General features: G+C 48.4%; 7 protein-coding genes and 1 long non-coding RNA gene across 18 annotated transcripts in view; 4 read left to right on the forward strand and 4 right to left on the reverse strand.

Moving 5' to 3' along the window:
- The window catches only part of KLK13 (kallikrein related peptidase 13), a 9,759-nt gene extending 7,196 nt beyond the window's left edge, over positions 1-2,563 (reverse strand). For 2 of the 3 annotated variants that reach the window (XM_030821914.1, XM_030821913.1), the window contains exon 1: positions 2,475-2,545. In XM_030821914.1, the coding sequence (XP_030677774.1) occupies positions 2,475-2,526 (52 nt within the window). In that variant the 5' untranslated portion in view covers positions 2,527-2,545. Of the gene's footprint in view, positions 1-2,474 lie in introns of all 3 variants that reach the window. The other variant, XM_003269831.4, reaches the window with a different exon arrangement.
- A 12,754-nt stretch (positions 2,564-15,317) lies between these two features.
- On the reverse strand, positions 15,318-21,014 carry KLK14 (kallikrein related peptidase 14). Of its 2 annotated transcripts, none has more exons than XR_004032122.1 (6): positions 20,709-20,880; positions 19,687-19,858; positions 16,891-17,144; positions 16,362-16,498; positions 15,479-15,704; positions 15,318-15,372 (listed from the first exon to the last, which is right to left on the reverse strand). XR_004032122.1 is itself a non-coding variant. In XM_003269834.3 (6 exons), the coding sequence occupies exons 1-6, from the start codon at positions 20,878-20,880 to the stop codon at positions 15,552-15,554; spliced, it is 804 nt and encodes a 267-aa protein (XP_003269882.2). In that variant the 5' UTR covers positions 20,881-21,014; the 3' UTR covers positions 15,442-15,551. The 2 variants fall into 2 exon arrangements, 1 of the variants encoding a protein (XP_003269882.2); XM_003269834.3 differs by lacking the exon at positions 15,318-15,372 and having other exon boundaries at positions 15,442-15,704; positions 20,709-20,770; positions 20,855-21,014.
- A 14,169-nt stretch (positions 21,015-35,183) lies between these two features.
- Positions 35,184-45,317, reverse strand: CTU1 (cytosolic thiouridylase subunit 1). Its single transcript, XM_030821915.1, has 3 exons — positions 45,252-45,317; positions 40,963-41,491; positions 35,184-36,711 (listed from the first exon to the last, which is right to left on the reverse strand). The coding sequence occupies exons 2-3, from the start codon at positions 41,468-41,470 to the stop codon at positions 36,173-36,175; spliced, it is 1,047 nt and encodes a 348-aa protein (XP_030677775.1). The 5' UTR covers positions 41,471-41,491; positions 45,252-45,317; the 3' UTR covers positions 35,184-36,172.
- An 18,780-nt stretch (positions 45,318-64,097) lies between these two features.
- SIGLEC7 (sialic acid binding Ig like lectin 7) lies at positions 64,098-75,305 on the forward strand. Of its 6 annotated transcripts, none has more exons than XM_003269835.4 (7): positions 64,098-64,595; positions 66,187-66,465; positions 66,694-66,741; positions 67,639-67,905; positions 68,526-68,622; positions 68,993-69,089; positions 74,842-75,305. In XM_003269835.4, exons 1-7 carry the CDS (start codon positions 64,160-64,162, stop codon positions 75,022-75,024), a joined length of 1,407 nt encoding a protein of 468 aa, XP_003269883.1. In that variant the 5' UTR covers positions 64,098-64,159; the 3' UTR covers positions 75,025-75,305. The 6 variants fall into 6 exon arrangements, 5 of the variants coding, with proteins under 5 accessions (XP_003269883.1, XP_003269884.1, XP_030677029.1 ...); XM_012509855.2 differs by having other exon boundaries at positions 64,126-64,595; positions 67,639-67,897; positions 68,536-68,622; XM_003269836.3 differs by lacking the exon at positions 66,187-66,465.
- On the reverse strand, positions 74,702-105,890 carry LOC105740370. The gene is made up of 5 exons (XR_001116396.2): positions 105,409-105,890; positions 88,009-88,061; positions 78,099-78,226; positions 76,001-76,055; positions 74,702-75,713 (listed from the first exon to the last, which is right to left on the reverse strand). It is a non-coding gene; the product is annotated as an uncharacterized LOC105740370 (long non-coding RNA).
- On the forward strand, positions 90,179-96,294 carry LOC100592112 (myeloid cell surface antigen CD33-like). The gene is made up of 7 exons (XM_012509857.2): positions 90,179-90,236; positions 90,299-90,679; positions 90,885-91,163; positions 91,398-91,445; positions 94,835-94,928; positions 95,287-95,361; positions 95,746-96,294. The coding sequence occupies exons 1-6, from the start codon at positions 90,197-90,199 to the stop codon at positions 95,351-95,353; spliced, it is 909 nt and encodes a 302-aa protein (XP_012365311.2). The 5' UTR covers positions 90,179-90,196; the 3' UTR covers positions 95,354-95,361; positions 95,746-96,294.
- Positions 105,891-108,643: 2,753 nt separating the features above from the next.
- LOC100594483 (myeloid cell surface antigen CD33-like) lies at positions 108,644-120,670 on the forward strand. Its single transcript, XM_012509709.2, has 9 exons — positions 108,644-108,724; positions 108,872-108,967; positions 109,256-109,361; positions 115,790-115,977; positions 116,228-116,723; positions 116,927-117,205; positions 117,443-117,490; positions 120,175-120,263; positions 120,617-120,670. The coding sequence occupies exons 1-9, from the start codon at positions 108,644-108,646 to the stop codon at positions 120,668-120,670; spliced, it is 1,437 nt and encodes a 478-aa protein (XP_012365163.2).
- A 4,643-nt stretch (positions 120,671-125,313) lies between these two features.
- Positions 125,314-138,945, forward strand: LOC100592453 (myeloid cell surface antigen CD33). Of its 3 annotated transcripts, none has more exons than XM_012509864.2 (7): positions 125,332-125,399; positions 125,462-125,842; positions 126,047-126,325; positions 126,552-126,599; positions 134,077-134,173; positions 134,515-134,596; positions 138,447-138,941. In XM_012509864.2, the coding sequence occupies exons 1-7, from the start codon at positions 125,363-125,365 to the stop codon at positions 138,615-138,617; spliced, it is 1,095 nt and encodes a 364-aa protein (XP_012365318.2). In that variant the 5' UTR covers positions 125,332-125,362; the 3' UTR covers positions 138,618-138,941. The 3 variants fall into 3 exon arrangements, with proteins under 3 accessions (XP_003269887.2, XP_012365318.2, XP_012365319.2); XM_012509865.2 differs by lacking the exon at positions 138,447-138,941 and adding an exon at positions 134,743-134,886; XM_003269839.4 differs by lacking the exon at positions 125,462-125,842 and having other exon boundaries at positions 125,314-125,399; positions 138,447-138,945.
- The last annotated feature ends 1,373 nt before the right edge of the window (positions 138,946-140,318 follow it).

Genomic DNA, 140,318 nt, shown 5'->3' on the forward strand with positions numbered 1-140,318 from the left:
CACACAATGGGGGCTCAGTAAATAAATGTTGTGTGTGCCAGGCACTGTGTCTGCCATTGAAAGCATAGCAGGGGTCCGTAACAGGGAGAATCCAATCCTGCACATGCATGCCATTTTGTGACTGTGTGACCTTATGCAAATCACTCAGTTTCCCCAGCTGTCAAGTAGAAAAAGTAATAGTTCATCTCTCACTGCGTAGTTGAAGAATTCAAGATGATCTTGCATTTCAAACCATACAGCACAGCAGGTGGCACAGACAGCACTCAGGCAGTGGGAAATGTTATTCTTAATTATTAGCTAAAACAGCAGGTCCCTCTACCTCCCTAGCTAGTTTCCCCAACTACAGGGCAAGCAGTGGGATTAGCCCAGTAGTTTGCAGTTAGGGACAGAAGTTATCAGTGAGCACAGGATCATTTTAGGTGGTAGAGAGATGAGATATAAGTAACATTAAATCGCACACTCAGACGCTGAGCCAGCATCCAGTTCTCTTTTAATCCTGATTTTGTCAAGGATAAAGTCTCAGGATGGTGCTAATATGGTTTTAACACCTCCCTAATCCTCACTGAGCTCATTTTTTAAAGCCAGGAGGACGCAGAAGCCTCATCAGGCCACCTAACATTTATTATGTTGAACCATCTGCAAAAGTTGTTTTAGGAAGGTCAAAAAGGGTCAAGTATCAGCAATTTCAGGTGGTCCAACCCAATAAACATCTTATTTTCTTTTCATTGTGCAGGATTTATTTCCTTCCTTACCTTCTATTTATGACAAAGAATTCTGTTCTCTGTTCAGGACAGTAATATAAACTTGAACATGCTTTTGTTTGAGTGAAAAAAAAAAGAAAAAAGCTAACTTTAAGCAAATGATTAGGTAAAAAGTTATAAAAATGGTTTTCAGAGCCTCAAGTCCAGGATATGGAGGACACGGCGGACGACCTTGATTAGGATTCTGACTCAGGCATCGCCGGTGTCATTGGAGCAGGAGCCTTCTGTCTTTGAGTCCTACGTTTCTCTGCCATGAAATTGGAGTAATTACAATGCACCTACCTCGACAGGTTGTTGAGGACTCCGCAAGGTGTAGCATGTGGATCTCCTACCTAGGGTGTGGCACTCAGGAGTGGCACGGGCATGAATCCAGGGAGTGTCGCCAGAGGAGAAAAGCCACCCCACCTTCAGGCCAAGGATGGTGCCAGGTGCCAGGCACCCACAGACCCCTCCTTTTTCAGGTCTTGGCTCAAGGGTCAAGCCCTTTGGGAAGGCCTCTGGTCGGAAAGCTGCCATTACATCTCTAGGCCCCTGGCTTGGCTCCTTAAAGTCTTCACCTCATGTCAAGATAATTATTAACTAATTATTTGGATAATTGTTTGAATAACATCTGCGTCTGTCCCCGCTAGACTCCAGGTGCTGAGAGCAGGGACTGTGTCTCGCTTGTACAGCACCCAGCACAGTGGATGGTGTTTAATAGCTGTTTGTTGAATGAATAAATGATTCATGAATGGGGTTTCCAGAGAACCTGCCTACAATGGCAGTGAAAGATGGGAACGATCCATAAGGATCTTAAGGACTACCAATTTGGGGTGAGGTCACATAGGTTTGGGGTCAACCCAAGGATTAAAATAACAATCTAGAAGGTTCTGGAAGGGACTGAGTATGAAGACAGAATACTAGAGGCCAGGCTCGGTGGCTCATGCCTGTAATCCCGGCACTTTGGGAGGCCGACATGGGCCACTTGAGGTTAGAAGTTCGAGACCAGCCTAACCAACATGGCGAAACCCTGTCTCTGCTGAAAATACAAAAATTAGTTGGGCGTGGTGGCGGGTGCCTGTAATCCCAGCTACTCGGGAGGCTGAGGCAGGAGAATCGCTTCAACCCGGGAGGCAGAGGTTTCAGTAAGCCGAGATCGTGCCACTGCATTCCAGCCTGGGAGACAGAGCAAGGTTCCATCTCAAAAAAAAAAAAAAAAAAAAAAAAGAGAGAGAATACTACTAATAAAGTAATAACGGCTAAGCGGCTATCTTTCAAGTCCCTTCTACCTGCTGCATATTGAAGGCTCGACGCATTACCTCGTTTCAATATTCACAGTGACCTTCTGTGGTAAGCACTTATAGATTAAGCCCATTTTCCAGATGAAAACAATTTAGGCACAAAGCAGCTGCTAGGCTACTGGCTCAAAGCAGCAGCGTCAGGACGCGAACCCGTGTCTTTCAGCTTTCCAGAGAGGATAGGAAGCCTTGAACGCGGGAGGGGCTGCTGCGAGGGTATTTTGGGAGGTGAGAGGTCTGGGATCAGAGGGCCAACCTCAGCCGGGAAACCAGGTCACCTAGGGACAAGCAGGAAGAGCTCTGGGCTGTCCCCACTGGACCCGGCCCCGAGTGGGCGGGGGGCGGAGCTCGCGGCTCCCACGCCCCCTCCCCCTCCGGCCCGACCCCTCCTACCATTGTCCCGAGTGGCCGCGCCTCCACCCCCGCGCATTCTTACCTCCTGACAAGGCCAAGGTCAGGGAGGCGATCACTAGGGCCAGGGGCCACATGGCTCTGGGATCGGGAGGGGAGGGCAGGGTGGGCGGGGCCTGAGGAGAAGGTGAAGGGGGTGTTGAGGGCGTGCCCGGAACCTCCGCGTCTGAAACCTCTCTGCTCCTGAATCTCTCCTCCCCTCATTCACTCTTGACAGCCCTGACCCCGGAATCTGCCCCCCACCTCCAGTTCCATCCTTGGTGGGGGTGCAGTGGCGAGGTGGGAGGAACAGCGTGCAACCCCCTGGGGCTCCGGCGTGCAGCCCCTCACCCCAGGAAGCCGTCCCTCCTCCCCTGCCCTCTGGCGAGCTGGGTGGTCGGTGCACTCTCGCCCTTTTCCTCCAGAGTCTGCCTTCCATTCTACCCCTCTGGGTCTGTCCACACGCTTGGTATTAGCCCAAGTTCTTATCTGTCCGCGCCCTTCGTTTCTCTCTAGATCTGAGACTCTAGCTTCACTCTCCCTCTCCCTGACTCAGCTGCCCTTCTGCTTTCCCCCATCCTTCCTATCCCCTCTTCTCTCCCCTTCCTGCCCTCCTCCGATCCCCGCCCCCGCCCCAGGCAGACCCTACCTGAGTGAGGGGCCTGCGAGGAGCGTCAGCCGCCAGCTGCCTAGAACTTCAGCCCCGAACCATGGCTTTTAACCCCTGAACTCCCTCCCCCAGCTCACTCAGCATTTCCTGGTCCCTGGCCTCCCCCTCTCCACCCCCAGTGGCTCAGCGGGATGTCTCCAGGCACCCCCCACCTGGGCTTGGCCCTCTGCTTGAGGCGGAGCTTCCAGGACGTGCTGGGACCTAGATCTGACCCCGCCCAAGCTGGAGTTGAACCCACTGTGAACTTTCAGGCATCAGGACCCAGAAAAGGGTAAGGGGAAAGCCCATTTCCTTCCCCCTGCCCCGCTGAGTTCCATGCCCATCCCTAACTTCAACCCATGCTGCACCCAGTTTTCTAACCTCTTCTCCAACCCCATGCATAATTCTTAATAAGCCGTCAGCCCCCAGATGGCCATGTTCTATCCGATTCCCACCTCCCTATCCATCCCTAACGATACCAAGTACTCCAGCCTGTTCCTCAACCCCAGTCCCATCTCCAACCTCATCTCAGGTTTAGCTCTCAACACATCCAGGTTCCAATTCCCAGTCTCATCTCAACCCTTTTTCTTTTGAAAGACACAAGGACACCCACAATTATCCCATCATCCTGCCTTCCTGCTCCCGCCAACCACCAGACACAAGAAGGAAATCATTAGCTGAGTGGATAGAAAATCAACTCCCTTGGACTTGGATGGGGGCAGAGATGGGACCTGAGAAAGCAACATTTTCCAGAAATGGCCTTTTAGGAGCAGGGCCAGAGGGGGTGAGGGAGTCCACGGGGACCTAGGTGGAGAGGAAAAAGCAGGAGTGGGAAAGCTTTGAAGACGTGGATTGGGGGTGGGCGAGAGGAAGGAGGAAGGGGTGGTGTTTTGGGAATGAGTAGGTGTCTCCAGGAACTATGACTGGGTGGAGCCCTGAGTTAATCCTAGGGGGTGGAGGGGACAGGATTAGGGATTAAGAAGGACTGAGGCGGGGTCAGAATTTGGAAGAAAGCCAGGGATGTGGACTAGATGAAGTTTGGAAAGAGTGAGAGAGTGGAGGTGTCACAATGAGGATAAAGAATAGAGATGGATGGGGCGAGGGCTCACATGGAAACTTGTACGGTCCTTATTGATGAAGTTCAGGTTTGGACGTGGAGATCAAATCTAGCGTCAAAGGGTAACTTTTAAAACATGGTCTTACCTTGACTCTCTGACATATATGAAATGAACATATGTCAAAGATTGTATCTTGACTCATTAATAAATGGCAAAGCCAGTAAGATATTACAAAGAGCTATATGCACACAGACAACAAGGAATGCTGAAATGAATTTACAAATAGATGCAAAACTGGCTATTCCATACTGGGAGGAGGAGGGAAATCTATTGCACTTCCACCTGGCAAAATTCATGTAAACAGTTATGGACAAGAATTATTTGCATTGCTCTTAGATATCTACAATTTAGAGTCATAAAGTAGCTCAAAGACAGTAAAGGGTACAGAGACCTCATAAAATCAGATAACCCATCTAACTTTGCATTGGGGACACCTCAATGTCCAATGTTGGGTCCATTTCAAAGTCTTTTGCTAAGAAGAAAAATATGGCTTAATATAGGAAATCAGTAGAGTCTGTGGTTAAGGATGGGCCTCATGACAGCATTAGGAATGCAATGAGTTTGGGGAGGTGAATGAAAATTGGATGAGGATGGGTATAGAGTTGGAGGTGATAGTTGAGCTGGTTTGGGGATAGGATTAGATTGTAAGATGGGTGGTATCTAGGGATAAGTTGGTGATGGGGTACTGTTGGGTTGGGGCTGTAGATGGAACCAAGATTGAGGTTTTGGATGGGGAAATGTTGAGATGTGGTTGAGCTGGAGTTGTGGGTTGACATGGGTGATGAGGAATAGCCATGAGGTTGAGTGTCTATGATGCAGTAGGTTTTGGTGGGGGTGAGCTGGGTCATACCCCACCTCTCAAGGTGAAAGAAAGGTCACTGTCTTTCTCCACCCTGGACTTCTCCCACCTCACAGGGCAGGGTCTGAGTTGACTTTTTGAGTGGAATTGTGTTCAGGTGGTGTGGCTGGAGGTAGGATGCCAGGTTAAGTGAGGCAACCAGCTTGTGTGGGAAATCAGGATACTTGTGCCCTCTTGTGACCTGGGTCCATGCTTCCAGAGAAGCCTTTCTCACTTGGGAAAGGCTGGAGCCTGGAGTGAGGGTGGTTGGCCTTGTTATTTGCTGAGGGGTGAGTGCCAGGTCAAATTGATGTTAGGAGTTATGATTGGCCGAACGCGGGTTGGGTAGCTCTGGTTGAAGTGAGGTCATGGACCCACTGAGGGCTGGGCACCTTCCACCCCCTCACTTGATGAACAAGCCCATGGCTGAAAGTCACACACAAACTGGACCAAATCCAAGTGCACTTCTGTCACAGGTGCAGGTCTTTCCTCCACCACAGAGAATCGGGCTGGAGAAAGAAGAAGAAAGGACCTGAAAAAGAGATGGTGTTCCTAGTGATTCTGACCTCAGACTCTCGAGCTAGATAGACTGCCTGAGTTCAGGTGATGTGACCACTCTGTGCCTCAGCATCCCCATTTGTAAAATGGCACAATCAATAGCACTTGCCTTATGGAGAGGGTTAAATGGATTAATACCCAAAAATGCTTCGAAGAGAGTGTGGCATGGACCAAGGGCCACAGTGCTCCTGTGAAATAAGTAAAGCTTAAAATGGAGGCATCCGACGGTTCCGGGAGGCCCCTCCCTAGCTTGGCTTCAAAATAGGATTCTTTGTCAAGCAGGAACTGGAACTTCTGGTTGGAAGTGCTAGCTGGGATGAGAAAGTAAGCCCCACACCCAGGCCCAGAGGAGGGGCCCCAATGCAAACATGAAGGGAGGGAAAGACTGAGAGACACGAAGGGCTAAATACACAGAGACAGAAAGATGGGGCAGGTGGGAGAGGACAGAAAGAAAATTCAGAGAAGGACAGAGGCACAGAGGTAGAAAGAGAGAGATGCCCAGTGAAAAGCAGACTCTTGGTGAGAAAGAGGCACAGAGAGTTGAGAAACATGGATTCTTCTTTAGAGCTGGATCCATGTTATTCAGGATGTGGCTCCAGTCATCATGCATCCCAGGCAGCAATAACACATCACTTCCATCCATCAGGATAGCAAAAATTAGAAAGGTCGGTCTTGCCACCTACCTGCGTGCCCACATCCTCTGTCTCCTCTCCCATTTCTCTAGATGAACAGTCTGCACCTGCAACTAAGATAGACGCCTCCACTGGTGCTGGTATCCTGTCCCCTCTTGCCTTCTGGAGGGCATTGCTCCAGCCAGCAGTTCTCTGTTCTCTTTCCGGCAACATGTTTTCCTTCTTCTCCAAGGAGCAGCCCCATTAGCATGCAAATATACTACAGTTTCTCCCTTCTCTCGTTAAAATTTGAAAACCAACAAAAACTTTCTCCCCACTCTCATGTTCTCCTTCAGCTCCTGGCCCATTTTCTGCTCCGTACAACTGCAATCCTTCCCTAAAAAGTTGGCTAAGCTCACTGCCTGCAATTCCTGTCCTCCCGTCCTCCCTGGAGCCCACACTATGAAGGCTTTCTCTCCCATTGCTGCACCAACCATGCCCCTCTTTAGGGCAACAGTGACCTCCATGGTGCTGAATCCAAGGGCCGTCTCTTCAGGTTCATCTTACTTAGCAGCAGCATTTAACAAGTGGACTACTCCCTGTTTCTTTCCTTGGCTTCTGGGACACTATGCTCTCCTGGTTTTCCTCATCACTCACTGGTTGATTCTCATCCGTGTCTGGCGGTCGTTTCTTCCTGTCTCCCCAGTCTCTACATGGTGGAGCACCTCAGGCTTCGGTCCTTGGCCTTCTTCTCTCCTCTGTCTATATTCACTCCCTCGGTGATCTCATCTGGTCTCGTGGCTTTAAATACCATCTACATGCTGATGACTCCCAAATTTATGTCTCCAGCCAGGTCTGACTCTCAACCTCTCCACTTAACATCCAGCTGCCTACTCAACATCTCCATGTTCAAAACGAACTTCTTTTCTCTGCCCTTCCCATGTTCCAAACATACTTCTCTTGTGGGTCTTGGGCTTCTCAGTGGATGTTCACACCATCCTTTTCATTACCTGGTCAATACTTCAGTCTCACCCTCGAATCCCTTTTCTCACACCATACATACATTTTGTTACCAAATTCCATCAGTTCTACCTTCAGGGTGGATCCAGAATCTGACTGTTTCTTACCACCTTCCATCTTTGCTACCCTGGTCCCACTCAGCCTGCATCATCTCTCACCTGGATTACTGCAAGTTTCCTATCTGGTCTCTTTGCTTCTGCCCTTGTCCTCCTACACTCTAGTTTTAATGCAGCTACCAGAGTGACCTTTTAGAATGTAAGTCAGAGCAGATCACTTTTCTCAAAACCTTGCAGTAGCATCCACTGCACTCCAAGTGAAAGTGGCATTTCCTTATGGTTGGCATATAAGGCCCAAGACCAACTGGTCTCTGATCCTCCTCTGATGTCATCTACCATCTTCTCTTCTCTTGTCCCTCTAATGCTGGGCATGCTTCCATCTCAGGGCTTTTGTACCTGAAACCCTCTTCCCCCAGATGTCTGCATGGTCCCCTGTATTCTTGTCATCTTCTTCATGAAGGCCCTCTTGACCACTGTACTTGGGAGTCTCCAGGACAGGTTCAGTGATTCACTAGAAGGACTCATAAAACTCAGAAAAGTTGTTATAGTTTTGTTTTCTTACAGTGAAAGGACACAGATTAAAATGAGCAAAGAAAAAAGGTGCATCAGGCAGAGTCTGGGAGATACCAGGCGTGAACCTCCACCTGTCTTCTCCCAGTGGAGTTTGTGGACAGTACATAATTCCCCCAGCAATAATGTATGACAACACACTGGAGCATCGCCAGCCAGGGAAGCTCACCCAAGCCTTGGTGTCCAGGGTTTATATTGGGGGTTAGTCATATCGACATGACTGCCTGTTTGTGTGGCTGACCTTAGCTCCAGATCCTCTAGAGGTCAAATTGGTACATGTCCCCAGGTCCCCACCATAAGTCACATTGTTACAGATTATCTGGCATGGCTCAAGCTCCAGAGAAAAAAGACATTGTTACTTAGCAGGATATTCCAAGAGCATAGAGGTTATCTCCCAGAAGCCAGGCAAGGGCCAAAAGTTTCACCGTAGTGTGCAGGGTTTGGACAGTCCAAGCCTACTGGGTTGTACAACCACCCGACATAAAATTGCACCTCTCCTCTGACATTCTCTATCCTGTCACTCTGCTTTATTTTCCTCTATGCTATTTACTCCCATCTGTCAGATGTAATGTTTTCCTTATTCATTTGTTTCTGTCTGCCTCCCCTCTAGAATGTGAACTCCCTGAGGGAAGAAATGTTCAAATATTTTGCTCCTAGAACAATACCTGGTACACAATCAGATTTAATGAATATTTGCTGAATAAATAAATGAACTATGGGCATTAAATATTTACTGAATGAATAAATATGTGTTACAGGCCGAGAAAATGGGGTTCGTGACCAACTCAGTTTACCACTGGAGGCTGTATGAGCAAACAGAAAACTGTTCTGGTGAAAGCAAGATGTTGGAAAACTGACAACTGCATCTGCCACCAGAAAAGGTGCTGAGGGCAGTCACACCTCAAGCACAGTGTTCCCCGTGATTATCCAAAAGAACATCTGAAGCCTGTTGCACAAAGAAAGCAATTATATGTACCTGTGATAAATCAAACAGCTGATCAACCGTTACCTCTCCCTCCCTGCTCTTTCTACCTAACATAAATGAAGGGCTGTAGAAGCTCAAGGCTGCCTTTGCTCACCAGAAGCAAGGAGCCCCCTGACACATTCTTTCAAAACAGATCTCTTGTCTTTATTTCTGCATTTGTCCCCCTTCATTCACTGACGGTTCCTACTTCCGTAGGAACCGTCAGTGACAAATATGGATATTGTTGAAGGTGTGGAGAGGGAAGAAACCTATTTTTTTTGTTGTTTTTTTTTTTTGAGATGGAGTCTCTCTCTGTCGCCCAGGCTGGAGTGCAGTGGCACGATCTCGGCTCACTGCAACCTCAGCCTCCCGGGTTCAAGCGATTCTCCTGCCTCAGCCTCCTGAGTAGCTGGGACTACAGGCGCACACCACCACACCCAGCTAATTTTTTGTATTTTTAGTAGAGACGGGGTTTCACCGTGTTAGCCAGGATGGTCTCAATCTCCTGACCTCATGATCTGCCCGCCTTGGCCTCCCAAAATGCTGGGATTACAGGCATGAGCCACCGCACCTGGTCGAACCCTTGTTTGTTAGACAAAAACTTGCCAGTATTTGGTGAAATTGATTAAGAATAGGCCTTTAGGCCCCTTGGTCCCACTCCTGTGTGAATGGTCAAGAGGAATCTTGTATAGATATATAAGTGGCACACTCAAAGTGAAGGTAACCTAGGTGTCCATTACTGGAGGACTGGGTTACTAAACATGGTGGATGTATGCTATGCAGTGGCACTTCTCAAATCCTAACATGTGCTGAGTGCCCTCACGATCTTGTTATGTACAATGCAGATTCTGATTCAGTTGGTCTGGTTGAGATCTATGACTCCAGTTCTAATAAGTGATTCAGAAGCTGCTATTTTCTGCACCATGCTGTGTGAAGCAAGGGTAAAAACCAGAGTAGTGCTGTTCAAAGGGACTTCCAGTGATGATGGAAATAATTCTATCTATAATATATCTGTGCTGTCAATATGGCAGCCACTAGCCACATACGGTTATTGAAATGTTGTGAGTATGACTAAGGAATGGAATTTTAAGGTGCATCTAATTTTAATTAATTTTAATCAAAAATTAAATGGCCACACCACTTCTAATGGCTACCATATTGGACAACATATGTCTAGAAGACTCTGGGGCAGTTAGAAGCAATGAACTAGATGAGCAAACAGTGATGCAGGTAGATTGTTACAAGATTATTTGACGAAATCAGATGACGTATTTAATAATACAACCTGACTCCTCACCTACACTGACCTTCCTTCACACACTATTTAATTGAATGTAAAATACTGTTGATTATATTTGCACTTTATTTTGTAGACTACTCAGAAAGAAAAAGAAGTTGTCAATTAAATTATGAGGTGTAAGACATCATGCTGAATTAAGATGTAGATGCTTCCTAATTTCAGAGATGTGAAAAATATGAAAAGAATGTGTCTTTAAATCAATAAAATATAATGTTCAACCACCATAGCTGGAAATTTGAGTTGCAAATAAGATTAAAGTAGTCTAAACTATTTTTATTTAGCTTTATAGAAGGATGCAGGGTGAGAATTATAGCATGAGTTATATCATGTCACTGGGTGCCCAAATCTACCCAAGTACACAACTTCTTTTCTCTCCTTTTTCCTATAAGGCTTGTATGGCTGCTGAGTATTAAATCTACAGTGTGTGTTTATCACCTTGACACAGAAGGTGCAACCTCCACAAAGTGAGACAAGGACACTATAAGAAAAGAAAATTATAGGCCAATATCTCTGATGAATATAGATGCAAAAATCCTCAACAAAACACTAGCAAACTAAATTCAGTAGCATATTAAAAACATCATACACCATGATCAAGTGGGATTTATCCCTGGAATATAAGGATGGTTCAACATGCGCAAATCACTAAGCATGATATACCTCAACAGAATGAAGGATAAAAATTATATGATCGTCTTAATAGGTACAGAAAAATCATTTGGCAAAATACAACATCGTTTCATGATAAAGTCAACAAATTAGGTATAGAGAGAATGTACCTCACATAATAGAGGCCATATATGACAAGTCCACAGCTAACATCATACCCAATGGTGAAAACTTGAAAGCTTTTCCTCTAAGATCAGGAACAAGACAAGGATGCCCACTCTAGCCATTTCTATTCAACATTAGCACTAGAAGTCCTAGCCATAGTAAGTAGGCATGAAAAAGAATAAAAGGCATTCAGATCAGAAAGAAAGAAGTAAAATTGTCTCTGTTTGCAGATGACATAATCTTATATGTAGAAAATCCTGAAGAATCCACCAAAAAACTGTTAGAACTAATAAATGATTCAGTAAAGTTGTAAGACACAAAATTTGGTTGTGTTTCTACACCCTAACAATGAATTATCAGAAAAAAATTGAGAAAGCAACTCAATTTACAATGGCATCGGAAACAATAAAATGCTTAAAAATAAACTTAAGCAAGGAAGTAAATAATCTGTACACTGAAAACTATAAAACGTTGATAAAAAAATTGAAGACAACATAAAGAAATTGAAAGATATCCCATATTTGTGAATTGGAAGAATTAATATTTCTAAAATGTCAATGCTAACCAAAGCTGTCTACATTTTCATTTTAATCCCTATCAAAATTCCAATGGCTTTTCTTCACAGAAGTAGAAAAAAAAATCATAAATACGGAAACATGAAAGACCCTGCAATCTTGGGCAAGAAGAACAAAGCTAGAGACATCATATTGTCTGATTTCAAAACATAATACAAAGCTATAGTAAACAAAACAGCATGGTACTGGCACAAAAACAGGCATATAACCAATGGGATTGAATAGAGAGCTCAGAAATAAATCCATGCATTTACTGCCAACTGATTTTTAACCCAAAGGAAAAGGATATTCTCTTTAACAAAAGCTGTTGGAAAAACTGGATACCTGCAAGGAGAAGAATGAAATTGGACTCCTATCTCATGCCATGTACAAAAATCAACTCAAAATGGGTTAAGGATTTAAACATAAGACCTGAAACTGTAAAATGACAAGAAGAAGACATGAGGAAAAACTTCTTGACATTTGTCTGGGCAATGATATTTTAGATATAACCCCCAAAGCACAGACAACAAAAGTAAAAATAAACAAATGCGATTGCATCAAATGGAAAAGCTGCTGTGCACCAAAGGAAACAACCAACAGATAATGATCAACAGAGTGAAAAGACAGCCTAACAAATGGGAGAAACTATTTGCAAATGATGTATCTGATAGAGGGTCAATATCCAAGATACATAAGCAATGCAAAAACTCAACAGCAAGAAAACAAATAACCCAGTTAAAAAAATGGACAAAGGGCCAGGCACCATGGCTCATGCCTGAAATCCCAGCACTTTGGGAGGCTGAGGTGGGTGCATCACCTGAGGTCAGGAGTTTGAGACCAGCCTGGCCAACATGATGATACCCTGTCTGTACTAAAAATACAAAAATTAGCTGGGCATGGTGGCAGGTGCCTGTAATCCCAGCTGCTTGGGAGGCTGAGGCAGGAGAATCACTTGAAGCCAGGACGGGGAGGTTGCAGTGAGCTGAGATCACACCACTGCACTCCAGCCTGGGCAACAGGGAGAGACTCTGTCTCTGAAAAATAAAAAAGGGCAAAGGACCTGAAAAGACATTTCTCCAAAGAAAACATACAAAGGACCAACAAGTATATGAAAAGGTGCTCACTATCACTAATCATCAGGGAAACACAAATTAAAATCACAGTAAGACATCACCTCACACATTTTGGAATGACTAGAAAAGGCAAACAATAACAAATGTTGGCAAGGATGTGGGGAGAAAAAAGTGAATCCTTGTACCCTGTTGGTGGGAGTGTAAGTTGGTGCAAGGAAATGAAATTGGTATCTCAAAGTGATATCTGCACACCCGTGTTCATGGCGGCATTATTCATAATGATCAGGATATGAAAACAACCTACGTGTCTGTTGATGGATGAATGGATAAAGGAAATGTAATATATTAGTATCAGTATAATTTAATATTATTCTGCCTTATGAAAGAAAGAAATCCTGTCATTTGTGACAACATGGATGGACCAGGAGGACACTGTGTTAAGTGAAATAGGTCAGACACAGAACGACAAATACTGCATGATCTCACTTATATGTGAAATCTAAAAAACTCAAACTCTTAGAAGCAGAGAGTAGAATGGTGGTTACCAGAAGCTGGAGGATGGGGTGGGAGGATGAGGAAAAGGAGGGAGCCTCTACTTCCCAGCAATCTTTCGTGCATGTCCCAGACCTGCCACCTTAGGGTTCCCCAATACTGTGGTGTCCCCACAGAACATAAGGGGAGTACAACATTCTATTTTATCTGTAGTCTGTAGTATCCAAGCACGGAACTTTGAGAAGACAGACACTAAGATCATAAGGTCATTCCCAGGCAGACCCATCCAAGGGTGCCTGGTAAAGGTTTAGCAATGACTGTCTGGCAAAGCCCTATCTATAGTGTTTTTCAATTTCAGTGCAGTAAATACTTCTTCTTTGGCTATTGTCAAGCTACTGGTGCAGACAGAGTTGGGGAGTTGGAAATATGTGTGCAGAAACTCATCATTACAGACGTAGTACAAGAGACATACCTCACTCCCAAGCATAGGTATTAGTTGAAATAATTAGCAACAGTTGAGTTTTGAGTATTTACTGACAATTTTTTAAATCAATTATGCAATTATAAGCTTATGTAATTTAATTTTTAACAATGGCTGCATTTAGCAACCGGCTCTCGAAATTCCTGAAAATTTGCTGGTAGACTCTTGCGAGCACGTATGAACTGGCCCTGGCACACACTGGGCCTGCCGCCCAGCCCAAGTTTATTGACCTCGTTACTCACAGGGACTCTGCTTTATTTTAAAATTATGTTTATGGCTTCTTGTCTGTCATCTCCTGCTAGAATGTAAGTTCTGTGAGGGCAGGGATTCTGACTGGCTTGCTCACAGTGCTTCCTCCAGCACCCAGAACAATGCCTGGTGCATAGCAGGTGCCTAATAGACCAATGCCTGGCGCGTAGTAGGTGCTCAATAGCTGTTGATGAGTGAAAGTAAGAAAGAGAATGAGATTCCTAACACAATGGTTTCATGTAAATTAAAAACAATACACTGTGACACTGCCTTGTTTTCCAAGGATGCAGGGCATTCAAAGCCATTTATGTCGGTGCCTGTGGGGAGGGAGGGGAGCAAAGCCAGCGATGAAGAGTGGAAATAAATTAATAAAATGAGAGAAAGGCTTTGCCTGGACAGGAACTGAAGCCTGTGATTAACTCAACTCTCCTCACCTGAGATCTGATTAGGAAAAAGAGGACATCTTCATTTGCATAGAATTTTCCAGGAAACAAGGCACTTAGTTCCCTGCCCTGGACCACAGGGGCTCCAGGGAGGAGGCTGGTAGAAGGCAGTCATGCTCAAGGTCACTCTACAGGGCTGAGGTGTTTCCGTCTAGAAACCTGATACCGTGGGGTGGACGGGGAGACTCCTGAGGAAAAACACGCAAAGAGGGAGGCAGCCACTTATCAGTACACAGCTCCCGGCTGGGCATGGTGGGGCCTCTGTCTACGTGTTTCTTGAAGTCATTAATTGGATGGATAAGGCTGGGTGCGGCAGCTCACGCCTGCAATCCCGGCACTTTGGGAAACCGACGGAGGCGGCTCGCTTGGGGCCAGGTGTTCGAGACCAGCCTGATCAACACAGGGAAACCTCATCTCTACAAACAATTTAAAAAGTAGCCGGGCATGGTGACGGGCACCTGTGGTCGCAGCTACTTGGGAGGCTGAGGTAAGAGGATCACTGGAGCCCAGGAGGTCGCAGTTGCAGTGAGCCATGATTGCGTTACAGTACTCCATCCGGAGACTGAGCAAGACCGTGTCTCAGAAAATAAAAAATAAATAAATGGATGAATGAATACCATTTAGGATGATTCCATTTTTATTGCCATTATTTATTCGGTTTTTAGAGACACTGAGTGTGTTAAAAATTGTCTTCTTTGGAATCCAATGCCGGTTTAAGGGGTCTGTGCCCCTGCCCTCTGTGCCTCTGGTCTTGAGTAGTGATGGTGACACAGCAAGGGTGGGGGCATGGTGGGCAGAAAACGCCTGAAGCAACTGCTCTGGGAAAGGAGAGATCAGAGCCGGAGTAAGATCAGGATGCTGGGGCCTGGGGCTCCTGGGTCTGAGGGAGGAGGGGCTGGGGGCCTGGACTCCTGGGTCTGATGGAGGAGGGGCTGGGGCCTGGACTCCTGGGTCTGATGGAGGAGGGGCTGGGGCCTGGACTCCTGGGTCTGAGGGAGGAGGGGCTGGGGCCTGGACTCCTGGGTCTGAGGGAGGAGGGGCTGTGGCCTGGACTCCTGGGTCTGATGGAGGAGAGGCTGGGGCCTGGACTCCTGGGTCTGAGGGAGGAGGGGCTGGGCCTGGACTCCTGGGTCTGAGGGAGGAGGGGCTGGGGGCCTGGACTCCTGGGTCTGATGGAGGAGGGGCTGGGGCCTGGACTCCTGGGTCTGAGGGAGGAGGGGCTGGGCCTGGACTCCTGGGTCTGATGGAGGAGGGGCTGGGCCTGGACTTCTGGGTCTGAGGTAGGAGGGACTGGGGCCTGGACTTCTGGGTCCTGAGTGGAGACAGGAGGGCCTGGACAGCTGACGAGGTCCATCCCACCATGAAGACCATCATTTGTCCCGCATCGTTTCCTCAATCCAGCTTCGGTACTTGCACAGGTTGGTGTAGACACCGGGGTAGCCAGGTAGGGCGCAGCGCTCCATTCCCCAAGACACGAGGCCCTGGAGCTGTCCTCTGCACATCAGGGGTCCCCCAGAGTCACCCTGAGGGGGAGGAACAGAGATGGAGACACTAATGGACAGGTAGCCAGAGCCACCACGGCACAGAGAACCCAAGAAGCATAGTCAGGGAGACAGGCAGAGACACTGGGGTGGACAGTTGGGGACACAGTCCTGCCCCAGCTCTGAGGTCTCAGCCTCGGACGTCGGGGCACTTCCTTCCCTCTCCACTGGGTCTGGCTCTGTCTCTGTGTACACCTGCCTGTCCCTTGAATCTCACTGGGCCCATCTCTGTTCGCTCCATCTGTAGAACATCTGTGTGTCTCTCTTTTTCTATTTCCCCGTCTCTGCCTCTCTCAAGGATGCATTAAGATTTCTAGAAGCCTCAGCACAGCCTTTCCCGGACCCATATGAGCAGAGGCCACTCTGTGATCTTTTCCCAACCTGCCTCATCCCACTCCACCAACTACCCTAAGAGGGTTACTCCCACCTGACAGACGAGGAAACTGAGGCATGAATGCTTTGAGTCCATTACCCAGGGGGCACAGGGCTAGGAAGCAGGGTGGCCTGGCTGTCGGAATCTCTCTGTGCCTGCGGTTCACTCTCTTCTGAAGACCTCTGCAGACTTCCATGCTCCTGACATCGTTTGCCTAAATCCCAGTCCCAAATAATCCCTACCACAGCTCCCATCCTGGGCCTTACCTGACAAGAGTCCTTCCCACCCTGGGGAACTCCTGCACAGACCATACCAGGAGTGATGGCTCTAGGATAGGCCTTCTGGCACACCTCATCCAGGGAGATGTTGATGTTCACGCATTGCAGAGAGGCGGGGTACCTGGCTGGGGGGGCACTGCAGGATTGTAACTGGGTCTACCCTCCCATAAGACCCAAGTGTCCAGGCCCCCAGCTCCTCCTCCTTCCAACCCAGGAGTCCAGCCCCAGCACCCCCTCCCTCAGACCCAGGAGTCCAGGCCCCCAGTCCCTCCTCCTTCCGACCCAGGAGTCCAGGCCCCCAGTCCCTCCTCCTTCCGACCCAAGAGTCCAGGCCCCCAGTCCCTCCTCCTTCCGACCCAGGAGTCCAGGCCCCCAGCCCCTCTCCTTGAGACCCAGGAGTCCAGGCCCCCAGCCCCTATTCCCTCAGACCCAGGAGCCCCAGTCCCCCAACTCCACCTCCTGGAGACCCAGGAGCCCAGGCCCAGCCCCCTGCTTTCCAAGACGCAGGAGTCCTCACCGATGGGGCTGGATATAGTTCCCCAGCCTGACACTCGGCAGGAGGTCCCGGGGCTGGCACAGGCCTGGGCGACCTCAATGGGCCTGACTGCCCTCCCGATCCGTGCGGGTTGCTGTAGCCGCAGCAGCATGAGGTCGTTGTCGTGGGTCCGGGAGTTGTAGTTGGGGTGCGTCACCTGGCGAACCACGCGCAGCACCTGCTGGGTGGCCTCCCACCTCCTCAGGTTGTGCTTGCCCAGGGCGACCTGAAGGATCCTGGCCACGACCCCCAAGAGAAGCGCTGCTCAGGGTCGGAGCCGGAGACTCCTCCCCACCCTCCAGCCCGGTTCCCTGGCTGGGCGACGAGTCTTCCCCGAGGTCTAGCCTGCTTCTCACTAACTGCAGGCCGAGCATTCTTGGCCTCCTGTGCCCTTCCCCATGGCCAGGGCATTCTCTCGACCCAGCCCGAGCTGCCTCTCCTTCCGCTCTTGGGCTGAGCTGCAGCTCCTGGCTTGGGAAGCAGGTGATGATTGGGAGAGCTTGGCTCCATTCCAGGGTCTGTGCTGGGCTCCGTGCATTGAGTTCTAAGTGAAAGTGCATTATGACTCTAGGCTCTAAATCAGAACTGATATTCTGGAGTAGGCTCCATTCTGTTTCTAGCCTGGGCTCTGGGTTCTAGACATCTTAAACTTTTGACTCTATGCTAAGATCAGGATTCGAGATCGAACCTGGATTATGACTTGATATTTTTTGTGTGTGTGATGGAGTCTTGCTCTGTCACCTAGGCTGGAGTGTGGTGGCACGATCTCAGCTCACTGTGACTGCCACCTCCCAGTTCAAGTGATTATCCCGCCTCAGCCGCCTCAGCCTCCCGAGTAGCTGGAACTACAGGTGCCCGCCACCACACCTGGCTAATTTTTGTATTTTTTAGTAGAGACAGGGTTTCACCATATTGGCCAGACTGGTCTCTAACTCCTGACCTCAACTGATCCGCCCTCCTCGGCCTCCCAAAGTAATGGGATTATAGGCGTGAGCCACTGTGCCTGGCTATGATGTAATTTCTGGATTCTGAGGTGAGGTTTCTGTTTTAGGGTAGGCTGAGGGTTTTGTTTTGAGCAATGGGTTAAGACCTGGGCTACGGGTTCTGGACACATGGATAGCTCCAGTTTCTGGGTGGTGCTCTGGGTTCCTTACTAAGCTCTGGTTTATGAGCCGTTCTTAGACAACCGTTTGAGCTCTGTGCTCCAGATGGGGTCAGGGCTCTCGACATTGGTCTGAGCTCTTGATTCTACAGGTCTGTTTTCTTTTTTCCTTTTTTTTTTTTTTTTTTTTTTTGAGATGGACTCTTGCTCTGTCACCACCAGCTGGAGTGCAGTGGCGCGATCTCGGCTCACTGCAAGCTCCGCCTCCCGGGTTCACGCCATTCTCCTGCCTCAGCCTCCCGAGTAGCTGGGACCACAGGCACCTGCCACCACGCCTGGCTAATTTTTTGTATTTTTAGTAGAGATGGGGTTTCACCGTGTTAGCCAGGATGGTCTCGATCTCCTGACCTCATGATCCGCCCGTCTCTGCCTCCCAAAGTGCTGGGATTACAGGCGTGAGCCACCGCGCCCGGCCTCTACAGGTCTGTTTCATATTGGATTATAGGGCTCTTGGTTCTGGACTCTGGCCCTAGCCCTTGACCTCAGGTTGGGCTCTGGGTTCTAGTTGGAGCTCCAGGTTATGGCCTGGATCCAAGATTCTAGAGTCTGGTTTGCATTCTGGCCTTTATATTCTCGACTCTGGCCTGAGCTTTGATCTCTAGGTTCTAGACTGACCTGTTTATGGCATAGATATGGCTTATAGGCATTTTGTCCTCTTGGCTGGGGTCTGGGTTGTAAGTTCAGATCTAGAATTTAGGAGGGGTCTAGGTTTTACATGGGGCTTCTGATTAGGATCTGCATTCTGGGATTGATTGATTGATTGATTGATTGATTGATATGGAGTTTCGCTCTTGTTGCTCAGCCTGGAGTGCAATGGTGCGATCTCGGCTCACTGTAACCTCCACCTCCCAGGTTCAAGTGATTCTCCTGCCTCAGCCTCCCGAGTAGCTGGGATTACAGGCATGTGCCACCATGCCTGGCTAATTTTGCATTTTTAGTAGAGACAGGGTTTCTCTATGTTGGTCAGGCTGGTCTCGAACTCCCGACCTCAGGTGATCTGCCCGCCTTGGCCTCCCAAAGTGCTGGGATTACAGGCATGAGCCACCGCACCCGGCACATTCTGGGATTCAAACACTGGGTTGAAGTCTGCTCATAGTGGAGCTACAGACTAGACTCTGAACTAAACCTCGGATGTGAAACAGCCTCCAGGTTTTGCCTCTATTCTTAGAGTTGTATGTTCCAGCTGTGAGCAGGGTTCTAGTTCTGGATTTACGGCTAGACTGTAGGTCCTGAACTGGGCTCTGAGTTCTACGTAGTGTCCTGAGTTTCTGAATGTAGACGGGATCCTGAATTCAGCCACCAATCTGGAATGGGCTAAGCTTGGTCTTGATGTAATGTGTGGCCTCTGGATGAATCGCTGGATTAGATGTTTGGTTCTCAGCAGGCCCATGGGTTCCAAGCTGCCCATCTGCTTTCAGAACCTAGGCTGAGTTCGAGATTTATGGAGGAGTCCACATCCCGAGCTGCATTTTTGGTTCCAGGCTCTTCTCGAGACCTCAAACCAGGAGCCAGCTACTACATTGGGTTCTATACAGAGATCCAGGTTCTCAGCTCAGTTCTAGGGCTTTAGACTCTGGAATTCACTGGGTACAGGGACAGGGGAAGGGGTCACTTACGGGCGGCCGCAGTGGGCAGCAGTGATGACCCACTGGTCTGAAAGCAGGGCGCCTCCGCAGAGGAAGCGGCGCCTGGGACCCGCCAGCAGGGCCGCCTGCCATGGCTGGGAGCTCCGGTTGCACGTATAGCCACCAATTATCTTGTTCTCGTCCTCTTGGCTCCGTGTCGTGGCTAGGAGTGGACAGGATTGGGTGGGGAAAGGAGATGAGCAAACACTCTCCACTCCACAAGTTTGTAGGATTCCAGAACTGACAAATCCCCTTCCTTTTGGTCTAACCCCTAAACCGCCCACCTCTATCCGTCCCACCCAGGGTGAGACATGTCCAATATTGACCCCGTTATTGCCCCAACACGGAGAGCTTTCTGACTCACCTCCCAAGTCACCTCCGTAGCATCTCTTATTTCGTGCCATGGCCACCTTATCCAGGGCTTTGCTACATCTACGACTCTCAGCTCTATGCTCCCATAATTTCTGTGATCACTTCTTGACATAAGCCACATTTTCCCCCAGTGAGTCCTTCCCCAACACATTCAAGGACCTCCCTGTCTCTTCCCCAACGTTCCCACTCAGTGGGACCCCAAGGATCCGCCATCTCTTGCCCCACACTTGCCCCCATCCACCTCGCACACCCATGCCACGATCCCGCCACCCAATCGTCCTTCTCCACCTTCCCTCTGACAACAAAACATCTTTTCCACATTGTTTCTTTCCTAACACAGTCAAGTAGAGCCCTGTGATCTTTCCGTTATGACCCACTTGGGACCTAATAGTTCTCTACGATTCCTTATTTATTTTGCACCAGATCTTATAAACACCTCTCTCCCCAGCCCCACAATTTCCTAGCACCTCCACAACTAGGAATTTAGGCCTCCATCATGCTCCCCCATCATGACCCCCAAGCCACTCCCTGCTTTTTCTTATGAGGTCACCATGAGCATCCAGGGGCCCCAAGGACCCATCCCCATCTCTTCTCAGAGTCTCCAGGGGACCCCCTTGTCTCAAACCCAACCGTTCTCTTACCTATAGCCAGGACTTGAAGTGCTGTCAGCAGGAGGAACATTTTAGGGGCTGAGGGCCAGGTTCTGTCAAATGCAGAGAAAAAGTGAGAGAGTAGGAACCTTCAACAGAACCAGGGGCTGAGAGGCAGAGACAGCGGCGCCACTTACCCAGAGCCCAAGACCCTCAGCGACATGAAGACAGAGCAGAGAGGTAGGGACCAGAGACCAGGAGGGCGGGGCCTGCAGGCTCTGCGGGCAGCAGGCGGGAGGATTCGGAGCAGGGCGCAGGTCCCTCCTTGATGTCTTGATGAAGGAAGGAGGGGAGGTGTCTCTCTTCCTAGTCACACTGGCAAAGCCTTTTATCCCTGGTCAGGACAGCTGGCCCTGCCCCCACCTCCCGCCGCCCTGCTTCTGACATTTTTTTTTTTTTTTTATTGCCTAGTTCCCATTCCAAGACTCCCTGATCCTATCCCCTCCCTCCCCTCTCTGGCCAAAAAAGCAGCCACAATTGTTCATGAGAACCCGCCCAGGGAAGATGCTATAATCTAGAAGGAATCCTGGGAGGGGATCCCAGGGCAGGGTGGGCAGGGGAGGGTTCCCAGTTGCTGGAGGTGGTGGATCTAGTGGTGGAGTCAGGAAACCAGGGTGAGGAGCGTCAGAGGAAAGGGCACAAAGGGTCTGAGAGAGGGAGGAAGAGAGGCACTGAGAGAGGGAGTCACGGGAGGAGAGAGAGAGGGAGAAATAGAGAGACAGAGAGAGACAGAGAGAGAGCCAGAGAGACACACACACACAGAGAGACAGAAAGAGAGAGAGAGAGAGAGATAGGGTGACAGAGAGGGGGAGAGAGAGAGAGAGAGACACGGTGACCGGGGTGGGGGGGGGGAGAGAGAGAGACTGGGAAAATGAATAAGAAGATATGACAGTGGAGAGAGAGGAGTCCAGGAATACGAGCACCGAGGAAGATGTGCTCCTGAGAGAAGGAACTGAGGAGAGAGATGGAGAAACAGGTGGAAGCTGGATGTGACAGGGAACAGGAGAGGCAGATGGTGGGAGGAAAACAAGACAGAGGAAAAGGGAGACACAGAGATGCAGGGAGAGGGGGGTGTGGAGAAGGGGAGAGAGAAGAGCAAAAGACGGAGGGAAGAAGGTGAAGATAGAATGGAAACAGACACACAGAAAGAGAAAACAGTGGAGAGAGAGGAGAGAGGCTGGGACGCCCCTACCATGCGGCACTCAACACAAACACACACAGAACAACAGTGATGATGATGAAGGCAGTGCAGACATGAGACGTGGAAGAGAAAGAGGATGGGACAGGCAGGCCGATGGCAGAGGGGAGATGGGAAGGATGGGCACCTACAGGGGACGGGGACAATGACAAAGGAGATGGAGGCAGAGATGAGAGATGGCAGCGCCAGGGAGAGATGGAGAGGAGGGATGGGATGCAGGACGGGTAGGAGGTGGGCGGGAGATACCTGGACCTGGAGCAGAGCTGCCCACCTTGCTTTCTCACCTTTGACTCCTGAGAGGTGGGGGAGCAGAGGCCCCAGCAGGGAGCAGGAAGGTTGGTGCCAGAACTGGCATCCCCCAGCTTGGGATCTGCAGAGGTGTGGGGAAGAGCTAGGTACAGAGACAAAGTGAGAGCTGGAGATGCAAAGAGAGAGTGACAGAGACCCAGAGAGGGGGACAGAGACCCAGAGGGAGAGGGACAGAGACCCAGAAAGGGAAGGGGACAGAGATCCAGAGACAGAAGGACAGAGTCTTAACAGAAGGGGTCGGAAATTCAAAATAGGAGACGGCAGAGAGCAGGAGACAGAGTGAATGAGACGGGGAAGGATTCTGGCCAGCCTGCAGAGGGGTTCTGGAGCTGGGGGGGTTCCATCCTCATTTTGGGGGAGGGCCTACCCTCCTCAGCCCCTCCCCTAGACCCTTAAATTCCCCAGTGCTTGTGTCTGTCTCTGGGCCTGGGCAGCCTCGTACCTGGGCCACATGGTGACTCAGGAGGCTGCCTGCCTCCCTTGGCTACCCCGACTGTTTCCCAGCCTCAGCCTGACTCAGCCTCCCTCCACCTGGGCACCTGCCTAGGCTGGCTCTTTGAGCTGGTGCTTGGCCTGGGTCTGTCTCTACACCTGGGGACGCACTGTCTGTGCACCTGCGTCTGGATCCACTCACCATCTCTCCCCAGGTGCCTTTCTGTGATTCCTGAACTGTTTCTGTTTAACTATGGGCCTCCCTGCTTTGAGCTGAAGGCCTTGGAGCGCCTTCCCGGCCTCCTCTGCCATGGTTCAGCCTCTGCATCAACACAAGAACCCCCTCTTTGTTTTTAAATTTATTTTATTTATTTATTTATTTATTTTATTTTATTTCATTTCATTTTTTTTGAGACGGAGTCTCGCTCTTTAGCCCAGGCTGGAGTGAAGTGGCTCAGTCTCGGCTCACTGTAACCTCTGCCTCCTGGGTTCAAGCGATTCTCCTGCCTCAGCCTCCTGAGTAGCTGGGGCTATAGGCACCCACCACCATGCCCGGCTCATTTTTTTGTATTTTTAGTAAAGACAGGTTTTCACCATGTTGGCCAGTCTGGTCTCAAACTCCTGACCTCAAATGATCCACCCTCCTTGGCCTCCCAAAGTGCAAGGATTACAGGCATGAGCCACCACACCCGTCAAGAATCCCCTCTTTTAAGAAAGGATTCTCTTGGGACTCGGGGATGGGGTGGCAGGAGGGAGCTGCTCTGTGGTGACAAATCAGCTCTGCACTGGATGTGGCGGTGATTACACGATTCTACACATGAGATAAAGAGACACAGAAGCCCACATGCACACACACACGTGCAAAGAAATGCGTGTGAAAAATGAACGCGCAGTGTGATCTGTAGTCTCGTTAATAGTTTGGTTCCCGTGTTGATTTCCTGGTTTCCATTCTGAACGACAGTTACACAAGGTGTCGCCACGGGGAGAAGTAGGTGAGGGAGATTCCCTACACTGTGTGTGCAGCCTCCTGTGAGTCTGTAATTATCTCAAAGGAAAAAGTTAAAAATAAAACAGAATTTCCCAGTAAACAGAATGTCTCCCTGTTCCTAAAAAGAACACTACTTAAGCAGAAGGCCTTGGTCAACCCCCCAGGAGCCTGGGAGTGGCTCCTTCATGCCACTGTATCCCTGGGATCCAAGAGAATCCTTTCTTTAAAGGGTGGCAGGGGGGCAGGTGCGGTGGCTCACGCCTGTAATCCCAGCACTTTGGGAGGCCAAGGCGGGTGGATCACCTGAGGTTAGGAGTTCAAGACCAGCCTGGCCAACATGGTGAAACCCAGTCTCTACTAAAAATACAAAAAAACTGAGCCGGGCATGGTGGTGGGTGCCTGTAGCCCCAGCTACTCAGGAGGCTGAGGCAGGAGAATCGCTTGAACCTGGGAGGCAGAGGTTGCAGTGAGCTGAGATTGTGCCACTGCACTCCAGCCTGGGTGACAGAGCGAGACTCCATTGCAAAACAAACAAACAAACAAATAAATAAAGAGGGGGTTCTTGTGTTTATGCAGAGCCTGAGCCAGGGCACAGAATGCCTAGAAGACTCCCCAAGGCCTCCAGCTCAAAGGTAGGGACACAGCTGGAGATGCAGCTGATGAGGCCCGGTTCACCGCCCGTGTCTCCCAAGGACTTGCCGTCCCCAGCCCGGCCCTCAGCGCCTGCTGTGCCATGGCCGGGTTGCTGGGTCCTCTTCCCACCACGTTCTAGGTTCCCAGGGTATCCGGATCACCACTCCACCACCTGCTTGGCACGGTCTTGTTTGCTGTGCCACGGGAATCGATAAATATCTGATGAATGAATGAACACAGAGCCTCAGTCGCTGCTCCTCTGTGAACTCACGACCTGGTGAAATAGGCCAGTGGGGCAACAGGAAACTCCATCTGGTGTCACGTGTGCTCCCCTGGAGGAGGTTGAGGGGCTCTGGTGTCACGTGTGCTCCCCTGGAGGAGGTTGAAGATTCACAGCTCAGGGAGTGAGAAGCAGTTACTCCAGGGGTAGGAGTGATTGAAGAGCTAAGAGGGACACCAGGAGGGAGCAGTGTCAGGAAAGGTGAGAGCTTTTTTTTCTTTTTAAACAAGGTGTCACTCTGTTGCCCAGGCTGGAGTGTAGTGGTGCAATCACAGCTCACTGCAGCCTCGAACTCCTGGGCTCAACCATCCTCCCACCTCAGCCTCCTGAGTAGCTGGGACTACAGGCACGTGCTACCACAGTCAGTTAATTTTTGTATTTTTTTGTAGAGACAGGGTCTCACGATGTAGCCCAGGTTGGTCTCCAACTCCAGGGCTGAAGTGATTTGATCGCCTTGGCCTCCCCAAGTGCTGGGATTACAGGTGTGAGCCACTGTGCCCAGCCAGAGAGCATTTTTTAAACGAGGGAGTGGCAGGGGGGGGTCAGATGCCTCTGGAAGGAAGACAGGCGATGGGTGATTTTGGAGAGAAAGGTTTTTTGTGGTGTGGTAGGGGTGGAAGCTGGGTGGAGCAGAGGAGACCACAGGTGCGGACAGCTCTTGGGTGTGAGGGGAGGAGAAGGGTGGTTGACAGTGATGGCTGTTTATAAGAAAGGAAAACCCGGATGGCACTTGGAACAAAAACAATCCTATTCTGTGCACAGCATAGCCAGGGACTGTGATGAAACCTTGGTTGTTTTTTGTTCTTTTTTTTTTTTTAAGACGGAGTCTCACTCTGTCACCCAGGCTGGAGTGCAATGGCAGGATCTCGGCTCACTGCAACCTCCGCCTCCCAGGTTAAAGCAATTCTGGTGCCTCAGGGTCTCGAGTAGCTGGGACTATGGGCGCCCACCACCATGCCTGGCTAATTTTTGCATCTTTAGCAGAGACAGGATTTCGCCATGTTGGCCAGGCTGCTCTCAAACTCCTGACCTCAGGTGATCCACCTGCCTCAGCCTCCCAAAGTGCTGGGATTACAGGCGTGAGCCGCTGCGCCCGGCAGATGAGACCTTTTTAAAAATGTTTAAATTTTAAGAAAATTTTACAATTTTTTATTGTTGTAAAATAAACATAGCATAGGCCAGGCTCAGTGGCTCACGCCTGTAATCCCAGCACTTTGGGAGGCCGAGGCAGGTGGATTGCCTGAGCTCAGGAGTTTGAGATCAGCCTGGGCAAAACGATGAAACCCTGTCTCTACTAAAACACAAAAGAAATTAGCTGGGCGTGGTGGCACACGCCTATAGTCCCAGCTACTTGGGAGGCTGATGCAGGAGAATCGCTTGAAACCTGGAGGCAGAGGTTGCAGTGAGCCGAGATCATGCCACTGCACTCCAGCCTGGGCAAGAGAGTGAGACTCCATCTCAAAAAAAAAAAAAAGCATAAAATCTAGCATTTTAACCATTTTTAAGTACAATTCAGTGGGATTCAGCAGATTCGCATTGCTGTGTAGCTATCACTACTCTCTAACTCCCCCAGACGTTTTCACTGTCCTCAAATTCTGCACCCACTAAATGATAACTCCCTGCTTCTCCCTTCCCCAGCCCCAGCAACAATCGTTAGACTTTCTGTCTCTATGAATTTGACTACTCTAGGTCTAGGTACCTGACATGATAGGAATTGGATTTTTTTTTTTTAAGAGATAAGTCTTACTCTGTCACCCAGGCTGGAGTGCAGTGGTGCAGTCATAGCTCACTGCAGCCACAACCTCCTGGGCTCAAGCGATCCTCCCACCTCAGCCTCCTGAGTAGCTGGGACTACAGGTGCACACCACCACACCCAGCTAATTAAAAAACTTTTTTGTAGAGATGGGGTCTCACTGTGCAGCCCAGGCTGGTCTTGAACTCTTGGGCTCAAGTGATTCTCCTCCCACCTCAGCCTCTCAAAGTGCTGGAATTATAGGCGTGAGCCACTGCGCCTGGCCAAAAGGAATCATATGATATTTGTCCTCTTGTGACTGGCTTATTTCACTCAACCTATTGTTCTCAACATTCATCCATGTTGTAGCATGTGCCAGGATTTCTTTCCTTTTTTAAGGCTGAATGCTATTCCATTGTGTATATAGACCACATTCTGTTTAACCAGCCAAGTTCTTCATCTGGGTTAGTGTCTTCCCTTTCTTTTCCTCCCTCTTTCCCTTCATCCCTCCCTCTTCTCCCATCTGCCTTCCTTTTCTCCCCCACCTCTTTTCAGCAAATATTTATCAAGCACCTACTATGTACACCCTCATAGTTCTAGGGGATACAGCAATGAAAACAATAGATACCCCTTCCAAAAAAATCTTTGCCCTACTGATCTCTATATTCTGGAAGAAAAAGAAAGTAAATAAATACAATATACGACATTACAAGTTATGAGGGTCTATGAAAAGGTGGTAGCAAGGACCCCCCTGCAGTGGAGGGGTCTGTAGGTTTGGAAACTGCAAGAGGGTCAGTGAGGGGCCAAGTGGGTGAGGGGAGAATACAGAATGAGGGTAGTGAGGTCATGGAAAGTCTGGACTCCTCGGGAGAGGCACTATTTTGTCCGCATTTTACAGACAGGGAAACTGAGGCTGAGAGAGGAGGCAGCTTGTCCAAGGTCCCACAGCTGGTAGGTGCAGGAGGAAGCAGAGACTCCAGGACTGTCCGAACCTCCACTCCACACTCATAACTCTTCCTTCTGTTGTCTCCCAAGGCCACTATCAATTTCATTTGCACACCGATGTGTGTGTCCAACACGATTTGAACACATTTCACGAGAATTAACTCGCTGACACCTTCCCCTAGCCATGGGAGAGCTCGTGAGTACCTCTGGTATTGTTACTCCTGTCACTGTACAGACGGAGGAAGCCAAGACGGAGATGCTCGGCCACTCGCCAAGGTTACACAACGCTGAATGGGGGCGCCGTGATTTGAACCCAGGTGGAGAGCTCTTAACCACCTCATGAAATGTTCAAGAACAAAGGAGTGGATGGTGCAACCAGCGATGTGGTGGGATTAGCCCCAGACATGGGGAAAGACGCCTCTTCCATTGTTTCAGGAAGGAAGAAGAAAAGGGCAGGTCAGGTGCGGGTAGGGTGTGGGCCCGATGGCAGGAAGTCGAGGCTGGTCCATCCTGTGGCTTGTTTCTTCCAGGGAGTCGTCAGTCGGCTCATCTCAAGGGGCCTTGGTGGGTGGGGTTGGGAAGGCTGAGGGTGGTGGTGAAGGGGCCCAGGTGACGTTGAGGATCATATGTTTCAAGGGGCACCCTCTCAGCAGTTGGTGCATTTGTTTTTTCCTCCAACTTCCTGGATGTAGACAAAGAGAAGGCGCCTGCAGGACTGGGTGATGGTGGGAGGGATGCTGGGACTGGGGAGCTGAGGGTCGCCAGGGCAGAGGGGACTCTGGGGCTGCTCTTGAACTCCTGGGCTCAAGTGCTCCTCCTCCCGCCTCGGCCTCTCAAAGTGCTGGGATTACAGGTGTGAGCCAGTGCACCCGGCCAAAAGGAATCATATTATATTTGTCCTCTTGTGACCAGCTTATTTCACTCAACCTAAAGTTCTCAGGGGGTGGAGACAAGGGGGCTTGATGGGGAGGCTGCTTGAGGAGGGTCAGACGTCTTCGAGGTGGAAGAACAGGAATGGCGCAGACAACCATGCACGGAGGCAATGGGAGGCTGTGGTCAGGGAGTGGGATGTGGGATTTTGTGGTTTCAGAGGTGGAGCCCTTCCAGATGGAGATAGAGGCTGGGTGTGACTGTGGGAACGATGGCAGGGGAGGTGGTCTCTGGCCACATGGAGGTAGTGGGATGCAGAAGCTGGGGTGTCTTATCTTTGGAAGCTGGGGGTCCTCTCTCCTGAAGGTCCCCACTCCATGTGTCAGCCAGTGCCTGTCTCTCTGTCCACTTATCATAGCAATGGGGCAGGTCACCAAGGGCTTCACATACATCCTCTCACATTTAATCCTCGTGAAAGCCCTGTGGGGTGAGGGACTCTTATTAGTACCATGTTATAGATGAGGAAACTCGGCCTTAGACAAGTAAGTTGGGCAAGTGGCACAGCCAGGCCTCGAACCCAGATCATTTGGCTGTTAAACACCATGTCACTGTGTCTGCAAATCTGTTTCCATGTCAGCGAGGGTGGGGGGTTCTGTTTGCCTTGTTCCCCGATGGGTCCCCAGCTCCTAGAACAGCCTGGCGTGAGTGTGCACACGGTGAATGGTCGTGGGACGAGCGGACAGACCCCCGTCTCTGTCTCCCTCGGGTCTTGATAGGCTCTGGGTTGGCAACCTTCCTAGTGTCTACCGTGTGCCATGTCTCCCTTAATTCTCCCACCAGCCCCATGAGACACGATGACACCCATTTTACAGATGACGAAATGCAGAGAAATGAGGTCAATTGTCTAACGTGGCATGGAAGGGCTGGGATTTGAACCCCAGCCAGCCTGACTTGACGCCTCTCTGCTTCTGATCTCATGTGTGTCGTTGATGATCCAAACTCTCTCCGGGTAATCTCTCAGATGTTTCTGAGCCAGCACTGAAAACTGCTTTGTGCCAGGCGGCCTCTGTGTGCAAACCTGGGGGCCCCTGATGCTCGGCTGACGGACAGTGAACATCCCTGCCCCCCATCCCACCTCTATTACCTCCCATTTATTTCTGTTTAAGCTCCACGGTGTACCCCAACCTTCCCCCTGTGTCTCCTCTAAGTTAGTATCCTCTACCCAGGTGCTTGGGTCAAAGACGCTTGGGAGCATCTCTGATTCCTCCCTCGCTCTCACCTCCCATTTTGGCAGTTCCTGTCACTTAGCTCCAAAGTACACAGTAAAGAATCCACCCAGTTTTCTCCTCTCAGTCACCCTCTTCCAAGTCACCCTTATCTCTCACCTACGCAGGTGCAAGAGCATCCAAACTGGTCTCGCTGCTTCCAGCCTCGACCCCAACCCCTCCCTCCTTCGCCCTTCTAAGTCCATTCTCTACTCAGCAGCCAACGTCTTCTTAAAACAGTATCATGTTAAAACCTGCTTAAAACCCATCTGTGAGTCCCCACTGCAATTATAATAAAACGCAAATGCCTCCAAGGCACTTGGTGTCTGGCTTCTGTCCATCCTTCCAACCTCATCACTCCACTGTGTACTGTGCCTCTGCCCCCTTGAACTTCGTCCATCTTCTCAACATGGGAGGCGCCTTCCCAACTTAGAGTCTTGGCCTTTGCTGTTCCCTCTGCCTGGGACACGCTTCCCACCACTCTGCCTGTGATCTTCCTTCAGATTTCAGCTTAAAGGTCATCTCCTGACCACCTTCTCTGGAGCTGGCATTCCCTTCCAGTTTCTATCTCAGCTTCTTGTGGGTTTCCTTCCTACACCTTATTTCAATCTGTAATTGCTCTATCAGTTTGCTTCCTTGTTTATTATTATTGCTGGTTTTCTTCCTCTCTGTGGTGTTTATTACTGTCGGATGTCTCTCATGTTTTATTTATTTACTTTCTCACTCTTACGTCTACTCTGTGTCCCACAACTTGAATGCCAACCCTGACGGCACGGGGATTTTTATCTGCCTCTATGCCCTGGCATATAGAAGGTGTTCAGTAAACCTTTGTGGAAGGAAGGGACATCTCTTATTAGAACTGAGGCTTCATGAGGGCAGGGACCTTGTCTATCTTGTTGCTGAATCCCTGGTGCCACGTCTGCTACCCGGCATGTGGCAGGGGCTCTATGAAAACAGGCGGAAGGAGGAAGATTATCTCAGAGCCTGTTTAGAATCTCTGGTTTTCTCCAGAATCTCTGCACTCAATGTCTCCACCTCCTCAGACCTGACAGCGATCTCCAATGACCCAGACCCGGGACAGCACACAGGTGGAAGATGGGGAAGCCTGTCTTTCTGAGACTGGGCTCCAAATCCCTGCAGTGGGGAGAATGCTTCTCACCCGATGGGATGAGACGCTGGCATTTCTCTCCACTGCCACCTTTAGTTGTGTTTATGTAGAGGCTGTGTTAGCCAAGGCCACAGGCCACAGCAAAAGTCCCTTTGTCCCCATGAAGACTGGGGCTTCCTGTTTAGCTAAAGGATCGTCTGTGTTCACTTGGGCCTCTAGCCTCAGCAGCTCCCTGCCCCTGCCCTCCATATTTACTAAGCCTTCCTCCTCCAGCAAAAGAATTTCCCGGGTTTACCATGGCCACCGGCATATGTGGCAAACATCTTTTTTATTTGTTTTTATTCAGTCTGCTTGGAAGAAACGTCTCTTGGATTTACATTGCCTTTGAGTACACATAGGGCTCTTCACCCTTAGGAAACACACCCTCAGCATTGAGTAGGGTTCCCAGCTCTTGGTGAGGACTTCTTAAATGGCCCTCACATCCGTTCTCACCATCCTGACACCCTTGCCACTGCCCCAGTTTTGGCTACCAAATCCATTCCCAGACCTTTGTCCCAGCCCTCTCCCTGGCCTCCTGGCTCAGAATCTTCCCTACTCCAGTCCTTCCTGGACACAGCCCCAGAGGGATCTTTCTGACACCCAGCGCTGGCCCTGTCTGCTCTAGCCCTCCCTAGCGCCCCATCCCGGCCAGAAGAATTCCAGTGCTTTATAGAGGGCTGGCCACCCCCTCCACCATCCTGCACAGGGAGGAGCGGCAAAGCCTCATAGGGACTCGGGGCTCCCATGCCTGCAGGCCTCTGTGCCTTGCACGTTTGTCCCCATCTCGCCCTTTCCTGTGCTCATTCTTACTCATCTCCAGCTCCTAGTTTAAACATTACCTCTTTCAGGAAGCATTCCATGACGCACCACACTGAGAAGCCCCACCTCGGGCCTCCCCTGTGTCCCTCCTAAGCCCCACGGTGGCACGTATCCCTCCGGGTCTTGACTTGCCAGTATCCCTGCCCGCCTCCACTGCCACACAGGGAGCCCATTGAGGGCAGGGACCGGGGCTGACTCAGCTGCATTGCCCCGCCGCCCTGCGCAGGGCCCGCCAGCTCCAAGGAGGCGTCAGGAAATGTTTGCTGCGTGAATAAAGGGGTAATCAGTATCCCTCCTTTGCTCAAATATCTTCCATGGCTTCTGCAGTGCTTCGAACCAAAGCCAAGCCAAAGTCGCTTCTCCCTCTCACCTCTCTCCTCCACCTGCCCTCTCTCCTTTTTCCCTCTCACCTCTCTCCTCCACCTGCCCTCTCTCCTTTTTCCCTCTCACCTCTCTCCTCCACCTGCCCTCTCTCCTTTTTCCCTCTCACCTCTCTCCTCCACCTGCCCTCTCTCCTTTTTCCCTCTCACCTCTCTCCTCCACCTGCCCTCTCCTTTTTCCCTCTCACCTCTCTCCTCCACCTGCCCTCTCTCCTTTTTCCCTCTCACCTCTCTCCTCCCCCCTCTCCTTTTCCCTCTCACCTCTCTCCTCCACCTGCCCTCTCTCCTTTTTCCCTCAATCTCAGAGTTTGCACTTGCTGTTTCCTGCCAGGAACACTTACCCAGAGACCCTCCACCCCTGTGCTCTCTGCCTCACCCTGCACCTTTCCCTCAATATCTCCTCCTTGAAGTCTCCCCGTCCCTCCTACTTAAATAGAAGCGATTATCACGATCCAACAAACCATATATTTGACTTATTTTTCTCGTTTTTTGTTTTGTTTTGTTTTTGTCTCTTCCTCGAGGGCATGGTTTTCTTCTGTTCACTGCTGTCACAAATCACGTGCTCAAAAAGTATTTGTTGAGTGGATGACACAGGGGTCTTGAGGTCAAGGAGTGTCTGGTGTTTATACGGGGCCTTAAGATCTCTGCCAGCCTGTGTCTCTCACCCTTGAGGACTGGCTCAGAGACCAGCGGGCAGGTGGGCGGAGACAGCTGAGCTCCCAGTCTGGGCAGGGGAAGGGGAGACCTGGCTTTGCTGGCAATGACCACCGGATGCACAGGCGAGGTCACAGCGACCCCTTGTGGCCAGAGACGAAAAGAGCACCTTCCCCCAGCATTTTTTTTTTTTTTTTTTTTTTTTTTGAAACGGAGCCTGGCTCTGTCGCCCAGGCTGGAGTGCAGTGGCCAGATCTCGAAATCTCGGCTCACTGCAACCTCCGCCTCCAGGGTTCAAGCCTCAGCCTCCTGGGTAGCTGGGATTACAGGCACCTGCCACCCCGCCTGGCTAATTTTTGTATTTTTCGTAGAGGCAGGGTTCCGTCTCAAACTTCTGACCTCAAGTGATCTGCCTGCCTCGGCCTCCCAAAGTGCTGGGAATTCAGGCGTGAGCCACCACGCCTAGCACCCCCAGCTCTTCAGAGGCCCCCATGAGGAAGGCTGCAAGCCCAGGCTAAGAGGGACGGCGAGCACTCACTAAACGCCAGGCGCTCTTCTAAGCACTGATATGTATTATTAACAATAACCACAGGACGAAAGTACCATTCCTCCCCACACTGTACAGCCGAAGAACCTGCTCAAGGTCACACAGCTCTCCGGGCAGAGCTTGGTTCTGAACTCAGGCAGTCTGGGTCTAGGAAGCACATTGCAAACCTGCGCAGTCCCGTGGAGTGCCCACAGGTCCCCTGTGGCGGCTGAACTGTGGAGAGTCTGGATTGAGATGGGCTGAAAGTGTAACATACACACTGAATTTTGAAAACTCTATATGAAAAAACATGTATAAAACATCTCGCTTAAGTTTTAACAAACTGATTACTTATTAAAATTATAATATTTTGTATAAGTGGGTCAAATAAATTTATTAAAATGTCACTTGTGTCCCTTCTCTAAAAATACAGCTATGAAAATATTTTAAATTATACATACGGTTTGCATTTTCGATTGGAGAGTGCCTTAAACCACAAAAGAAATCTAACCCACTGCCCACCCCCCCATGCAGAGGGACAAACTCCAATGAACAGAAGGGAAAAGGTCCCTTGCCCAAAGCCATACGGTAAATCACTGGCACATCAGCAATAGGAACCTAGGTCCCCTGGCTTCCAGCAGGCAGCCCAGCAAAAGTGTCCAGAGCCCCAGCTCCTTTGCTGATTTGCTGCAGTGTGGCCCTGGGCAACTTACTTCACCTCTCTGGGCTGTAAGTTCATCCTTTATAAAATTGGTGCTGAAGGAACCAACCCAAATGCCCATCAATCAACGAGTGGATAAAGAAACTGTGGTGTATACATATACAATGGAATACTACTCAGCCATAAAAAGGAATGAATTAACAGCATTTGCAATGACCTGGATGAGAATGGAGACTATTATTCTAAGTGAAATAACTCAGGAATGGAAAACCGAACATCCTATGTTCTCACTGATATGTAGGAGCTAAGCTATGAGGGCGCAAAGGCGTAAGAATAACACAATGGACTTTGGGGACTTGGGGGGAAGAGTGGGAGGGGGACGAGGGATAAAAGACAACAAATACAGTGCAGTGTATACTGCTCAGGTGATGGGTGCACCAGGATCTCACAAATCACCACTAAAGAACTTATTCATGTAACCAAATACCACCTGTACCCCAACAACTTATGGAAAAATAAAATATTAAAAAATAAAAAATAAACTTTTAGATCCTTCTACATACCAGTTAAAAAAATTGGTGCTGAAAACCCATTCCTTATGTCACTGAGCTAATGAGGAAGGCAGGCACACTTGGCACCAGGACTGGCACACAAGCGTCATCCTATACAATTGATCTTGATCATCTTGCACCCCCTACAGCTCATTCTCCTCACAGCAGCTGGAGTAACTTTTAGAAAATGGAAATTGGACCCACTGCTGGGACTGAAGCCCTCCAAAGACCTACCATCACTCTTTAAATACAAGTCTTTCTCGCCAACAGAAGACCATGCATGGCCCATCCCTGCTTAGTGGCTCGTTTCATCTCTTGCTATTCTCCTCCTCACCCACTCTGTTCCCGCCACACTGGACTTGCTGTTCCTTGCACTTGCAAGCTGACTCCCACCCCTCTAGGCTTTTGCACCGGGAGTTCCCTGCACCGGGAAAGCTCTTCCCCCAAATGGCTCCATGCTTTGTTCTTTTGCTTCTGTAGGTCTGTGCATAACGTCACTTCCTCCAAGGCCCTTCCTTCCCTGACCCCTGTGGAAACAAGCTCTTCCTGTCTCTCTCTCATCATTTTTTTTTTAAAATTTGTAGCATTCATCACTACCTGACATTACATACTGATGTGCTTACTGTCCCTTTCTCCCAGACTGAACTTCATGAGGGCAGGAACTTGTCTCCTGTTCACTGCCATGTTCCTAGAAGCCAGAGGAGTGCCTGATGCAAAGGAGGTGCTCATACACATGTTTTGAGTGAATCATCCAGTCCTTGCCCTCCAGCCCGTTTGGATGGCCAGTGAGGACAGGACTGAGAAGCAGGGGTTTGGGAGAATACTAAGCCCTGGATTGGGTGGTGGGAGGAGAGAATTGAGAAGCCTTCTAGGAGGACCCTGGAGGATCTGAGCAGGGCGATGGGAAGAAGGGGCATTTCTGGCAAGAAGCCAGCCCAGCAAGTCCTGGAGGTGGGACTGACAGCACCATCTCCCCGGGAAGTTTGAGATTCTCACAACCTCCCCGTACCTGTACAGGACAGGAACCCTGAAACCCAGCGCCCCCTGGTGGTCAGACAGTAACATGAACGACCAAGTCCAAGTGGTCACCATTTATTGAGCACCTCAACTTCTCCGATCTTCCATTTCCTCCCAATGGTGCCTTGATGCGGGGCGGGGGGGGGGGAAGGGGGCTGATTACATTTTCAGAGGAGAAATGGGAGATGAAAGAGGCTAAGTCACCGACAGGCTCAAACAACCCTGCCTCCAGGGTCCAAGGTTTGGGGAGCCCATCCAACCCCTCTTCACCCATGACAGAAATACCAGGAGAGATTCGAGAGGGGATGGGTGGGGGAGGGCCAATTCCACGACCTGTGATATTCGAGAGCTTTGGAGGGAGCCCTTGGTGTGACCCCTTCCGACTGGGTGTCTTAGGGCCATTTACCACTTCAGGCTACAGCCAGTGAGGCCGTGGTGGAGACGAAATGAGGGTGCAGCGCGTGCTGCACACGAAGCGCTGGAAGGGAGGCATTGTGACAGCGGCTGTGAATGGCGTGTGTCCATCAAGTCACGTCACTCCGCTTACTCCACTGCGGGCAAACAGGAAACATCAGGAATCTGGTGCTCGAGGAGGGTCAGGACCATGCTGAGCGCACCCAGCACCAGCAGAGGCACTGGGCAGGAGGTCCCCAACCAACCCCCACTCTCTCAGGAATCACAAGGTGTTCAGCCCCCTCCTCCCTGGGACCCAGGAGTCCACGACCCCAGGCCCTCCTTCCTCAGCCACAGATGCCTGGGTCCCCAGCCCCACTTCCTCTAGCCCTAGACCTGGCCCTCTCCTCCCTCAGACCTAGGATGGCCCCCCAGCCCCCTCCTCCCTCAGAGCCAGAAGCCCAGTTCGAGACCCTTCTTCCCTGAGACCTCGAAGTCTGGGGTCCCAGCTTCTTCAGGGTTTCAGGTCAGTGGGCCCCCGTCTTCTTCCCAACCCGACATGGAAGGCCGGGTAAGGTAACGGGTTTATTCACAGTGTCATTTACAGGCAGCCCCCACCCCGGAGCATCAGATCCCGGCCGGAGGCCCGAAGTCGCTAGAAGGTGGGGACGGCCTTGGAGGCGGGGGGCTGCGCCGGATCCCTGGGCGTCCCCGGCGTCGCCTCCTCGTCCAGACCCCGGCGGCCCTTGCCGATGGCCAGGCGGGGCCGGCCGCGGTTCAGGCCGTCCAGGAGCGCGCAGGCCTGGCAGAGCGTGCGGCTGGCCAGCGCCCCACAGCGGGAGCAGGCGCCGGGGCGCGGGGGCCGCGCGGCCGGGGCCAGCGCCAGGCGCTCGGCCGAGTGCACGAGGTCCAGCACCGCCGACGGCCGCGCCGCCTCCAGGCGCTTGAGCAGGTCCCGGGCGTGGCCGCGGAAGGCCTCGGGCGCGTAGACGCACTCCTCGGAGAAGTAGTCGAGGCGGCGGAAGTGCGCGTACAGCACCACCTCCTTCTGCGAGGCGAACTGCAGCGGGCGGCAGCGCGGTAGGGCGCCCCCCTCGCCCGGAGAGCCCAGGCCCCCGCCCCGGGCCAGCCGCCCCGCGTCGCCCCGCAGGAAGTTCATGAGCACGGTCTCCGCCATGTCGTCGGCGTTGTGACCTGGTGGGGAGAGAAGGGAGCGGATGAGGTGGGGCGCGGAGGGCGCTGCTGGCCAGGGAGCCCCCCCGGGGAACCGAGGGTCCACCAGGACCCAGAGAGAGACTGGGAGGGGAGACCCACGGAGACCCAGGGCACAGTGGGGCCGCCAGGACCCAGAGAGAGACGGCGAGGGGGAGAGCAAGCCATGGAGACAGACCCCCAAACATGGTGCGACAGCCAGGATTCAGAGACAGGGATGGCGAGAGAGAGCCATGGAGACCCCTAGGGCACTGTGGGCAACCAGGACCCAGAGAGAGACGGGGAGGGGAAGACCGAGCCATGGAGACCCTCCGAGAACCGTGAAGCAGCCAGGTGCAGGCTGCAGGTGGACACAACAAAAAATCAAAGAGAAACATAAGTTCCCCTGGCGCAACTTGGGGGTGCCTTCATGTACCACCCGCCTATGCATAGCGGACCTTATGCTAGTTGCCCTTTCATATAAGGAGTAAAAGTGCATTATGCTGCTAATAACCTTATCAGCCTCAGTTAAAACCGTAATTCAAACTGTACACAAAAATCAGAATGGCATTAGGCATTTAACCGAGATTCTCAGGAGAGCTGATGGGGTAGGCAGGCTGCTGTCTCCCCCACCGCCTAGGGAATCCATGGCCTAATTCTGGGAACCTGTTAATATGTTTGGTTGTAGGGCAAAGGGGAATTAAGGTTGCAAGTGGAACTGGGGCTGCTAATCAGCTGCCTTTACAATAGGGACAGAATGGTGCGTTATCCAGGTGCGCTCAAGGTAATCACAAAGACCCTTAGAGTGGAGGAGGGAGGCAGAAAAGGGAGAGATAGGACCATGGAGATCTTTGAACATAGTGGGCAGCCAGGACCCAGAGAGAGATGGGGAGGGGGAGCCTGAGCCATGGAGCCCCTCTGGGCACCATAGGATAGCCAGGACCCAGAGACCGGGAGAGGGCGATGGGGCCATGGAGCCCCCCGGGCACTGTGGTGCAGCCAGGTGGTGGCTGGAGGTGGACACAGCAGGAATCGAGAGGGGGAACACACAGAAGCTCCCTGGGGAACTTGGGGATACCTCATTTGCCACCCGCCTACTGCATATGGGGGGTGTGAGGGCAGAGGCAAGGTTAGAGTGATGCAAACGGTGTAGGACTCAAACTGCCATCCTTGGCTTTGAAAATGGAGGAAGAGCTGGGCACAGTGGCTCATGCCTGTAATCCCAGCACTTTGGGAGGCCAAGGTGGGAGAATCACCTGAGGCCATGAGTTCGAGACCAGCCTGGCCAACATGGCGAAACCCCCATCTCTACTAAAAATATAAAAATTAGCAGGTCATGGTGGCAGGCATCTGTAACGCCAGCTGAGGAATGAGAATCTCTTGAACCTGGGAGGCAGAGGTTGCAGTGAGCCGAGGTCGCTCCACTGCACTCCAGCCTGGGCTCCACAGCAAGGCTCTGTCTCAAAAGAAAAAAAAAAGAAAAGAAAATGGAGGAAGGGACCGTCAGCCAGGAATGTGGGCAGCCTCCGGAAGCTGGAAAAGGCAAGGAAATGGACCGCCTTGCCCCAGAGCCTCCAGGAGCATGTTTGCTACTGCAAACGACATCTGGTTGAATGTTTATTGACTTAAAGTTGTAAACCACATTAATTAGGGGAGACCGGATTTGCCCCACACCTTGTCATTACAAACCCACTTAAGAGCGCCCAGTTTTGTAATAATTATTACAACAATTATTATACTATGCCTTTGAAAATGGAGTGTATAGGCCGGGCACGGTGGCTCAAGCCTGTAATCCCAGCACTTTGGGAGGCTGAGGTGGGTGGATCACGAGGTCAGGAGATCGAGACCATCCTGGCTAACACGGTGAAACCCCGTCTCTACTAAAAATACAAAAAAATTAGCCGGGTGTGGTGGCGGGCGCCTGTAGTCCCAGCTACTCGGGAGGCTGAGGCAGGAGAATGGCGTGAACCCGGGAGGCGGAGCTTGCAGTGAGCCGAGATCGCGCCACTGCACTCTAGCCTGGGGGACAGAGCAAGACTCAGTCTCAAAAAAAAAAAGAAAATGGAGTGTATAAACAAAGGGTAGAAATCACCTTGCAAGTCAGGGATTTTTCTGGAAGGCTTCATTACTTTTAGAAGTACAATTAATAAGTTATTCTATCAAATTAACTTTAAAACCCGAGGCAGCCTCTCATTCTTTTTTCCCCCCCCCGAGCTGGAATCTTGCTCTGTCGCCCAGGCTGGAGTACAGTGGCGTGATCTCGACTCACTGCAACCTCTGCCTCCCGGGTTCAAGCAATTCTGTCTCAGCCTCCTGAGTAGCTGGGATTACAGGCGCCCGCCAGTACACTCAGCTAATTTTTGCATTCTTAGTAGAGATGAGGTTTCACCATGTTGGCCAGGCTGGCCTCGAACTCTTGACCTTGTGATCTGCCTGCCTCAGCCTCCCAAAGTGCTGGGATTACAGGTGTGAGCCACTGTGCCCAGCCGAAGCCTTTCATTCTTTCCATACACTGTCTGCTCTTGTATGGAAAGGATTATTCTTCCCATTTTCAATCACAGAGATCTAGGGATTTCTCCAAAGTTACTCAGTAAGGAAAGGGCCACACCAGTGAATGAAGCTCAGTAAGCCTTCCCCAGAGCCAGTGGCCCTACCTAGCATGGTGGCAGATGACAGACTAAGAACTACTTTTGCCTTCATACACTTTGAGTGTGCTGATTCTCTCCAACCATCATCTCTCACCTCCATCACTGCAGCTGGCTTCCCACTGACTGGTCTCCTTGGCTTTGTCCCTGCCCCTCCAACCCAGGTTCCTCACCATGGCCTAGGTGAGCTTTTCAAAGTGGAACTCTCTTCATGTCACTTTTACTGGTTCCACCACAGCCTACAGGGTAAGGCCTGACCTCTTCCACCTCTCCAGCCTCCCCTGCCCTTGCTTTCTGGGCTCCAGCCACACTGGACCTCTTGGGGTAGCCCAAATTGGCTTTTCACAGGCCAGTAACCTCTCCCCAATTCTTACCCCCTTTCCTCTTCACTGTGAGCCTTCAGATTTCAAAACAGTTCCTTGACCCCACTCCTTCCACGTCATAGGGTTCTCTGTGTGTACACAGAGTCCATAACATGTCCATACATGGTCAATAACATGTATAATGTTTATAATTTTGTACCTGATAACCATGCGAAGGTAGGAACTTGTGCATAACTGTATTCTCAGCCCTAGCCTGACAACGATGATGATAATAGCATGTATAAAATGTGTAATCTACATTATATCATACACGTTATGTAACATAACTATAATATAGATAACGTTATACTTCTACTGACTCATCTAATTGTCATAACAAGTTTATGAGCTGGGCACCATTCATAGTCCTGCTTTAGGGATGGGGTGAAACAGAAGTACAGAGTGGTTAAGAACTTTGGTATGGCCACAGTTGGGATCCGGCATATAGCGGAAACTTAGCATCTGTTTGTTGAAGGAATGGATGAAAAAGAGAGAATAAAAAAGTTATCTTCCAGCACTTTGGGAGGCTGAGGCGGGTGGATCACGAGGTCAGGAGATCGAGATCATCCTGGCTAACATGGTGAAACCCCGTCTCTACTAAAAATACAAAAAATTAGCTGCGCGTGGTGGCAGGCGCCTGTAGCCCCAGCTACTCGGGAGACTGAGCCAGGAAAATGGCGTGAATCCGGTAGGCAGAGCTTGCAGTGAGCCGAGATCGCGCCACTGCACTCCAGCCTCGGAGACAGAGCGAGACTCTGTCTCAAAAAAAAAAAAAAAAAAAAAAAGTTTATCAAAGAGGACAGGCCAACTAAGAAAACGAATTAAGAAATGGAGATAGTTTTTAGAGTAAGAGCTGGATTCTGAAAGGTGGACCATAAGAGATCAGGCATGTTAGAAATACTTAAAAATAAGTAAAGAACCAGAGATCTAATCTCCAGAGATTTTCACCTCCCACCCCTTTGGCAATCTGTGGAGACCAAGACGGTGGCCAAGACCCAAAAACCTTTGTGATCACTGCCTGGCCCCTCTGTCTCCCCAGCGTCTTGAACCTTTAAAGGGCCCCAGCCCCAAACTGCAGCATGCGCACTTCCGCATCTCAGTACAGGGATCCTCCGGTTAAGCCACCAGGGTCTCCTCGCCGGCTTCTGGAGCATGCGCCTGAGTCCCCTTTCAGGTCCCGCCTCCTCGCCCGTGCATGCGCCCCACTGCCTCCGAGAGTGCCGCTCTGCGGCCGGTACTACGCTCACCTGTCACGATGTGCGTGGCTCCCACGCGGCGCGCCCCTTCCTCCAGCGCCCGGCGCCGCAGCACTCCACAGAAGGTGCAGCAGGAGCGGCTGCGGCCGGAGCCGGCTGTGCTGCGGGCCACGGCGTCCATCGTCCAGCCCCCGAAGAGGTCTTCGTAGGCCACGACCGTGAGCGGCAGCTCCCAGCGCGCCGCCTGGCGCCGCACGGCCGCCAGCGCCGCATCCCGGTAGCCACCGATGCCCTCATCGACGGCCACGAGCTGCAGTGAGATGCCCAGGCGCGGCGCCAGCGCGCGCAGCACGTGCGCCAGCACCGTGGAGTCCTTGCCGCCCGAGGCGCCCACGGCCACCACCGCGCCGGGCGGCAGCAGGCGGCCGGCGAGCACCGTGTGCAGCACCTCGGCCTCGAAGGCGGCGCAGAAGCAGGCACCGCACAGCGCTTGGCCCGAGAGCGGACGGCGGAGGGCGGCGCGTGCAGCATGGCAGGAGGCGCACGGCGGGGCGGGCATTGCGGGAGGGGTCGGCTTCTCCTAGACAGGGAGAGAGAGGAGGTGGGTTACACATGGATTCCGGATTGCAGGGTCCCTGCCATCGGGGAGATTGTCTGGATTGCACCTCTGCCCGGAATAGACCAGGGAGACGTGTGCACGGGTGGAGTAGCTTCTTCTAGCGCTGGGGATAGGACGGTTATAAATAGGTCCGGTGTAAGGGAGCCACTGCCTTAGGGAAGGCTTCTTGGATTGCACCCATTATGCACGAAGAAGAGAAGGAGCTTAAGAAGCTGGCTTCATGGGTAAAGAGAGGGAGCGACAAGCAGGTTATACCCAGGATTAGGTTGTGTCCTGTCCAGAGGGATGGGGGTGTATATTAAGGCCCATTTGTCACAACCTCCAGGGAGGCCACCCTTGTTACAGCCCTGATCAGGACAAGGTAGGTATCATTGGCCTGGGCCACCAGGGCTGTTAAAAGCCCTTGGGAGGTGAGGGGTTTATGACGCTAAGGGCAGAGGGAGGCCAGGGGACTGAAGCTCTGTGCGGCGGGAGGTGGAAAACAGGAAAGGCCAATTGATTTCACTTTGTAGGGTGGGATACGGTCTCCAGGAATGGGTTCTGATTGCATCCTATGAAAGGCAGGGTGATCACCTTCTCCAGGGAACACAGGCAGCCTGGATCACACCTCTCGGGAGACCAGCTGGGGCTGCACACATTTTGAGGGTGAGAAAATGGGTGGGCCTCCGAGATTGAACTCAACCCTGCTCTGGTATCAGAATGCCCCACAAGCTTCTGTGGTCTCATCAAGATATGGATCAGCCCATCTTTGACCTTCATCTGTTATCTTTCCTACCTCATCCTTCCCCACCCAGCCAAGACTCCAACCCTCCAGTCAAATCTTGGTCCTGCCTGCCTGGTGAACCCATAAAAACTCCCCAGGCTCAGTTCTCCTCCCCAAGCCACCATCACCTCCAGCCTGGACTACTGCAGTCACCTCCTTGCCATTCAGAGCAGGTCACGCTGCCTCTAGGATTAACCACAATGTGTGGAATTATTTTATGTGAATGTGTATTTACCGTCTCTAACTTCCATGCAAGTAGAGACCAGTGCCACTCAGATGTCTAATAGGCATCTCAAAACCCAAATTCCTGATTCCTCCAACCCAACGTGCTTCTCCTGGAGTACAGGGCAGCTCCATCCTTCTAGCTGCTCAGGCCAGAAGCTTTGGGGTCCAGGACCCTGGACTGCTCTTTCCCTCACTACACTTGTCACGCTCCCAGTGGGTGGCACCAAATTGCAATGCCAAGTCCGGACCTTTTCAAACTCCAGGTACCTAAATGAAATTTAGCAAATCCTGTTTGAATGTAGTTTCAAAACAGCCAAACACTTAGGACCGTCTCCACGGCAGCACCCTAGTCCGGTCTGTCTCTCTCCTGGACGGCTGCATGGGGCTCCCCACAGGTCTCCTGCTCCCGCCTTGCCTCCTCCACACACACTCGTTCACATAACAGCCAGTGGGATCGTGCCCTGAATCTTCTCAGCATCCTCCCCTGGATCCCATCTCACTGTAGTGTAATAACTGCTAATGGCCGATGAGGCCCTACATGTCTGACTGCTTGTTTCTCCAACCTCCTCTCCTTCAGCCTTGATGTCTACTCTGACACCCAAGGAATACTCCTGCTCCAGATGTTTGCACTGGCTCTCCCCTCTGCCCTGAGTACTCTTCCTGCCACTGAGCCCAAGAAGCAGCCCTCGGGACTCATCTGCAGTGACCATCAGGCACATCTGTCACAGCTGAGCAGCAACCCTTGGAATCTTTCCTCCCCCGACTTTTGACTCACTCCTTCTGTGCTCCTGGATTTCCTGCTCAATTCTCTTTTGGGGAGGCCTCTTCATGTCCTCAGGTCCTGCCTAGCACCCATCTCTTTCCATTCTTTTTAAGATTTTTAATTTTTTTTTTTTTTTTTTTTGAGATGGAGTCTGGCTCTGTGACCCAGGCTGGAGTGCAGTGGTACAATCTCGGCTCACTGTAACCTCTGCCTCCCAGGGTCAAGTGTTTCTCCTGCCTCAGCCACCCGAGTAGCTGGGAGTACAGGCGTGTACCGCCATGCCTGGCTAATTTTTTTTTTTTTTTTTTTTTTTGTATTTTTAGTAGAGACAGGGTTTCACCATGTTGGCCAGGCTGGTCTTGAACTCCTGACCTCAAGTGATCCACCCGCCTCGGCCTCCCAAAGTGCTGGGATTACAGGCGTAAGCCACTGTGCCCAGCCTCTTTCCATTCTTCTGAGCGCCTCCGAATCATGATATTCAGATGTCCCTCCTGGCTGGTCCTCCACATGGCTGGGGTACCTTTCAGATGTTCAGACCCTAAGTGCCCAGACAACATATTTCTTCCTTGAAAGGCAGAAACCTGTTCTTGCCCATCTGTTCCCTCTCTTCTGAGAGCAGCCACCACCTTTCATCCAGCACATCTGCAGGACAGGACGTAACGTCACCCTGGACTCATCTCTCCTCACCCCCTAAATCTACAGTCACCCAGTCCTGGGGGTCCACGTCCTGAGGAAGGGAGACCCTCGCAAGGGACAAGGCTGCACAAGTTAGCAGAGTCTCATAGGCCATGATGTGGAATTTTAGGTTTATTCAGGAGGAGATGGGAGCCTCGGGAGGTTTTTGAACAGGAAAGTGGTATGATCTGGCATGTTTTAAAAGGATTCCTAGACTGGTCAACATAGCGAGACCTCATCTCTAAAAAAATTAATAAATTAGCTGCACCTGGTGGCACAGGCCTGTAGTCCCAGCTACTCAGGAGGCCAAGGCGGGAGGATCACTTGAGCCCAGGAGGTCAAGGCTGCAGTGAGCCATGATCGCACCAGTGCACTCCAGCGTGGGTGATAGAGTGAGACCTTGTCTCAAATAAAAAAAAAAGTGGGATTCGTTTGGCTGCTGTGTGGGGAGGACTGTTGGTTGTCAGGGACAAGGACAGAAGGCTGGAGGTCAGCACACTAGACAGGAGTGGTGGCAGTAGAGGTGGGAAGAAGTGAAATTTTGGATCTATTTTGAAGGTGGAGCCCACAGGACTTGTATAAGACTGATTGGAGTGGGGACTGGGGCAATGACGAGAGAAAGTGATGAAGGGTAACTTTGAGGTTCTGGCCTGAGCATTGGAGGGACGGTGGGGCCATTTTGTGAGGGGAGAAGACCAGGAATTCCATTTGGACATGTCAGGTTTGACATGCATGTTAAGCGTCTTCCCTCAAAGACTTTATGGACCCTAGTCACTGAGTCGTGCGCCTCTACCAGGGCCCTCAGAGCTGCCCTGATCTGACTAGCTGTCACTGGTGACAGGTCTGTCTTTCTGCTTCTTCAAGGCAGGGACAGGGTGGGTCTGGTGCCCTTGCTCCCGCCACCTTGTGCAGAGTCGGTGCTCAGTAAATATCTGTAGGATGAGGGAATAATAAATGCTCCCAGAAGAGAGGCCGCGGACCCCAGGGATGCCTCTGGATTGCAGCCTTGTCAAAAAGACAGATAATGTGTGGCATGGGGGCGGGGACAGGCAGATAGTAACATAGGGGCGGGGGCAAGCAGATGGTCTTATCCTGTCTTGGGGAAGGGAGTGGCCCGGTAAGAGACAGACCGGACCGCAGCGTTCAAAGTGGGAATCCTGGCTACAAGTCCTCAGGGACACGGGCGCTGGGAAATCACAGAGGCCTTACGCTCGGAGAGACCCTCAACCCTCCCACGGCACCGCAACAAAGAGCCAGAGTCCACATGCCGACCCACCGCAGGAGGAAATACTCACCCGGGCAGAACTCAGTGCTGGGACGCCCACACTGCCCACCACGCGGAAGCCTGGCACGGAAGTGACTCCAAGACTACCACTCCCACAAGGTCTTGGGGCTTTCCTGCCTAGAACTCCCAGAAGCCCATGCGACACTTCCGCTGGATGCGTCCACGGCTCCGGGGTCCCGCTTGACCTACAACTCCCAGAAACACTCGCATTGCTCTTTCTGCCGCTCCCAAAATACACTGTCCCCATTTCCCCCGCGTTTACTTTCTGCGCCTGCGCGCGGGCGCAGGGAGCGGCGGAGCTGCGTGTACTGCTGTTGTCATGGCAGCGCGCTGTCACCCGGCAGGTTGCTGGATGGGCGAAGTAGTTGTATTCTGATTAACTGATTTTATGGGATTATTATAGGATTTTAAGGGATTACAGGGCCTATGATTTCTGCCCTTTGAGGCGGGGTTGCTGGTGGGAATTGAAGGTGGAACTGCAGGGGTTGGTCGCTAGTGTAAAAGGCGCAGATAGCGCATGCGCAGAGCAGACTTCGAGGATTGGAGTGGAACTCCGCGCGCATGCAGGGGCTGTGGTGATGCGCGTGCTGGAGACCCAGACTCTAAACAGAAGGATCCAAAGACCCTTCTCACCTAACCCAGGAGCGCAGAGGCTCAGAGACTCAGACCCTTGAGACTAAGGGTGTTAAAACGCAGACCCCTGGCACCAAAGCACCTGAGAGAACCAGTAGACCTGGAGACAACCGTCTGCACCCTAGACACAGGGATCTGGAGGCCTCCGCCCTCCCCACAAGGCCCAAGGGCCTTGAAGACCCCGGTGACTCAAATACCGGGGCACAAGGAGTCTAAGGACTCAGATATCTGAGACCCGGGTCCCCAAACCTAGGTCCTCAAAAAAACTGAGGCTCAAAATTCCTCTAGATGGCGCGGTGGCTTACGCCTGTAATCCCAGCACTTTGGGAGGCCGAGGCAGGTGGATCCGAGGTCAAAAGATGGAGACCATCCTGGCCAACATGGTGAAATCCCATCTCTACTAAAAATACAAAAATTAGCTGCGCGTAGTGGCACGCGCCTGTAGCCCCAGCTACTCGGGAGGCTGAGGCAGGAGAATGGCTTGAACCCAGAAGGCAGAGGTTGCAGTGAGCCGAGATCGCGCCACTGCACTCCAACCTGGCCACCGGGTGAGACTCTGTCTCAAAAAAAAAAAAAAAACCTCTAGATTAAGGGACAACCAGAGCCTTAGACTGAGATGTGGAGATGTGCAGAAAGCCCCAGGATGTGTAGGTCTACGGTGAGTGATGACGTGAGAAGGAACCCCATGCAGCCTGTAGCCCATTTTTTCCCCCATAACAGGAAACCATGATGCCTTCCTTTCAGATTAAATGAGCTCTGTGAGGTCACTGTTAAGCCTTATCATGGGCCAGTTCTGTTCATCTGTGTGCATTGGTTCATTTGTTGAATTTATTTCCTGAGGTCTCCTTGTGCCAGGCTGCCCCTGGGCTAGGTTTAGGTGACACAAATGAATCAGACTTGGTTACTGTCCTCTGAGCATCCCTCACCCCTTACACCACCACCCCATCCTCCTGGTGGGGGAGACAGGGACTTAGTCAATATGGAGTGGTAAAGCTTGACATGGAAGTGTTAAGAGCCTTGAAAGGTCAATTTCAATCACTGCCAGCCAGGGTGTCAGAAAGAAAAAAAATTCAACGAAGGCTGCTGTGTGCCATGCATCATCTCAGTTTGTTCATCTGTAAAAGGGGGCAATAATAGCCTGCCTCATAGGATTTATGCGAAGTCAAATTGAATTAACAACACCTCTAAAGAATTTAGAACAGCTTCTGGCACATAGTATGTGCTCAACAAGTGGTTATTATTCTCATCTCAATTCTCATAACATTAAGATTATATGTTACCTATGAGTTGGGTACAATTGTAATTCTTCTTTTTTTTTTTTTTTTTTTTTTTTTTGAGATGGAGTCTCACTATGTCACCCAGGCTGGAGTGCAGTGGCGCGATCTCGGCTCACTGCAACCTCCACCTTCTGGGTTCAAGTGATTCTCCTGCTTCAGCCTGCTGGGTAGCTGGAATTACAGGCATGCTACCACACCTGGCTAATTTTTGTATTTTCAGAAGAGACGGTGTTTCACCATATTGGCCAGGCTGGTCTCAAACTCCTGACCTCAAGTGATCCCAAAGTGCTGGGATTACAGGTGTGAGTCAGCATGCTCAGCCTTGTAATTCTACTTAGATGAGGATCTTGAAGCTCAGTGATGTTACTTCCCTGGACTGCCTGACTCTACAGCAGGGGTTGCAAACCTTTCCTGTAAAGGGCCAGGTAGCAAATATTTTAGGCTTTGTGGGCCATAGGGTCTTCGTGGCAACTCTGGTGTTGTATGTTGAAAGCAGCCATTGATATAAGATAAACAAGTGAGGGTGGCTGTATGCCAATAAAACTTTATTGATGGACACTGGCATTTGAATTTCATGTAATTTTCATGTGTCGGGAAATATTCTTCTTTGGAAGAATTTTGAAGATTTTACACCATTTGAAGGTGTAAAATCATTCTTAGCTTGTGGGCCATGTAAAAATAGGCAGCGGGCCAAATTCAGCTGGTGGGCTCTGGTTTGTAGCTCCTTGCTCAAAGCCTCTCTTCTTAGTCTCCAAGCTGTGCTTGCTCCTGGAAGAGGTGTGAAGTATGGCAAAGGAGGTTGAGAATTTGAGGGTTGAAATGGCCTTTTAATACAGAAGAAATCACCTGAGCAAAGAAAGATCTTGTGGCGGGAGAGCACAGTGTGCCTTTTGTTTGAATGCAATTTATGTTATCTAATCAGGTTATGCACTTAAATGCTGTAAAATGGAAACAGTGCACAGACTCTACAGTGAAGTCTTCCCGCCGTCTCCCCCCACCCACCCACTGTCTAGTTCTCCTCCTCAGAGGCAGCCTCTGTCCTGCAACAATCTGGGAGTGCATGCTGAATCAGGGTGTATAGAGCTTCCCCATTCTCCTCTATGGGACCAGGATAAGAGTGGGATGTTTGGGGCTCCAGAGATAGATGGGAAAAGAGGTGAGGTCAGCCATGAGAAGCCCTCTCACACCCAGCCCTCTGCTGTCTGGTTTCTTTCCTCTCTCCCCTAACACAATCTCCCGATCAACACCAGTGGCCTCTTCATTGACAAATAAAGGTTTAACCTGGGCTCTACCTACTTCTGAGTCTCTTTGCCCTGACCACAAAATCTACCCTCCCTGGTCCTGTCTCTGGCCAAACCATGTCAATCAACTTCCCAGGAGCCTTGTACTCCACAGCTCTGTCATTTCTCTGCAAAGTCCCCAGGTGAGCTCATCCACTCCTGCCACTCCCACAACTTCCATCTCTGCCCTGATGCCTCCCCACTTTCCTGCATATCTCCACTGCATCCTGAGACTCAGACCTGCACACTTAGCCCCTGGTGGTAGCACTGGCATGCTACAGCCTCTAGGTGAGGATCCCGAGTCACTTCGCTGACTCTTTTTCTCACCCATTGTCCCCCATGGTTCAGTGAATCTTGCCAATTTTGCTTCTTGAAAGTTTCTCAGACCATTCCCTTCATCCTTGTGGCCCCTGCCTCGGCTCAGCTCATCCTTTTTTAAAATTATTTATTTATTTATTTATTTATTTATTTATTTTTTGAGATGACATCTCACTCTGTCGCCATGGCTGGAGTGCAGTGGCATGATCTCAGCTCATTGCAACCTTCGCCTCCCAGCTTCAAGCGATTCTCGTGCTTCAGCCTCCGGAGTAGCTGGGATTACAGGTGCCTATCACCATGCCCAACTAATTTTTTTATTTTTAGTAGAGACACAGTTTCACTGTGTTAGCCAGGCTGGTCTTGAACTCCTGACCTCAAGTGGTCTGCCTGCCTCAGCCTCCCAAAGTCCCAGGATTACAGATGTGAGCCACCGCACCGGCCGTTTCTTGCTTGGACTCTCTCACCCCAACCTTGTGTCTGGACTCCCTTCCTCTAATCCCCTCATTCTTGAATCTTCCCATGCTAGCCCTAGATTTAACCTTGTCTCTCCCGTTCTTGAAACTCTTCCATGGCTCCCCATTGCCATCAGGCTTTCCATTGTCAAACCTCTGGAGATTGCAACGGAGGTGCTACATGATCTGGTTCCTGCACACCCTTCCAGCCTCAGAATGCCTTGCCCTCTCCAGGTCATCTAGCTGCCGTCCTGAGCAATCCGTGTCTGGTGGAAGAGATGGTGGCTGGGCTCAGCTGTCTCTCTTCAGCTCTGGGAGCTTTGGTTCCTGCAGCATCATTGTGCATCTCTGAGGGCCATTTCCTATATCTAGTGCTTGTTACTGGCAGCACTTGATTCCCCACCCCTCGAAGGGCTAGAAGCTTCCCTGGGTAGAATTTCTGCATGAAGAGAGTTTGTTCACCCGTGGAGTCTACTGAGGAATGGGATTTTTGTCTGTGGTTGGTTGGTTTGTCTGTTTTCATTGTAGTGTATCAAACAGTCCTTATTTTGCCCTAAGTCCAGCTCTGTCCCACTGCCTTCTTGTTAGTTTTTGCATCTCCTTACTAAATGGTAGATCTGCCTGGGTTCCCACAGCAGCGCTAATAAACTTTGTTGGCCAGAGGAGGCCCCAGGAAAGACTCTGTTGGCAACACTCTCTGAAGGGCCCTTTGTTTCTCTTTGGCCTTGTCTCTGGTTCTCCTCATCCCAGGAGCCTTTTATGTGAGTTTCCACAGCTCCTCCTCGCGCCCTCTCTTCTCTCTGTACTTCTCGTGGCTCTCCCCTGATGTCTTGCACACCATGCTGTTCATCCCAGTCTGCTCTGAGCCCCAGACAACCACATTTCCCCCCTTCTCAGTGATGGAACCACCATCACTATCCAAATTAGGATTCTAGGAGTCAGACAGATGTTTCTGTATCACCTACCACATCCTGTTTCCCTTCCTGGAATAGGCTAACTTCACCCTACCTCCAACATCCCCATGGCCTCTGCTCCTAGTCATTTCACCCTCTTCCTCTTCTGCTCAGACCTTCAGTCTGGTTTCCTCTCCAACCTCTTGGCCTCCACTCTCCTCCTTTCCCTAAAGTCTCCCTCACATCACCCCAGAGGGATGCCTTCTCCCACCAAGAGCTGACTCTGCCCCTCCCCCTTGCTCTTAATCCTTCCGTGGCTCCCCAGTGCCCTCAATATAAAGTCAAGACTTTTTTTGATATGTAAGCCTGCAAGATACAGCTTGCAACTATTCTTCCAGAGTCATCATGCCTTGATACCTACCTCTGGGGTCATTTAACTGACTATCTGCCCCACATTTGAACGTCTCTGAACATTTGTCACCTGGTAGCCCAATCCTCGAGAGGGGAGAAACAGGCCTGCCAGTCTTGCCCTTCTCCTTTATCTGTTTGTGCTGAGCTCTGGGGCCCTGGACAATGCTCCTTACTCCTCATTCCCAGGGCAAGACTCCATCTAACATGTGATAATAGGAGAAGACATTTTTGTCTATTTTGTTCAACAAGAATCATACTTGACATATAATAAACTCTCAATATATGTATTCAAAACTTAAAAAATAAAGCTGTTACTTGCGAAATCTCTGCCTGTGGCCCCAGGTCTTTGTTCTGACCCCAGCACCCTCCTAATGGCCCCGTTGTCTGTGAAGCCATTTTCAATGCTCTCCACTGTGCTAGACGGTGAGCCCATAGGGACAGAAATTGGGTCTGTTTTGACTCCCAGAGTGACTTGGTAAATATTGTTGATATAGGATAAGGCTCAGAGAAACCTCTGTCTCAGGTTGATAGATCCCAAGAAACAAAACTGGCAAGTTGGAGAATCTAGCTCCTTTACTGCCAGCAGTAAGCGAGCCTACTCTTTGTCCTGGAGGAAGACATTACCCCGTCCCTCAGGGTGGCTCCCTGCAAACACAACCTGAGAACTAGGCCAGGTAATGAGATCTCAGAGCATCATGTTTTGGGCAATACCCAACAAGATGTGTAGGAGGACAGGAGGCTCATGGAGATCTGTCCTTCCCAACAGGCTGCCCTACTCTTCTTAGATGATGTGGGAAACTGCAAAATCCTCTCATCAAATTCTCTTTTACCAACATACACAAAGATTCCATCACTTGTGATCGACGTCTTAGTCAATAAGTCTAGATCATTTTGGCTGGTTTCCAGTCAGAAAACCAGCAGGATGTGGTGAACAGAGAAACCCCAGTACTCACACTTCACAATTCTTTGCTTTCTCTCTTCATGCTTTCTTTGAAGAAGTTGAAAAATGAGATGACTGGAAGAAAGGGACATGATAGTTAAATAAAGCTTCCTTTTCTTGGTCAGACACTATAAATCTGTTGCACTTTCTCCTTTCTAACAGAAGTCAAACTTTTTTTTTTTTTTGAGACAGGGTTTTGCTCTTGTCGCCCAGGCTGGAGTGCAGTGGTGCCATCTCAACTCACTGCAACCTCCGCCTCCTGGGTTCAAGCGATTATCCTGCCTCAGCCTCCTGAGTAGCTGGGATTACAGGCGCCCGCCACCACACCCAGCTGAGTTTTGTATTTTTAATAGAGACGGGGTTTTACCATGTTGGCCAGGCTGGTCTCGAACTCCTGACCTCAGGTGATCCATCTGGCTTGGCCTCTCAAAGTGCTGGGATTACGGGCATGAGCCATGACACCCGACATTACTATTGTAAGTATTAGTTCTAAAAACTGGCTGCGCCTCCTCTGAGTCCCTGTCACTCCAGTTCTCAATCTCTCTCCATATGGCTCAATGCTCTCCTGGAATCATTGTCCCTTCAGGTCCCCATTAGGATCTTCAGTCTTAGGCCCATTTTTTCCCCCTATAGTTTTTCCTATAGTCTCATTATCCTAAGTGAACAGGAACAACAAGACATCCAGCAGAGTCCCTGAGGATGAACCGGGAAGCAGAGAGGAGGAACATAAGAGAAGCTCAGCCTGCTAATGACAGAAGCTGTTGCTCCCCAAATCCTTTTCTCTTGGGCAAGCCAGACCTTCCCACCAGCCCATGTTATATGGCTGCCCTCTTGGCTCGAGGCTTAGGTTTCATGCTCGTGGCGTCAGACACCTCTGCAGAGTCGGGTAATGCTTGAGCTCAGGAGCTGATGGTGCTGCAGTTCCATGGACAGCACTATCCCTGCTGCCTGGGGCTTACCAGGTCCACCCTGTCTTGGGGGGACAGCTATGACTTTGTGTGTGCCCCTCCTTCATCTGCATCTCGGACAAATTCGTTCAAGATAAGGTTGGAGGGAGGAGAGAGTTCACTATATCACAGCACATAACGGATCGGGGCAGATACACATTTCTAGGTCCTCACCCTACACTCCTAGGGATGTGACCTCAACTACCCTGATGTGTGATGTCTTCTGGAGCTCCTATGATCACCAGCCCAATGTTTCCTGTGGTGGTGCAGTGGGGTGGGGGGGCCAGGATTCCCAGTCCCCTGTGCCCAACAGGGGGTCCAAGGAGGGTTCAGGACTTGGGATACTTAGTGCCTGGTTCCTGGGGACCAGACTGAGGAGGGGACAAGAGGAATTCCTCAACCCACCTTCTTTGCTGTTTTGGTGACTGTAGAAGGATGCAGGGCCACCACCCCACTTCACCTACTACACCAATGTGGGAACTGTTCCATTTCTGTACCAGGCACTCCAGTTTTGTTTTTGTTTGTTTGTTAGTTTGTTTGTTTGTTTGTGACAGAGTCTTGCTCTGTCGCCCAGGCTGGAATACAGTGGCGCCATCTCGGCTCGCTGCAAGCTCTGCCTCTCGGGTTCATGCCATTCTCCTGCCTCAGCCTCCCAAGTAGCTGGGACTACAGGTGCCTGCCACCACATCCGGCTAATTTTGTTTTTGTATTTTTGGTAGAGACGGGGTTTCACCATGTTGGCCAGGATGGTCTCGATCTCCTGACCTCGTGATCCACCCGCCTCGGCCTCCCAAATTGCTGGGATTACAGGCGTGAGTCACCGTGCCCGGCTGAGACACTCCAGTCTTCTAGACATCCTTGCCTTTCAAGGAAACAGCGCAGGTAAGAATCTTCCTTCTTTGGGGCTGGTTGGGAATGGGGTCGCTGCCCACCCATAGCAGAGCTGGATTTGAGGCTCATATGATGGGAAAGATGAGATTTGACAGGAGAAGCTCTCATTCCACCACAGTCAGGCTTTTGCCCACAAACCTTCGTTTAAAAACCATAGTCAATCCAAGATCACCACCACCATTCTCTCAGACATCATAAGCTGAAGGCTTGGAAACTGAGAAATGGTAGCAACAGCACCAAATACTCAGAGGACAGATGGCGGTGGAGAATCCCAATTCTCCAGGCTTCTGTTCTGGTCCTGGAGCCTGAGACCCCTTGGGGGAAGGGGCACCTCAAACACTTGTTCTTGTGGATCAACTGTATCTCTAGTTAATAGATTACAGTGACTTTATGCAAATTCGTTAGTATAGGGAAAGAAATGCAGGCTTTAGAATAAGAGAAATGTGGATTCTATACTGGTTCCTCCACTTACTAAGAGGGTGAAAATAAGCAAGTCACTTTACCTCTCTGTGCCTCAGTTTCCTGCTTGTAACGTGAGAAATAACAAGCCCCAGCCCACAGGGATGGCATGGCACATGCCAACCACCATACCCAGGTCCTGGCACAAGGTTTGGGTTCTGTGTGTGCTGGTTTCTTACCCCTTGAATAGTAAGGTCCTGGGGTCAACTTATCCTGATGCTAGGAGTGCAAGTTCCCCAGTGCATTAAATGAATGCCCGACATTTAAATAAAAGACGAAACTTCACCAGCAATGTCAAAACCAGCAAATGAATAAAACATCGCACCACACACTTCAAAATGGGGCCAAGTAGGAAGGACACTGAAAGGTGTGGGGTGGCACTAACAACTTCCTCCCCCTGAATAGTGGGGAGGAGTCCCCAGAAGCAGCTATGGAAGAAAATTTGGGCTGAATTAACCCTGAGAATTTTCCGAGACGCCCCCGCCCCCATATGCACATGTGCCCACTCATACAAGTAGACAAAGCTGGCTAAAATAAACAAAAAGAATTTCAGAGAAGAAGCCTTACATACTACTGGGGCCATATCAGAGGATAACCAGAAGTTAACATCTTTTAACACCCTGTTTTGAGTTGAGGTTATTGAGAAATTCTACTCTAAAAAATACCCAACAAAAATGCATATACATACCAGAAGACATGTTCGTAGCAGACTCCTCATAATAGCCCCAAACTAAAAATAATCTCAAAGTCCATCTAAAAATGAAGAGTTACATAGTGTTCAGTATATGCACAGAATGGAGATCTTTCAGCAGTGAGAATGAATGAATTATTGACAGGTGAAACATCATGGACAAATTTAACAAACAGAGATTGAGCACCAGAAGCCAGATACAACGGCTGGGCGCGGTGGCTCACGCCTGTAATCCCAGCACTTTGGGAGGCCAAGGCAGGTGGATCACGAGGTCAGGAGTTTGAGACCAGACTGACTAACATAGTGAAACCCCGTCTCTACTAAAAATACAAAAACTTAGCTGGGCGTGGTGGCGGGTGCCTGTAATCCCAGCTACTTGGGAGGCTGAGGCAGGAGAATCGCTTGAACATGGGAGGCAGAGGTTGCAGTGAGCTGAGATCGTGCCACTGCACTCCAGCAGGGGGGACAATGCAAGACTACATCTCAAAAAATAAATAAATAAAAAATAAAAAGAAGAAGAAGCCGGATACAAGAGTACACACTGGCCAGGCGTGGTGGCTCATGCCTGTAATCCCAGCCCTTTGGGAGGCCAAGGTGGGCGGATCACAAGGTCAGGAGATCGAGACTATCCTGACTAACACAGTGAAACCCCGTCTCTACTAAAAATACAAAAAATTAGCCGGTCATGGTGGCAGAGGCCTGTAGTCCCAGCTACTCGGGAGGCTGAGGCAGGAGAATCGCGTGAACCCGGGAAGTGGAGCTTGCAGTGAGCTGAGATCACGCCACTGCACTCCAGCCTGGGCGACAGAGCGAGACTCCATCTCAAAAGAAAGGAGTACACGCTGAAAGTTACATAAAAACACAATACAGACAAAACTAATCCATGATAATAGGAGTTATACTGGTGACTTTGCGGGCGGGTTAATACCTAGGAATGGGAACTGGTGAGGCTCCTGGGTGTAGGTTGTTGTTACAAAAATGTATTCATTTCATAGACATTGATCAGGCATACCTTTATAATTGGAACAGCTTTCTCCATGTATGTTTTGCTTCAAAATCTTTTATTTTAAAAGACTATAAGAGGAAGCTGGACACAGTGGCTCATGCCTATAATCCCAGAAATTTGGGAGGCTGAAGTGGGAGGATCACTTGAGGCCAGGAGTTTGAGACCAGACTGGGCAACATAGTGAGATCCCCGTTTCAGAAAAAATAAAAAAAGAATTAGCCAGGTGTGAGGGTGTGCACCTGTAGTCCCAGCTACTGAGGAGGCTAATGTAGGAAGATCACTTGAGTAGGTCAAGGCTGCAGTGAGCTGTGATTGTGCCACTGCACTTCAGCCTGGGTGACAGAGCAAGACCCTATCTCAAATAAAAGACTATAAGAGAATACTTCACATATATATTTGCTAATTAATTTTAAAATTTATGTAATATAAAAAGATTATTGCAAAAATATAAATAACTGGGACTGTCTCAAGAAAAAAAAAAACCCAAATAGTTCTATTGTCTTAGTCTGTTTTGTGTTGCAGGTTAAAGGAATACCTGAGGCTGGGTCATTTATAAAGAAAAAAGGTTTATTTGGCCCATGATTCCGATGTCTGGAAAGGTTTGAGATTGGGCATCTGGTAAAGTCCTCAGGCTACTTCCAATCCTAGTGGGGGATGGTGGAAGAGGGGGCTGATGTGTGCAGAGACAACATGATAGGAGAGGAAGCAAGAGAGGGAGGGAGGTGCCAGACTCAGATTGAGCACCGACTCACTGGCAGGCAGGGGCACTTATCTATTCCTGAGGAATCCACCACCATGACCCAAGCACCTCCCACGAGGCCCCACCTCCCACACTGGGATCAACTCTCAACAGGTTTGAGGAGACAAACATCCAGACTACAGCACTGATATTCATATAGGAATTCATTCAGTAGCAAACACTGATTTCCGGGGAAGAAATTCACTGGTAAGTTCTTCTGAATATGCAAGGCAGAAATATTTCCACGTTTTCATGAGCACTTCCACACGTGGAAGTCTTTCTGCTGGCGAAAGACACATTCGCCAGCAAACTCTGAGGAGTCTTTTGCTTTCCCTGGACCTCACTGAGTTCTGCACAGCAGGGAAGAGGGGAAGGCTGATCTCAGAAAACCTCCCATCTCTGGCAGTGGTGGGTCTGACACTGCACTTGTGTGCACAATTACCATTTTGTCCAAACCCTGTGGCTTCCTGTTGGAGTTTACCTTTGTTTCTCCCAAACTATTCTTCCCGTACGGAGGGACCCTGTGACCAGACTGTCCCAGGGCAGTGCCTGGTGCTCATGGCTCAAGGCACAATTCTGCTGGGGCTGGTGCTGCTGCCATCCAGGTGGTGAGAAAGTAAGCAGACCCAGAGGGGTCCTGAGTGGGGAGCGGGGTCAGCATCTGAGCCTCTCCTTCTCTCCCCAGGGGCTTTGGCTTAGGATCCAGGAGATGGTCTTAGAGTGCAGGAGCTGGTGACGGTGCAGGAGGGAACGTGCAGGCATGTGCCCTGCGCTGTTTTCTACCCCAGGTATTACTGGGCAGGATCCGGCCTAGCTCATGGCTACCGCTACCAGGATGAAGCCACTCCTGGAAGGAACGCTCCAGTGGCTACAAACAACCCAAACAATTGCAGGAGAAGAACCAGGGCCAGTTCACCTTGTTGGTCATCCCCAGACCTACAGCTGCTCCCTGAGCCTCAGAGATGCCAATGAGGCGGATACAGGGACGTACTTCTATCAGATGGAGAGAGGTTATTACATGAAATACAGTCACGGAAATGAGAAGTTGTTCTTGCACGTGACAAGTAGAGGAAAGTCCCAGAAAAGGAGCTCTTTCTCCTCATTCGGGGTCATGGGAAGCATTCAGGGGCCCTGGGGTGGGGCTCTGGCACAGGGAGTGCCCCCACTCCCAGAAACAGGAATCAGCCCCTTTCTCTTTTTTAGTGCTGACCCAGCCACCTGAGATCCATGTCCAGAAGCTCTGCAATCAGGTGACCCTGGAAATCTGACTTGCACCATATCATGGGCCGGTGAGAAGGGAACCCCACCAAATTTCTTCTGGATAAGAGAAGCCATCAATTTTACAGTCCCCGAGACCCCTCTTCCCAACCAGTCCTCAGTTCTCAGCGTTATCCCACAGCCATGTGACCATGGCAGCAACCTCACCTGTCAGGTGAAGTTCCTCCGAGCTGGTGTGACCACGGGGAGAACCATCCAGCTCAATGTCTCTTATGAGTGGTGGATCAGGACGCCCATGCCTGGGCCCCTGAGAACAATGGGTGTCAGGAGGGAAGGGAGCTCAGAATCAGGAATTCTTTTTTTTTTTTTTTTTTTTAAGACAGAGTCTTGCTGTGTCACCCAGGCTTGAGTGCAATGGCGCAATCTCTGCTCACTGCAGGCTCCGCCTTCCAGGCTCAAGCGATCCTCCTGCCTCAGCCTCCCAAGTAGCAGGGACTACAGGTGGCACCACCATGTCCAGCTAATTTTTAAATTTTTGGCAGAGATGGGTTCTCACTGTGTCACCCAGGTTGGTGTTGAACTCTTAGGCTCAAGTGATCCTCCTGCCTTGGCCTCCCAAAATGTGCCTGGCCAGAGTATGAGTTTTTTTGTTTCTTGTTTTTTTTGTTTTGAGATGGAGTCTCGCTCTGTCACCCAGGCTGGAATGCAGTGACACGATCTCGGCTCACTGTGACCTCTGCCTCCCGAGTTCAGGTGATTCTTATGCCTCAGCCTCCAGAGTAACTGGGATTACAGGCGCCTGCCACCATGCCTGGCTCACCCTTGGCTCAGCTTTGAGCTCTGTCTCGATGCCTCTCCTACTTTCTGCCTCTTGATCCTCCTCTTATGCATGGCGTCTGTCTTCCCCCATTTACCCCATTCAGGATGCAGCACTTCCTCCAAATGTCACCCTTTTCATCCACTGTACTCATGAGCCAGTGGGTGCTGTAACTTCACTTCCTGAACAATGTCTCCCGCCATGCCCTCCTTGCTTAGTCCCCTCTCCTCCATCAGCATGACCAGGCCCTTTGCTGTCTTTTTTTTTTTTTTGAAGATGAAGTTTCGCTCTTGTCATCCAGGCTGGAGTACGGTAGCAGGATCTCAGCTCACTGCAACCTCCACCTTCTTGGTTCAAGTGATTCTCCTGCCTCAGCCTTCCGAGTAGCTGGGATTACAGGAGGGTGCCACCAGGCCTGACTAATTTTTGTACTTTTAGTAGAAACAGCGTTTCACCATGTTGGTTAGGGTGGTCTTGAACTCCTTGACCTCAGGTGATCCACCTGCCTTGGCCTCCCAAAGTGCTGGGGTTACAGATCTGAGCTGCCGCACCCAGCCTCTTTGCTGTCTTGATCATTGTTCCATGCCCCTCCCCAGCCTCCCGTCTTCCCTCCATGCTGTGCCCCTGATAGCACAAGCCCAGAAAGACCTTCCCGCACCCAGTACCAGCACCACCCCTTCCTGGCCCAGAGTCCCCTGTGACTCCTCGGCACCCTCAGTCCAAGCTCCTCAGCTGGTCATGCCCCAACACCTCCGTGTCCCCTTGGAAGACCCCAGATATATGTGCAGGTCCCTTCATCTGCCAGGCTGTTTCAGAGCCTTTGCACATCCCTCGTCCTTCACTTGTGATGCCTGTCCGTCATGCGTCAATATGACCCACTCCCCCTTCCAATCTCAGTTCAGCTTCCTTCCCTCCAGGGTCTGTCAGCTAGCGTGGACTCCGGGATTTGTGTACATAAGAGCATGAGCGGGGCCAGGCTTGGTGGCTCACGCCTGTAATCCCAGCACTTTGGGAGGCTGAGGCGGGCGGATCACGAGGTCAGGAGTTCGAGACCAGCCTGACCAACATGGTGAAATCCCGTCTCTACTAAAAATACAAAAATTAACCTGGCATGGCAGCACATGCCTGTAATCCCAGCTACTCAGGAGGCTGAGGCAGGAGAATCGCTTGAACCTGGGAGGCGGAGCTTGCAGTGAGCCGAGATCATGCCACTGCACTCCAGCCTGGGTGACAGAGCGAGACTCCATCTCAAAAAAAAAAAAAAAAAAAAAAAAAAAAAAGAGCATGAGTCAAACAGTCATGTGTCTTCTGTCTCATTCCGAATGGGAGGTAAGGGAGAAACTGACCTCTCAGCACCACCCTTCCTGCTTTCTCTGTTTTTTTTCATCTAGCCCCAAAGACGCTGAACAATGGCACATCACTGCCTGTCCTGGAGGGAGAGTCCCTGTGGTCTATGTGGCTGACAGCACCCCACCTCCCAACCCTGCCCAGCTGAGCTGGTCCTGAGAGGGAAGAACACTGAATTCCTCCCAGCTCTCAGCACCCGGGGGCCTGGAGCTGCCTCAGATAGGGGCTGGGATGGAGGAGAATTGACCTGTTGGGCTCACCACCCACTGCGATCTCAGCACATTTCCCTGAGCCTCTGTGCAGAGTGAGTTGCAGGACGGGTGCTGGGGCAGGCAGCCTAGTCAGGTGTTTGGGCTGTCAGAGGGGTGGAGGCCTGGGAACAGAATCTCACACTCTTCTACCCTTTCCCAGGAAGCCCCTCTGGCTGCAAATGTGTGAGTGAAAAGCAGGAGGGCTTCTGGCCCCTGGTTCTCACCTGATGGGGCCCTCCTGGGCACTGGCTTCCCCCCAACCCCCATGGCCTCACCTGGAGCTACTACTCCAGGTGAGCAGGCCTGCTCTTTTCTAGGGAAGCCGAGGGATTGGCCCTCGAGTTCCAGGTGGGGCTGAGCTGTCCTGTCCCGGCTGAGTTAGAATTGAAGTGGCCGATGCTAATCTGAGGCCCGTGTTGGCTCTGCAGGTGTGGAGGCCCCCAGGGGAGCAGGGCTGAGAGGCCTGACTGAGCCCCTCCTGCTCAAGACAGAACTCAGATGTGGACACCCAGCCCTGTGGGACAGATGCAGGACATCACTGTCAGCCATGGCTCAGCCCTTCTGACCACTGAGATGCTGCAACTTCCCCTCCTGGGAGGGAGTGATTGGGCAAACACTTACCCTTTGCTGGAAATCTCAAGGCACAGCGTGGGTGCTCACAATCTGAATACAGAATGAATGAAGGAATGCAGGAATGATCAAGGCACAGCATGGGTGCTCACAATCTGAATACAGAATGAATGAATGAATGAATGAATGATAAAGGCACAGCATGGGTGCTCACAATCTGAATACAGAATGAATGAACGAATGAATGAATGAATGAATGAATGAAATGTCTTTCCTCGTGTCATGTGAGAGACTTGACAGTTCTTTCACTCTCCAAGTAACACCAGCTTCCCCTGTCCCAGCCCAGTCTGTCCTGGGCAGACAAGATTAATTAAGTGGCTCCTGGGCAGACATTGGTGCAGGAGACAGGGCCCAAGAGACTTGTGTGATTTGGGCAATTCACTTCCTATCTCTGTCCATTCAGGCTGCTACAACAAAATACCATAAACTGGCCAGTTTATAAACAACAGAAATTCATTTCTCACAGTTCTGGAGGCTGAGAAGTCCAAGACCAAGGTGCCAGCAGGTTTGGTGTCTGGAGACAGTTTGCTTCCTCACAGATGGTGCCTTTTCCTTATGTTCTCATGTGGTGGAAGGGCTGTGCAAATGCCCTTGGGTCTCTCAGATGAGGGAACTAATCCCATTAGACTAATCCCAGAGTCCTCATAGCCTAATCGCCTCCCAAAACATTATACCTTCTAATACTATCACATGGGGATTCAAATTTCAACAAATGAATTTTGAGGTGACATATTCAGACCACAGCACTTGTCACTGTGGACCTTGATGTCTTCCTCTCCGAACTGTGGAAGTGGGAGTAGAGGGCTTGTCAGCTCCCCTGGGTCATACGTGGTTCACAAGTTCCTCCTTTCCACAGATTCTGTGGCTTCCTTAAGTCTCTCCTTCCCATTTTTTTTCTGATTTTAATTGTAAACTGGGGACTATGGGAAAGAGATGGGTCATGGTCTAGCCCTTCTGAGGCAGGAGGAGCATAGACAAATGAGGCAGGAGCATAGCGAATTACAAGTTGGATAAAGGGCAGAATAAGTAAAAGCAGAGAGCAGAAGCAAGGTGAGGGGATGGGTGAGCAAGAAGCAAGAGCCAGAAGTTGAGCAGCCAAAACAAAAAGTAAGATAGAGAAGTGAGCAAGGACCCCCGTGGCCAGCAGGATCTGGACCAAACCAGTAAGGGGCAGTTCTTCAGAGCTATGCCTGTGCATTAGAGAGGAAAAGTATCCTTAACATTACCTTGTATGATAATCAGCTCATTAAAGTTTATGCATATGGACTGCATATTATACATGTACTTAAAATTATGGGATGAGTCAAAGTAACTAAGCAACATACTTAACCATCAAAAAGGCAGACACTGGCCAGGCGCAGTGGCTCATGCCTGTAATCTCAGCACTTAGGGAGGCCAAGGTGGGCGGATCACTTGAGGTCAGGAATTCGGGACCAGCCTGGCCAACCTGGTGAAACCCTGTCTCTACTAAAAATACAAAAATTAGCCAGGCATGGTGGCGGGCGCCTGTAGTCCCAGCTACTACGGAGGCTGAGGCAGAAGAATCGCTTGAACCCAGAAGGTTGGGGTTGCAGTGAGCCAAAATCGTGCCACTGCATTCGAGCTTGGGTGACAGAGTGAGACTCCGTCCCCACCTCACCGCCACCCCTTCCCTCCAAAAAAAGGCAGACACTGGCTAGAGATTTAGCAGCCTTGGGAAGCGAAGAAAAACAAGCAAACAAACAAACATACAAACAAACAAACATAAAATGACCCAAAGTAATGCTGATCTCACCTCATAGAGATCTGTTCTCTCTCCCTCTCCAAGAGTATGATACTGTGCTTCATAAACTGCTGCTGCTCGCTTTGCTGTCTGTGTGTGTCTCATCCAATTCTTTGTTTAAGACACCAAGAGCCTGGAACTGCATGGCACCATCCGGTAACACTTCTGCCCACTGAGGTGCTGCAAATGTCCTTATGGGGAGAGAGTGACTGGGCAAGGAGGGGGTGCCCAGGAGGCAGATTGGTCTGCACGATGAGATACTAGCTGCAAATGCAGGGATTGGAGGTGAGGGCGGGGAGTAGCTATGGATGCCCAAACCCAGCATCTTCCTGTCTCAATCGTCACAGCCAAATGATCTACTCTAGGTTATGGACAATTAGGGGACGATGTGGGCTGAGCAGATCAATGCAGCTGTATGGAAGAAAACAGACTGGGATTTTCTATGTATACAACGTCTTCAGGAAAACCTATGCGAAGTTAGCATTTTCAAGGCAGCGTGTGCCGATGGTAAAACTACATAGAACAGCAGGAAGACTATTATCATTAAAGTGAGGCTAGGGGCTCCTTCAGGAGGGAGCGGGGGCATGGCCAATAGGAAAGGGGAATGTAAGGGTGAATGAATGAATGAAATCTCTCTCTTCATTTCAAGGGAGAGACTTGACAATTCTTTTGTGATGTTCTAGTTCGTGAAGGGTGCTTATTTTGTGTGAATCACTGAGTTGCTTTTTAGGGGACACTTTCATGTACATGTCTTGTATTTCCCCCCCCCAAAAAAAAACTGTTTCAAGAAAAGCTGGCCTGGATCTCAGGGGGCTGCAGCTTGCAGGATTTTTCCCACTTCCTCCCAGCCCAGTCACACAGTTTAAAATAATCTTCTGTTGAAGTCGGTGCGTGTTTCTCCTCTCAGAAAATCCCGCCCATCACTGAGGATGGACGCCCCGGGGCTGGTGTCTTGGCTCCACGTCTCCTGTTCACCTGAACCCCTAGGAGCAGCTCCTGCCGGAGCAAAGCCCAGGGGCCGGCAGACCCCTCACGCTCTGCAGTAACCAGGCCTCATGAGATAGCAGTGGTGAGGAGAACCGTCCTTGTGCTCAGAGAGCTGTGAGGATGGGAGAAGTGTCTGCTCTTTTCATATTGATCCTTTCCCTTATGACTTTCCTGTCTTCCAAGCCCCCCAATACAACAATCACAGCCTCAGCTTCCCCAGCCTCCTGCAGGCTGGGCTCCCCTCCGTGTCCTTGGCGTGTATCAACAGGCAGAATCCTCACTTCCACAGCCCCATGTCTGTCCGCTCAGTCCTCCTGAGACTGAACCCCCGCCCTGAGTGACCCCACCCTGCCTGTGCCCCCCACTGAAGCTCCTGCTGTGGGGAGCTCAGATGTCAGGAGCCTCCGTGTCTCCCCACTGCACAGTGACTCCTTGGGGACAGTGTCTGGCTCTGCTGTGTTGACCTCATTGTGCAGAAAGGGGGTGCCCACCTCGTGCCTGCTGGTGGGGGGATGAGAGGCTGCCTGCTCACCCCGCCTGCACCCCTGTCTCTCATGGCCCCGAGTCCCACCTCTGAGTTACACAGACATCCACAGCCTGTGACTCAGGGGTCTGGGCAGATGGGACTTATTTTCACCCTGCAGAAAATATCACCTAAGGGGAAGGCATTGAGAGGGAGGCAGGAGGTGGGGTGGGCCCTGCATGAGGTGGGAATCTGGGTGAGTCTGTCTCCCGCTCTGGCCTCAGGGACCCAGGAGTGAACGTAGGGTGGTGGATGGTGGATCTCCCAGGGCTGACCCAGCCCTGACAGTGTCTGTGTGTGAAGTTCCTCTTCTAAGGAGGTCACTGTTGTGATCTCACCACCGACTTCCTGTGGGGCCTCATCTAAGTCTTAAGCCCTCAGTTCCTGAGAGAAGAACCCTGAGGAACAGACGTTCTCTGGCGGCCCTGGCACCTCCAACCCCAGATATGCTGCTGCTGCTGCTGCTGCTGCCCCTGCTCTGGGGGAGGGAGAGGGTGGAAGGACAGAAGAGTAACCAGAAGAATTACCCGCTGATGATGCAGAGTTCTGTGACGGTGCAGGAGGGCCTGTGTGTCCATGTGCGCTGCTCATTCTCCTACCCAGTGGACAGCCAGACTGACTCTGACCCAGTTCATGGCTACTGGTTCCGGGCAGGGGATGATATAAGCTGGAAGACTCCAGTGGCCACAAACAACCGAGCTCGGGCAGTGCGGGAAGAAACTCGGGACCGATTCCACCTCCTTGGGGACCCACAGACCAAGAATTGCACCCTGAGCATCAGAGATGCCAGAATGAGTGATGCGGGGACATACTTCTATCGTATGGAGAGAGGAAAGATAAAATGGAATTATAAATATCACCAGCTCTCTGTGCATGTGACAGGTAAGGCATGGGCTCTATGAGAGGCCAAAGGCAAATGTGATGAGGGCTTTAGGGCACGGCTGAGACGGGACACATGTCCTGGGAGGGGGCCGGGGGTGATGGACTCAGAGGAGGAGCTGGACCAGAGCCTGAGCTTCCCCAGGACCGCACCTTGGATGCCCCTCCTGATCCTGCAAGCCCCTCCCCTCACCAGCCCTGACCCACAGGCCTGACATCCTCATCCTGCTCTGACACTGGCATTGTGGCATGTGGGGCCATATGACTCCTTGTTTTGGGGCCTGTCCTGGGCATGGCAGGGGTTTAGCAGCACCCCAGGCCTCTCCCCACCAGACGCCAGAAGCACCCGCTCCACCCATGCAGTGAGACAATAACAATTATCTCCACACATTGTCAAACGTCCTCGGGGGTTAAGTCCTACCCAGTTGAGTGCTTTAGGTCTACACAACCCTGTGACTCTCTCAGGCCAGGCCAGGGAGGAACCACTTTCTGGTGCAAAGCAAGGGCAGCAGAGACACCTGAGCCTGGGCAGGGGGACTCAGCACACGGCCCCTCCATCTCTCATGCCCCAAGGTCCTCAGAAATCCACATTCAGATGCTGAAAAGACAGGAGGGAACTCCATGATGGTCCAGAGACATGGAGGGCAGGACCCACATGTCTGGTGCAGGCCCTAGTGCTCCAGGGAAGCCCAGAGGTAGGAGGTGGGACACGGTCTCTGCTCCTTCCTGGGTGGGTCTCTAAGGTCTCTGAGCTTTAGGGTTCCCTTCACTCTGTGCAGAGGGAACCAGTTCCTATAGCATATGGGTTTGCAGTTTCTCTTCTGTGCTGGGTTGAGGTCTCCAGCTCCTCTCCAGCCCCCTGTGGGTCCCACAGCCCTGCCCCTCCTCTCCCTCCCCTTTCTCTGCTCACACAGGGAGCCCAGGAACCCTCTGTCCCAGAGATGCTGTTGCCTCTCTTGTGGGCAAACGAAGAGAGGGACAGTCGGGGCTGGGCTGAGCCTCATTTCCCCACAGCGTCCCAGGCCCCGCTGTCAAGATACAGGCTGGAGGTGCCGGAGTCGGCGACGGTGCAGGAGGGCTTGTGTGTCTCTGTGCCCTGTAGTGTCCTTTAACCCTGTTACAACTGAACTGACTCTAGCCCTGTCCATGGATGCTGGTTCAAGAAAGGGATCAATATACAATGGAATAATCCAGTGGTCACAAACATCCCAAATGGAAAAGTCCAGGAGACACAGGGCTGATTCCACCTCCTTGGGGACCTGAAGACCATCAACTGCTCCCTGAGCATCAGAGATGCCAGGAAGGGGGATTTGGGGAACTACTACTTCCAGGTGGAGAGAGGACGGATAAGATGGAATTACAAAACGAAGCAGCTCTCTGTGAATGTGACAGATAAGGCACGGGCTCCAGGAGACACCACAGGGAAAGGTCATGGGGGTGGCAGGGAAAAGCTGGGATAGGGCCCCTGCCCTGGAAGAGGGCTGAGGGTGAAGCGACTTGGGCTCAGGGCAGCAGCTGAACCAGAGCCTAAGCTTTCCCCAGGGCTGTACCATGAATCCTCTGTCCTGATCCTGAGTGCCCCTCTCTTCACCAGCCTTGACCCACAGGCCCAACATCGTCATCCCCGGTACCCTGGAGTCTGGCTGCTTCCAGAATCTGACCTGCTCTGTGCCCTGGGCCTGTGAGCAGGGGACGCCTCCTATGATCTCCTGGATGGGGACCTCCCTGTCCCCCCTGCACCCCTCCACCACCCGCTCCTCAGTGCTCACCCTCATCCCACAGCCCCAGGACCACGGCACCAGCCTCACCTGTCAGGTGACCTTGCCTGGGGCCGGTGTGACCACGAACAGGACCATCCGACTCAATGTGTCCTGTGAGTGCTGAGCCAGGACGCCCTGGTCCCTGATGGGGGGGGGGCGTGACCATGAGGGCAGAGGATGGGGTCAGGGCTCGACACTGGTGCTGGGTCCCAGAATCTGGGCTGGTTGTGGGGTCAGGAGGACACTGGCTCCACCTTCCCCATTTATGCAGCTCCTGGGGAGACAGGGCCAGTGTCCGCAGCCCTCACAGTGATGCGGGTCTCCATGTCTTTCTGTCCCAGACCCTCCTCAGAACTTGACTGTGACTGTCTTCCAAGGAGAAGGCACAGGTAGGATGGAGCCCCCTCCCTGGGGCTGGGGGAGCGGGGCCTTCAGCTCAGGGCAGGGCCAGGTCCCTCCTCATCCTGGACTCATATCCTGGTGATATGAGACTCCCTTGTAGTTGAACCCAGGCCCCCTCCTCATCCTTAGCCTCTGTGGCCACCTGAGCACCTGTCCTCTTCCCCCCACTCCCCTCAGACTCCTGCACACACACCCTCCTCAACCCCGCAGCAAGGATGGGGGGAAATACACATAGCAGGAGCAGGCTTTGGGCCTCTTATCTTTCATCTCCTGAAGAGGCCACCTAACTCGTCTTTTTATTTTACCCAACAGTTTTGAGCTAGGTTCTTTTGGATACATGCTATAATCATGTGGGCAAAAATTTAAAATTCACAGCAAAATGCATCCCCAGAATCAACCAGGGTCTGTCCAGGCTGCCCTGAGCCTTGGTTTGTGCACCTGGAGGATCTCAGAGGTGGTTTGATGTCAGTAGTGAGACTGTTTGCACCCTGTTCTAGGGATGTATGTGATTCCACTGTCTGAATAGTCTCTGATTTTTTGGCATCTCCTAATGGAAGATCATGGCACTAATTTTATCCTACGGCACGAACACTGCAATGAAGAAAGTTGTATCTACTCCCACAAGGAATATCTAAGTGTATAGGATAAATTCCTAAAAGCAAAATTTACCAGTGTCATATGTTCTTTCTGATTTTGAAAGATATGGTGAAGTTGTTCTCAATTAAAGGTGGGCAAGTTTACATTCCCAACAGTGAGCGGTGGACATAAGTATGTCCCTGCACCAGCCTACATCACTGTCTGTTCCATTCCCCAGTCTCATTCTGTATCCTTCCTCCCTGTTTCAATCACTTTGTCTCTTTGACCCTCCAACTTTTTCTCTACAGCATCCACAGCTCTGGGGAACAGCTCATCTCTTTCAGTCCTAGAGGGCCAGTCTCTGCGCTTGGTCTGTGCTGTTGACAGCAATCCCCCTGCCAGGCTGAGCTGGACCTGGAGGAGCCTGACCCTGTACCCCTCACAGCCCTCAAACCCTCTGGTACTGGAGCTGCGAGTGCACCTGGGGGATGAAGGGGAATTCACCTGCCGAGCTCGGAACTCTCTGGGCTCCCAGCACTTTTCCCTGAACCTCTCCCTGCAACACGAGTACACAGGTGGGTAAAGGGAGGGGCTGGAGAACACACCTGCCCCACCCTCATGGGCCACCCACTGCCCCTGAGCTTCAAGGGGGAGCTCAGCTCTGGTCTGTGCTCAGCCGTGAGGCCTGGAACTTCCCCGCAACCCAGGGCACTGCTGTCCTCTTCCTGCCAGGAAAGGGGTATAAGGCAGGAAGAGGGGAGGAGTGGGTCTTGGAGGGGAGGAGCTGGGGCTGGACAGGTGTGTTTGGGGAGACAAGCGCCTTGCTTTCCAGTGCCTGGACTAGGGTGACACAAGCAAGGCACTCACTTTTGGGCACACAACTAAAAAACAAAAAACAACTCAGCAAGCAAGTGAAATAATATTGGATGTGATTATCTTTATTAAAAACTAAAAATTATTGCAAAATAATTTGACAGTGAATACAAATCAAAATTTCAAATACAGGCAGGCTGCGCTCACCACTTTCATGCCTCAGTGACGTCGGGAGTTGTCCCTTCCTCCTCCCTCCCATTCTTGCCCTTTGTTTCTGGGAAGGGGGATTAGGGTACCCAAGCAGGGGCCCTACAGGAAGTGGGAGGAGAAGAGACCCAGTTCTTGGAGTCGGATCCCCAAAACAATTCCAATCCATCCCCAGGCAAAATGAGGCCTGTATCAGGAGTGACGCTGGGGGCGGTCGGGGGAGCTGGAGCCACAGCCCTGGTCTTCCTGTCCTTCTGTGTCATCTTCATTGTGTGAGCACTGACCCTAGGGAGGGAGGGAGAGTCCGGGGGGAGGGCGGTCTGGGAGCAGGATCCCTGAAGCCAGAGCTGGAAGGGCCTGCATGGGTCAAGAGCTTGGGGCAAGAATGAGCTCACGGGTACACGGCAAGAATTTCAAGAGCGCCCTTGTCTGTGGGGCTCCACATCTGTGGTGAACCTTGGGCCCCACCATCCAGGAGGCAGGAGCCTCTGTTTTTAACACTGGGGTCTCTGGGACTGGACCACCCCCGTCCCATCTCAGTTACCCCTCCAGCGCCCCAATAGGAAATACAGGGCAGGGGTTGGTCTGCCCACTGCACCCCGATCTGACGACACTGAAAGGCTCTCTGGTCTCTTCACTCAGAGTGAGGTCCTACAGGAAGAAATCAGCAAGGCCAGCAGCGGGCGTGGGGGATACAGGCATGGAGGATGCAAACGCCATCAGGGGCTCGGCCTCTCAGGTGAGTGATATGGTCATCTCCACACCCAGCATCCAGCTTGGACACCTCCCACAGGATGGCCTCCAGGATTGCTCTCCTCATCATGGCCAAAATTATCTCCTCACCTCATCCTCCTTCCCACCATCCAGCTTCTCCTGCAGGATTCCCCATCTTGCTGACTGCATGACAGTCCCTCCTACCTACTTTCTCTCAGGCCAGGCATGGAGGAGGAGTTATCTCCTCTCTGTCCTCCCTTTCTTCTCTATAGCTCCACATTCACCAAATCTTGTCCATTTTTCCTCCCTAAGAATGGCTAGCATTGCTCCCACCCCCACCAATCCTAAACCCTCTCAATGCTGAGGCCTGAGGATCTCTGTCTTGGACTTCCTCACCTCCCTGCCTCTTGTGTCCCCTGCCCTGATGGGAGGAATCGTTCAGAAGCCATCACTGATCAGTTTCTTTGCATCTGGACAGCTGTTCCCACCCCCAACACTGTCTAGAGCAGAAGCCAGAAAATACTACCTGGAAAGGCCAGATAGGAAATATTTTTGGCTTTCTGGCCTACACAGTCTCATTGCAGCTCCTCAACTCTACTGATGTAGCAGGAAATCAGCTGTAGACCATGTGTAAATGAGTAGCTGGCTGTGTGCCAATAAAACTTTATTTATAAAAACAAGCAGTGGGTAGAATTTGTCCCAAGGGCTCTAGTTTGACAAGCCCTAACCTAGAGAAAAAGCCCAAACTTCATAACTGCAGCCCGGCACATTCTCATCTCTTAAACATCTACCTGTCTAGTAGGGCTGGAATTAGCGTGAGATGAGTGAGGCCCTGGCCTAGCATGCAAAATTTAAGAAGGTGCCAAAAATCTCAGTAATTGTGACAGTTTTTAAAAAAAACTCTTATTTTAGGTTTGGGGGTACATGTGCAGGTTTGTTACATACATAAACTCTGGTCAGAGGGGTTTGTGGTACAGATTATTTTGTCACCCAGGTACTAAGCCTCGTACCCCATAGTTATTTTTTTCTGTTCCTCTCTCTCCTCCCACCCTCCACCTTCAAGTGGGCCGCAGTGTCTGTTGTTTTCTTCTTTGTGTTCATGAGTTCTCATCATTTAGCTCTCACTTATAAGTGAGAACATGCAGTATTTGGTTTTCTGTTCCTGTGTTCATTTGCTAAGGATAATGGCCTCCAGCTCCATCCATGTTCCCACAAAGGACATAATCTCATTCTTTTTATGGCTGCAGAGTATTCCATGGTGTATATGTACCATATTTTCTTTATCCATTCTGTCATTGATGGGCATTTAGGTTAATTTCATGTATTTGCTATTGTGAATAGTACTACAATGAACATTTGCTTGTATGTGTCTTTATGGTAGAATGATTTTTATTACTCTGAGTATATAACCAGTAATGTGATTGCTATGTCAAATGATAGTTCTGCTTTTAGTGCTTTTAGCTCTTTAGGAAATTACCATACTGCTTTCCACAATGGTTGAACTAATTTACACTCCTACCAACAGTATAAGTGTTCCCTTTTCTCTGCAGCCTTGCCAGCCTCTGTGATTTTTTTTACTTTTTAAAAATAGCCATTCTGACTGGTGTGAGATGCTATTTCATTGTGGTTCTGATTTGCGTTTCTCTAGTGATCAGCGATAATGAGCTTTTTCTCATATGTCTGTTGGCCAAAAATGTCTGTTCATGTCCTTTGCTCACTTTTTAATGGGGTTGTTTTTCTCTTGTAAATTTGTTTAAGTTCCTTATAGATGCTGGATATTAGACCTTTGCCTAATGCATAGCTTGCAAGTATTTTCTCCCATTCTGTAGGTTGTTTACTCTGTTGATGGTTTCTTTTGCTGTGCAGGAGCTCTTAAGTTTAATTAGATCCCATTTGTCAATTTTTGCTTTTGTTGTGATTGCTTTGGCATCTTTGTCATGAAATCTTTGCCTGTTTGTCCAGAATGGTATTGCCTACATTGTCCTCCAGAGTTTTTATAGTTTTGGGTTTTACATTTAAGTTTTTAACCCATCTTGAGTTGATTTTTATATGTGGTATAAGGAAGCAGTCCCACTCAATCTTCTGCATGTGGCTAGACAGTTATCCAAGCACCATTTATTGAATCAGGAGTCCCTTCCCCATGGCTTGTTTTTGTCAGCTTTGTTGAAGATCAAATTGTTGTAGGTGTGTGGCTTTATTTCTGGGCTCTCTATTCTTTTCCATTGGTCTATATGTCTGTTTTTGTACCAGTACCATGCTGTTTTGGTTACCGTAGCCTTGTAATATAGTTTAAATTTGGGTAACGTGATGCCTCCAGCTTTTCTTTTTGCTTAGGATTGCCCTGGCTATTTGGGCACTTTTTTGGTTTCATATGAATTTTAAAATTGTTTTTTCTAGTTCTGTGAAGAATCTCATTGGTAGTTTGATAGAAATAGCATTGAATGTATAAATTTCTTTGGGCAGTATGGCCATTTTAATGATTTTGATTCTTCTTATCCATGAGCATAGTATGTTTTTCCATTTGTGTCACCTTTGATTTCTTTGAGCAGTGTTTTGTAATTCTCATTGTAGAGTTCTTTCACCTCCCTGGTTAGCTGTATTTCTAAAAATTGTATTCTTTTTGTGGCAGTTGTGAATGGGATTGTGTTCCTAATGTGACTCTTGGCTTGGTAGTTCCTGGTGTATAGAAATTCTAGTGATTTTTCTATATTGATTTTGTATCCTGAAGCTTTGCTGAAGTTATTTATCATTTAAGAAGCTTTTGGGCTGGGACTACGAGATTTTCTAGATATAGAATCATGCATCTGCAAAGAGGGATAAATTCCTTTCTTCCTATTTGGATGCTCTTTATTTTTTTCTCTTGCCTGATTGCTCTGGCCAGAATTTCCAATACTATGTTAAATAGGAGTGGTGAGAGAGGGCATCCTTGTTTTGTGCTGGCTTTCAAGGGGAATGCTTTCAGCTTTTCCATATTCCATATGATCTTGGCTGTGGGTTCGCCATAGATAGCTCTTACTATTTTGAGATATGTTCCTTCAATACCTAGTTTACTGAGAGTTTTTAACATGAAGCGATGTTGAATTTTATCAAAAGCCTTTTCTGCATCTATTGAGATAATCATCTGTTTTTGTCTTTAGTTCTGTTTGTGTGGTGAATCACATTTATTGATTTGTGTATGTTGAACCAACATGAAGCCGACTTGATCATGGTGGATTAGCCTTTTGATGTGCTGATGGATTCAGTTTGCAAGTATTTTGTTGAGGATTTTTGCATCAATGTTCATCAAGGATATTGGCCTGAAGTTTTCTTCTTTTGTTGTGTCTTTGCCAGATTTTGGTATCAGGATGATACTGGCCTTATAGAATGAGTTAGGGAAGAGTCAATCTTCTTCCGTATTTGGGAATAGTTTCAGTAGGAACAGAAGGAGGCTCAGATCTGACATTTATTGTGTGATTGAAGAGCCTTCCAGGCAGAGGGAGGAGCAAAGTGAGGCTCAGGCACAGGAAGAGGAGAGGAGAGGAGCCATGGGACATCTGTGTGATTAGACAGAGGGAGGCAGGACCAAGAGCAGGAAATGACTTTGGAGGAGTTGAGCCTATGTGTGAATCGTGTCTGATTGCACAGGCTACTGTGAGCATTTGGAGAGTTTTGAGCAGAAGGACATGATCAGACAAGATTGGGCACGTTCAGGGTGGTATGGCTGTAGACCAGAAGAACATGATCAACGTTCGTTTTAATGGGATTCCTCTGGCCACTGTGTGCAGAACAGACCGTGTGTGTGGCAGAGGAAGGGCAGAGCACAGGAGGTAGAGAGGAGGCTGGTGAACATCCCAGGAAGAAGGTGGTGTTGGCTGGAACCAAGATAGCAGCAGTGGTGGACACGACTGTCTCCCAGATGAATTCTGCAGTGGAACCTACTGGGATTTGTTAATGAATTGGAATTAGAATGTGAGCCACAGAAAGGGAGCAAGAATTACTTCCAGATTTTTGCCCGGAGCGGTGGGAAGAATGGAGGTGCCAATCAGCCAATCATTGAGGCTGAGAAGATTGCAGAAGAAATGGATTTAGGAAACAAAAGGAGGAGTTCAGATTGAATAGGTTGAGTTTTGTGTGTCTTTGGACAAGAACGCAGGGGTTTGAATTATACCACTGGATCAAAGACTATAGTCAGGAGAGAGGAGTGGGCTGGGGGTATAGATTTGGGAGTCATCAGCTTATTGATGGCATGGAGCCAACACAGTGGATGAGATCACAAGGCAAAGGTAAAGAAGAAAAGAACCTGGGTCTGCTCTGATATTTAAGGTCAGGGAGACCTGAAGCAATTGGCAAAAAGGTTGCCAAGAAGGTGAGGTGGACCCAGAAAAGCATGATGTCCTATAGTTGAGTCAAGAAGGGCTTCTGTGTAGGGAAGGTGAGCAGCTGGGTCCTCTGCTGCTGAAAAGTCCAGGAAGGAGAAGACTGCAAGGTGGACATTTAGACTCAGCCAAGTGGTAGTCACAGTGACCTTGATAGTAGCAGTGCTGAGACGTGGTATGTGTGTGAATATTAATTTGAGTAATCAAAAGAGAATCTGGCAAGCAAAATCACTGACAGTTCCATGGAGCATCTTCTGTGCAGGGGAGCAGCAGGGAAGGGCTGCGATGAAGGAGGACCCTCCCAGGCAGCCTCTGTCACCCTCTGCTGTGTGAGTCTGTTAGTTTTCTGTGGCTGCTGTGACAAATTACCATGCATTTCCTGGCTTCAAACAACACACATGGATTAAAGTTCTGAAGGTCACAACCCCAAAATGGGCGTCACTGGGCTAAAATCAAGGCATTGGCAGGCAGGGCTGGTTCCTTCTGGAGGCTCCAGGGGAGGATGCAATTTCTCACCCTTTCTGGCTTCTAGAGGCACCTGCATTCCTTGGCTCAAGTCCCTTCCTCTGTTTGCAAGGCAAGTAGCCTGGCATCTTCCAATCTTTCTATGCCCTCCTCCTTTCACTTGTAAGGACTCCTGTGATTCCACTGGGCCCACCCAAATAATCCAGTATAACCTCCCCATCTCAATATCCTTAACCTAGCTCCATCTGTAAAGTCCCTTTAGCAATGTAAAGTAACAGATTCACAGGTTTCAGGGGATTAGGGTATGGACATTTTGGGGAGCATTTATACTTCTTATCAGAGGGATATAATTTCTTTGACTGACTTGTCCTCCCCACACCACCAAACTGTGAGCTTCCTAAGAGCAGATGCCCCATCCAGATCAAGGCCCTGTAATTCTCTCTCTTAGCCTCTTCCTGTCCATCTTATAATTCACACATAGATATTCATTTGTTTGACAGTCATTTTTGCCAACTTCTCTCAATTAAAAAGTGAGCTTCAGGAGGTCAGGACCAATACCTACTGTGTCCACCACAGTCCATCCAGCACCCGGCTCAGGGCCTCACACACAGAGGGCCTCAGCAGGACTCCACGCTTTGGGGTCAGAAGGAAGGGACTGGATTGGGTCCCGGCATAACAGGGAGTTTGGGTACGCTACTTTCTTCATGGAGTTGTTGTGGGAAGTTAATAAGATTAAGAAACACCAAACAAGGTGCTCATTAAGTGTTAAATATTGCAGGAAAGTATAAATGAAGATTTCTATAAAATGAACGTGGGATAGAGGCAGGAACTCATGAAGTTTAATTCTATACAGAGCAACATACCCAAACCAGCCAATCAATCAAACAACTTGTGACTCTCCCCGCCTTATCCTATTTCCACTGCTCTGCTCTGACTCCCTTCTCTCTCTCCATTCAGGGTACCATGATTGAGTCCTGGGCAGACGACAACCCCCGACACCATGGCCTGGCTGCCCCCTCCTCAGGGGAGGAAGGAGAGATCCAGTATGCATCCGTCAGCTTTCATAAGGTGGAGCCTCAGGACCTATCAGGACAAGAGGCCACCAACAATGAGTACTCAGAGATCAAGATCCCCAAGTAAGAAAATGCAGAGGCTCAGGCTTGTTTGAGGGGTCACGACCCCTCCAGCAAAGGAGTCTGAGGCTGATTCCAGTAGAATTAGCAGCCCTCAATGCTGTGCAACAAGACATCAGAACTTATTCCTCTTGTCTAACTGAAAATGCGTGCCTGATGACCAAACTCTCCCTTTCCCCATCCAATCGGTCCACGCTCCCCGACCCGGCCTCTGGTACCCATCATTCTCCTCTCTACTTCTCTGAGGATGACTACTTTAGATTCCGAATATAGGGAGATTGTAACGTGTTTGTCTCTCTGTGCCTGGCTTATCTCACTCAACATAACATCCTCTAAGTTCATCTGTGTTGTTTCAAATGATAGAGTAATGTATTGAATAATTCACAATAGCTAAAAGAGAGGAGTTTAAATGTTGTCACCAAAAAAAAAATTTGAGCTGACAGATGTGCTAATCATGCTGACTTGATGGTTCCACGGTGCATCGAGGTGCGGGAGCCTCACTGGGGCTGCGTTCAGGTCGCTCAGGTACTCAGGGCAGGGCTGGAATTTAATCCCTTCCTGATTCTGAGGTCTCTTCTCTCACCTGGCACTGAGTGAAGCAACCACTGATTGGCACCCCTTAGCCATAAGTTCACAGCATCTCTGTTGACTCCATGGCCTCTGGTGAAGGAATCTGAGAACCTGGACACGCCGGAGCTGAGAAAGGAGGCGCCTGAAATTACAGCCCAGCTCTGCGCAAGGCCCGCCCCAGCCTGCATAGCTCTGATCAGCAGATAGAGCCTCCAATGGCCATGCTGCCCATGATTTCATCCCCAGGGCCCTGGTTGGGTCTGCAGACCTCCCCCAGGAGCCCCCATCTCTGGACCTTGGTGTGACTGGACTGGGTCCCTCTCTTGCTGGTCCCCTCCAGAGAGACCTTGGACCCTTTCCAGCCTCACAGGCCCTATGGAGACCCCAGCCCGTCTCCATCACCTTCTCCTCACCTGCTTGCCCCTCTGGTCTTGTCCTCGGGTCTGAGGACATGGAGCCTGATTTGCCCTACGGGGAGAAATCAGGGACGAAGTCACATCTCAGGTCCATAAGAAACACGGGAGAGTCCTGGGTAGAGAGAGGTGAAGGGGCCCAACTTCCCACCAAGTCCAAGCCCAAGACCTCCCCACGTGGGACCCTAGGAGGTGGAGGAGATGGTCTGGGGGCTTCACCTGTGCCCCGAGAGTCCTCAACATCCTCATACTTTTAAAGATTTCCAAGGGCACAGGAGGAAGATGCCATTGTGTGGGGGAAAGAGGCCGGGTGAAGCTGAGGAAGGAGTTGACATTGTTGGTGCAATTACCAGCGGTAACAACAATGACGGAGTTAATAATAATAATAATTTATTTCACACTGTTATGCCATAAGACGTGCCATCAACTCTGGAAATTAGGTTAGTTATTATTACTCCTGGGGGCAGGGAGAGCAGCCTGTTCATATTTTGTTATTAGAGGCCCAAGAATCAAACCAGGAGCTTGGTGAAATTTGTGGGGAGTAGAGATTTGTCATGGTCATGGAGCTATGAAAAAATCCCGTCCCATCCCTGCATCTTTCTAATTCCTCATCTTGGAGGGAGCTGAGGGGAACAGTTGAGGGCACAGGCTGTGGGTTTGGCCTGCCCGGGCTTGAATCCCACCTCTTCTGTGGGTTAGCACTGAAGCCTTGAATAAAATACTCAAACTCCATGGGGCTCAGTTTTGTCACCTGTAAAGTGGAGGTGAGGCTAATCACATTCACTTTCTCCATAGAGAGACAGTAAGGGTCAAGCAGGTTAGAATGGTGGTGGGCACATGGTAAGTGCACAGCTAATGTCCACCACCCTTACCCCTCTTATCTCCCTGCGACTCACCCTGACTCTGATCTGAGGACTCCAGAGGATTCACAGAGGAGGCAGCTTTGGACCCAAACCTCAGAGGACTGGGAGATTTCACCCAGAGGTTTGTGAGCATGTCATGGTAGGGTGGAGGTGGCGCTCCCGAAGGTGGGCACTGCCTAGCAGAGCATGGAGGCAGAGAGATGTGCAGAGTGTGAGCCTGGATGGGGAGCCGCTGCACTCACGGGGGGGCGTGGATCCTGACGTCCCTGTATATAGTCAGCTGGGCCACAGGGTTCTCCACGATGCATTGGTAAGTGCCCATCTGCTACCAGGCCAGACTCAAGAGATAAAACTTCGCATATGAGAAGTTTAGGAAGGAGTTGTGGATCCAGCAGTACTTGAGATCTGGGAAGAATAGGAGACACACTCCATTTACACCTGGGAGCTGATCTCAGCCGTCACGATGCCATTGAAGGCATCAGGATTGCTCCTCAGCAGCACATAGTCAGGCCCATCTGCAGAGACAGGGAAGGAGGCCTGGGGCTGTGTTTCTGACCCTTTGGAGTCCTGGGTACCACCTCATGAGGTCCTCCTCCAGCCAGGAGGTTCCCCACTGTGCACCCTGAGCTGACCCCTAGACCTGCCCCAGGCAAGGCAGCTGTGCCAACAACAATAACCATAATAAGAGCATCTGCCATGATCAGGGATCTACTGGGGCCAGCCCAATGGTAGCCCTTTACATCATAATAAATTCATTGGAGTAAAAGCAAACACATGGGGCCTACTGTGTGCCAGACACTGTTCTAAGCTCTGTGCCTGTCCCCACATTTGTTGAATTCCCAGAACAACTCATGTGATTGGTTCCGCTATTGATCCATTTTATAGGTGGGAAAAAAAAACAGGCTCAGAGGAGAGTATTAGCACTTTATGACTGCAACTGACACAGAAGGATTGAGCCAGTCTCAGGGCCTGGGGGCAACCGCCCTGAGCAGCTGAAGCCTCTGGATCCTGGGTCTTGGTTCCAAGCCTCTGACCTGTAAACAGCTATATGGAGGTCAGAAATCCTTCATGCTTCGACCCCAGCTTCCACGGGATGGGCGCCATAGCATGCGTATTAGGAAATCTGACACGCCACTAAAGTGGTTCCAGAAGGAGATGTAAAGGTGATTTTAGAAGTGTGATTATTTTTTTCAGGTGAAAGATGTGAAAGAGTTTGATAAATTCTGTGAACACACCTGGAACACTGGAAGAATCTAACTGTTGATGTATTTGTAAGCTCAGTAGATTAGATTTCCAAGAACTGTCTGAGAATTTGTGGGGGTCTTGTTGGGTTGTGAACTTGCCCCGGTAGGCAGCTGAAGCGCTATAAAGAAAAAAGAATGTATGGAATGCATAAGTGACTCTTTAAATCAAACTCTCTGTTTAAGGGAGCTTAGTCTGTTCAATTCCAGTAAAAGAGAGTGACAGTGACTATACTAAGTTTACAAGAAAAGAAGAAAGAAATCAACGAGTGGAATTTGAAGGGTCAAGGGGTTTGAACACTTAATAAACTGAACATCAATTTAAGAAATAATTGGCTTTAAGTAGTCCCCTATTTACACAAAAGCAGACCTCAGCAAAGGCACACTGACCATTTCTAATCTGAGAAGTGAAGACTGGGGTCCCTATTTCACACTTGAGTGCACCAGTTCTGAGTAGTGAGGGCAGCTCCCAAGTCCACAGAGCTCAAGAGCCGGAGCTGATTCCAACCCAGACCAAGCTGGCTGCAGGCTGGCCCAAGATGTCTCTGGCCTAGTCCCATTTGCAGATCCGTGGTGAGTCCCAGAGGTGGACTTGTGTAGGAAAGAGCTGAACCCTGCCAAAAAGAGGCCTGGCCTTTGCTCTCAGCTACTGGGAGGGAGCCTCTAAGCCTCTGGAATGTCTCGCCTGATTAGAGTGTCTTTGTTTACCTGAAAGCCTTGGACTTCACCAAATAGTCCAATAATATAACTAACGATAGGACTTTGGGTCACTGGTATCAGCTCTATCTGTGGAGCAGCTGAAACTAAGGTCAGCCATGTAGACAGTTATCCACATCTATGTGACAAAGCCACACCAGGACATCAAGGCTCAGGTGAGTGTCTCTGGTTGGCGATGCTCTATGCATGTTGTCACATGTCATGTCAGGAGGAATTACCACTGTCTATGATTCTACTGGGAGAGGACAACTGGAAACTCCCCATTTGGAATTCCCTGGACCCTGCCCCATGCTCTTCTCCCCTTGGCTGACTTTAATCTGTATCCTTTTGCTGTAATGAGACATCACATGAGGATAACAGCTTTCAATGAGTTCTGAGTCCTACTAGTGAACTATCAAAACTGAATGTGGTCAGGGACCCCCCAGTGTGCAGCTGGCATCAGAAGTGAAGGTGGTCTTGTGCACTGCTCCCTAACTACTCAGGACTGCTGGATTAAAGGCTGTGCAGGTCGTTTGAGGATAGAAAGGATTCCTGGCAACACTGCATGGTTTGAACCAAGCACTGCTACTTACCTTCCACGTGATCTCTCAGTTAAGTTGCCTCCCTCCCCTAAGCCTCTTTCTACACCTGTAAAATGGGGATATGAGATGTTTCCTCTTCATAGGGCTGTTGTGATGCTTAACTTCAGAAGCAAGTGGAGAATGTAAAATGTAGAATCCTTCTTAGCTAGGCTCTTGTGTCTGAGGTCCTTATTACTAAGGAAAAAGAGGGAATGAATACTGAGAAGAAACCATCAACCACGGCCACAGAGAGCATCTGATCAGCTCTATTTGGCTGCACCAACATGAAGCATTCCTTTTAGACACAGCATTGTGCCAAGTTCCTGCAGAAACATGTCCCTCCCTCCACCTAGACTGTGCACGGCCAGTGATGCCTGGTCTGAACAGTCAGGATGAAGATGGCAGAAGTGGCTTCATTCAGAGCCCATGGCATGACCCTGACTGTCTCATGCAACGAGACTCTCATGAGGACCCTGCTCTCAGGAGGTGGTTGTAGGCATGGAGGGCACCTCGACCTTCAGGGACTCACTTTCATTCTCTCAAGCAAACCCCAGAACTATACCTGGCCCATCTCATCCAGGATCCCCTATGACTTTGAGCATCTTGTCTGAAACCCTGTCTCTCCAGTCAGGAGTGGCAGCATCCAGTGCTCACCTAGAGACAGGAGGCAGCTTCGGGAGCAGCCCCCCAAAGCCCTTAATCTCTTCCTGGAGCTCAGCTTTGTACCTTCTTATCAAGAGAACAGAATGTCACAGACCCTCCCAGGGCAAAGTTTTGGTGGACGCTAATGAACAGTGACTCCTCCCTGTCTTTCAGGCTTGGAGACCACAAGGAATGTTAACCTGGGATCTTTGAGGAGCTATACACAAGGTAGATTTCTGACAGGTCCCTACCTGCGTCCTTGTGGCACTATTTGAGCAAACCCCATCACTCCAAATGCATCACACCACCAGGGGGAGCCATGGAGTTGCACGATGCATCAGCACTAATCTTCGTCTACAACCTCCTGGGGGTAGGGATAAGAAGTAGATAGAAAAGGTGAGAGGCAGGAGCCCCGAATCAGCTTCCAGAGAAGATGGAAGTGAAATGGAGAAATAATAATAATGACATTAACAATAGCAATAATATTACTAATAACTACTTCCTGTAGTTATCATTCCTGTTTGGTGAGATTGTAAATCTTGACATAGGTTAGTCTCTGAATGGGTGGGAGTCAGGTGTCAGGAAGCATTTGGGGGTCAAAGAGGGTGGAGAAGATTGGTGCAGTGATCCCTGCAACTCTCTGGGTGAGCAGCAGGGGGTGCCCTAACCATGGCAGAGACTGTTGAGTTGGTTGCACAGACATAAGCAAGTGTCATGGGGCAGTGGGAAGTCCATGGACTCTGTCTCAGAAGGAAAATTACTTGATCTCTGTGTGCCTCAGTGTCCTTATCTGCAAAGTAGACATCAGAGCTCCTACCTTTATGAGCCTGAGAACAAAAACCAGGGAGAATAAATGAACAACCACAGCAGCAACAACAAACAAAAACAAGAGCCAAAACCAAGTAGCGAGATGGGCCTTTCTATCATCTGACCCTGAAATCCAGCCACATTTAAAACCAGGTCTACCCCTCAGATTTCCCAGACAATAGAAGTCAATGCATTTTTTTCCCTTTGAAAGTGAAAAACAAACAAACTAACAAACAAAAACCAAACAAACAAAAACAGGCTGTAATATTGGAGGGAAACAATTATTATTATTTTTTTTTTGAGATGGAGTCTCTGTCGCCCAGGCTGGAGTGCAGTGGTGCGATCTCGGCTCACTGCAAGCTCTGCCTCCTGGGTTCACGCCATTCTCCTGCCTCAGCCTCCCGAGTAGCTGGGACTACAGGCACCCACCACCACACCCAGCTAATTTTTTTGTATTTTTAGTAGAGATGGGGTTTCACCATGTTAGCCAGGATGGTCTCGATCTCCTGACCTCATGATCTGCCCGCCTTGGCCTCCCAAAGTGCTGGGATTACAGGCATGAGCCACTGCGCCCGACTACAACTATGATTTTTATATGAACATTAATTCCTTTATGTGGTTCCTTGAGGTTGCCTGATGTACACATTGTGGGAGAGGCCATGAGAGGTGCTACACAGCCCTTTGGAGATGGCGATCATGAAGCCAGCAAATGGTCAAGGGCTGTGAGTCTTCAAACATCTGTCCTGATAAGTGATGATGACATCTCCACATGCAAACTTGTCTCCAAAGAAGACACATTCCCATCCACTCAATGCTGCTGATCCTCCTAAACAATTCAAATGGGCTTTTTGCCCAGTGAGAAAGGGATTTTTGTATGTACCTTCATGTTCTCTTTCTTATTCATCAGAAGTTATTTTTCTACGCACCTCACATTCTCAATGATGACTAAGAGAAATTCCTTGTTTGATTAATTCACACTCTATACTTGAACATTTGTGCATCTCACAACGGTTCCCTTCGAGCCCACCTTTCCTTTTGAGTTTAAACCTTCCTTGGAGTAATCAGAATAACTTCCAAATAGGAAAGAATGAAAGAGACTATGTTTATTCATTTTGTACACTCTTAAAACATAAATTGTATTTTTGCTAGTTGCAGCTAAGACTTTTATTTTAAAATGGGGCACTAACTTTCCTTCCTCCTACATTAAAACATTTCAGAAAAAAACTTAAAATCTTAAAAATAATTTTAAATACTGGGATAAATTTCTTTAAACATAAATTTCCAATACTTTCTAAAAAAGGTTGTATCTATTTCAGAACCCTAATATCACTAGAACCCCAGAGAACATCCCCCCAATTTTTAGGCATAAAAATATTCTCTTGTCTTTCAGCAGACACTTCATCAGTTTACCTGCATCCATAACCTTGGATATGCATTCATATGGCAGAGTCTATAAGCTGGAACATTAAATAAAAAATTGAAATTGTGGGCGGCAAGCCACCCAGGCGCCAAGGCAAGAGACCAAGGACACGAGCTGTTCCAGTATAATAAAATATAAAACAAGAATAGTCATACCAGATATAGATTTTAGATATGATTATATATGAATATCATTAATCATTAGTTGGTAGTAATTACTCTTTATCCCAATATTATAATAATCCCCGCTCTATAATCATAACCTAGGAAAAACCAGGCCATACAGAGATAGGAGCTGAGGGGACATAGTGAGGTGTGACCAGAAGACAATGTGAGCCTTCTGTTATGCCTGGACAGGGCCACCAGAGGGCTCCTTGGTCTAGTGGTGATGCCAGCATCTGGGAAGATGCCCGTTGCCAGGCGGACTGTGGTCTAGCGGTAGCAAAAGGTGTCAAGGAACAACACCCGCTACTTAGCAGACCGGTAAAGGGAGTCTCCTTTCCCCGGGGGAGTTTACAGAAGACTCTGCTCCTCCACCTCTTGTGGAGGGCCTGACACCAGTCAGGCTTTCCCGCAGTTATGTGGAGGCCTAACCGTCTCCCTGTGATGCTGTGGTTCAGTGGTCACGCTCCTAGTCTGCCTTCATGTTCCATCCTGTACACCTGGCACTGCCTTCTAGATAGCAGTGGTAAATTAGTGAGAGTACTAATAGTCTCTGATATGTAGAAATGATGGCGTAAGCTGTCTTTCTCTTTGTCTTCTCTCTCTCTCTGCCTCAGCTGCCAGGCAGGGAAGGGCCCCCTGTCCAGTGGACATGTGACCCACGTGACCTTACCTATCATTGGAGAAGGCTCACATTCTTTACCCTGTCCCTTTTGCTTTGTATACAATAAATAACAGCGCAGCTAGACATTCGGGGCCACTACCGGTCTCCGCGCATTTGTGGTAGTGGTCCCCCGGGCCCAGCTGCCTTTTCTTTTATCTTTGTCTTGTGTCTTTATTTCTACACTCTCTTGTTGCCGCATGCAGGGAGAGACCCACCGACCCTGTGGGGCTGGTCCCCTACAGAAATGATTTATTTTCTTCTAGCTGTTCCAAAAATAAAGCATACAAAAAACTTTAAAGTCACAAATGTAAACTATTGTCAGAACAGAATGTTAAACATTTTTTCATTATTAGACATCATTAAATATAAATAAGTGATGAATAATATAGAAAATAATACTTATTGTTTAAGAGGCATAGATGTGTGATGGAAATAAAAAGTCTGCATTCATTTAAGTTAGGTTACATTTATTTGTGGACACAAACAGGCCCACGTATGAGAGGAGAGAAAGGCAGAGGAGGGGAGCAGCGGGGAGGATGGTGCAGACTGGGTGGGCCCTGCTGGGCACACAGGAACCTGGAGCCTTTAGGGAGAGCACAGACTAGACTGGGCTTTCACTCTAACAGAACCCCCGGCTTCCCTGGACAGAACAGGCCCAAGTGGGTCATGGTAGCCACACAGAAACTGGAAAGGTGCTTGCTGGGTCCTCCAGGAAGAGGGATAAGGGCTTGAACCAGGGAGGCAGGGGTGGCGTAAGGATGTGCTTTTGAATGTGTGTGGAAGGTCGTGCTCACAGAGTTTTCTAATGGATGTGGTCAGCAAGGGGAAGGCAAGACCAAGGATGAGGCCAGAATGTTCCCCTGAGCACCTGGAAGGAAGGAGCAGTGTCCACAGAGGACTTCAGAGGGGAGGCTTTCAGGGGCGATAATTCTGAAATCTCCCTGACATCCAAATGGGAACAGGACACAGACAGCTGAATGCAAATGCCTAGAGTTCAGGAGAGGGGTCCAAGCTGAAGATGTTTCAATGCACAGCTGGAGTAGTGATGATCACAGATGAGGTAAGGAAGGGGTGATGACAGGCCGAGAAGAGGACACACATTTGTCATTGGTGCTTTCATGACAACATATGTTATCTTCAATCTTTTTGATAATAGTCACCCTAACAGGCATGAGATGATGTCTCATTGTGGTTTCGATTTGCATTTCCCTGATGACTGGTGATGTTGATCATTTTTTCTCTGCCTGTTGACCATTTCTGTGTCTTTGGGGAACTCTCCATTCAAGTCCATCACGCCTTTTCAAATCAGATTATTGGTTTTCTTGCTGTTGAGTTGTTTGAGTTCCTTATATATTCTGGATAGTAACCTTTTACCACACGTGTGGTTTGCAAATATCTCCTCCCTTTCCATAAGTAGTCTTTTGCCATAAGTAGTCTTTTGTGATTGTTTCTTTTGCCATGCAGAAACAAACTAAAACAACTTTTTAGTTTGATGAAATTCCATTTATCTGTTATTGCCTTTGTTGCCTGTGGTTTGGTGATGTCAACTTAAACATCACACAATTACCAATTTGGAAGAAAGAGCTTTATTTCTTACAAAGGATTACAGCCTGCAAGGTGACCATCCAGACAGACTGGGAAGCAGAGCCTGCAGAAGAGGCTCAGAGAAAAGCACTTTAAGGGAGGGAGGAGAAAGGCAGGAATTTAAACCGAATGGGCTGGCCAAGTATACACATTCAACAGGTTATAGAAGGAGCTTTGAATATTCAAGAAGGGGTTTTGACCCAAGCATATTGAACAAACACGCATGTTACATATAATCCATGTTCACCTTAGGATAGAGACTTAACATGTAAATGTATTACAATTAGGCCCTATACGTCAAAAGGTCTTTTGAGGACACAGCAGCCCTCAAGTGCACAGCCTCTGTAAAACCTGCCATAACCAGTCCATGCTCCATGTTCTTATCAAGAGAAAGTTACTGAAATCAGTCTTTTGTCCAATCACAAGGGTGTGTGTGGGGTCAGTGTCTGGTGGTGAGCTGTACATTGTTTTAATATTACTTATATCGAGACCAGTGCTTACTTAGCTACCAGAGAAAAATAAACATATTGTGGCAGTTAGAACATAGTTTATTCTCTAAGTGTAGGGGTGTGTAATTTAACCCTTGCCTGGCATGGCCTTAGGTCTTGTATATGATTTGGTATCTCATTGCCACAGAGTCTGTTCTGCCAGTCTTATGACCTCCATTTTCACAATAAGGCTAATAAGTTGCTGTATCTCAACTGCAAAAGGAAGGGGCTATAATGAGGTGCGTCTGACCTCTCGTCCCATTGTAGCTGCAACTCAGTTTTTAAGATTTCTCTGGGGTCCCCTTGGCCAAGAGGGGGTCTGTTCAGTTGATTACAGGGCTTAGGATTTTATTTTTAGTTTACAGTATCTAAAAAAATCTGTGCCCAGATAATGTCAAGAAGCTTTTTTTCCTATGTTTTCTTCAAGGAGTTTTACAGTTTCAGGCCTTACATTTCCATCTTTAGTCCATATTGAGTTGATTTTGTTTACGTCTGAGATAACTGGCAATGGCAGCTTTGATGAACATGTGTGAAAGGGTAGGGGACTTGACTGGAAGCTAGTTTGGAAAATAACCAAAGAAAGGAAGGTAGGAAGAGTGACGACAAACAATCTCTTGAGGAGTTTTGCTGCAAATGTTACCCACCCTTAGCCGGGTGAGTTGGCCCTAGTGGGTCCTTTCTCTGCCCCCTGCCACTTATGCCAATAGAATGAGACCAGGATCGGCAAAGCAGAGAAGAAACTTTATTCAATTGATCAAGAAATGGAGAAAGGGAGTTCATGTGCAAAGCACCTTCTCCCAGGGGTTGGTAAAAGGAGATCTTAAGGGCCCTTAGGGCTGGTAGCTGGAGACTGAGGCGGGCAGATCTGGAAAAAGGTGGGTTCCTCCAGGAGGGGCTGAAGTGTGCACGCTCTTGTGTTTTCTTTTGCACTTGGCACCTTCTGTGCCTAGCAAGGCACAGTTCTCGCCCCTGAGTGGAGATTTTAGTATGGTAATGAAGCAAGAAATCAGGTCAAGGCCTGCACTGGGGCAGGAATCCAGGTCCAGGCAGCACTTCTGGGCTGAACTCATCCCCTGGCTGGTTCCTGTTGCTGGCTCCCAGTCTTTGTTTGTGGCAGCAAGCAGAGCTGCAAGCACAGGTTAGTTTCACAGGTTTTTGGGGCTTCCTGAGAGAACTGGGGTCATGTTGCGGAGACACAAAAAGGAACAGAGAAATGGATCTGGAGAAGAAGAATTTTCCTCAGTTCTTTCCCCATAATCTCCCAGAGGTGCTCAAATTCATAGACAAAGAAAGCAGAAAGATGGTTGCCATGGGCTGGGGGCAGGATGGAATAGGAAGTTATCATTTAGTTGGTACAGAGTTTCAATTTGGCAAGATGAAGAAATTTCTGGAGATCAATGATTAATAATTGCATAAGAGTGTGAATATACTTAGTGCCACTTACCTGTGCACTGAAAAATTGTTAAAATTATAATTTTTTAATGTATATTTTAACACAAATTTTAAAAAGCACTAAATATTTGATCAGCCTCCTTGCCAAATAAGAAAAACTGATGGCAAATAATCACATGAAAGCATTCTCAACACCATTTGCTGTTATGAAATCGCAGATTAGAACCAGAACGAGGTAGCAGTACATACCTATTAGAATGGCTACAAAACAAAACCAAAAGAAATTTTTTTTTTATCCTGATAATACCAAATGTTAATGAAAACGTAGAACAACCAGAACTCACATATTCTGCTGGTGGGAATATAAAATGGTACACCCACTTTGGAGAACAGTTTGGCAATTTCTTATAAATTCGAACTTACACATATGACCAAGCACCCGACTCCTGGGTATTTACCCAAGAGAAATAAAAAAACCAGTGTCCACACACAGAAATCTGCATGTGAATATTTATACTAGTTTTACTTTATAGTCACCAACACCTAGAAACAATATGAATGTTCACCAGCCAGTAAACGTATACAAAATGGGGATCTATGAAAACAATGAGGTATGAGTCAGCAATTTAAAAACAACAACAAATTATTGATATAAACACCCAGTCACATGGACGAGCCTCAAATGCATTAAACCAAGTGAATGAATCCAGATTTTAAAGGCTACATTTTGAATGATTCCGTTTATATGACATTCTTTAAAAGGCATATCAGTAGGGATAGAGAAGAGATTAGTGTTTTTACAGGAATTAAATAGGGAGGGACAGTTGTCTACCAAGGAACATCAGGAGGGAATGTTTTAAGTAATGGCACTTGGTAGTGTCTTGACTGTGGTTGTGCGTATATAGCTACATACATCTGTCAAACGTCAAATAATTGCATATGAGAAATACTCAATTGATGAAATTGATGGTACCTAAATTCAAAATACACTAGAGATGACACTACACTCTCACTAGAATTGTTAAAATATAAAGACTGATAATACCAAGTGTTAACACGGGTGTACAGCTACCGGAATTCTGGCGCATGGCTGGGAGTAGTGGTAAAAGTCAAAGCCATTTGGATAACAATTCTGCAATTCCTACAAAAATTAAATATGCAGGTATTATTTGAACTAAAAATTCCACATCTTTTGTATAAATAAGTATAAAAACATGTCTATAAAAAGACTTCTACCTGGATACCTATAGAAAAAACCTGGAAAATCTTAAATGTCTATCAATAGGTGAGTAAATAAAAGATAACAGTATACCCATAAGATGGAATACTACTTAGCAATAACACATTGTGAACTACAGGCATATTCAACAGCTTGGCTCAGTTTCAAAAAATGATTGCTGAGTGACAGAATACAGACAAAATTTTTTAGTATATTTCTAGGAAATTCTCAAGTAGACAAACTAACTCACCATGACAGCGGGTATATTGATGATTGCCCAGCATAAGAGATGGGAATGGTGAGCTGCAAAGAAACATGGAAAACCATTAGAGTGGAAGAAGTATTGTGTATCTTGACTGTGGCAGTCACAGCGGGGCTGCATACGCTTATGAAAACTCAGTGAAATGAACATTTCAGGCGTGTGCACTTTATTTCATGTAAATTATGCCTAATAAAGTACACTAAATACATCCAGTGAAATTCACATCTTCATATTTAACATTCTGATCCATAAATGCAATATAATTTGCTTTACTGTTAAGACCAAATTATTGCATTTCCTATTATGTGCTACATTCTTACTTTTTAAAGAACTTACAAGGTATTATGTTACCTATTAAAGACTCAATTCCTTATATATTAAGAATGCAAATGGCTCTCTACATTAGCAAGGACAAATGAACATTTATCTAGATAATACTGTTAAAAGATTTTACTAATATATGGTACCAAATATTATTATGCCCTGGATTTTGAGGATTTGCCAGATGCATACTACACAGAGTGAGATGGAAAATCATGTCACTGAACCTAAAATTCGTCTTATCTATAAACAGAATGGGCCAGGACATTTAATTGTGTGCTTGTCAGGAAGGTCATAGCTGGGTACAGTCAAATCTGTGCCACAGGATCTAGGAAGGCAGATTTCCAAATCTCAGATAAGAGATCAGCATGGCCACATTGTCTGAGTTTTTTTTTTTTTTTGAGACGGAGTCTTGCTCTGTTGCCCAGGCTGGAGTGCAGTGGTGTGATCTTGGCTCACTGCAAGCTCCGCCTCCTGGGTTCACGCCATTCTCCTGCCTCAGCCTCCTGAGTAGCTGGGACTACAGGCGCCCACCACCACACCCAGCTAATTTTTTTTGTATTTTCAGTAGAGACAGGGTTTCACTGTGTTAGCCATGATGGTCTCGATCTCCTGACCTCATGATCCACCCGCCTCGGCCTCCCAAAGTGCTGGAATTACAGGTGTGAGCCACTGCACCTGGCCTGTCTGAGACTTTTGACAAACAAGAGGGAGCAAGAGGGTTAGGAAACTTGTGAAAAACTAAATTCCAACAAGACAATTAATGCCCAAACAAGCAACTCACGAAAGAAAAAGACAAATAGTCATAAACATAAAAACTAAGCCTGAAATTTTAATTTTGTCTGTATATTCCAGTCATATTATTGGAAAATATTATGTCTTTGGGCCACATGTAACTGTGAGAAGCACATTTTTTCATGAAAGGAAATGCTAATCTCTATGATGAGGACCTTAAAAAAATCGCTCCTGCCCACACTACACTGAGAGGCAGCATTAACCAAAAAGAAGTTTCTTCTACACTGGTTCATAGAACATGCATTCTTCTTTATGTTTTACATGAAGATGCTGCATGGTTCTTATTTTGGAGGTGTCATTGAAACTGCAAATCTGTATACTATTTATCAGGGAAAAATTCTATAGTCACATTTCTTTAAAAATACCCAATATGCTACCATGACACATGGCAAACTCATCAGTGTCCGCAGCTCTAAAGCCAGACAGTGTGTGTGTGCTAAGGACGTGAGGCTATGGATGGGGAGCATCTCAAGGGTAGGGGCCAGGTCAGTGCTCTCTCTTCTTCTCTCCATCCCCACCTACACACAGATGCTCACTATATATTTGGTGAATGAATGAATGGCTGCCACCTTCACTACACCTAGGACCACTCTTCATTTTTCCAGTCCCAGACACTCCCACAGACCCTACAGAATCCTACATCCTGCAGGATTGACTATTTCACGGCTCAAAATGAGGCTGTGACTATCTGGGGCCAGAAGTGACCAGTTCCCAGATGTAAACAGTGGTGCACAGAAAAACACTTCAGAGTGAGAGGGTTTTAGACACAGGTGTCCCATGCTTCAGATGTCCCCAGAGGTCCTGGTCCAGGCTCTGGCACTGGATGGAAGACCCGAGGTGGGAGGCAGGAAGTGGTCTCTGCTCCTTCTCTGCTCCCCTCTGGGCAGGTCTCTGAGGTCACTTGGCTTTGCAGTCTCCCTCCACTCTTTGCAGAGGCGGATGACCTCTGACCACATGTGGGTTTGAGGTTCCTCTTCTGTGAACTGCCAAGATCTCGTGCTCCTCCCCACAGTCCTCTTCTCTACTCACACAGGAAGCCCAGGAAGCCTCTGCCTCAGAGATGCTGCCGCTGCTGCTGCCGCTGCCCCTGCTGTGGGCAGGTGAGTGGCCCCGGGGAGAGGGCCCGTAGGGATGAGCCCATCTGACCCTCATGTCTCCACAGGGGCCCTCGCTCAGGATGCAAGATTCTGGCTGGAGATGCCAGAGTCCGTGACAGTGCAGGAGGGTCTGTGCATCTTTGTGCACTGTTCAGTCTTCTACCTCAAGTATGGCTGGAAAGATTCTACCCCTGCTTATGGCTACTGGTTCCGGGAAGGGGTTAGTGTAGACCAGGAGACTCCAGTGGCCACAAACAACTCAACTCAAAAAGTGCAGAAGGAGACCCAGGGCCGATTCCACTTGCTCGGTGATCCCTCAAGGAACAACTGTTCCCTGAGCATCAGAGACACCAGGAGGAGGGACAATGGTTCATACTTCTTTCGGGTGGTGAGAGGAAGAATAAAATTTAGTTACAAATATTCCCAGCTCTCTGTGCATGTAACAGGTAAGGCACGGGCTCCAGGAGTGGCACAAGGGGAAGGTTATGGGGGCCACTGGGAAGGGCTCAGATGGGACTCGTGTCCTGGAACGGGGATGGGAATAAAACATGTCAGGCTCAGGGGAAGAACTGGACCAGAGCCTGAGATTCCCACAGGGCTGCACCTTGGATCCCCCTCCTGATCCTGCATCCACACCTCTGTCCTCAACAGCCCTGACCCACAGGCCCGACATCCTCATCCCGGAGTTCCTAAAGTCTGGCCATCCCAGCAATCTGACCTGCTCTGTGCCCTGGGCCTGTGAGCAGGGAACGCCCCCCATCTTCTCCTGGATGTCAGCTGTCCCCACCTCCCTGGGCCCCAGGACCCTCCACTCCTCAGTGCTCACGATCATCCCACGGCCCCAGGACCACGGCACCAACCTCACCTGTCAGGTGATGTTCCCCGGAGCTGGTGTGACCACGGAGAGAACCATCCAGCTCAGTGTCTCTTGTGAGTGATGGGGCCAGGATGCCTGGGTCCCTGAGGGTGTGATGGGGAGAGGACCAGGAGAGAGGAGGTCCAGGACTGGGGCCACTTGGTGGCTGTGTCTTGGAGGCCTTGCTGAGTAGGGGAACTAGAAGGACCCAAGCTGTCAATTGACATTTCTGCGGGCTTCTAGAGGAGCGCCTACCTTCATCTCACTCCCACCCCAACTAAATGAGAAATCCTCTCTTGCTGGCTTAGATCCTCTAATGAACCCAGTGACTGAAGCCTCCCTGGAAGACGGCACAGGTAGGACAGAGCCCCCATCTGGAGGCTGGAGGAGCAGGGCCTTCAGCTCAGGGAAGAGCCAGGCTCCTGCCTCATCCTGACTCACCATGGTAACCAGAGACTCCTTGTTGGCCAACTCAGGGACTCTCCCTATCCTCAGCTCCCATGGACACCTGAGCACCTGTCTGCAGGGACCAGCCCCACAGGGTTGGTAGGTTTTTCTCCCCATGTGCGGAGACAAGAGATTGTAGAAATAAAGACACAAGACAAAGAGATAAAAGAAAAGACAGCTGGGCCCAGGGGACCACTACCACCAAGATGCAGAGACCGGTAGCGGCCCTGAATGCCTGGCTGTGCTGTTATTTATTGGATACAAAGCAAAGGGGGCATGGTAAAGAGTGTGAGTCATTTCCAATGATTGATAAGGTCACGTGAGTCACGTGTCCACTGGACAGGGGGCCCCTTCCCTGTCTGGCAGCTGAGACAGAGAGTGAGAGAGAGACAGCTTATGCCATTATTTCTGCATATCGGAGACTTTTAGTACTTTCACTAATTTTGCTACTGCTATCTAAAAGGCAGAGCCAGGTGTACAGGATGGAACATGAAAGCAGACTAGGAGCATGACCACTGAAGCACAGCATCACAGGGAGATGGTTAGGCCTCCACATAACTGTGGGTGGGCCTGACTCATGTCAGGCCCTCCACAAGAGGTGGAGGAGTAGAGTCTTCTCTAAACTCCTCCGGGGAAAGGGAGACTCCCTTTCCTGGTCTGCTAAGTAGCGGGTGTTTTTCCTTGGCACTGATGCTCCTGCTAGACCACGGTCTGCTTGGCAACGGGTGTCTTCCCAGATGCTGGCGTTACCACTAGACCAAGGAGCCCTCTAGTGGCCCTTTCTGGGTGTGACAGAAGGCTCACACTCTTGTCTTCTGGTCACTTCTCACTATGTCCCTTCAGCTCCTATCTCTGTATGGCCTGGTTTTTCCTAGGTTATAATTGTAGAGCGAGGATTATCATAATATTGGAATAAGGAATAATTGCTACAAACTAATGATTAATGATATTCATGTATAATCATGTCTATGATCTTGATCTAGTATAACTCTTGTTGTTTTATATATTTTATTACACTGGAACAGCTCATGCCCTCGGTCTCTTGCCTCGGCACCGTGGTGGCTTGCCACCCACACCTGTCCGCAGACTCCTCCACAGACTCCTCCAAACACGCACCCCTTGGCCCCACAATAAGGACTGAGTGATATTCACACAGCAGGACTAGCCTTTGAGCCCCTTATCATCTACCTCCTGAATACTCTTCCAGCCTTAACTTTTAATTTTTCCCAGTAGTTTAATGTACTTCTGGACAGGTGATCTAATCGCATGGGCAAAAATGCTAAATCCACAGCAGAGTCTGTCCTCAGATGCTTGTCCTCCTCCCCAGAATCAACCAGTGTTCATCCTGGCTGCTCTGAGCCCTGGTGTATTCCCTGGAAGGATCTCAGAGGTCGTTTGGTATCATCAGCACAGACTGTCCTCACTCTCAGACTGTGTAGTGTTCCATTGAAGAGTTGGATCCTAATTCTGTATATATCTTCTTGAAATGGAATATCATGTTTCTACCAACAGAAACAATGGATTGAACAGTCCTCTATCTACTTTGCCAGTGTATCTCTATGTCTGCGGAATCAGTTCCTTAAAGCAAAATAGCTGGGTCTTATGTTCTTTCTGATTTTGAGAGATATGGCCAAATTGTTCTCAATCAATGGTGGACATGTTTACATTCCCAACAGCATGGGGTGACAGTGTTTTCTTTTCTTTCTTCCTTTTTTTTTTTTTTTTTGAGAATCTCACTCTGTCGCCCAGGCTGGAGTGCAGTGGCGTTGTCTCAGCTCACTGCAACTTCCGCCTCATGGGTTCAAGCAATTCTCGTGCCTCAGCCACCCGAGTAGCTGGTAGACTACAGGTGCCTGCCACCATGCCCGGCTAATTTTTTGTATTTTAGTAGAGATGGGTTTCACCATGTTGCCCAGGGTGGTCTCCAACTCCTGAGCTCAGGCAATCTGTCCACCTCAGCCTTCCAAAGTGCTTAGATTACAGGCATAAGCCACCGCACCCAGCCGAAAGTGTGTTTTCCTCAACCCAACGTGGAATGAAACCTTTTGCTTTTTGCCAGTATTAGGTGAAAATTGGTATCTCCATATAATTTTATTTATATGTACTTTTTAATTGACATAAAATTCACATAACATTAAATTCACAATTTTAGTCATTTTAAATTGTACGGTAAACTAGCTTTTAGTCACATATTGTACAACCATAACCACGATCTAATGCCAGAACATTTTCTTTACTCCAAAAATCCACTCTGTACCCATTAAGCGTCACTTCCCATTATCCCCTCCTCTGGCAAGCACTAATCTGCCTTCTGTCTCTACAGATTTGCCTATTTCTGACATTTCATATAAGTGGAATCACACAAAAAACAGCCTCTTGTGTCTGATTTTTTTTTCACATAACGTAATGCTGTCAAGATTCACCCCAGTACTATGCATGAATACTTCATTCTTTTTGAAACCTAATATCCCATTGTATGGAGAGACCATGTTTTGCTCATTCATTGTTCAGTTGATGGACATTAGAGCTGTTCACACTTTTTGGCTGTTACTGATAATGCTGCCAGGAACATTCATGTACAACTTTTTGTTGGAACCTATGTTTTTATTTCTCTTGAGCATAGCCCTAGGAGTGGAATTTTTAGGTCATATTGTAATTCTGTGTCTAACTTTTTGAGGAAATGCCAGACTGTTATCCAGTGTCAGCACCACTTTACATTGCACCAGCAATGTACAAAGTTGCAAATTCTCCATTTTCCTTTTTTTAAAGAACTACGGCCTTCTAGTGCATGTGAAGTAGTAACTCCTTGTGGCTTCAATAGGCATTAACATACTGATAAATGGTATTGAACATATTTTCACAGACTAATTGATATTTGTATCTTTTTGGAGAAGTTTTCACTCAAGTTCTTTGTCTACTTTTTAATAGATTAATTTGGGTTGTTTGTAATTTGAGTGGTTTGTAAATTACATGCCCTTTATATATGCTGGATACTACGCCCTTATCAGATCTGTGCTTTACAAATGTATTTTCCCATTCTGTGGGTTGTCCATTCACTTTCTTGATAGTGCCAATCAATGCAAAATAGTTTTTAATTCTGATAAAGTCCAAATTATGTCTCATTTCTTCTTCCAACTGCTGGACAGTCAGGGAACAGTTTAGGGTGAGCCCTGGGCTGATGTGATATAACCAAGGATGCAGGAAGGATCTGAAGAACCAATGTCCAAGTTGTCTTGGGAGAGGAAGGACATGGATTGTGGTTTAGCAGGTGAATGGGCCTCATCCCACCTTTTTGCAGGGAAATCAGGAACCGTGGCAGAGGTGGTTGTTTTGGCCATGGGAGTAGTGGCTGTGAAGATCCTGCTTCTCTGCCCCTGCCTCATCATCCTCAGGTGAGCACTGCCTGAAGACCAAGGGCAGGCATGGGGAGGGCACAGGACATGATGCTGAATCCCAGAATCTCAGTTCTGAGGGTATGCAGACAGTTTACGTAGTCCTGGGGCCAGGATGGAGGCTGAATTGGTGGTGAGAATTACACATGGGCCATTTGTGGTCAGTTTGTGTCTGTCCCAACTGAGGGCCAAATGCCAGGATGGGGAGCTTCCTGCTGTCATCAAGGAGGTCTAGACCTGCTCTTCCTCCCCGTGATCCCTCCAGCCTCTTAACAGGGCACAGGAAGGCGAGTTGGCTGCCCTTTGCTCCCCTCATGTGGCCACACTTACAGGTCCTTATCTCTTCACTCAGTGTCAGTTTCCTCAAGAAGAAAGCGGTGAGGGCAGTGGAGGTTGAGGAGAATGTATACGCTGTCATGGGTTAATCTCTCAGGTGAGTGATGTGGGCCTCTCATCCTTCAACATCCTGCTGTACACCTCCTCCACAATGGCCTTCAGGATTGCTCTGCCCATCATGGCCAAAGTTAAGCCAACTGTCTTCCTCCTCTAACCCACTTTTCCTGGGATGTGGGTTCTTCATCCTGCAGATGACACAGAGACCTCATCTCTAAAGTCAGAACCAGGGTGTGGGTCTCCATCTTGACCCCCCTCCCTTCTCCAGATCCCATAAATTACTAGCTCTTGTCCCTCCTTCTCCTAAGCAGGGCTCATCTTGATACCCTTTTCTCCATCCTGACCCTGGTCATTTTTGCGGCCTCACCTCTTCCCTGGTCACTGAACCCTTTTCACCTCCTGCCTCCATCTCTCCCCAACACAGGCCTCCAGACTGTGCTTCCAGATGTCTCCTCATCCAGTTCCTCCACAGTCTGAATGGCCATGATTCCTCTTCATTGCTGGAGAATGAAGTGCAAATGCCACCGCCTGGACTGAAGGCCTTTCACAATCTGTCTTCCGCTGGACTCTGCTCCTGATCCCCCTTCTCCTTGCATCACCCAAAGTCTCCCCACACCCACCAGGCCAAGCCCTCTGTGATTCTGAGACTTTGCATGTGTAGTTCCTTCTTCTGAAATGGCCTTCCTCCCCATTCCTGCCAATCCAGGTCCTTATCATCCTTCAGGTTGTCTTAAATGTCACCCACGTGTGTGTATTTTTGTGTAATTCTTGTATGATATTAAGTGGAGATGTGGCATTTGTTCATTAATTTGTAGACATATTCAGTAACTATAGTGAATATATATAATTACTATGTGCCAGCATTTCTGTATGTGCAAGAAGTTCATCAATAGATATAGACTCAAAGATCTCTGTCATCGAGCTGTTGTTCTGAAGAGCAGAAGGATACAAATAAAAAGAAATAAGTAAAATATTTTTTCTCATGTTAGACAGAAATATTTGTTTAGAGAAAAATAACACAAGGAAATAAGCACAGACTATACTGGGAAACAGTTTCTATATCTGATAGTGGAAAGAGGTGACATTTAGGCAAAGACATGGAGGTGCTGAAGAGGCAGGCTGAGTCTGAATAAGAGAAAAGCATCCCAGGAAAAGGATAAGGGGAAGAGCAAGTGCATTGCTCAGAGGCAGCAGCAGGCCTGGGGATTGTGGACTCAACCAGAGCCCCATGTCTTAGAGCAGAGGAAGGGTAAGGAGGGGAGCAGCAGGAAGGATGCTGCAGACTGTGTGGGGTGTTGCAGTGCATACAGGAACCTGGAGCCTTTGGGAAGGGCAGAGACACAACTGGACTCTCACTTTGACCTCAAATGCCTGGGTCAGAGCAGGCCCAAGTGGGTCACGGCAGCCACAGGGAGACTGGGAAGGCACTGCTGGGTCCTCCAGGAGGAGGGATGAGGGCTGAGCCAGCGAGGCAGGGTGGGGTGAGGACATGTTTTTGGATGTGTGTGGAAGATCAAGCTAATAAGGATCACAGGCTAACGACGTGTTCAGTGAGGGGAAGGCAATACCAATGACGAGGCCAGAATGTTCCCCTGGGCACCTGGAAGGAAGGAGCTGTGTCCATAGAGGACTGAAGAGGGAAGGACTTTCTTAGGGAATGATTAATTCTGAGAATCCACCTGACATCAGAATGGGAATAGGAGGGAGACAGCTGGATGTAATTGTCAGGAGCTCAAGAGAGGGGTCCAGATTGGAAATGTTACAATGCACATTCAACAACTTGGTTCAGTTTCCAAAAATATTACTGCTGAGAGGACAGAATACAGACACAAATGAGTACATTTCTAGGAAATTCTCATGTGGACAAAAGTAACTCACCATGAGAGAGAGCATATCAATGGTTACCCAGCACAGGAGGTGAGAATGGTGAGCTGCAAAGAGGCTTAGAAAAAGCAGAGTTATGTGGGATATGAGAACTGAGCACAGGTGGGTAGGAAATGTAGGAAATGAAGTTGGAGAGACATGGAGGCTACAAATATTGCAGTGTCCTGAGTCCATTATACTTATTTATGCATTTGAGCAAAAGAGTGAGATGAAATGACACTTACTTTAGTAGGGTCACTCAGGCTGCAGTGTAAGAAAGTATAGACCAGAGGAGACCAGATTAGTGGATACAGAGATAATCCAGTGAAGAGATGATGCAGACACAGTCCTGGGTAAGAATGATGAATCTCATGTGGAGAAGTTGGGTTCTGGACACATCTTGAGGATGAAGCCAATAGTATTTGCGAATGGAGTGACGGAGTGCACGTAGGATAAGAGCAAAGATAGCTCACAGCCTCTGCTTGATAGGTGCCACAGATGTCACAGGTGAGTCCACAGATATCATAGATGTCATGGATATCCATGAAGACATCCATGACCTCAATAATATCATGGAGAGTCTGATTACACCTCCATAGATGTCACAGATGCCCACAGGTGCCAAAGATGATGGCCATGTGGTTACCCAGAATTGAGACTTAAATAATTTAACTGCCAACAACTAAAATTGCCAACCCTCAGGAGGAGAATATTCTCAAGTGTAAATCAAATATTGTTTTGGTTGCTGTAATTTGGAGGTGGTTCTGAGCCACCCATGTAGGGATCGTAGGTAGAAGGCAGGAGTCTGAAGCTCAGGAAAGGGGTCCAGGTGGGAGACACACAGGTTTGGGAGCCTCCACATTAAGGTTTGATGGCGGATGAACCCACAAAGAGGAGAAGGGTTCCACAGACAAAGCCACGGGACCCTCCAGCATTTAGTGTCAGGGAGAAGAGGTGGAAACAGCAAGAAGACTGTATAGAGCAGCCACTGAGGAGAAATGAGTGACCAGAAGAGTGCAAGTTCAGGTGCTGGTGGCCAACGGGGGCTGGAGTTTCAAGGAGAGACTGGTCATTTGTTTCAAATGCTGGTAAGTCTGGTAAGATAGGGTTTGAGAAACGACTATTTGAATTTAGCTAAGTGGTATCACAACTGGTATTGACAAAAGCAGATCTGGCCGCCTAGTAGAGGAAGATCTCTTGACTAGAAAGAGTTCAAGAGAGAATGGAAGGAGAGGAGGCAGAAACTGTCAGTGCCAAGTACTATTTGGAGAAACACTGCACCAAATCTAGAACCAAGAAATGGGTCTGCAGCAGAATATGGTCGTGCCCTGTAGACTCGCCATTTCTGGCAGCATCTGCTCTTGTGTCTCTCATGATACCATGTTCCGTTTGTGTAGGGCTTTTCACCCCTTGAGCTAACTGCATTCCCATGGCTTCCCCTACCACACTGTGAGCTCCACAAGGTCAAGGTTGGATCTAATTAGGCCTCCATCATTCTACTCTCTCCTATTCAGCTGCACACCGTCAAAATTTACAATTACCTGTATGTTTCTGTCTTCATCCCCTGAAGTACTGGAAGTCACAGCCCCCACCCCTGCTCTGGTCTGCTTTGCTCCCTCCTGAGGATCCAGTGTCCAGCACATAGGAGGTCCCAGAGATCTGGGGTTCAGCTCAGGTTCAACAGATGTATGACCTTGGTAAGTACCAAGTATCAACCGGTAAGTGTTACCTGTGTTGCTTAACTGAGTAAGTGAAGCCTTAATTCAGAAACATTTGATGAAAAAAAAAATGGAAGAGTAAACAAACATCCTGTCAGATCCAAATTTTCTTAATGGACTCTCTTTGCTTACTCTCCAGCCACCTCCCCACTGTCCTGCTCGGAACTTCTTTTCTCTCCACATGGAACATCAGAAGAGGTCCAAGTTACATGGCTCCTCTGACCTCTGAAGCTCTTCAGGGGCTGCCCCCACCATGGGGTGAGGAGCTGCATTATGCTTCCTTCAGCTTTCATGGGATGAATCCTTCCAAGGGCACCTCCACTGAATACTCACAGGTCAGGACCCAGTGAGGAACTCACAAGAGCATCAGGCTCAGCCAGAAGATCCAGATCCTCTATAGGCAGGGGGCCAAAGGCTGATTATTGGAGATTTAATACCCCACAGGCAATGGGTTTATAGACATTATGGAACTTTCCTGCTATATTAACATCATCTTAGACTTTGCAAGCAGGGAGTCCTGGAATCAAATCTGTGCTCTTTCATTTGCTAAGTGTATGATATCATGCAAGCTCCTTAACGTTCCATGTCTCCATTTTGTGCTCTGTAGAATGGGTGCAAGACGTCCTACCTCACAGAAATATTGTGAGAATTAAATAAAGCTACACATGAAAAACACCACTCCTGGTGCATAGTGACAGTTTGGTGCATAACGGTTCCTTCTCCCTTGAACAGAAGGCGTTAGTGACATTTGGTCCAGAGTCATGGTGGTCTCATCCCTAAAACTGTATCAGCAACATGTCTGTCTCACTCGATGCTCAAAACCCCACCAGAGATGTCTTCCCTGACTTGCCCTCTAACATCATCTCTCTCTACTCCTGAATCTTTTCTTTCCATCTCACCTGTCTGCTGTCAAATTTTCTGTCTCCTTTAGGTCCTGCTACAGGCAAAGCCAGGTATTAGCACTTCGGGAATTTTCTAAAACTCAGGGCTGAACATAGTCAAAATAGTTACCTAGCTCCTCAACCCACAAGAATAATCTGAAGCTTCTCAACGTGAAATTCTAAGTAAGGGATCAGCAAACCTCATTTGTAAAAGGCCAGATAGTAGATATTTTCAGCTTTGCAAGTCATAAGGTCTCTGTTGCAACTATTCAACTCTGCCATTGTAGCACCAAAGCAGCCACAGACAATCTGCAAATGAATTGTATGGCCGTGTTCTAGCAAAATGATATTTACTAAAACAGGCACTCCACGGGCTGTAGTGTGCTGGCCTCTACTCTAGGTTCCTCTGAATCTCACCCAGTCTACTTCTCAATGGCACATCCTACACTCAAGCCATGCTCTGTGGACCCCATTCAGATGCATCTCTCCCTGTTGGTGTGCATCCACGTCCCTCCTCCACGAAGAGCTGTCGCCATGCCATCATCAGACTAACACCTTCTTATTTTTCAAAACGACCTCAAAAGTGGATGTCTACATTAAGAAGACAGAGGGAAGCAGAAGCTCTAACCACCTTCCTAAAAAGCCTAAGTGAAATAATAAAAATCATTTTAAGAAAAACAGCCCCAACTTTACCAGCAGCACCCAAACCATGACGGGGTGAACACATTATGCCATAAGTTCATAATGACCCTTAAATAAACAGATGGAAGATTCTGGTGTTGCTTTAAAAAGCCATGATGCAAAAACCTCACTCCCTTATCCCCCAAAGGGACAGCTGAGTCACATGTCTTTCTATGATAACGGCTGGCTGGTGATAGGGATCAATCTGTCCGCTAAAACATTAAAAGTTAACAATTAGATTTCCGGTCCAGACTAGATGACATCAGCCCATTTTGTCCCTGCTCCAACTCTCTAGGCAAAACTATAAATCTGGTAGATGGTTCAAGAGACACCAAAGGAGAACTCTGAAGAGTGATAAGAAGAAGCTGATCTGGTTTAAGACCCCATGACTGGAGGAACAACACAGAGGCCAGGGATCTTGCATCTCCCCCAACCTGAGGGAGGACACCCCACCATTTCACAGCCCCTGACCCAGCAGCAGAAGGCAGCTAGGCGAGCTCCTAAGGTTCATCCTCTCCTGGGTGGAAGGGGAGCCCCCCACCAACATCAGGAGAGTCCCACATCACTGGAAAAGGGGATCAATGTGAGCCAGAAACAAGTGGCCATGAAGCGCTATCATTCTCCATCAGGCCTGAGACTCTCCTTTTCAGCCCAGAGATACTGGGACCAGTGAGCAGAACTGGAAAAAGAGATCCAGTCATAGTGTCTAATATTCCTGACCCTTGGTTTGCTCCTTTATCAATTGTAAAGTCTAGTCTCTTACTTTCAGAAGTGTGTGTGTGTGTGTGTGTGTGTGTGTTTGTGACACAGAGAGAGAGAGAGAGAGACTGGTATAAAGCAAGATATTTAAAAAGCAGTACAGAGGTAAGTAAACAGAGGAGCTTACCAAGCCTCCTCCTTCCCTGTGGCTCAGCCAGGTGGCATGGACAGACATTGTCCACAGGAGGGACACTGCTTGTGAGTTAACTGGAGCAGTGGGAAAAGGGGCCAGAGAGAAGAGCCCAGCACCACCCAGTCCTGATTGTCTGCCCCACCCCTGACTCCATCCATCCCTCTCAAGCAGGCCTGGACACTTCTCACCCCTCTACCCTTCTGGGCTAGGACTAGGACCCTAGCCTCTGGGTTCAAGACCTTCTGCAGAGTTGGGAAGTATCTGAGCTCAAATTGTCACAGACAGTGACAGCTCCCCTGCCTGGGTCTTCCCAGGGGCCAGAATGTCTCCTAGTGGGTGGAGCATCATTCCTGGAAGCTGTGAGGCAGAACCTTGATCAGACTCCAGTGCAAAGGTGGCAGGAGCCCAGGGAAGAGTCCGGTGACTTCCTAGGTTAATGAAGCTGGTCAGGGGTAACTGAGACCCTCCAGGGTGTGCTTTCATCCTCAGACTTGGGCTCCTTACTCCCTATGGGTATTCACTAGGGATTGGTGTAGTTCCGGGAAAAGGATAGAATACATGAGTATCCCCAGTAATTAGATGGGAATAATAAAGCTGATCTTGGGTATCACCGGTAGGAAAGTGTTAATCACTCAAGATTCTTAGGATATTTTACAGCTATTACAAGACCTTGGGAAACAAACTTTCCTTGTGATGTTGCAGCTGTCCTCCCACTAGGCCTGAATAACTGCAAGGCTGCTACTTCTCTTTCTCCATCTGAGCAGATTTTCACTTTTTCATTCTGTGAAAAGATTTTCCTCTTTCTGTGTTTTCTGGCATTTGTGTCTGAAGCCTTCTGTTCTCTCTCCGTGTGTGATCTCAGACACTCCAGGGCTCTCACCCCTGATTTCTCCCTAGACACTTCCTGCAGCTTCTGTCTAGCTCAGGCTGTCCTGATCCCCAGAGTCATGAAGTGGCAGGAGGTCTGGGCCCTGTTGATAGGGCCCTGAGACCTACAGAGAAGAACTTCATGCCCTTGCAACATTCCCCTATGTGTGCCTTTCTGAGGGCTCAGGGGTGCCCATGCAGGGGCCTGGCTTCCTCCACATCTGTGGCCTTTCCAGGATCTACTACACCAGGTGATCACACTCTCCCCAAGGTAATCCCTTATCTAACCTTATCTAAGTCTCCCAAATCCTACAACAGGACTCGCCAGCTGGTCCTCCCCAGAGCTAGCCTTTTTTTTTTTTGAGACGGAGTCTCACACTGTCGCCAGGCTGCAGTGCATTGGTGTGATCTCAGCTCACTGCAACCTCAGCCTCCAGAGTAGCTGGAACTACAGGTGCGTGCCACCATATCCGGCTAATTTTTCTATTTTTGGTAGAGGCGGGGTTTCACCATGTTGGCCAGGATGGTCTCAATCTCTTGACCTTGTGATCTCCCCACTTTGGCCTCCCAAAGTGCTGGGATTACAGGCATGAGCCACTGCGCCCGGCCCACAGCCAGCCTTTTCAGGCATCTGACATCACTACTGTTTTTTTCCTGGCAGGGTTGGAGACCTCTAGAGAAGGAAGGTGAGAAATATTTGAGTTCCTTTCTCAGGACAGAGGAAGATCCTGGACATGGGAGCCCAAAGGGAAGGTCCAGACATGGAGACTGCATGATCATTAGCTCCCAAACCTCTCTCTTCTCTCCTAACCCGCCTTTGCACATCAGAGAAGCTCTTTGCTGATTTGGCCCTGCCATACACAGAAAAACCAAAGGACTTCTATTCACTCTTATATCTGGCTTCCAAAACTATTCCCTATAGTTGTGAATAAGCAAAGCAGGGAGAAGGAAGACATATATATTTTTATAATGCTTTATTTACCAAAATTAAAGAAGTACTTTATGCAAGATTGTGCTACTTGTGTGTTTACCTTTCTGTAGATTTGGTAAGCCTGCCAATCAACACATATTTATCACCTACTGCGCGCAAAGCAAGTCCACAGTGCTTTTGAAAGTTGTACGTCTTTGCCTTCAGGGACTCACTTTCCACAGTGGGACTTCAGTACGCAGTGAGGAAACTTATCCTCTCACCTGCTCCCTGCCCACCTCCAATCTGTTCTCCACAGGGAAGACAGAGTAAATTCTAAAAATCCACTTTTCTGCTCCCTTCAGTGGCTTCCCATCACCCAAATGGGAACAGCAGAAATTCTTAAGATGAGTCCAAGGTGTCACATGCAGTATCATATATATGATATACATATATGTATACACATATATGTACATAGTATGTGTGTGTGTGCATATATATATATATATATACACATATATACATATATATACACATATATACACACTATGCAGCCACAGAAAGGAATAAAATCATTTCCCCCAGCAACATGGATGTAGCTAGAGGACATTATCCTAAGCAAATTAACACAAATAGAAAACCAAATATTGCATGTTCTCATTTATAAGTGAGAGCTAAACATTGGTTATACACAGACATTAAAACGGGAAAAATAGACACTGGGGACTCCAAAAGGGGAAAGCAAGGGAGACAGGCAAGTGTTGAAAAAATTCCTATTAGTCACTATGCTCTCACTATTTGGGTGACAAGATCAATACAAGCCCAAACCTCAGTATCACACAATACACCCTTGTAACAAACCTGCACATGTACCCCCTGAATCTAAAATAAAATTTTTAAAAATGCTAGATTCAGATAATCACAGAAGGGTGTTCTCCAGAAATTACAAAATTTTCTATTGGAGACACCAGGAATCTTATTTTCCTTATTCTAAATTCCTTACAATTCTTAAAGTAAGTATGAGTATTTAATGAGCACCTAGTATGTACCAATCAGTTTTCTAAGAAGGGTGGATTTGGCAGTAAATGGAAGAGATACAATACTCTTTATGGAGCTTACATTTTAATGGTGGGATAGTCAGGTATAAGGAATAATTAAGTAGATTATAAGTTGTATTGATTGATGATAAGAAGTTTGGAGCCTTTTGGCTATAATTGCCACCTTCCAGCAATGCCAAAAGAAAAAGAGGAGAGGCACCTGATATATGTTCTGTAAGCATTTTAGATAAAATGGAATTGTTCCTTTGGCCACATAGATGCTAACCTATAAGAAAGGTGATGTAGACATCAAAGGAATGGGTGCTGCTCAAAAATGAATGCCCCACAAATGTTACCATGCCAAAACTGGAAGACTCTGCGATATTACCCAGCATGGTGTTGGCATTGTTGTAAACAAACAAGCTAAGGGCAAGATTCTTGCCAAGAGAATTCATGTGCGTCTTGAGTATATCAGGCACCCTTAAGAATTGAGATAGCAGCCGGGCATGGTAGCTCACACCTATAATCCCAGCACTTTGGGAGGCCAAGGCAGGTGGATCACGAGGTCAGGAGATCGAGACCATCCTGGCTAACACGGTGAAACCCTGTCTCTACTAAAAAATACAAAAAATTAGCCGGGTGTGGTGGCGGGCGCCTGTAGTCCCAGCTACTCGGGGAGAATGGCGTGAACCTGGGAGGCAGAGCTTGCAGTGAGCCGAGATCATGCCACTACACTCCAGCCTGGGCAACAGAACAAGACTCCGTCTCAAAAAAAAAAAAAGAATCGAGATAACTTCCTGAAACACGTGAAGGAAAATGATCAGAAAGAGACAGGGAGGGGGACGGGGACGAGGACGAGGACAAGGATGAGGATGTGAAGATGGAGTTGGAGATTTAGTGAAGATGGGCAAACCTGGATTTCCTCGGACCGTGGAGCAGAGAGGATGAAGAACGTGTTTGAGGCCAAAGGGGTCAAGCGGTGGGTAGGGGTGGGGGGCTGCAGCCAATCACTGACTGGCTTATGGATGATTGACATAAAGGCTGGGTTTCCAGGGAGCCCAGTAACTCACAGCGTGAACCCGATTAACTGGTCTACACAGGCGGTAACCGATTAACTGGTCTACACAGGCGGTAACCGTGTGACTAACGACTGAGTGCCTTACAGGCGATGACCTCCTAAGAGGCTGACTGGCAGGAGCCCAGGTAACTGCCGGCCAGGGCAGGCCATGGGGGCGCGTTACCTGGTTGTCTGAGGAACTGGCTGGCGAGGGGACTGACGCTGACTCTCAGGGCGCTGCCCTGGTCACGGCCTCAGCTCCTCACGGGCCGCCTCACTGGGGCGATGGCCACTGGCTGCCCTCGGGCTGAGCAGGTGACTGGCGTGGTGGAGGCGGAGGAATGCGCAGCGGGCGCCTGGTGACCTCTTGAGGGTCCGCGGTCTTGCCTCGTGACTGATCCAGAATTGGGCTTGGACCCCACAAGGGGCTCGGGGGCCTGAGGGTGACACTGGCGGCCTCACGGGCCTGGGCTGCCCCACGCTCCAAGGGTCAGCTGACTGAGGGACGCCCCGCTCTTCTGGAAGCCCATTTTGCACAGCCGGGATACAGGTCCCGCAGCCAAGGACTGCCAGGGACGCCCACAGGCCAGGCACTGCTGTGAGGCCAGGAATCCTCCGTCAGCCGCGGAGAAAGCGGTGTGAAGGCTCTGCTGTCGCCCTGGGCCCAGCCCGCGCGCCTCGCACGTTGTGCGTCTACCCCACAGCCAATCAGTGGCTGCACAGGCCTCTTTAGTAGCCAATCAGCAGCTTCAGGTGCCTATTGCGCAGCAGATCTGCGAGGCAGATGGAGCTTTCCCCCACCGACACTTGCCTCTGGGAGCTGACGCACAGCCAGTCAGGAGCTGAAAGTGCAAGTCCCTCCCCGCACCTTCAGGCCCAGAGGAATCCTACTGGCTTGAGTCAATCAGCAGCCGCGGGCGGTGCCAGGAACCTTTGGACGCCAATTTTCTTCTCAGCAAGTCCTTTCCTGACCAGGTTATTGAAACTACGCTCCTCTCCACCTAGCCCTGAGGACTCCGTTCCTCTTGATGAAATCTGCTTTATTTTCTCACACTTTACCCACTGCACACTTTCGAAACACTTCTTGCTACTCAATATTTTTGTGGCCGCCCCGCTAGGATACAGGCTCACTGCAGGCAGAGTTTTTGCCATTTTTTTTCTCACCGCTGTTTCCCCCACAGCCTTTGGCTGCGCCCTGCTCGCTGCTCTGGGATGAACTTGCCTTTCAGGCAGCCCTGCCCATGTCTCACCTCCCAGCTCACCTGTCCCACCTGCCCGCGGATCCTCGCCCTCTCCGCTGGGCTCCCACAGCCTCGTCCTCCCCTCTGGCTCAGCCCGGACCCCGCCAGGCTGTGCCCGCCTCTGTCTCCCCTGCCCGTGGCGGGTGCCCCTCCAGGCTCCGCCTCGCCCAGCCCAGACGCCCAGGTGGCTCCGCCCCATAGATGGGAGGCAACTGCCCAGGGTGCAGAGGCAGCGAGGGGCTGCTGCTGAGAGCCCTGCCCGGTCCTGGGGAGGAAGGGTGAGTGTGGATGGAGGGGGCAGCCCTGCAGGTGTCAGAGGCAGGGCGGCAGCAGCACAGGTTTCCTCTGGTGACAGCCCTTCCCTTCCCTCTTCTCCTTCCATCCTCTGAGCAACCCCATGTTACAGGCTGTCCCAGACCCCTGTGGGACTCTGCATCCACCGCGGTTCACACCAGGCTGTGCTCAAAGGAACACATCGAATCCTCTCGACCACTCCATGTACTCTCTTGCCAGGGCTGCCTTGAGAAAGGAACACAGACCGAGTGGCTTCAACAACGCCTTTGTTTTCCCACCCTTCTAGAGGCTGGAAGTCTGAGACCAAGCTGTGGTCAGCGTTGCTTCTTTCTGAGGCCTCTCCGTGGCTTGCAGGTGGCGTCTTCTCCCTGTGTCCCACGTGGTCTTTCTTCTGAGCATGTCTCTGTCCTAATCACTAATCACTCCTTTTTTTTTTTTTTTTTTTTTTTTTTTTGAGACAGAGCCTTGCCTTGTCTGCCAGGCTGGAGTGCAGTGGCGCAATTTCGGCTCTGTAGCCTCTGTCTCCCCGATTCAAGCGATTCTCCTGACTCAGCCTCTCGAGTAGCTGGGATCACAGGCATGCGCCACCATGTCCGGCTAATTTTTGTGTTTTTAGTAGAGACGGGGTTTCCCCATGTTGGCCAGGCTGGTCTCCAACTCCTGACCTCAAGTCATCTGCCCGTCTCAGCCTCCCGAAGCACTGGGATTACAGGCCTGAGCCACCAGGCTCTGCCCCGAATCACCCCCTCTAATAAAGACATAGCTCATGAAGGATGACAGCCCACCCTAACAACTTCATTTTAACTTAGTCACCTTTTTATAAGTCCCTGTCTCTAAATATGGTCGCATTCTGAAGTGCTGGGGGTTAGGACTTCAGCATAGGAATTTGCGGGGGACACAGTTCATCCCTGACACCCCATAAGTGTGGACATCTGACGATGCACAGAGCGGGCAAGCCCCTTCCCAAGACAGAACCATGGGTTTTACAGAGCCCAGCTCAAGCCAGCAGCCATCCAGCTACAGAGCCTTTACCCCTGAACTCTCTCTGCGAGGCCTCAGCTGAGGAAGCCGCAGGGCACTGTGGACCACCAGAAGCTCCTTACTGAGGGCAGGACTCTGAGTGACCCCTGAGGATGGTTAGGGCCAGACACGTGGATGCTCAGGGCCTGCCCAGGGACACAGAGCACATTGGCCACGCCTGAGTCTGCAGAGAATGTCGCTTCCTCGTGCTGGGTTCTCCCTCAGGCTGAGGGGTGGGTGCTGTGATCCCTCCAGGGGACAGATTAGGAGACTGAGACTTGGAGGGAGAGGGCCCAGGACCCTCACACTCCAGAGCCAGGGCCTCCCCTAGCATCTTGGGCTCAGCCTTGCTCCCCATGCTGGGCTCACAGGGCCAGGGCTGTGCAGTCACCACCAGGCATGCTGGGCAGGGGGCACTGAGAAGGTTAGGAAGGCTGGGAACCACCTGTGGGGCCACATGCTCACAGCACCTCAGAGTCCTGGTCCCGTCCACTCTGCCCGTGTATACCTGAGACCACACCTTCTAGCTGCACAGGGCCCTTGGGGTTCCACAAACTCTGCCTGTGTTTCCAGCATCACAGCCCTTACTAACAGGAGCTGGGGTGGCCCAGGGCTCCTCTGCCCCCTCGTTCATTAGGGATCTTCCCAAGGAAGGAGACAGAGTCTGTCACACTCTCCTCTTTGCCTCCACCCCCCTGAAGGGAGGAGACACTCCTGGTGTGGTTGTTGTGCTCATTCGTTAAACATCACCTCCCCCGCCTCAGGGGACCCCTCCCCATCTCTCATGCCTCGTGGTTCCTCCGCCAGCCCCTCCTGAGTCCCAGCCCTGGCAGGACTGACCCTCCCGAGCACCTAGAAGCTGTAATGGCCAGACAGTGCCTGCTTCCCTGGTGTGGACAGTGCTACGGGAGGGAAAGGCTGTGGGCAGAGAACCTGCAGCTGTGGGTCGGGGCCTCCCTGCTGTGTGCAGTCCACACTGAAGAATCATCTGGAAAGTAGAATCGGCCACTCCCCAAGAGCCCTGACAGCTCTGGCAGCGTCGGGGCCAAGGTCCTCTTTCGTGGTCAGTTATTTTTCTGATCTTACCCACAGGCTTCCTGTGGGGCCCTTCTGGGGCCCTGCGACACCAAGGCTCATCCTAAAGAAGCTCACGCTGCAGTAGCTGCTGCCCCTGCTGTGGGCAGGAGAGTGGGCCTCGGGGAGAGGAACCATGGGGCTGGGCTGGGCTCATTTACCATGGGCTGACCCTCATTTACCCACAGGGGCTCTGGCTCAGGATATGAGATCTTGGCGGGAAGCCCCAGAGTTTGTGCAGGTGCAGGAGGGTCTCTGTGACTACGCACTGCTCCATCTTCCACCCCCGTGGGTCCCTGTATGACTCCAGCCCTGTCCAAAGCTACTGTCCCAGAAAGGGGACATTTCCATCAGGATCCTCAAGTGGCCGGAAGCGTTCCCCTGGCAGCCTCTCGTCTACAGGACCATGGACAGCGCAGGCTCCGGGACCTGGGGCTCCGGGGTGGCGCCTGCGCTGCGGGTGGAGCGCCCACTGGGGGAGGCATCCTGAACTTCAGGACAGCCCGGGGTAGGTGGAACCCGGGACCAGGTCCTGAGCCCAAAGGATCCAAAGACTCTGGTCAGGGAAGGTCCAGATCCCCTTTCTCCCGACAAAGCCTCCTCGGCTCCCTCGAGGTCTCAGCTGCAGCCACTCCTGGGCTCTCCATCCTCGCCAGGACCCTGGCACTCACCTCTCCCTCCTCAGGATGCGGTCAAGCTCACACGGTTTTCTAATGGATGTGATCAGAGAGGGGAAAGGAATAGGAAGGATGGGGCCAGAATGTTCCCCTGAGCACCTGGAAGGAAGGAGCTGTGTCCATGGAGGACTGGAGAGGGGAGGCTTTCAGGGGTGATGATAATTCTGAGAATAGGCCTGACATCCGAATGAGGATTGGCGGGAGACAGCTGCATGCAAATGTCCGGAGCTCAGGAGAGGGGTCCAAGTTGGAGATGTTTCAATGCACAGTTGGAGTAAAGTGATGATCACAGATGAGGAGAGAAAAAGGGGTGATAAGAGACGGAGAATAGGACACACTTGTCATTGGTGATGTTGATAACAGCAGGGTTTTGTTTCTTGTTTACTAATTCTAATCATTTATGTAGATTCCCTTGGAGTTTTTAAAACCATGTTTTGTGCTGTATTGAGATATAATTGACAAATAAAAATTGTATATATTTACAGTGTACGTAATTTTCTGTGGACACTAACCTCTGCACTTTATTATTATTATCATCATTTACTTGACAGACAAAAATTGTATGTATTCATGGTGTACAACATCATGTTTTGAAATACTCTATGTATACATGGTGGAAGGCCAAGTCTAGCTAAATAACAGATGCATTACCTCACACATTTATGAACACCTCTGCACTTTGAACTGACATCCTGTAGTCATCTGAGATTCCTTTTGTAAACAAAAAATAAAATCCTAAGCACCCCCACTGACTGAACTGACCTCTTGGCCGAGGGGACCCCAGAGAAACCTTAAAAACAGATTTCCCAGGCATGATAGGACAGGAGGTCAGATGCGCTTTGTTTTACCCCCACCCCTTTTGTGGTTTAGACACAACAGCCAGCATTAATATTAAAATGGAGATCATAAGACTGACAGTACAGACTCTTTGTGGCAAAGAGCAAATTATATACAAGACCTAAGACCATGACAGGCAAGGGTTAAATCATGCACCCTTATGCTTAAAGAATAAATTATGTTCTAGCTTCTGCAAGGTTTCTCTTTTTCTCTAGCAGCTAAGCAAGCACTGGCCTTGAGAGAACCACTTGAGATGGCCACTTGTATATCTTCTTTTGAGAAATATCTGTTTGGGTTGTTAGCTCTCTTTTTAATAGAGTTATTTGCTTTCTTGATATTGAGTTGTTTTTAGTTTCTTTTATATCTTGGATACTGTCTTAGTCCATTTGTTTTTCTATATTGGAATACCTGAGGCTGGATAATTTATAAAGAAAACAGGTTTATTTGGCTCTTGGTTCTACAGGCTGTACAAGAAACATACAACAGCATCTGCTTCTGGTGAGGGCCTCGGGCTGCTTCCACTCATGTCAGAAGGCGAAGGGGAGCCAGGGTGTGCAGAGATCACATGGCAAGTAAGAGAGAGAGAGGAGACAAGAGGGAGGTGCCACGCTCTTTCAAACAACCAGCTCTCACAGGAATTATAGAGAAAGAACTCACTCATTACCATGAGGATGACACTATGACCCAAATATCCCACTGGACCCCGCCTCCACCACTGGGGATAAAATTTCAACATGAGACATGGAGGGGTCAAATTTTCAAACCCATAGCAGATAATTGCCTCTTATCTGATGTACGGTCTGCAATTTTTTTGCTTACTTTGTAGGTTAGCTCTTCACTCGGTTGACTGATTCCTTTCCTATGCATAAGCTTTTTATTTTGATGCAATCTCATTTGTCCATTTCAGCTTTTATTGCCTGTGCTTTTGGGGTCATATCCAAAAAAAAATTATCCAGGTCACTGTCCTGGAGCTATTCCCTGATGCTTTCCTCTAGAAGTTTTACAGTTTCAGGTCTTGTATTTAAGTCTTTCATACATTTTGAATTGATTTTCTATATGGTGTGAGACAACTGACAGCAGTAGTTTTTTTTTTTATTATTTGAGACAGGATGTCACTCTGTCATCCCAGCTGGAGTGTGGTGGCACAATCATGGCTCACTGAAGCCTCAACCCCCTGGGCTCAGGCGAACCTCCTGCATCAGCCTCTTGAGTAGTTGGGACCACAGGCATGCGCCACCATGTCTGGCTAATTTTTTATTATTATTTGTAGAGATGCAGGTCTCACTATGTTGCCCAGGCTGGTTTCAAACTCCTGAGCTCAAGGAGGAGCTGACTCTCCTGCTTCAGCCTCCCAAAATACTGGGATTGCCACCATGTACGGCTTACAACAGCAGTTTTATTGGAGTGGTGGGAGATGGTCTGAAGACTTAATTGGAGAAAGTTCAGAAAGCAATCAAAGGAAGGGTGGTGGGAGGAATGAATACAAATAGCCTTTTGAGGAGTTTTGCTGCAAAAAGAATCTGAGAAATGGATGTGAAGAAGGAGGGGTTTTGTCAGTTCCTTCACTGCGATCTCCCAGAGGTGCTCAATGAATTCAACCCGGTGTTAGTCTCCTATGGCCTCCAGGGTGATTTACCACAAACTTGATGTTTTTTTTTTGTTTTGTTTTTTGAGATGGAGTCTCGCTCTGTCGCCCTGGCTGGAGTGCAGTGGCGCAATCTCGGCTCACTGCAAGCTCCGCCTCCCGGGTTCACGCCATTCTCCTGCCTCAGCCTCTCCAAGTAGCTGGGACTACAGGCGCCCGCCACCACGCCCGGCTAATTTTTTTTTGTATTTTTAGTAGAGACGGAGTTTCACCGTGGTCTCGATCTCCTGACCTCGTGATCCGCCCGCCTCGGCCTCCCAAAGTGCTGGGATTACAAGCGTGAGCCACCACGCCCAGCCAACTTGATGTTTTAAAACATAAGATATTGGCCAGGTGCAGTGACTCACGCCTGTAATATCATCACTTTGGGAGGCCAAGGCAGGTGGATCACCTGAGTTCAGGAGTTTGGGACCAGCCTGACCAACATGGTGAAACCTCATCTCTACTGAAAATACAAAATGATCCGGGTGTGGTGGTGCATGCTTGTAATCCCAGCTACTCAGGAGGCTGAGGCAGGAGAATCGCTTGAATCTGGGAGACGGAGGTTGCAGTGAGCCGAGATAGTGCCCCTGCACTCCAGCCTGGGCAATAAGAATGAAAACTCTGTCCAAAAAAAAAAAAAAAAGCAAAACAAAATAAAAATAAGATATTGTTCTCTCACAGTTCTAGAAGCCAGAAATTTGAAATCAGTAAGGCTGGGCAGAAACCCTCCAAGATTCAAAAGAATCCATCCCTCATTTCTTCCAGATTATTGCAGCTGGTGTCATTCCTTGGCTTCCAGCTGGACCACTCCTATCTCTGTCTCTGGGATCATGTAGCCTCACACCATTTTGTGTGTCACATCTCTATCTGCCTCTTTCTTATTAGGATGCTTGTGATTAGCTTTGGGAGTCAACTGCATAATCCAGGAAGATCTCCACTCGTCAAGATCCTTAAATTAATTAAATCTGTAGACACTTTACTCATAAGGTAACATTTATAGGTTCTAATAACTAGATTTCTTGGGGCAGGGGGCATTATACAGCTTACTGAGCTGTCCATGAGATCTTTCCCCCCGTTAGGATGCCCCCATCTGCCCTCCAGACCTTGACCTTTTATCTTCTTTGCTCTGTTCCTCCACATCCTGACACACTAGTGGGTTGCCTCCTATGTGATGCATATTTAGGAAGATAGGGACCTGTGATTCTAAAAAAAAAAAAGCAAACAAACAAAAACCACACACACAAAAAAAACCTTACAGACTGGAAGAAAATATCTGAAAATAAGGATCTGATGAATGACTTCTAACTGCTGTTGGTGGGGCCGGCTCAGGTTCTTGACTTTGCTGCACAAAAGAATTTGTGAGCGAGTCCAAAGTAAGAGTAGGCAAATAAGTTTACTGCAAAGTGAAAGTACACTCTAAGAGGCAGAGTATGCTGCTCAAAGCTAGAGACATCCCCTAGTGCCTTAAGGGAAATCTCTTTATGGGAGTTGTACATGCATATTCATAAAGTACCTGTGAGGTCAAGTATGCAAAGGTGGACCTGTGGTTGGTGCATGCACTCAGCATCTACATGCTCCAACTCTCATTGCATGTATCATTAGTATATAAAATATCTATGTAGGAGTGTGTTTTTAACTATTAAAATGAGGAAAATTTCATTATAAGCTAAACCTTGAACCCAGCTGCACATGTAGGACACTGGAGAAGTTCCTAGTCTCCCCACCCAAGGCAGGAATTTGTAGCTAATAGCTTCTTGGGCTTTTGGTACTGATTGGCTAGAGACTGGGGAAGTTACAACATGAAGAAGTGGTTTTTGTTCTCATTCCCATGCCATATTGGGTATTAGGAACTTGTAACCATCTGGTGGTGGGCCAGTATCCTGTAGGGCTGCTTATCTTGCAAAAGAGGGGCTGATGCACAAGGGTGAGAGCCAAAGGAGCCTGCTGTGAAAGGGGCCTGTGCAGCTTCACACAGAGGAACAAGTCAGTATGGCCTCTGAACCCTACTTATCCTGCCTCATATCTGAAATATATCAAGAACTGGATGGTCGTGGTGGCTCACATCTGTAATCCTAGCACTTTGGGAGGCCGAGGCGGGCAGATCACTTCAGGTCAGGAGTTAGAGACCAGCCTGGCCAACATGGTGAAACCCCATCTCTACTAAAAATATGAAAAATTAGCCGGGTGTGCTGGCACACACCTGTAATCCCAGCTACCGGGGAGGCTGAGACAGGAGAATTGCTTGAACACAGGAGACAGAAGCTGCAGTGAGCTGAGATGGTGCCATGGCACTCCAGCCTGGGTGACAGAGTGGGACTTCATATATGTAAATCACGCCTGGCAGCAGAGCAAGACTCCATCTCAACAGCCACAACAACAACAAAAGTCTATAAAAAGACTTACACCTGAGTACCATTAGTGAAAAATGGGGAAATCTCAAATGCCTATCAATAGATGAATAAATATAGGACTATAGTATATTCATACAATGGGATAGAACTTAGCAATATCACACTGTGAAAACTATAGGCACAAACAACTTGGTTCAGTTTCAAAAAATATGCTGAGTGACAGAATACGACACAGATGAGTAGATTCCTTCCTAGGAAATTTTGAAATAGGCAAAATGACACACTATGATAGAGAGCATCTCAGTGGTTGCCTGGCACAAGAAGTGGGAATGATGAACTGCAAAGAGGTTAGGCAAAGCCCTTGGTGTAGTGGAAATGTTGTATATCTTGATTGTGGCAGTCACAACAGGGCTGTGTGCACTTGTCAAAACTCACGGAAATGAACACTTCAAGTGGGTGCACATCATCTCATGTAAATTACACCTAGTTAAGTTCATTAAAGAAACACAATAAGACACATTTTCGTATGTATCCTTCTACTCCATGAACGTGGTATGATTTTTTTACTGTTAAAAGTAAATATACTGAATATTATATTATGTGCATATACTATCTTCTAAAATAACTTATAGCAAGATATTGTTTTATCTATTGAGGACTCACTTCCTTATATTTAAAAAGAGGATGGAAATACCTCTCTATGGAAGGTAGGATGAATGAAAATTTTTATAGATACTACTGTGTAGAGAGATTTTACCTGTATATGGTTGCAAATACTATTATGTCTTAGGCATTGAGGATCGGCCAGGTGTGTCCCACAAAGAGTAAAATAAAACACCATATGAGCTGAAGCTAAATTTTAAGTTTTTCTGTACATTCAACTCATATTGTCTGGAAATATTATGTCTTTGGGCCTCATTTAATTATCAGAAATGTATTTTTACATGAAAGAAAATGCTAATCTCTATGGTGAGCCCCATAAAAAAATTGCTGCTGTCCCCTCTGCAGGGAATGGCAACACTAATGGAAAAGAAATTTCTTCTGGACTTGTTCATAGAAGCTTTCGTTTTACATGAAAATACTACATGTTTCTTATTTTAGAGATGTCGCTGAAACATTGCAAATCAGTGTACTAACTGCCAGGGGAAAAAATCCATAGTCATATTTCTTAAAAATACCTCATATGATACCATGACATATGGCAAAGTCACCAGCATCCATAGTTGAAAAGCCAGACAGTATTTGTGTGTGGTGAACATAAGGCTATGGATGGGGAGTATCTAAAGGGTAGGGACAGGTCAGTGGCATCCCTTCTTGTCTCCAGCCTCATTGGCACATAGATGCTCAGTATAGCTTGGGTGAGTGAATGAATGAATGAATTGAATGAATGAATGACTGCCACCTTCACCACATCTAAGACCCTTCTTCATTTCTTCTGCCCCAGACACTTACATGAACCCTACAGAAACCTATATCCTGCAGGACAAACCACCCCACAGGTCAAGAAGAGGACGTGACTCAGGCCAGGCCTGGAGTGACCAGCTGCCTGGTGTAAACAGTTGTGCACAGAAAAGCACCTCAGAGTGGAAGGACTTTAGACATGGGGTTTGCATGTCTCAGATGGCCCCAAAGGTACTGATCCAGGCTCTGGTGCTCCTGGGAGGCAGGACTCAGATTCTGCTCCATCTCCTCCCCTCTCTGGGCGGGTCTCTGGCATCTCTGGCCCATGAGAGTCAAGCTGTGTGGAGGCGACAAGCTCTGAGCACGTGTGGGTCTGAGGTTCCTCTTCCACGCAGGGCTGAGGTCTCCTGCTCCTCCCCAGCTTCCTGTCCGGCCCTGTAGCTCTTCCCCTCCACTCCCTTCCTCTTGTCGGCTCACACAGGGAGCCCAGGAAGCCTCTGCCTCAGACATGCTGCTGCTGCTACTGCTTCCTCTGCTGTGGGCAGGTGAGTGGCTGCGGGGAGAGGGGTTGTCGGGCTGGGCCGAGCTGACCCTCGTTTCCCTGGCTATGGATCCAAAAATCTGGCTGCAAGTGCAGGAGTCAGTGACGGTACAGGAGGGTTTGTGCGTCCTCGTGCCCTGCACTTTCTCCCATCCCGTACCCCACTACGACAGGAATTCCCCAGTTCATGGTTACTGGTTCCAGGAAGGAGCCATTGTATCCTGGGACTCTCCAGTGGCCACAAACAAGCTAGATCAAGAAGTACAGCAGGGGATTCAGGGCCGATTCCGCCTCCTTGGGGATCCCAGTAGGAACAACTGTTCCCTGAGCATCATGGATGCCAGGAGGAGGGATAATGGTTCATACTTCTTTTGGATGGAGAGAGGAAGTACCAAACACAGTTACAAATCTCCCCAGCTCTCTGTGCATGTGACAGGTGAGGCACGGGCTTCAGAAGCAGCCACAAGGGAAGGTCAAAGGGACCTCAGGACAGGGCTTGGGATGGGACCCATGTCCTGGAAGGGGGTTGGGAATGAAGCCTGTCAGACTCAGGGGAGTACCCGGACCAGAACCTGAGCTTCCCTCAGAGCTGTACCACAGACACCCCTTCCTGATCATGCATCCTCGTTTCCTCACCAGTCCTGACCCACAGGCCCAACATCCTCATCCCGAGGACCCTGGAATCTGGCCACCCCAGGAAGCTGACCTGCTCTGTGCCCTGGGCCTGTGAGCAGGGGACGCCCCCCATCTTCTCCTGGATGTCAGCTGCCCCCATCTCCCTGGGCCCCAGGACCCTCCACTCCTCAGTGCTCACGATCATCCCACGGCCCCAGGACCACGGCACCAACCTCACCTGTCAAGTGACGTTCCCCGGAGCTGGTGTGACCACAGAGAGAACCATCCAACTCAGTGTCTCCTGTGAGTGCTGGGCCAGGACGCCTGGGTCCCTGAGGGTGTGATGGGGGGAGGACTAGGAAAGAGGAGGTCCAGGACTGGGGCCACTGGTGGTTGTGTCCTAGACGCCTGGCTGAGTAGAAGACCTAGGACACAAGCCCTGTCTCTCTACATTTCTGTGGCTTCTGGGGTAGGGAAGGAGTGCCGCCCTTATCTCACCCTCACCCCAACTGAATGGGAAATCCTCTCTTGTTGTCCTAGATGCTCTAGGGAACCTAAAGATTGGTGTCTCCCTAGGAGAAGGCACAGGTAGGATAGAAACTCCCTCCTTGGGAAGAGGAGACCTTCAGCTCAGGGCAGGGGTGGGCCTCTCCTCATCCTGACCTCACCTCATCCTGGTGATCTGACACCCTTTTGTGGGTGAACCAAGGCCCCATTCCCATCCTCAGCCCCCATGGCCACCTGAACACTTGTCCCCATCGCCCCCTCACTCCCCTCAGACCCCACACACAACCCCCTCAACCCCACAACAAGGGCAGGGTGACATTCACACACAGACCCAGCCTTTCAGGTTCCCTACATTTATCACCTGAACACGCCTCCTGCCTCCTCTTTCTATTTCCCCCTGTAGTTCTGACCTAAGTGCTTCTGGACAGGTGATACAGTCTCATGGGCAAAAACTTAACAATGCACAGCAGAGTCTGTCCTCAGATGCCTGTCCTCCTCCCCAGAATTGACCAGTGTCCACCCTGGCTGCTCTGAGCCTTGCGGTGTTCACCTGAAGGATCTCAGAAGTCATTTGGCATCAACAGCATAGACTGTTCTTATCCTCCTGTAGGACGCCTGTGGTATTCCATTGCATGAATAAAAATTCTGTATAAATCTTCTGCTCCTGGAAAAGCATGGCATTGATTCTGTTCTACCAACAGACACACTACAATGAATAATCTTGTATCTGCTTCAGCAAGTGTATGCCTATGTATGTGGGATCTCTTCCTAAACGCAAAATAGCTAGCTTATACGTTCTTTTTAATATTGTGAAATATGGCAAAATGTTTCTCAATCAAGAGTGGGCAAGCTGACATTCCCAAAAGTAAGGGGTCAAAGTGCTTGTTTTCATCAACCCAGTGTGGAAGGAGACCTTCTGATTTTTGCCAATGTCAGGTGAAAATTGTTGTGTCCGTATAGTTTTTATTAGATAAAAATTCACATAACATTAAATTCACCATTTTAATCATTTTAAATTGTATGATAAAGTGGCTTTTAGAATGCTCACAATGTTCTTTAACCATCCCACTATCTAATTTCAGAACATTTTAATCACTCAAAAAAAACCTCTGTAACTTTTTGAGGAGATACCAGACTGTTGTCCACAGTGTCAGCACCACTGTGTGTTGCACCACCAATGGCTTTGGGTTGCAATTTCTCCATATTCTTGCAAAAATTCTCATTTTTCTTTTCTTTTCTTTTTTTTTTGTTTTTGTTTTTGTTTTGTTTTTTGTTTTCTGAGATTGAAGTCTCACTCTGTCGTCCAGGCCGGAGCACAGTGACACAGTCTCGGTCCACTGCAACCTCCACCTCCCGGGTCCAAGTAATTCTCGTGCCTCAGCCTCCCAAGTAGCTGAGATTACAGGCACCCACCACAATGCCCAGGTATTTTTTTTTTCTTCAGTAGAGATGGGGTTTCCCCATGTTGGGTAGGCTGGTATCAAATTCCTGACCTCAAGTAATCTGCCTGCCTCGGCCTCCCAAATTGCTGGGATTACAGGCGTGAGCCACTGCACCAAGCCTCATTTTTCTTTTTCTTCCCCTCCCCCTTTTTTTTTTTTTTTTTTTTTTTGATACAGGGTCTCGCTCCGTCACCCAGGCTGGACTGCAGTGGCGCAGTCTCACCTCACTGCAACCTCCACCTCCCAGATTCAAGCAATTCTCCTGCCTCAGCCTCCTGAGTAGCTGGGATTACAGGCATGTACCACCACGCCTGGATAATTTTTGTATTTTTAGTAGAAACGGGGTTTCACCATGTCGTCCAGACTGGTCTCAAACTCCTGACCTCAGGTGATCCACCCACCTCGGCCTCCCAAAGTGCTGTGCTGGGATTACAGGCATGAGCCACCATGCCTGTCCTCATTTTTCTTTTTCTTTTTTTTTTCTTTTCCTTCTTTTTTTTTTTTTTTTTAAGATGGAGTCTCACTCTGTCACCCAGGCTGGAGTGCAATGGCGTGATCTCAGCTTACTGCAACCTCTGCCTCCGGGTTCAAGCGATTCTCCTGCCTCAGCCTCCTGAGTAGCTGGGATTACAGGTGCATGCCACCACGCCCAGCTATTTTTTGTATTTTTAGTAGAGACAGGGTTTCATCATGTTGGTGAGGCTGGTCTCGAATTTCTGACCTCGTGATCTGCCCACCTTGGCCTCCCAAAGTGCTGGGATTACAGGCATGAGCCACCATGCCATGCCTCGTTTTTCTTTTTTAAAAGATGTACAGTCTAATAGTGAGTGTAAGGTACATCATTGTAGATTTAATATGCATTAACATAATGATGAATGATGTTGAGCATATTTTCATGGTCTTATTGATTATTTATATCTTTTTGGTAAAAGTTTTATTTAAGTCCTTTGTCCATTTTTTCATTGGGTAATTTGGGTTGTTTGTAATTTGAGTTGTAAGTGCTCTTTATATATGTTGGATACTAGACCCTTACCAAATCCATGATTTGCTAATATATGCTCCCATTTTGTGAGCTATCATTTCACTTTTCTGATAGTGTCAATCACTAAACAGAGCTTTTAATTTTGATAAAGTCCAACTTACATATCATTTCTCTATCCAGCCATTGGACAGTCAGGGCATGGTTTATGGTAAGCCCTGGGCTCATGTGATCTCACATCCAGGGATGCCTGAAGGGTCTGGAGAACCTTCCTCTTCTTATGTTCAATATGGACACAGATCGTGGTTTGTCAAGTGAATCAACCTCATCCCACTTTTTTGTAGGGAAATCAAGGCCTGTGACAAAGGTGGTTCTGGTGGCCATTGGGGAGGCAGCTGTGAAGATCCTGCTTCTCCTTCCTCACCTTCCTCAGGTGAGCACTGCCCCAGGGGAAGTGTGTGGAGGGCAGGAGACATGATGCTGAATCCCAGAATCTCAATCATGGAGATACTCAAATACCTTAAGAGCACCTAGGACCAGGCAAGGAGCTCAACTGGTGGTGAGAATTCCACATGGTTCATTTGTAGTCAGGCCTGTGTCTGTCCAAACCCTAGGCCAAATGCCGGGGTGGAGAGGTTTCTGTTCTCATAAAGAAGATCTTGAGGGCTAGGCCTGCTCTCTCCACCACATTTTCTATCAGCCCCTTTGCAGCGCACAGGGAGGTGAGTCTGCAGCCCTCTGCACCCCAATCTGGCCACACTTATATGCCTTGATCTCTTCACTCAGTGTGAGGTCCTGCAGGAGGAAGGTGGCAAAGGCAGCAGCAGCCATGGAGGCTGAAAACACTGCCATGGGCTAATCTCTCAGGTAAGTGTTGTGGACGTCTCACCCTCCAATATCGTGCTGGATGACTTCTTTCAATGGCCCCCAGGATAGCTGCACTCAGCATGGCCGAAGTTGAACCTCCCATGTCCGTCCCCAAACCCACTTCTCTGCAGCCCCATCTCTAAAGTCAGAACCAACGTGTGGGTCTCCACCTTGACCTCCCCACCTTCTCCAGATCCCATAAATCACTCACTCTTGTCCCTCCTTCTCCCAAGCAGAGCTCATTTGGTGCCCTTTTCTCCATCCTGACCCTGGTCATGCCTGGGCCCTCACCTCTTCCCTGGTCACTGAACCATCCTCACCTTTTGTCTCCCTGTCTCCCCAGCATAGGCCTCCAGACTCTGCTTCCAGATGCCTCCTCGTCCAGTGCCTCCACAGTCTGAACGGACTTGTCTCCTTGTTTCCTCTCCATTGCTGGAGAACACCACCGTGGACTGAAGGCCTTGCACGGTCCATCCTCCACTGGACTCTCCTGATCCCTCCTTTCTCTGTGTCACCCAAAGTCTCCCCACACCCACTGGGCCAAGCCCTCTATGACTCTGAGACTTTGCATGTGTAGTTCCGTTTCCTGAAATGCCCTTCCCTCCCATTTCTGCCAAATCCAGGTCCTGATTGTCCTTCAGGCTCAGTCTTAAATGTCACGTGTGTGTGTGTGTGTGTGTGTGTGTGTTTCCTGTATGATATTGAGGGAAGGGTACATTTATTCATTAATCTATAGACTCTTTGGTAACTATACTGAACACCTACTATGTGCCAGTATTGTTGTAGGTGCCAGGGGTTCATTGGTAGACATAGCATCAGAAATCTCAGTATTAAGAAGATGTTCTGGGCTGGGCATGGTGGCTCACACCTGTAATCCCAGCACTTTGGGAGGCTGAGGCAGTGGATCACCTGAGATCAGGAGTTCGAGACCAGCCTGACCAACAAGGTGAAACCCCATCTCTACTAAAAATCAAAAATTAGGCGGGCGTGGTGGCATGTGCCTGTAGTCTCAGCTACTCGGGAGGCTGAGACAGGAGAATTGCTTGAACCTGGGAGGCCGAGGTTGCAGTGCGAGACTCCGTCTCAGAAAAAAAAAAAAGAAAAAAAAGAAATTCTGAAGACAAGATGGACATAAAAAAAGGAATAAGCAATAAAAAACATTTAACTATATAGGATGGCAATATATGTTTAGAGAAAAATCATGCAGGGAAAGAAGCTAAGATATAGTGGGGAACCATCTCTGTACCTGATGTTGGAAAGAGATTATATTTGGGCTAACACATGAAGGTGGTGAGGAAGCAGGCTCTGTGTATATATAAGCAAAAGCATCCCAGGAAGAAGGAAAAGGGGGAAGAGCAAATGCATTGCTCAGAGGCAGCAGTAGGCCTGGGTGTTGCAAACACACCCAGTAACCCATGTCTAAGAGCAGAGGGAGGCAGAGGAGTCAAGCAGTGGAAAGGACACTGCCGACCACCAGGTGCCCTGCAGGCCACACAGGAACCTAGAGCCTTTGTGGAGAGGAGAAACTCGACTGGACTGTCACTCTAACAGGATCCCTTGGCTCCCTGGTGACAGCAGGCCTGAGCGGGTCGAAGCACCCACAGATAGACTGGGAATGAGGATCGTTGTGGGTATATAATTATATACAACTCTCAAACCATATCAAAATTGCATATGATAAAGAGTTAATTCAACTGTATCTAACTTTAAATGAATTAAAAAATTTAAAACACAGGATGCCACTATGCTCTCACTAGAATTGTTCAAATATAAAGCAGGACAATATCACATGTCGACAAGGGTGTGGAGCTACTGGAATTCTGGCACATGGCTAGGAGGAGTGGTAAAAGTCAAAACCATTTTGGACAACAGTTTGGCAATTCCTACTAAGGTTAAACTTACAAGTAGTCATTAGTCTGACTATTTATCTTCTTGTGTATACCAATTAGTATAAAACCATGTATGTAAAAAGACTTGTACCTGAATACCTGTAGGCAGAAAACTAGAAAAGCCTTGTCTATCAATAGGTGAGAAATAAAACATTATAGTATACACATAAATGGAATACTACTTAGCAATATCACATTTTGAAATACAGACACAAACAACTTGGTTCAGTTTCAAAAAATATTATGCTAGGTCGTAGGATACAGACACAAATTAACACATCTCTAGGAAATTTTCAAATAGACTAACTCACAATGAAAGAGGACATATCAGTGGTGGCCCAGCATAGAAGGTGGGAAGAAAAGCCCTTGGCATACTAGAAATGCTGTATATCTGCAGTGTGGTGAGTATACAGGCTGTACATGCTCGTCAAATCTCATGGAAATGTGAACTTCAAGTAGGTGTGCTTTATTTCATGTAAATTATACCTAATTAAATTCATTAAAGAAACACAGTAAGACTCACATATTCATATTTGATCTTCTGGTCCATGAACATAGTATGACTTTATTGTTAAAACTAAATGTGGCTGGGCACAGTGCCTCATGCCCATAGTCAAAGCACTTTGAAGGCCGAGGTGGGAGGATTGCTTGAACCCAGGAGTTCAAGACCAGCCTGGGGGAATGTAGCAAGACCCCAGCTCTCCTAAAAATAAAAACAAAAAATTACTCCAGCCTGGTGGTATGAGCCTGTGATCCCAGCTACCAGGGAGGATGAGGTGGGAGAGTCACTTGAGTCTGGGAGGTCAAGGAGACAGTGAACTGGGATCATCCCAGTGCACTCCAGCCTGGGCAACAGAACAAGACCCTGTCTTAAAAAAAAAAAAAAAGCACTAAATGTATTGAATTTTCTATTACGTGTCACATGCTAAATATTTAAATAACTTACAACAGATATTATTTACTGGAGACTTAATTTGTTGTATATCAAACGAGGATGCAGCTACCTCTCTATTAATAATGATGAATGAAGAGTTATCTAGATACTACCGTGTGTAGAGATTTGACAAAGGTATGGTGGCAAGTACTAATATGTCCCAGGGATCAAGGGTTTGCTGGATGCATACTACACACAGTGATATGGAAAACCATGTAGCTGGACCTAAAGTTTAATTTTGTCTGTACATTCCACTCATGTTGTCTGGAACTATTCTGTCTTTGGGCCATATTTAACTGTGAGAAGCAGATTTTTACATGAAAGAAAATGTTCATCCATATGATGAGCCTCTAAAAAAACTTGCTTCTGCCCACACTGCACCAAATGGCAGCATGAATGGAAAAGAAGTTTTTTCTGCACTGGTTCATAGAACACGTGTTCTCCCTTTTGTTTTACAGGGAGATGCTGCGTGGTTCTTATTTTGGAGATGTCATTGACACTGTGTAAATCAGTGTACTAGCTGCCAGGGGAACATTCTATAGTCATATTTCTTTTAAAATTTCCAATATGCTACCATGATACATGGCAAGTTCCCAACTTTTCACAGCTCTAAAGCCGGACAGTATGTGTGTGTGTGGTGAGGACATGAGGCTATGGATGGGGAGTATCTCAAGGGCAGGAATCAGGTCAGTGGCATGTCTTCTCAAGCCCTACCTACACACAAGGCTTACTGTAAGAATTAAAGAAAGAGGAAAGAAACATGAATGGTGGCTCGCCAGTCAAGACAGGTTTTAGAGAAAACAAACCTGAGAGGAATTTCTGGCTGAGTTAGGTCAGAGGCACACTCTCTTACAGACTACGAGCTTTTAAGCATTTAGGGTGGGAGAGTTTATCAGAGACTTGGACTGCTTCTGAGTCTCTTTGTTGTGCTTGTCTGGGAGGGAGAGGTGTGTGTCTGTACCCATACATCTTTCTGCAGCTACAGGCATACCCACCGAGTCTGCTTTTAGCTTCCCTATCTTAGTGCACCTGAATGGAAAGGAATGTGCTTATTAAGGCCCACTGTTTTACTAGGGCCCATTGTATGAGGGTGAAGTTTGGCAGTAACTCAAGAGACTCTCCCCCCACCTCCCTCTGTGCCCGAGCTGTCTTATCTGTGTTTCACTGTCTGCTCTTTCTGGTTGCTTGTAGTTAGCAGAGAAGTGATTTCCTTGAAATGCATGAGGCTAGAAAGGGAATTGGAACTTAAAGTGGCAGTGTTAGTCCGAGATGGCGGTGCTCCTGCTCTGTCACTCACTATATCTTTAGTGAATGAATGAATAAATGAATGGCTGCCACCTTCACTTTACCTAGGACTCTTCTTTGTTTCTCTGCCCTGGACACTCACACGGACCCTATAGAATCCTATATCCTGCTGGACTAATCACCCCATAGATCTAGGTGAGGCTGTGACTCGGGCCAGGCCAGCAGTGATCAGCCCTGGTGTAAACAGTTGTGCACAGAAAAGCACCTCAGAGTGGAAGGACTTTAGACATGGGGTTCGCATGTCTCAGATGGCCCCGAAGGTACTGATCCAGGCTCTGGTGCTCCTGGAAGGCAGGACTCAGATTCTGCTCCATCTCCTCCCCTCTCTGGGTGGGTCTCTGGCATCTCTGGCCCATGAGGGTCAATCTGTGTGGAGGCGACAAGCTCTGAGCACGTGTGGGTCTAAGGTTCCTCTTCCATGCAGGGCTGAGGTCTCCTGCTCCTCCCCAGCTTCCTGTCGGGCCCTGTAGCTCTTCCCCTCCACTCCCTTCCTCTTCTCGGCTCACACGGGGAGCCCAGGAAGCCTCTGCCTCAGACATGCTGCTGCTGCTACTGCTGCCCCTGCTGTGGGCAGGTGAGTGGCTGCGGGGAGAGGGGTTGTCGGGCTGGGCCGAGCTGACCCTCGTTTCCCCACAGGGGCCCTGGCTATGGATCCAAAAATCTGGCTGCAAGTGCAGGAGTCAGTGACAGTACAGGAGGGTTTGTGCGTCCTCGTGCCCTGCACTTTCTCCCATCCCATACCCCACTACGACAGGAATTCCCCAGTTCATGGTTACTGGTTCCGGGAAGGAGCCATTGTATCCTGGGACTCTCCAGTGGCCACAAACAAGCTAGATCAAGAAGTACAGCAGGAGACTCAAGGCCGATTCCACCTCCTTGGGGATCTCAGTAGGAACAACTGCTCCCTGAGCATCATGGATGCCAGGAGGAGGGATAATGGTTCATACTTCTTTCGGATGGAGAGAGGAAGAACAAAATACAGTTACAAATCTCCCCAGCTCTCTGTGCATGTGACAGGTGAGGCACGGGCTTCAGAAGTGGCCACAAGGGAAGTTCATGGGTACTGCAGAGCAGGGCTGGGATGGGACCCTGGTACTGGGAGGGGTTTAGGGGTAAAGCCTGTCGTGCTTAGCGGGGAAGCTTGACCGGAGGTTGATCTTCTCTCAGGCCCTCACCTGGACCCTCCCTCCTGATTCTGCATCCCCCCTTTCTCCTCACTAGACTTGACCAACAGGCCCAAAATCCTCATCCCTGGCGCCCTAGACCCCGGCCACTCCAAAAACCTGACCTGCTCTGTGCCCTGGGCCTGTGAGCAGGGAACACCCCCGATCTTCTCCTGGTTGTCAGCTGCCCCCACCTCCCTGGGCCCCAGGACTACTCACTCCTCGGTGCTCATGATCACCGCCCGGCCCCAGGACCACGGCACCAACCTGACCTGTCAGGTGAAGTTCCCTGGAGCTGGTGTGACTACGGAGAGAACCATCCAGCTCAATGTCACCTGTAAGTGCTGAGCCAGGATGCTAGGGTCCCTGAGGATGTAGGGGAGACAGGATGGGCTGGTTCTGGGGACATTTAGTGTCCTGGAGGCCTGGCTGAGTTCGGGAGCCAGAAGGACATGAGCCCTGTTCCTTCTGCATTTCTGTGGTTTCTGGCAGGAGAAGGGGAAATGCCTACCCTTATCTCATCTCTACCCCCAACTGAAGGAAATCCTCTCTTCCTCTCCTAGATGCTCCACAGAACCCAACAACTGGTATCTTTCTAGGAGATGGCTCAGGTAGGAAGGAGCCTCCCCGCCTGGGGCTGTTACTGACACTGAGTCTGTGTCAGGTTTGGTCAGATCTGGACTTTCAGAGTCAAATATTCAGAGGCAAGGCCTGCAGTTAGACACGGGTAGACATCAGGCACCTTGGAAAAGGATATTTGGGGATGACTAGCAACTTCCTCCTTGCCCATACAAATAATGCTCTTTGTCTCCCTGCTGTTGCTGAATGTCTTGTGGTATTTTATTTTTAATTGATATGTAATAATAGTACATATTTATGGATGGCATAGTGATGTTTCCAGACTAATAATGTATAGTAATCAGATCAGGGTAATTTATTATTTCATTTATTCTTTCATTGTTGTTTTATTTCATTATTTCATTATTATTTCATTTATTATTTCATTGTTGTTGGGAACATTCGATACCCCCTTTCTAGCTATTTGAAACCATCTATTATTGTTAACCATAGTCATCCTACAGTGGTATAGAATACCAGAACTTATTCTTCCTTTCCAGGTGTAATCTTGTATCCTTCAACAAATCTCTCTCCTTATCACTGTTCCCCTAACCTTCCCAGCCCTTATTATTCTGTTCTACTTTTTACTTCCATGAAATCAACTTCTTGTAGCTTCCACTTATGAGTGAGAACATGTGGTATTAAACTTTCTGTTCCTAGCTTATTCATTTAACATAATGTCCTCTAGTTCAATCTATGTTATACTGAATAACAAGATTTCATTATTTTTTATGACTGAATGATAATCCATTGTGTATATATGCCACATTTCCTTTATTTATTCATCTGTTGTTGGACACTTAGGTTTATTTCATATCTTCCTATTGTGGATAATGCTGCAAAAAACACTGAGGTGCAGATGTTTCTTCAATATACTGATTTCCTTTCCTTTCTATAAATGCCCAGTAGTGGGGTTGCTGGATCATATGGTAGTTTTATTTGTAGTTTTTTGAGAAACTTCCATACTCTTCTCCATAGTGGTTATACTAGTTTACATTCTGGTCAAAAGTTTATAAGAGTTCCCTCTTCTCTACATCCTCACCATCATTTGTTAATTTTCATCTTTTTTTTATCATAGTCCTCCCAACTGGAGTGATGTTACCTCATTGTGGTTATGATTTGCATTTCCCTGGTGATTGGTGATGTTGAGCATTTTTCATATACACTTGTTGGCCATCTGTATATCTTTTCTTGAGAAATGTCTACTCAGATAATTTGCCCATTTTTAAATGAGATTGGGTTTCTTTGCCATTGAGATGTATGAGTTCCTCATATATTCTGGATATGAATCACTTGTCAGATGAATAGCTGACAAATATTTTCTCCTATTCTGTAGGTTGCCTTTTCACTCTGTTGGTTGTTTCCTTTCTGCATAGAAGCCTTTTAGCTTGATATCATCTCATTTATTTACTTTTGCTTTTGTTGCTTGTGCTAGTGAGGTCTTAGTCATAAAATATTTTTCCAGACCAATGTCCTAAAGCATTTCCCCAATGTTTTATTCTAGTATTTTAAAAATTTTTGTGTCTTATATTCAGGTCTTTGATCCATTTTGAATTGATTTTTGTATAGGATGAGAGGTGTGAGTCTAGTGTCATTCTTCTGCATATGGCACCAGTTTTCCCAGCATCATTTATTAAAGAAACTGCTCTTTCCTCAATGAGTGTTCTTCATGCATTTGTCAAAATTCAGTTGGCTGTAGATAGTGGGTTAATTTCGGTGTTCTCTATTATGTAGTGTTGGTGTATGTTTCTGCTTTTATGCCAATATCATGCTGTTTTGGTTATTGCAGCTTTGTAGTTTTGAAATCTTTAAATTTTTGAAATTTTGAAATTTTCTAGTTTTGAAATTTTGAAATCTTGTAGTGTGATACCTCCAGCTTTGTTCTTTTTGCTTAGGATTGCTTTGACTATTCAGGCTATTTTTGGTTCCATATGAATTTTAAGATTGTTTCTTCTAATTCTGTGAAGAATGACATTGATATTTTGATAGAGCCAGGTTTGAATCTGTAGATTTCTTTGGGTAGTATAATCATTTTAGCAATATTAATTCATCTGATGAGTAAGGAATGTCTTCCCATTTGTCTGTATCCTCTTCAGTTTATTTCCTCAGTGTTTTGTAGTTTTTCTTATTGAGGTCTGTCACCTCCTTGGTTAAATTTATTCCTAGGTATACTTCATTCTCTTATAGCTATTGTAAATGTGATTGCCTTCTTGATTTATTTTCAGCTAATTCATTGTGTATAGAAATGCTACTGACTTTTGTGCATTGATTTTGTATCCTGAAAATTTACTAAATTCATTTATCAGTTCTGAGAGTTTTTTTGTTAGAGTCTTTAGGTTTTTTTGTTTTGTTTTGTTTTTGAGATGGAATTTCACCATGTTGGCCAGGCTGGTCTTGAACTCCTGGCCTTAAACAATCTGCCCACCTTGGCCTCCCAAAGTGCTGGAATTACAGGCATGAGCCACCATGCCTGGCCAAGTCTTTAGGTTTTTGTATGTTATTTGCAGAGACAATTTGACTTCCTCCTTTCCGATTTGGATGGTTTTTATTTCTTTCTCTTGCTTAATTGCTCTGGCTAGGACTTTCAGTACTATGTTAAATAAGAGTTGTAACAGTGGACATCCAGTTCCTAGAGGAGAAGATTTCAGCTTTTCTCCATTCAGTATGATGTTAGCCATGGGTTTGTCATATATGGCCTTTTTTGTGTTGAGGTACTTTCCTTCTATACCTAATTTATTGAGAGTTTCTGTCATGAAGCAATATTGAATTTTAACACATGTTTTTTATTCTGCAACTATTTAGGTGATCATATGGTTTATGTCCTTCATTCTGTTGACATATGTATAACATTTATTGGTTTGCATATGTTGAATCATTCTTGCCTTTCTGGGATTAATCCTACTTCATCATGGTATATTATCTTTTTGATGTATTGTTGGATTTGATTTGCTACTATTTTGTTGGATATTTTTGCATCTATGTTCATCAGGGATATTGGCCTCTAGTTTTCTTTTTTCATTGTCTCCTTTCTGATTTTGGTGTCATGGTTATGCTGGCCTTGTAGAATGAGTTAGGAAGAGTTGCCTCCACTTCAATTTCTTGGAATAGTTTGAGAAGAGTTGGTATAATTTTTTTCTTTAAAGGTTCAGTAAAGTTCAGCACTGAAGCCATCCAGCCCTGGAATTTTCTTTGTTGGGAGGCCTTTTATTATTCATTCAATCTCATTACTTGTTGTTTGTCTGTTGAGGTTTTCTATTTCTTCTTGATCAATCTTGGTAGATTATATGTGTCCAGGAACTTATCTGTTTCTTCTAGACTTTCAAATCTGTTGGCATGTTGTTCATAGTAGTGTCTAAGATCCTGTGTATTTCTGTGGTAACCATTGTGACATCTTCTTTTTATTTATGATTTTATTAATTTATGTCTTCTGTCTCTTTCTTAGTCCAGCTAATGATTGTCAATTTTATTTATTTTTTCAAAAAGCCAACTTGTTCATTGATTTTTTTTTCAATTTCATTTATTTCTGCTCTGATCTTTATGATTTCTTTCATTCTGCTGATTTTGGATTTGGTTTGTTCTTGCTTTCTAGTTTCTTGGAATGCAGTTAAATGGTTTACTTGAAATTTGTCTAATTGTTTGATGTAGGCATTTATTTCTCTCAAGTTGTTTCTTAAAACTGTTTTTGCTGTGTCCCATAGGTTTTGGTATATTTTATTTCTATTTTTATTTATTTTGAGGAATTTTTAAATATCATTCTTAATTTCTTCCTTCACTATTGGTCATTTAGAATCATTTTGTTTCATTTCTGTGTATTTGTATAGTTTGGAATGTTTCTCTTGGTATTGATTTTTAGTTTTACTCAATTGTAGTCAAATAAGATACTTGATACAATTTTGATTGTTTAAAATTTTTGGCACTTGTTTTGTGTTCTAACATACGGTCAATCCTTGGGAATGTTGCACGTGCTGATGAAACCAATGTGTATTCTGCAGCTGTCGGTTGAAATGTTCTGTAAATATCTTAGGTTCATTTGGCATATGGTGCAGTTTAAATCCAATGTTTATTTGTTAATCTTGTCTAGATGATTTGTTCAATGCTGAGAGTGGGGCATTGAAGTCCTCAACTATTACTGTATTGGAGTCTATCTCTCCCTTTATATCTAATAATATTTGCTTTACATATCTGGTGCTCTGGTGTTGTGTGCATATATATTTACAGTTGTTATATTACAGTGCTGAACTGATCCCTTTATAATAATATAATGTCCTTCTTTGTCTCTTTACAGCTTTTGACTTGTAGTCTGTTTTGTCTGAGATAAGTATAGCTATTCCTGCTTCCTTTCATTTCCACTTGGGTAGAATGTCTTTTTCCATCTCTTCCTTTTCAGTCTATGTATGTCTTATAGGTGAGATAAGTTTCTTGTAAGCAGTATATAGCTGTGTTGGTAGAAGGGCCGAGGCAGGGCTTGCTTGTCTGACATAATGTAAAAGAGTCTTGGAACATGTCCTGGGTCCAGGGTCTCAAACCCCTCGTGGCCTATGGAACACCAAGTTCTGTGCCTAAGGGTGGAAGGCTGCCGTGCTGCACTACAATCTAAGCCCAGGGCATAAAACTCCTCGTGGCTTGGAAAGAATCCAGGGCTCTGGGCATAAAACCCCTCATGGCCTCTGGAATGTGTCCAGACTTGCTAGCCCCTTGCTTCTTGCTCTCCCAGGATCATAAATTGATTGTATCTTGAGTGAAAAGAACTTGTTCTCCATTATTTCAAGTAGCAGAGCATATGCTAAACCTTCACAGCTATGCTTGATGCACTGCTACCTTTCTACCCCAACGTCCTCATGTTCTCATTTGTCCATCCCCACTTCCACACGTCCTCACCACCTGCTTCTTTGTTTGATTGCCAATAAATAGTGTGGGCTCCCAGAGCTCGGGGCCTTCACAGCCTCCATACTAGTGTCGGCCCCCTGGACTCACTTTATGTACTATTAACTTGTCTTGTCTCATTCCTTTGACTCCGCTGGACTTCGTGGCCCCCATGGCCTGGTGTTGGGTCCGATCACCCCAAAAAACTGAGTCTAGATTTTCTTTTCATTCAGGCAGTCTATATATTTTAAATGGGACGATTTAATCCATTTACATACACATTATTATTAATAGGTTATTTTCATTTCATTGATTGTTTTCTGATTGTTTTATATATTCCTGGATCCTTACTTCCCCTCCTATTGTTTCTTTTTGTGGTTGGCTGACTTTTTTTTTTTTTGTAGTGATAAGATTTGATTCCTTTCTCTTTCTTCTTTATGTATGGGCTGTCAGTGAGTTTTAATTTCACATGGTTTTGCCTTTTCACTTCCAGATGTAAGACTCCTTTGAGCATTTCTTTTCTTTTTCTTCTCTTATTTATTTTTATTTTTGAGAAAGTGTCTCGCTCTGTCGCCCAGGCGGGAGTGCAGTGGCATGATCACGGCTCACTATAGTCTCGACCTCCTGGGTTTAAGCAATCTGCCTGCCTTAACCTCCCAAGTAGCTGGGACTACAGGCATGTGCCACCACGCCCAGCTAATTTGTGTATTTCTTGTAGAGGTAGGGTGCTGCCATTTGCCTAAGCTGGTCTCAAATTACGGAGCTCAAGTGATCCACCTGCCTGCCTTCACCTCTTGATGTGCTGGGAATATAGGCATGAGCCACACCGTGCCTGGCCCCTTGAGCACTTCTTGTAAGGCCAGTCTAAGAGTGATTAGAATTCCCTTAGTTTTTGCTTATCTATGAAATATTTTATTTCTCCTTCTTTTCTGAAAGATAGCTTTTCTGGGTATAGTATTTTTGACTGGTAAGTTTTTTATCTTTCAGTACTTTGAGTATGTCATCCCATTCTCTCCTGGCCTATAATGTTACTGCTGAGAAACTCACTGTTAGTCTAATAAGGATAATCCTATATGTGACTAGATACTTTTACTTTGCTGTTTTTAGAATTCTTTACTTGACTTTTGACAATTTGGCATAATGAGCTTTGGAGAGGACTTGCTTGGGTTGAATATTTTGAGAGTACTTTGAGCTTCCTGGACCTGGATGTCCTTCTAGTTCCCAAGGCTTGGGAAGTTTTCACCTATTATTGGATTAAATACGTTTTCTACACCTTTTCCATTCTCTTCTCCTCCTAGAAATCCCATAATGTGAATATTTGCTTGACTGCATCCCATGAGTCCTGTAGGTTTCCTTCATTCTATTTTATTCTCTTAGTTTTACCTACCTGTGTTATTTCAGAAGATCTGTCTTCAAGTTCAGAAATTATTTTTTCTTCTTGGCCTAGTCTGTTCTTGAAGCTCTCAATTGCAGTTTTTTATTTCATTTACTGAGTTCTCAGCTGTAGGAGTTCTGCTTCGTTCTTTTATATAATATCTATCTCTCTGTTAAATTTCTCTTTCAAGTCATGAATTAAAACAATGGGACATAGGTGCCCAACTACTTGGCTGACCTGGGGGCATATCTGCTGGAGGTGCCAACATGGCTGTTTTGCAGGGCTGAGATGAAGCTGAATGACTCTTGGCTGGCCTAGGTGTATTTTTGCCAGGAGTAGCACTCACAGCTTTATCTAGGGTTTGGGATGTGAGTGTAAGGCTGCTCAGCTGGCCTAGGGGGTATACCAGCCAGTGGTAGCCCATGGGGCTGTTTCTCAGGCCTGGAATGCAAGCACACAGCTGCTCAATCTGCCTGGGGTCATGTCTAAAAGGTTTGGCTCACAAGGCTGTTTCTCAGGCCCTAATTGTGGGAGAGTGGCCTTTGGGCAGGCCAGTGGCATGCCACAGAAGGGGGCTGGGCACCATAAGGCTGTTTTTCAGGGCCTGTGTGTGAGCACATAACCACTTCCCCAGCCTGGGGATGTATCAGCTTTTTGTTGGCTCAGAGGTCTCTCCCATTCAGGTGAGCGTGCACAGTAGTTTGGCCAACTCAGTTGTGTGTTCGCCCTGAGTGGGACTATAAGACTTTTCCTCCAGCTGGAAGTACAGGCAGCAGGGGTTGGTTTCTCTGCTGCTCAGGGCCAGAGTCCCAGCCAATCCTGGGCCCAGGCTCCATGCAGCTCTAATTGTGGTATTCAGCCACTACTGCAGGCTTAGTGGAATGAAGATGGAGTTACAATGATAAAGAGGTGCATGGCCACTGGCCCCCAGAGGAGGGTGCACTCCAGAGATGGCTGTGGTCTCAAGATGGTGCTGTGTTGTAGCAGCTTGCCCACAGGGGCTGGTTAGGGAGTTGGGAGTGCACACCAAGTGCTCCTAATCCAGAACCATGCAGCTGTGTGAATTCCTGGTAGCTCTTCCAACTGTGCTCAGAGCTTGTGAGGACTGTAAGATTAACCTGTAGTAAGGTTAATCCTTACTACACTAAGTCACCCCTCTCTACATGCTGGAGAGGAGGATACACATACCTGTTTATCCAGATTAGAGTTCACCCCGTCTTTTTTGTCTGCAGGGAAACAAGAGACCAGAGCAGGAGTGGTTCATGGGGCCATCGGAGGAGCCGGTATTACTGCCCTGCTCGCTCTTTGTCTCTGCCTCATCTTCTTCATGTGAGCATTTTCTCTGGGTCAGGCATGGGCCAGAGGTGAAGAGGATAGACCTGGTGTAGAAGGGTCCAGGAGGGGCTGTGAGGGCTGGAGAAAGGGCAGGGGGCGTGATGATGTACAGAATCCAGCCTGTAGCCACTGGGCTAGGCATGGGTCTATTCTAGGGCCCTGATCTCAGATGTCCAAGGAGTGGGAGGTAGAGGGAGACCTTGTTACTAAGTCTTGTTTGAGGGCTCCTGGATTAATCCCACCCTTTACCTGCCAAAGTCCCTCATTCCAGGCTCATAACAATGGCCACACAGCCTGAGAAAACCAGGCTCAAAGACCCTGGTGTCTCCCATCAGAGTGAAGACCCACAGGAAGAAAGCAGCCAGGACAGCAGTGGGCAGGAATGACACCCACCCTGCCACAGGGCCAGCCTCCCCGGTGAGTGATGGGGCATCCTGGCATCCAGTCTGCCCTGTAGACATCTCCTCCCAACGTGGCCCACAGTCATGCCCCACTCAGCATTTCCAGAACTGAGCTTATTGTCTTTCCTCCTGTTTAACAGCGTAGGTTTTAATATTTTTCAGGTATGTTGAGGCCAACAGATCAGGAGATGATGGCCATTGAAAAGATAGTTTCTTGGCCGGGCGCAGTGTTTCACACCTGTAATCCCAGCACTTTTGGAGGCCAAGGTGGGTGGATCACGAGGTCAGGAGATCGAGACCATCCTGGCTAGCACAGTGAAACCCCGTCTCTACTAAAACTACAAAAAAATTAGCCGGGCATGGTGGCAGGCACCTGTAGTCCCAGCTACTTGGGAGGCTGAGGCAGGAAAATGGTGTGAACCCAGGAGGTGGAGCTTGTAGTGAGCCGAGATAGCACCACTGCACTCCAGCCTGGGCGACAGAGCGAGACTCTGGCCCAAAAAGAAAAAAAAAAAGTTTCTTATTCACCGTTCCCGAGAGGGCACACCACACCATGCAAGGCCATATGGAGAAGCACCAGGGTCAGTCAGGAAGCAGAGGGAGCAAGGAGAAAATGGGACAAGAGCCTTCACTGTGACTTTCATGGAAAATAATGGGCAAGACAGGGTAAGCAAGCTAGGCAGGTTTAGGATTGGCTACTTAAAACAATTTCAGCAGACTCTGGGGTGTAGGAGTTGTCTCTAGTTGTCTGGTACGTGGCCCTGGGTTTATTAAGGAGGATTGTGGCCTGGAGTATAAGAGCTCAATAAAAGATCCAGCTGGTAGTGTGGGCTTTAGATTGACTGGTTTGCACATGAAAGGTGCACTTGTATGCAAGTCCTTTATTAGCTCTAGAAATCTACTATCCTTGGGAGAGGCAGTCTCTCAAGGGTCAGCAATGCCCCAGATGTCAAAACATCAGAAACACTTGGTTGACACACCCCTAAACATACTTCTTCTGATGGGTTCTCCATCTCACTAATGGCACTCTTGTCCCCATTACCCAACCGGAGACATGGCCCCCTCCTGCCCCAGTCCTCCATATCTTCTTCTTGTGTCAGTATGCTACGATGCATGTCTGAGCTTCCTCTGAACACGGCTTAACACAACCACTCCTTCTGAGCCGAGAGCCCCTCTTACTCGTTATTCTGCTGCAGCCTCACCTCCCATTTCTCCTCTCCAGAACATTAGCATTACCTCCCTAAAAGGTAATTGTCCCATCATTCTCAAGTTTGAAATGCACTGCTTCTCTACACTCCTGAAAGATTGGCATTCCAACAACTTGGTCTGGCATTTGGAGCAGGAAAACCAGAGTCCCCTTCAGCGCTATGCTCCCCCAACATTAGCCACTCAATCACCTCAAGCAGGGCAAGCTTTTTCATCTCAGAATCTTTTCTGGGCTGTCCCCTTCTCCTCATATGCCTAATAGCTACCTACCCAACTCCAGTGCATCCTTCAAGCTCTGATTTTTTTTTTTAATTTATTTAACTCTGACTAAAGTGAACACCACAGTAATGTTTTTGAACACAGGGTCAACCAGCACCCATTCATTCTGCAAATATCTATATAATCCCATTTGCCAATTGTTCTAGGTCCTTGTGCCATTCTGTATTTTTATAAACACATAGTTTACAAATATAAAATATTCCTCCTATCAGGGCTTAACATTTATTGGGGAAAGGGATGAAAATAATGAACAAATAAGTAGTGCAAATATACATGAAATAGGCATGAAATAAGTGCTATGGCAGGAAATGAAATGGGAGAATGGATTGGACAGTCCTGGGGGCCAAAGAGTGGCCTTTGGGCAAACACCTACAGAAAGAAAGTGAGTACAGTATAAGCAGCAGAGAATCATCGAGGAAGCAGCAAGTACCATGGCTCTGAGGCTGGAGCACGTCTGATGTTTTAGAGAAACAAAGTAGGACAGTGTGGATAAGGCAGAGTTGCATGTTGGGGGTGGAGTGTGGACTGAACAATGGTAGGTAGGAAATGAAGTTGAAGAGACATAGGAGCTGCAAATATTGCAGGATCCTAAGTCCATCATAGTTATTGATGCGTTTAGAGCAGAAGAGTGACATGAGCTGACACTCATTTTAGTGGGAGTCACTCTGGCTGCTCTGTAAGAAACTCTAGCACGTAGTATAGAAGAGAAGATACCAGAATAGAGGATGCACAGATAATCAAGCCAAGAGATGACTGACTCAGACTTAGTCCCAAGTAAAAATAATGAATCTGATGTGGAGAAATTGGGTCCCGGATACATCTTGAAGGTGGAGTCAACAGTATTTCCAAATGGAGTGACGGAGGGCATGCAAGGCATGAGCAAAGATAGCTAACGGGCTCTGCTTGATAAGTGTCTCAGATGTCGTAGGTGGTTCCACAGATATCATAGATGTCATGGATGTCCAAAAAGACCCCATAGATGTCATAGATGTCTATAGATGCCAATGATGATGTTCATGTGGTTTACTCAGAATTCAAACTTAAAAAATCAAATTGCCAATGATTAAAATTGCCGTCCTTGAAGGAGAAGTATATTTTCAAGTGTATATCAAACATTATTTTGGTTACTGTAAGTTCGAGGTGCCTCTGAGACACCCATGTGGAGATGACAAGTAGCGGCAAGTGTCTAGAGCTCAGAAGAGGGATCCATGTGGGAGACACAGAGGTTGGGGGCTTCCATATCAACATCCAATAATTGATGAATCTACAAAGAAGAGAAGGGGTCCACAGACACAGCCCTGGAACCCTCCAGCACTTACTGTTAGGGAGATGAGGTGTAAATGGTGAGAAAGCTGAGAATGAATAGGAGCCAATGACCAGGAAATTGCAGGCTGTAGTGTTGGTGGCCAAGGGAAGATGGGGCTTCATGGAGGAGAGGCTAAGTGGTATGACAGCAAAGCAGATCTGATTTTCTGCTGGAGGAAGATCTCTTGACTAGAGAGAGTTCAAGAGATAATGGGAAGAGAAGAGGCAGAAACTGTGAGTTGAAGGACTCTTTTGAGAAACACTGCACCAAATCTAGAACCAAGAAATGGTCCTGCACCAGCAAATGGTTGTACCCTGTAGACTTGCCATTTCTCCAGCATCTGCTCCTGTGTCTCTCATGATACCATGTTCCCTGTTTGTGTAGGGCTTTGCACCACTTGAACTAACTGCATTCCCATAGCTTCCCCTACCACACCATGAGCTCCACAAGGAAAAGGCTGGGTTTTATTAGACCTCCATCATTCTACTCTCTCCTGTTGATCCGCACACTGTCACAATTTGCAATTACCAGTCTGTTTCTGTCTTCGTCCCCTGCAGTACTGGAAATCACAGGGCCCCTGCTCTGCTCTGCTCTGCTCCCTCCTGAGGATCCAGTGCCCAGCACACAGGAGGTCCCAGAGACCTGGGGCTGAGTTCAGTGTCAACAGATGTGTGACTTTGGAAATTACCTAAGCTCTCTGAGACCTAGTTTCCTGGTCTGTAAAATACATAATTTTTATATAAAAATTAATTATAAAAAATTATAAAAAAATAAAAATGTATATTTTTATATAAAATATAAAATAATAGATGCCAAAGATGATGTCAGTGTAGCTGCCCAGAATTTTTCCACATTAGTCTCTGTGAGTATTCAAGAGAATTGGGAATCAATCAATACATGCTACATATGTTAGATAACGAATAAGTAGAGCCTTAATTAATTAACACTTGATGAAAGAATGAAAGAGTGAATAAATGTTCTGTCAGAGTCAAATTTACTTCATTGACCCTCTTTGCCTTCTCCCGGTCCCCCTCCTCACTGCCCTGTTCTAACCCCCTTCTTTCCTCTCCATAAGAAACACCAGAAGAAGTCCAAGTTACATGGCCCCACTGAAACCTCAAGCTGTTCAGGTGCCGCCCCTACTGTGGAGATAGATGAGGAGCTGCATTATGCTTCTCTCAACTTTCATGGGATGAATCCTTCCAAGGACACCTCCACCGAATACTCAGAGGTCAGGACCCAGTGAGGAAGCTACAAGAGCATCGGGTTCAGCTAGAAGATCCACATCCTCTACAGGTCGGGGACCAAAGGCTGATTCTTGGAGATTTAACACCCCACAGGCAATGGGTTTATAGACATTATGTGAGTTTCCTGCTATATTAACATCATTTTAGACTTTGCAAGCAGAGAGTCGTGGAATCAAATCTGTGCTCTTTCATTTGCTAAGTGTATGATGTCACACAAGCTCCTTAACCTTCCATGTCTCCATTTTCTTCTCTGTGAAGTAGGTATAAGAAGTCCTATCTCATAGGGATGCTGTGAGCATTAAATAAAGGTACACATAGAAAACGCCAGTCCTGGTGCAGTGAGAGTTTGGTGCATACTGGTTCCTTCCCCCTTGAACAGAAGTCATTAGTGATATTTGATCCCTGGAACTATATCAGCAACATGTCCATCTCACTTGCTGCCCAAAACCCCACCATATATATCTTCTCTGACTTGCCCTCCAACATCATCTCTCTCCACTCCTGAATCTTCCCTTTTCATCCCACCTGTCCCCTACTCGGATTTCTGCTTTCCTTATGTCCTGCTACGGGGAAAATCACATATTAGCATTTGGGGAATTTTCTAAAACTCAGAGCTGTCCACAGTCAAAATAGTTCCCTAGATCCCCAACCCACAAGAATAAATTGAAGCTTCTCATTGTGACATTCTAAGTCAGAGATGGTCAACCAGGATTAGCAAAGGGCCAGATAGTAAACATGTTCAGTTTTGCAAGCTATATGGTCTCTCTTGCAACTATTTAATTCTGCCATTGTAGCACCAAAGCAGCCACAGACAGTCTGAAAATGAATTATATGGCCATGTTCCAACAAAATGCTATTTATCAGAACAGGCAGCCCATGGGCTGTGGTGTGCTGACCTCTATTCTATGTTGCTCTGAATCTCGCTCAGTCTACTCTTCGACTGCCACATCCTACACTCTGTGGACCCCATTCTGATGCATTCCTCCCTGTCTGTTTGAATCCACATCCCTCTTCCAAGAAGGGCTGTCACCATGTCATCATCAGGCACCATCTTTTTATCCTTCCAAATGACCTCAAAAGTAGATGTCTAAATTGAGATGGCAGAAAGAAGGTCACAATCATCCTCCCAAAAAGCCTAATTAAAATGATAAAAATCAGTTTAAGAAAACCAGCCCCAAATTCATCAGCAGCACCCAAAACATTACAGGGGGTGAAAGCATTATGCCATAAGCTCATAATACCCTTTAGATAAACAAATGGAAGATTCTGGTGTTGCAGTGGCTCACGCCTGCAATCCCAACACTTTGGGAGGCCAAGCCCGGACCCCGCCAGGCTGTGCCCACCTCTGCCTCCCCTGCACATGGGAGTGGCGGGTGCCCCCCAGCGTCCACCTCACCCAGCCCAGACCCCCAGGTGGCTCCGCCCCATAGATGGGAGGCAACTGCCCAGGGTGCAGGGGCAGTGAGGGCGCTGCTTGCTGAGGCACCTGCCCCATCCTGGGGAGGGAGGGTGAGTGTGTCAGGGAGGGGACAGCCCTGCAGATGTCAGAGGTGGGGCTGGAGCAGCACAGGTTTCCTCTGGTTACAAACCACTCCTAGGTGCATACCCAACAGAAATGCATACAAATGTTCCTCAAATATACAGAAGAATGTTCATAGCAGCACTAATTGTAATGGCTGAAAATAAAACCTACCCAATAC

Source organism: Nomascus leucogenys, chromosome 10, assembly GCF_006542625.1.
Source record: "Nomascus leucogenys isolate Asia chromosome 10, Asia_NLE_v1, whole genome shotgun sequence".
NCBI lineage: Eukaryota > Metazoa > Chordata > Mammalia > Primates > Hylobatidae > Nomascus > Nomascus leucogenys.

Excerpts from the sequence above, each read along its gene's own strand:
- KLK14 (XM_003269834.3), bottom strand. The coding sequence starts at position 20,880 with ATGTCGCTGAGGGTCTTGGGCTCTGG. Across the intron at positions 19,859-20,708 it reads ACTTCAAGTCCTGGCTATAG|CCACGACACGGAGCCAAGAG; the intron begins GTAAGAGAACGG and ends GTCCACTCCTAG. Across the intron at positions 15,705-16,361 it reads GTGGGAAGGACTCTTGTCAG|GGTGACTCTGGGGGACCCCT; the intron begins GTAAGGCCCAGG and ends CCTCCCCCTCAG.
- CTU1 (XM_030821915.1), bottom strand. The coding sequence starts at position 41,470 with ATGCCCGCCCCGCCGTGCGCCTCCTGCCATGCTGCACGCGCCGCCCTC. Across the intron at positions 36,712-40,962 it reads AGCCACGCACATCGTGACAG|GTCACAACGCCGACGACATG; the intron begins GTGAGCGTAGTA and ends TCTCCCCACCAG.
- SIGLEC7 (XM_003269835.4), top strand. The coding sequence starts at position 64,160 with ATGCTGCTGCTGCTGCTGCTGCTGCCCCTGCTCTGGGGGAGGGAGAGG. Across the intron at positions 66,466-66,693 it reads CATCCGACTCAATGTGTCCT|ACCCTCCTCAGAACTTGACT; the intron begins GTGAGTGCTGAG and ends TTTCTGTCCCAG. Across the intron at positions 68,623-68,992 it reads TTCTGTGTCATCTTCATTGT|AGTGAGGTCCTACAGGAAGA; the intron begins GTGAGCACTGAC and ends CTCTTCACTCAG.
- LOC100592112 (XM_012509857.2), top strand. The coding sequence starts at position 90,197 with ATGCTGCCGCTGCTGCTGCCGCTGCCCCTGCTGTGGGCAG. Across the intron at positions 90,237-90,298 it reads GCTGCCCCTGCTGTGGGCAG|GGGCCCTCGCTCAGGATGCA; the intron begins GTGAGTGGCCCC and ends ATGTCTCCACAG. Across the intron at positions 94,929-95,286 it reads CCCTGCCTCATCATCCTCAG|TTTCCTCAAGAAGAAAGCGG; the intron begins GTGAGCACTGCC and ends ACTCAGTGTCAG.
- LOC100594483 (XM_012509709.2), top strand. The coding sequence starts at position 108,644 with ATGGCCAGACAGTGCCTGCTTCCCTGGTGTGGACAGTGCTACGGGAGG. Across the intron at positions 115,978-116,227 it reads TGTCTCAGATGGCCCCAAAG|GGAGCCCAGGAAGCCTCTGC; the intron begins GTACTGATCCAG and ends CGGCTCACACAG. Across the intron at positions 120,264-120,616 it reads TCCTTCCTCACCTTCCTCAG|TGTGAGGTCCTGCAGGAGGA; the intron begins GTGAGCACTGCC and ends CTCTTCACTCAG.
- LOC100592453 (XM_012509864.2), top strand. The coding sequence starts at position 125,363 with ATGCTGCTGCTGCTACTGCTGCCCCTGCTGTGGGCAG. Across the intron at positions 125,400-125,461 it reads GCTGCCCCTGCTGTGGGCAG|GGGCCCTGGCTATGGATCCA; the intron begins GTGAGTGGCTGC and ends GTTTCCCCACAG. Across the intron at positions 134,174-134,514 it reads CTCTGCCTCATCTTCTTCAT|AGTGAAGACCCACAGGAAGA; the intron begins GTGAGCATTTTC and ends GTCTCCCATCAG.